Source organism: Kogia breviceps, chromosome 1, assembly GCF_026419965.1.
Source record: "Kogia breviceps isolate mKogBre1 chromosome 1, mKogBre1 haplotype 1, whole genome shotgun sequence".
Taxonomy (NCBI): Eukaryota; Metazoa; Chordata; class Mammalia; order Artiodactyla; family Physeteridae; genus Kogia; species Kogia breviceps.
Genome location: NC_081310.1, coordinates 160,765,616 through 160,909,794, shown reverse-complemented (window position 1 = coordinate 160,909,794; position 144,179 = coordinate 160,765,616). Strand labels below are relative to the sequence as shown.

General features: G+C 41.5%; 1 protein-coding gene across 4 annotated transcripts; it reads left to right on the top strand.

Annotated features, from left to right (window-relative positions):
* Positions 1-39,862: 39,862 nt before the first annotated feature.
* On the top strand, positions 39,863-124,507 carry ELAVL4 (ELAV like RNA binding protein 4). 4 transcript variants are annotated; one of them, XM_059064245.2, is made up of 7 exons: positions 39,863-40,144; positions 74,724-74,964; positions 99,249-99,352; positions 114,875-115,028; positions 117,181-117,406; positions 119,059-119,097; positions 122,131-122,969. In XM_059064245.2, exons 1-7 carry the CDS (start codon positions 40,136-40,138, stop codon positions 122,456-122,458), a joined length of 1,101 nt encoding a protein of 366 aa, XP_058920228.1. In that variant the 5' UTR covers positions 39,863-40,135; the 3' UTR covers positions 122,459-122,969. The 4 variants fall into 4 exon arrangements, with proteins under 4 accessions (XP_058920228.1, XP_066864208.1, XP_066864218.1 ...); XM_067008107.1 differs by having other exon boundaries at positions 39,885-40,144; positions 122,089-124,507; XM_067008117.1 differs by lacking the exon at positions 39,863-40,144 and adding an exon at positions 40,561-40,916.
* Positions 124,508-144,179: the final 19,672 nt, after the last annotated feature.

Sequence of the window (144,179 nt, the reverse complement as noted above, 5' to 3'; positions counted from 1 at the left end):
AAATTATTGAAACACAAAAATGATTTGAAACACTTGTAAAGATTTGGATGTCTGGTGTTAATGATTAGATTTCCTTGAATTTAAACAAACTTTAAACAAACTGTTGAATTCTTCTGCCCCCTGTTTGCATTTAGTAAGCACGGGAAGTCTCTTGAGCATAGCAAGAATCTGGATTCTGGAATCAGACAGAAATAAATGCAAGTCCTGAAGTGAATGAATAAGTAAATAGGCAAATGGACTAGTGCCCAAACCTAATGTTAGCCCATACAAGTTTCAATTTTCTTTCCCCGTCAAATTCCTGCCCATCATTTGTAGGAGGCACTGTGGCCAAAATGCCAAAAGCAAGAGAAGTAAACTATGGCCTGGATAATTCACAGATGCCTTTTGTACCCCTGTATGAATGTGAACCACCTTGTATTTCCTCCCCAACAGAGGCATGGGCATGCTTGGTCCACAGCCTTACTAGGACTTCCCAATGTTTTATTGGACAGATGCCAAGATCCATCAGAGTGGCAGCCACTCACTGTCACCATCGCCGGTGAAGGACAAGAGGCCTGGAAAAGAAAGGGCTATGGGCAAGTCATCTTTCCCTCTGGATCATCAAGGGGCATATGTAGATCCTCCTTGTCTCAGTCATTACACTTCAGCCTACTTTGAAGGTCCTTCAAATCTGTGGTCTTTGCAACTGCTGGGAATGACATAAATAATAATCCTGATACAGAGATTGATTGAGTACTTGCTAATGTCAGACATTGTGCTCAATCCTCTGTCTGAATCCTTCTACAACATTAGAAGGTATAGATACTATTGTTGTCTTCATTCACTTTTCAGATGAGGAAACTGAAGTTTCAAGGATGAAATGACTTTCCCAAAGTACCCCAGCTAGAAAATGGAGGAGTTGGGAGGTCAAGTGAAGTCATTTGATCCCAGAACCTGAGCTGATTTATCACTCTCTAAGGTGGTCTGTTGTCTCTGCCAGACTGTGAACTCTTTAGGAGATGAAACAACTCTTATTCACCTTTCATTTCCATTCATCCCCAATGCCCAGCTCAGTCAGTGGTTATTAAGATGAAAAATTTTAAATCCCCTCTGTGTGGATGATGCCCTAATATGTATCTTGAGCTGCAGGAAAGAAGGTGCCTATACCTGAATGCTTCTATGATACTAGAGGGTATAGGTACTACTTGTCTGCGTTAAACTCAGCCCTTTGCTCAGACACACATTCTCCCTCAAGACTCATAGCACTTGGGAGTGGAGGACATTATTCCATCTTTATAGAGTAAGGAACATTCTCCCAGTCCTTCTTAGTAGGCAGTGGAGTTGGGATATAAACTCAGGGTCCTTAATTTTATATTTTATTATTTCACCTCCTCTGTATCTTTAAACCTTTAAGAAACAGAAATTTTGTGTATGGGGGCAAGGATATTTGACAAAGTCTCTTATAGTCTTTAAAAAAATAAATATATAAGCTTACTCTAATTGTGAGGCAGAAGCTATTTTAATCTCTAATATAGGCACAAATGCTCTATTAATTTTTTAAAAGTAAAATAGCAAAAACCCATGTCCCTCTTTTTGTGAAAATCTTTATTACTGGGTGTTGTGGTCTGCAGGATGCTAAGTAAGGATTCTAGCTAAAATGCTTTGCAAAACTATTTCAATGCAAAATCAATAATATGCATGAAAAATTTATGAAAAGATGAATTAAAGATAAAACAACTCATTACCTTTTAGTGAATACATACACATGTATGAAACATTAATATGCAATGTTAACTTTTGGTCATCTACTGGGGTTTGAGATCTAGTGGCTTTATAAATGAGGAAAATACCAAGAGATTTGTCTGAATATAATGGTGACCAGAACCAAACTAGATAGGCCACAGGTACCAAAGGCCTTTGGTGCTTAGGAATATAGAGATCTAACTATGACCATGCTCTCGACTTCCAGGTAAGACTCCTGTGTCCCCAGCTGCCTTCCAGACATCTTCATTGGACCATGTGAACAAGACTGTGAGCTAGTATTTGGCCAGTCATGGCTGCAAGTGATGCTGTACATGGTAGAGCCAGGGGGAGTAGGATAGAGAGGGAGAGTGTGGCTTTGAAAATTATTTAGGGGTACAATGCCTGGCCCATAACATTTGCTTGATAAGTGTTTGCCAAATGAATGAAAGTACAATCTACAGGATTCAAGAAGTCCTGGGGATGAAGGACAAGGAGATGAGATATAAATTGTGCAGGTCATTCAACCTCTCTGAGCCTCAGTTTCTCATCTGTAAGATGGGAAGGGTGAGAATACTTCCTGTATTAGTTAATTAGTCAGGGTTCTCCAGAGAAACAGAACCAATACCATGTTTGTTTGTATCTATAAAGAATTGGTTCATGTAATTATAGAGGCTGACAAGTCTCCAGATATGCAGTCAGCAAGCTGGAGACCCAGGAGAGCCAATGGTGTGGTTCTAGTATGAGTCCAAAGGCCTGAGAACCAGGGGAGCTGACAGTGTAGTTCCAGTCTGAATGCCTGCAGGCTCAAGACCCAGAAAGATGTTTCAGCTGGAGTCCTAAGACAGGAAAGAACTGTTGTCCCAGCTCATTGCAGTCAGGCTGAAGTTCCCTTTTGTTCACAGAAGGGTTGGTCTTTTTGTTCTATTCTGGCTTCAATGGATTGGATGAGGCCCAGCCACATTGAGGAGAGCAATCTCCTTTACTAAGTATACTGATTCAAATGTTAATCTCATCTAAAACACCCTCAACTATACCCAAAATAATGTTTGACCAAATATCTGGGCACCTTGTAGCCCTGTCAAGTTGACATATAAATTGACCATCACATTTCCCATGCTTGTGGTGGAAATGCTGTGTGAGGTTAAAAAAAACTGTATGAATATAAGGGAGTGTCACTGTTTGAATCAGAGGGAAAAGGTATTCCTTGATGATAATAGCTTATATATATCTAGTGCTTCACAAGTACCAGTTACTGTTCTGTTTAACTTATTTTCTCTCATTTAATTCTCACAATGACCTTATCTCCCCTTCTACCCCTTGGAGGGGTCCACGTCTATAATTGTTACTGCACACAGACTGCCTGCACTATGACATAGTGAAGAGGAGCACAGGCTATGGAGCCAATCTGCTGTGGCTTGAATCCCAACTCTTTTACTGGCTGCAAGGGGCCAGTTATTAACTTCTCTATGCCTCAATTTTCTCCTCTGTGAAATGGCACAATAATTGTAAAGTGCTTAGAATAGAGCTGGCATTTAGTATACAAAATATGTACTAACTATGTATATATGTATAGATGGTATGTATATTGTAGTAGTGGTCGTGGTGACAGTGATTACACAAACTCACATGGCTTCAGGGGTCATTCAGGTAACATCAGTGTGTGAAGCAGCCAAGAATAAGTCAGAATTAGTAGTAGGGTATATGGAGAACTAGAGAGTGTCCTCTTAACTTAAAGATATTGAAATCTTGGAATTTACAAAACACTGCTTGGCCAACATCAATTTTTGACCCCTGGTCTGCTATGTGCCAAGCTGCATAATGAGTGTTTTATAAGTAGTTCCCTTAACAGTCCTGTTAGCGGGGTGGTCTATTTTACAGATGATGTCAAAATCAAAGCTCACTTGCCACGTAGTAAGTACCAGAGGGAACTGGGACTGAACAAAGGGAACAGAGGCCCGACTCCAAAGCCAGTAGTACTCTTTTGACCCTGCTGTATGGTGTAGAGGATGCTGGGTGAGTGGGACTGGGGCAGTAGGTCCATCCTACAGTCTATCTGTCAGCATTGACTCCCTTATGGGTGTGCTCTCTTGCTGATCTGCTTTTCTCAGGGGTAGAGGTAGGGCAAGTAAAATGAGAAAGGTGCCCTTGTTCCTTGCAGTCTCCCTGGAATGTCTTCAGGGACCTCCCTGTACAAATCACACATCCTGCTGACATCACTGTCTCTGCTCCATTCTCATGCCTGTCACAGGAGCCTCTGTTGATGTCCATGCAGGTTATGACTATGTTTGTATTTGTGTTGCACACTCCTTCATGAGTTTGGAAGGGTTGGGCCCTTATTCATCTTTCCATCTCCTGCCACACTTGCACACTGGCATCCATTGAGTAACATCTGCTGGGTCTGAGTCTGGTCTTACCCATCTCATCAGGTGGTGAACTCAGGCCATCAATTTACTGTCTGAGATGTTCGGTTTGCCATCTTCAAAATGGGGATAATAACTGTCACAAGTTAGATTCCCCAGGAAGCATACTCTGAGATGTAGACTAGCATGCAAAAGGTTTATTAGGGAGTGCTCTCGCGATCATCACCAGGGAAAGGATGGGAGGGGAGGAGAGGGAACGAAGCAGGATCAGGCAGAGGGAGAAGTGGGGCTGCAGTACAGTCTCACTGAAGGCCTCAGTCAACCCCATGAGGATGTCCGAAGCTGAGATAGCCATTCAAAAGTGTCTTGAGTCAGGGTAAGGGTGTCAGGTCTTCATACCCAATGTTGACCAGTCACTGGATGTGGGGTGCCCCAAAAAGGGGGCATGACCTTGGGGGAGACAGCTCTCTTTAGTCAGCTGAGGGCTCTCTAGGAGACTGAGCCCTTCAGTCCTGAGGGAAGATCTGGGTGGCTTATCACAGCCTCTATGGCAGTAGCAACTTCCAGGGTTATTGGAAAGCTGATACACACAAAAGCATACTCAAAAGTGATAAACAAATGTAAAGTTTTAGTTGTGAATATTAACTGTAATTATATATATATATATATATATATATATATATATATATATATATGTCAGTAAATATTTCTTCAACTGAGTTGAGTCTATTTCCTCAGAGTAGGTTCTCAGTAAGAATTGTGAAGTCGTTTTATACCCTTGTTTTTATTCCTCTCACTTCCCCAAAGACATCTTGCCCCTCTCTCTTTTGTTATTAATCTTGTCTTAAAAGTGCTTATGCCATCATATTTTAAAACCTCTAGGGTTGGTTTGATTTGATTTCCTTTCCACTGAAATGACTATTCTGAACTCTGACCTTAATCCAGGATGGTTAGAGCAGCTGGAAGCACTTTCTTGACTATCTATCTATCTTCACACTTTATATCCCATATAGGCTCAGAGAAATTCTGAGTCCTGGTGCAGTTTTTAAATATTGCTAACATTAACTATTCCTATCAGCGAGGTTAATTAAACGTCATTGAGTGCTGGCCCTAGCATTCCAAACTTTGTACTGACCCTGGAGTCAGTTCTGTCAGCTTATAGGCCTCAGACATGAGAACACCGTGGCAAAAGGCATCAATGTGAAAGATGAATGTTCCAGAAATCAAGAATATTGAGCAGCTCTGAGTCAATTCTAGGGACCAGCTGCTTATAGAAAGAACTGTGTACAGGAGTTCAAAGGTATAATATATTGTTGATTTCACACACACACACGCACATGCACACACACACACACACACACAGATGTACTCAGGCAGTTATTCTATGAATTTCATCATTGTGCGATTTCTCTCAAACATGCATGTATGTATATATATTTCTAACTCACAAATCTCATTGTGTCACTTCCCTGCCAAAATACCTTCTGTAGCTCCCTAACATCTCCACCATAAAATTTAAAGTCTTAGCAAAGCTCTTTTAGTTCTCTGCATATATCAGGATCTTTTATGCTGCTGTGTCTTTGTCTATTTCCTTTCCTCAGAAAGCCTTCTCACTGCCTATGCATCCTTCAGGTCTCAGTTCAAATGTCACCTCCGCCGGGCAGCCTTCCCTGGCTTCCCCACAATGCCACAACACTTGCCACTGTATTTCCTTTCCTTCCAGACTGTGAGAACCAGATGGGAGGGAAATTAATTCATGGACCTGACAGAGAGGTGAGAGGGTCAGGGTGCAGAGAGAATGAGAGAAGTTATATGCAAAGCCTTTTTAGTTAAAACTTATATTCTGTAGAGTCAGTACTCAATTATGTATCTCTCTAAAGGTGTGAGTTAATGTGTCTGATATTTGATTTTGTTCTTGGTTTTAAGAAGAACCAAGAACCATCTTTTGATCCAAAGATTAGAAGAGCTTCTGAGGAGAGGCTTTCTGACACAAGTAAAACTTTCCCCTGACTGCCCTCTTGTGGAGGTGCTGAAAGAGCCCAGAGATGATAGGCAAAAACATAAACCTTCTTCCCCAGGTTGAGAGAGCAGTGTTCTGGATTGTTCATTGTTCTGTTTACTCAAGCTGCCATATGTAGATAATTACAGATTTTTTAAAAATTAGAGTATAGCAAGACATGCCTCAAAGTGAATTCAGTTTGTCTCTGGTGGATCAGATGGTTCCTCAAGAATGTTAGAATACCCAGCACGAAGGTTAATGAACAGCACATGGAGAAAGAGAGGTTAAGAGAAGTCTCTGGTGGATGAAGTGTAGATGCACACCAGTTTTCACTAGCATATTCACAAGCTGAAGGAAGTACTATTAAGCAAGAACACTAAGTTCTGTTTCCCCTAGAGCAGTGGCTCTAGCCATTCCCAAGAATCATCTGCTGAGCTATGTTAAAACACTGATTTCTGAACCTCTAATCCAGATTCTGATTCAGTGAATCTGGGCCTGAACCCAGGAATATGAATTTTAATAAGTACCTTACATCTTTCAGTGGAGATGGGTTTTACAGAGCCATTTACATCCTTTTCCACAACTAAGACAACTTTCTGTATAAGTCATGATTTCAGATATTCTGACCCATTATTCCATATAGTGTGCTTTTTAGACTTTGTGCCCAGACTTTTGGCTTGAAAGACATGGTGGTATTCATTTCCATACATGGGGTTGCTAGTTAGAATTAGTATTTGATCTATGACTATGGGACAGATTTCCTATCTCCTTTCCTCTCTTCCTCCCTTTCTTTGTACCTACTTGCCTGTCTACCTGACTACCGATTGGCCTTTGTACCTGCCTACTCGTATTTATGAGTCAACCTATTCTCTGTGCCTTGAACCAACATGAACCACAGAAAGAGTCAGCCTTTTGGAACAAGGGTTATGCTAGGATTTGGGCATGTTTGATAAGAAGAGGTAAAAGGAACTGGCCAGGAAATAACCTCCCCTGGAGACTAATACCAACTACCATTTCTTGAGCACCTACCTGGTGCCAAGCACTCTACAAGTCTTCTTAGGTACATCGTTACTAACCCTGCAAAGTATTTCACAGGTGAGGAAACCAGAAACTTAAAAGAGATTATATAACCATTTAAGTCATTCGGAGTCATGAAGGTTGAACTGCAACTTGAATCCAGGTGTGTCCTACTCCAAATCTCCCTGCTCGCTTTTTCTGGATGAACTTATCTCTGGCTACCTGCAGGTGGGCACCAAAGCTCGTCAGCCTTTTGTAGGTCCATCAGTCAGTTTATTTCTCATTAAACATAGAATTTTAGGTGAAAACTCCATTTTCAAGGAAGTAAATTATCAAATCAAGAATTTCTTCAGGGCACTGCTACTAACATCTTCCCAGTTTCTGGGAAATCTAAAAATCAGTTGTATTTAAGCAAAAAGAAGAATGCTTACTGTGATTTTTTAAAGAGGTTTCTGAAGGTTGTTTTAGGACCAAACTGGGCAGCCGTGTTTCTTAATTTTGTATTTTGTAGAGAACCTGAGGCATTTTGACACTCCTAAAAGGTCAATAACAACTTGTTTGATATTTCAAGTTAATTGTGAGTCTCTGCATGTTTGCATAGCTGAACCTTTATTGCTAAAGGTCCCTTATAAATCTTGCATTGCTCTCAATGTTTGGGGCTGCCTTGAATGCCTTTTACGCCAATGAAAATGCATTTGTTGCAGTGGAAAGGCATTTGATTTAACACAGTGTAGTTCATTTTCCTTTAGCCTTCAGAACATTAAAAAAATAAAGTTTATATTTTTCTGATTATGAAAGAAACATGTTCAGGTGTTTAAAATCTGGAAAATATAAAACAGTATAAAAGATGAATCACCCATAATCCTCTTATCCAAAAGTAATGGTAGTGGGCTTCCCTGGTGGCGCAGTGGCTGAGAATCCGCCTGCCCATGCAGGGGACACGGGTTCGTGCCCCGGTCCGGGAAGATCCCACATGCCGTGGAGCGGCTGGGCCCGTGAGCCATGGCCGCTGAGCCTGCGCGTCCGGAGCCTGTGCTCCGCAATGGGAGAGGCCACAACAGCGAGAGGCCCGCGTACCACAGGAAAAAAAAAAAAAAAAAAAAAAAAAAGTAATGGTAGTAATATAAAAATGCTCTTTAAGTAAGATATGCTTATTGTGTGTCAGCCACTGTTGTGAGATAGGTGAGATAATCCTAAATTTGTAGACTTGCTAACTAAGGCTTAGAAAAGTTAAATAACTGTCCCCCTAAGTGGTAAATAGTGAAGCCTGGATATAACATTCTTTTTTTTCCTAGTTCCAAAGCCAGTACTCTTTATGTGCCTCTCTCACATAAACACTGTTAACATTCTAGTATGTTTCTTCCAAGTCTTTTTTGGGCACATTTTTTTGTGGCTGAGATCATACTGTGAACACAATTTTCGACCCTCCCGATTTCACTTAACATAACGGCATAAGCATTTTTCCTATATGATCTGGCTCTGCCTTCCTCTCTGACTTCTTCTCATACCTCCTTCCACCTTGGGTGTCATGCTCCAGCCACACTGGCCTGTCTGTTCCTGGAAAAAGTCCAGACTGTTCTTGCCTCAGGGCCTTTGCACTGGCCACTCCCTCTGGATCAGCTGCTCACATATCAGCTCTCAAATGGTTAGTTTTTTCTCATCCTTTAGGTCCCAGCTTAAATGTGTAGGCTTTTCCTGAATGTCTGTCTCAAGTAGGTGCTGTTCTCTTTCTTAGCCCCTTGTGGGTTTTCTTCACAGCACCTGTTACAACTTACTATTAGTTTATTTTATTTGCCTTTTTATTTTATCCTCATGTCACCTTCATCTTTGTAGGTCTAGCCTAGCATGGGCCTATACATGTTCTATACTGAACCTGTTTGTATATAAAACAATTTATTATCCTGATGGTTTCATAGAAGTTCAAATACTGTGTCAAAATGTAGGAACATTTTTAAGGCTCTTGCTTCATATTACTGCAAAAATTTTATCCCCACATTCCAAAACATATATAACTACAAGTTCAGTGTGAGGGTACACTTGCTAGTGTGATCAGTTTCAAAAGTTTTAGCTAAGTATATATCTGTAAAACAATCACCTCAATAAAGGGGCTTTAAAATAAAGTGAAATAGACAAAAAAAAGAAAGCATTAGCTATTTTGATAGCTGACTCAAATGATGCCTGTACATTGTAGGTGCCCAGGACATTTTTGTTGAATAAATAAAAGAATCTCACTTGATAAGGGGATAATATAAAGTTGACACATGGCCAGAGTTCCAAGAACACCTGAATCCTCTTCTGGGCCCATTTTCCTATAAGGTCAAACAGAGACATGTAAGTGCAGAGGATGACGGCAAGCAGAGGTGCACAGCTGGGCTCCGTCTTCAGCCCTTGTAACCTGGTCTAGACCTTGCAAAGGATTACTTTTGCTGAGCCTAGAAGCAGCCAGAGCCTAAAAATAAGGTTGCACCCTACCCCTTTTCCCTACATCTGCATCAGAATGGTGAGCAAAGCCCTGTTCAGAGCAGAAGAATTTATTTGCCCTATCAATTTGCCCTATCATTGCTGCTATAGACCTGTCCAAATGTCATTTCAACATCATCTCCTTAACAGATGAGGTTACGTTTTTATTCACATGTATCAAATGAACAAAGACTTTAAAAACTGATAATATTTAATGTATGGCATAGTAAAAAAATTTACCCTCTGAGACTGTGAGCCAATAAAAAGCTCTTGAACCTGACTGGATTTATTCCTGCAAGCCTCTTTTTCAAGCGAGCAGTGAAGGGGGAGCTAGATACGGAGACCTCCCCTTATCAGTGTTGTTTTCATGTGCATGTTTTTTAAACTAGTCATGAGGTTAGATATTTTCCAAATGTTTGTTAGCCAGTTTTATTTTTTTTCTTTTTCTTTTATTTAATTAGTTATTTAATTATTTATTTATTTAGGCTGCACTCAGTCTTAGTTGTGGCACACAAGACCTTCGTTGCGGCATGTGGGATCTTTAATTGCAGCACGCAGTCTTCTTAGTTGTGGCATGTATGCGGGATCTAGTTCCCTGACCAGGGATTGAACCCAGGCCCCCTGCATTGGGAGCTCAGAGTCTCACCCACTGGACCATCAGGGAAGTCCCATTGTTAGCCAGTTTTAAGTCCTCTTATGGGTAACTGTCCATGTGTTTTTTCTGAGTCTATATTGATGTCTTTTGTAATATATTTATGTGAGTGCTTTAAATAGTAAAAGCAGTAATCCTTTTTTATATCTGTGGCAAATGTTTTTCCAGCTTATCTTTCTTATAATTTTTACTGTTTTAGTCTTACGAAAGTTTTAAATTTACATGTAGTCCGTTGTATCAGTATTTTTTCTTGTTGGTTGCTTTTAAGCTTAGAAAAGTCCCAGATAAATGGTTACTCATATTTTTTTCTTATTTTACGGTTTGATAAGCATGTCTAGTTTAGAAGGTGCTTTTTAGTTGTATAAGGGAACATTGAAATTGTTTGTGTTGTAAATACCTGGTTCTGTAGTACCTTTCCCAAAACTGGTATAAACTGTTTTTCCAATTTGGCTTTGAAAAAAATAGATTCCAAACACAGGTATAACTAGATAAGCTTTTAAAGGTATTTCTTTGTTTAGTTCCTGGGAGTCATTCAGCTTTTTTATGCTCTCCCTGCTATCTCCTGGAATAGTATATGCAGGGGAACCCTTTAGCATACTAATGTAATAAGGATGCTTTTCATGGCTCAAGGGATCTTGGGAATCCTTCGGAAATTGTTCAGTGACTCTCTGCAATGGAATTAATGTTTTCAAGCCTGCATTCTGTGTAAGAGATACATTTTCAGAGCTGGACTTGCTGTGAGCTCTCCCAGCCCCTCCCTCCTGCTGTCCTGGGAGTGGTGCACCCCCCAGATAATTGGATTGCGGTCAGTGTTCCTTTGTTGCTTCCTTTACAGAGAGGGGAGATTGTGTATTATCCCAGAGGGCTGGGGGCTGCTGTAGCATGAGTGCATTGTCTCAGGGGCTCTGCAGATCCAAGGCCAGTCCTTCATTCTGGGTCCCTCAAATCACTCCTTGGCCTTGACTGTTCTTCAGCTAAAGGGAGAGATTCCCAAATGCTACTGATTGTTCTTATCTATTTTTCCAAAGGGAGAATGCTAGTACCAAGGAAGAGGGTGGGTGTAGAGGGGCAATCAGTTATCTTGTCAGCTTAAAACTAACGAAAATGAGCTCACAATTTAAGGATATTTATTTATTTATTTATTATTTGTAACATCTTTATTGGAGAATAATTGCTTTACAATGGTGTGTTAGTTTCTGCTTTATAACAAAGTGAATCAGTTATACATATACATATGTTCCCATATCTCTTCCCTCTTGCGTCTCCCTCCCTCCCACCATCAATATCCCACCCCTCTAGGTGGTCACAAAGCACCAGATGATCTCCCTGTGCTATGCGGCTGCTTCCCACTAGCTATCTATTTTACATTTGGTATTGTATATATGTCCATGCCACTCTCTCACTTTGTCACAACTTACCCTTCCCCCTTCCCATATCCTCAAGTCCATTCTCTAGTAGGCCTTTGTCTTTATTCCAGTCTTGCCCATAGATTCTTCATGACCATTTTTTTTTTTTGGTTCCATATATATGTGTTAGCATACGGTATTTCTTTTTCTCTTTCTGACTTACTTCACTCTGTGTGACAGACTCTAGGTCCATCCACCTCACTACAAATAACTCAATTTCATTTCTTTTTATGGCTGAGTAATATTCCATTGTATATATGTGCCACATCTTCTTTATCCATTCATCTGTTGATGGACACTTAGGTTGCTTCCATGTCCTGGCTATTGTAAATACAGCTGCAATGCACATTTTGGTATATGACTCTTTTTCAATTATGGTTTTCTCAGGGTATATGCCCAGTAGTGGGATTGCTGGGTTGTATGGTAGTTCTATTTGTAGTTTTTTAAGGAACCTCCATACTGTTCTCCATAGTGGCTGTATCAATTTACATTCCCACCAACAATGCAAGAATGTTCCCTTTTCTCCATACCCTCTCCAGCATTTATTGTTTCTAGATCTTTTGATGATGGCCATTCTGACCGGTGGGAGATGATATCTCATTGTAGTTTTGATTTGCATTTCTCTAATGATTAAGATGTTGAGCATTCTTTCATGTGTTTGTTGGCAATCTGTATATCTTCTTTGGGGAAATGTCTGTTTAGGTCTTCTGCCCATTTTTGGATTGGGTTGTTTGTTTTTTTGATATTGAGCTGCATGAGCTGCTTGTAAATTTTGGAGATTAATCCTTTGTCAGTTGCTTCATTTGCAAATATTTTCTCCCATTCTGAGGGTTGTCTTTTGGTCTTGTTTATGGTTTCCTTTGCTGAGCAAAAGCGTTTTAACTTTCATTAGGTGCCATTTGTTTATTTTTTATTTCTATTGCTCTAGGAGGTGAGTCAAAAAGGATCTTGCTGTGATTGATGTCATAGAGTGTTCTGCCTATGTTTTCCTCTAAGAGTTTGATAGTGTCTGGCCTTACATTTAGGTCTTTAATCCATTTTGAGTTTATTTTTGTGTATGGTGTTAGGGAATGTTCTAATTTCATACTTTTACATGTAGTTTTCCAGTTTTCCCAGCATCACTTATTGAAGAGGCTGCCTTTTCTCCACTGTATATTCTTTCCTCCTTTGTCAAAGATAAGGTGACCATATGTGCCTGGTTTTATCTCTGGGCTTTCTATCCTGTTCCATTGATCTATATTTCTGTTTTTGTGCCAGTACCATACTGTCCTGATTACTGTAGCTTTGTAGTATAGTCTGAAGTCAGGGAGCCTGATTCCTCCAGCTCCATTTTTCATTCTCAAGATTGCTTTGGCTATTCGGGTTCTTTTGTGTTTCCACACAAATTGTGAAATTTTTTGTTCTAGTTCTGTGAAAAATGCCAGTAGTAATTTGATAGGGATTGCATTAAATCTGTAGATTTCTTTGGGTAGTGGAGTCATTTTCACAATGTTGATTCTTCCAATCCAAGAACATGGTATATCTCTCCATCTGTTTGAATCATCTTTAATTTCTTTCATCAGTGTCTTATAATTTTCTGCATACAGGTCTTTTGTCTCCTTAGGTAGCTTTATTCCTATATATTTTATTCTTTTTGTTTCGATGGTAAATGGGAGTGTTTTCTTAATTTCACTCTCAGATTTTTCATCATTAGTGTATAGGAATGCCAGAGATTTCTGTGCATTAATTTTGTATCCTGCTACTTTACCAAATTCATTGATTAGTTCTAGTAGTTTTCTGGTAGCATCTTTAGGACTCTCTATGTATAGTATCATGTCATCTGCAAACAGTGACAGCTTTACTTCTCTTTTCCAATTTGGATTCCTTTTATTTCTTTTTCTTCTCTGATTGCTGTGGCTAGAAACTCCAAAACTATGTTGAATAAGAGTGGTGAGAGTGGGCAACCTTGTCTTGTTCCTGATCTTAGTGGAAATGGTTCCAGTTTTTCACCATTGAGGATGATGTTGGCTGTGGGTTTGTCATATATGGCCTTTATTATGTTGAGGAAAGTTCCCTGTATGCCTACTTTCTGCAGGGTTTTTATCATAAATGGGTGTTGAATTTTGTTGAAAGCTTTCTCTGAATCTATTGAGATGATCATATGGTTTTTCTCCTTCAGTTTGTTAATGTGGTATATCACATTGATTGATTTGCGTATATTGAAGAATCCTTGCATTCCTGGAACAAACTCCACTTGATCATGGTGTATGATCCTTTTAATGTGCTGTTGGATTCTGTTTGCTAGTATTTTGTTGAGGATTTTTGCATGTATCTTCATCAGTGATATTGGCCTGTAGTTTTCTTTCTTTGTGACGTCTTTGTCTGGTTTTGGTATCAGGGTGATGGTGGCCTCGTAGAATGAGTTTTGGAGTGTTCCTCCCTCTGCTATGTTTTGGAAGGGTTTGAGAAGGACAGGTGTTAGCTCTTCTCTAAATGTTTGATAGAATTCACCTGTGAAGCCATCTGGTCCTGGGCTTTTGTTTGTTGGAAGATTTTTAATCACAGTTTCAATTTCAGTGCTTGTGATTGGTCTGTTCATATTTTCTATTTCTTCCTGATTCCATCTTGGCAGCTTGTGCATTGCTAAGAATTTGTCCATTTCTTCCAGGTTTTCCATTTTATTGTCATAGAGTTGCTTGTAGTAATCTCTCATAATCCTTTGTATTTCTGCAGTGTCAGTTGTTACTTCTCCTTTTTCATTTCTATTTCTATTGATTTGTGTCTTCTCCCTTTTTTCTTGATGAGTCTAGGTTTATCAATTTTCTTTATTTTCTCAAAGAACCAGCTTTTAGTTTTATTGATCTTTCCTATCATTTCCTTCATTTCTTTTTCATTTATTTCTGTTCTGATCTTTATGATTTCTTTCCTTCTGCTAATTGTGGGGTTTTTTGTTCTTCCTTCTCTAATTGCTTTAGGTGCAAGGTTAGGTTGTTTATTCGAGATGTTTCCTGTTTCTTAAGGTAGGATTGTATTGCTATAAACGTCCCTCTTAGAACTGCTTTTGCTGCATCCCATAGGTTTTGGGTCATCATGTTTCCATTGTCATTTGTTTCTAGGTATTTTTTGATTTCCTCTGATTTCTTCAGTGATCACTTGGCTATTAAGTAGTGTATTGTTTAGCCCCCATGTGTTTGTATATTTTACAGATATTTTCCTGTAATTGATATCTAGTCTCATAGCATTGTGGTCAGAAAAGATACTTGATACGATTTCAATTTTCTTAAATTTACCAAGGCTTGATTTGTGACCCTAGATATGATCTATCCTGGAGAATGTTCCATGAGCACTTGAGAAGAATGTGTATTCTGTTGTTTTTGGATGGAATATCCTATAAATATCAATTAAGTCCAACTTGTTTAATGTATCATTTAAAGCTTGTGTTTCCTTATTTATTTTCATTTTGGATGATCTGTCCATTGGTAAAAGTAGGGTGTTAAAGTCCCCTACTATGATTGTGTTACTGTCGATTTCCCCTTTTACAGCTGTTAGCATTTGCCTTATGTATTGAGGTGCTCCTATGTTGGGTGCATAAATATTTACAATTGTTATATCTTCTTCTTGGATCAATCCCTTGATCATTATGTAGTGTCCTTCCTTGTCTCTTGTATTAGTCTTTATTTTAAAGTCGATTTTGTCTGATATGAGAATTGCTACTCCAGCTTTCTTTTGATTTCCCTTTGCATAGAATATCTTTTTCCGTCCTCTCGCTTTCAGGCTGTATGTGTCTCTAGGTCTGAAGTGGGTCTCTTGTAGACAGCATATATTCAGGTCTTGTTTTTATATCCATTCAGCGAGTCTGTTTCTTTTGGTGGGAGCATTTACTCCATTTACATTTAAGGTAATTATCCATATGTATTTTCCTATTTCCATTTTCTTAATTGTTTTGGGTTTGTTATTGTAGGTCTTTTCCTTCTTTTGGTTTTCCTGCCTAGAGAAGTTCCTTTAGCATTTGTTGTAAAGTTGGTTTGGTGGTGCTGAACTCTCTCAGCTTTTGCTTGTCTGTAAAGGTTTTAATTTCCCCATCAAATCTGAATGAGATCCTTGCTGGGTAGAGTAATCTTGGTTGTAGGTTTTTCTCCTTCATCATTTTAAATATGTCCTGCCATTCCCTTCTGGCTTTCAGAGTTTCTGCTGAAAGATCAGCTGTTAACCTTATGGGGATTCCCTTGTGTGTTATTTGTTGTTTTTCCCTTGCTGCTTTTAATATGTTTTCTTTGTATTTAATTTTTGATAGTTTGATTAATATGTGTCTTGGTGTGTTTCTCCTTGGATTTATCCTGTATGCGATTCTCTTCACTTCCTGGACTTTATTAACTATTTCCTTTTCCATATTAGGAAAGTTTTCAACTATAATCTCTTAAAATATTTTCTCAATCCCTTTCTTTTTCTCTTCCTCTTCTGGGACCCCTATAATTCGAATCTTGGTGCATTTAATGTTGTCCCAGAGGTCTCTGAGACTGTCCTCGGTTCTTTTCATTCTTTTTTCTTTATTCTGCTCTGCAGTAGTTATTTCCACTATTTTATCTTCCAGGTCACTTATCCATTCTTCTGCCTCAGTTATTCTGCTATTGATCCCTTCTAGAGAATTTTTAATTTCATTTATTGTGTTGTTCATCATTGTTTGTTTGCACTTTAGTTCTTCTGGGTCCTTGTTAAATGTTTCTTGTATTTTGTCTATTCTATTTCCAAGATTTTGGATCATCTTTACTATCATTATTCTGAATTCTTTTTCCAGTAGACTGCCTTTCCTGTTAATTTATTAGTTCTGGTGGGTTTTTACCTTGATCCTTCCTCTGCTGTGTGTTTTTCTGTCTTCTCATTTTGCTTAATTTACTGTGTTTGGTGTCTCCTTTTCACAGGCTGCAGGTTCGTAGTTCCCATTGTTTTTGGTGTCTGTCCCCAGTGGCTAATGTTGGTTCAGTGGGTTGTGTAGGCTTCCTGGTGGAGGGGACTAGTGCCTGTGTTCTGGGGGTAAGGCTGGATCTTGTCTTTCTGGTGGGCTGGTCCACGTCTGCTGGTGTGTTTTGGGGTGTCTTTTGCCTTATTATGATTTTAGACAGCCTCTCTGCTAATGGATGGGGCTGTGTTCCTGTCTTGCTAGTTGTTTGGCATAGGGCGTTCAGAACTGTAGCTTGCTGGTCGTTGAGTGAAGCTGGTCTTGGCATTGAGATGGAGATCTCTGGGAGATTTTCGCCGTTTGATATTACGTGGAGCTGGGAGGTCTCTTGTTGACCAGTGTCCTGAAGTTGTCTCTCCCACCTCAGAGGCACAGCACTGACTCCTGGCTGGAGCACCAAGAGCCTTTCATCCACATGGCTCAGAATAAAAGGGAGAAAAAGTGGAAAGAAAGAGGATAATATAAAATAAAGTAAGATAAAATAAAGTTATTAAAATAAAAAATACTTATTAAGAAAAAAATTTTTAAACTTAAAAAAGAAAAAACGGACAGACAGACCCCTAGTACAAATGGTGAAAGCAAAGCTATACAGACAAAATCACACACAGAAGTGTACACATACACACTCATAAAAAGAGAAAAGGGGAAAAAATAATGTATCTTGCTGTCAAAGTCCACCTCCTCAATTTGGAATGATTCGTTGTCTATTCAGGTATTCCACAGATGCAGGGTACATCAAGTTGATTGTGGAGATTTAATCCTCTGCTCCTGAGGCTGCTGGGGGATATTTCCCTTTCTTTTCTTTGTTCGCACAGGTCCCAGGGTTCAGCTTTGGATTTGGCCCCGCCTCTGCGTGTAGGTTGCCTGAGGGCGTCTGTTCTTCGCTCAGACAGGATGGGGTTAAAGGAGCAGCTGATTCGGGGTCTCTGGCTCACTCAGGGCGGGGGGAGGGAGGGGTACAGATGCAGGGTGAGCCTGCGGCAGCAGAGACCAGCATGACGTTGCACCAGCCTAAGGCGCAGTGCGTTCTCCCGGGAAGTTGTCCCTGGATCACGGGACCCTGTTAGTGCAGGCTGCACAGGCTCCCGGGAGGGGAGGTGTGGATAGTGACCTGTGCTTGCACACAGGCTTCTTGGTGGCAGCAGCAGCAGCCTTAGCGTCTCATGCCTGTCTCTGGGGTCCGCGGTGATAGCTGCGGCTCACGCCCATCTCTGGAGCTCCTTTAAGCAGTGCTCTTAATCCCCTCTCCTCGCGCACCAGGAAACAAACAGGGAAGAAAAAGTCTCTTGCCTCTTCGGCAGCTCCAGACTTCTCCTGGACTCCGTCCAGGCTAACTGTGGCGCACTAGCCCCATTCAGGCTGTGTTCATGCAGCCAATCTCCGTCCTCTCCCTGGCATCCGACCGAAGCTGGAGCCTCAGCTCCCGGCCCCGCCCGTCCTAGCGGGTGAGCAGACAAGCGTCTCGGGCTGGTGAGTGCTGGTTGGCACCAATCCTCTGTGCGGGAATCTCTCCGCTTTGCCCTCCGCACCCTGTTGCTGTGCTCTCCTCCGCGGCCCCGTAGCTCCCGTCTCCGCCACCCACAGTCTCCGCCTGTGAAGGGGCTTCTAGTGTGTGGAAACCTTTACTCCTTCACAGCTCCCTCCCACTGGTGCAGGTCCCATCCCTATTCTTTGTCTCTGTTTTTTTTCTTTTTTCTTTTGCCCTACCCAGGTACGTAGGGAGTTTCTTGCCTTTTGGGAGGTCTGAGGTCTTCTGCCAGAGTTCAGTAGGTGTTCTATAGGAGCAGTTCCACCTGTAGATGTATTTCTTATGTATCTGTGGGGAGGAAGGTGATCTCCGCATTTTACTCTTCCGCCATCTTGAAGCTTCAAGGATATTTATTTTATCATCCATTATTTTCCTTATGTAGACCTCCCTTTGGGGCAGGAGATTCTTTTCCTGATCACTATACTGATTTGAATCTCCAAAACAGCCACCCAGAAATGGAGCTCTGAAACATGGTTTATTTTATTTTATTTTTTTATTTTTTATTTTTTATTTTTTTTGCGGTATGCGGGCCTCTCACTGTTGTGGCCTCTCCCGTTGCGGAGCACAGGCTCCGGACGCGCAGGCCTAGCGGCCATGGCTCACGGGCTTAGTTGCTCCGCGGCATGTGGGATCTTCCCGGACCAGGGCACGAACCCGTGTCTCCTGCATCGGCAGGCGGATTCTCAACCACTGCGCCACCAGGGAAGCCCCATGGTTTATTTTAAATGAATGTGTTTTCTTATTTAAACCAGCTTGGTATAATGAGGAAACAGAGGCACAGAGAGGGCTAGGGACTTAGCCAAGATGTAACTAACTAGACACAGATAGTTACGGAGTAAAGATGCTTGGTGTTCATGCCTTCCACTCCAATACTTTCTATTGCTTCTTTTCTCACAATCTCCAAAGAAGTATATTTTACAACTTTGTCTATGAACAACAAACAGAATACATCTCCTAGATTCTATTTTTAAAAATTATTTGCTAAAATAACTCATTGAGGACAAATATATTTTTATTTTTGTGAATTTCACCTTAGTGATGTGACGTAAATTGTAACCACCTGAAGTAGACGCTGAATTTTCAACATGAAGTTGCTATGAACTGAACTGTGTCCCTCCAAAATTCATATGTTGAAGCTCTAACACCCAATGTGACTCTATTTATTTATTTATTTGTTTGTTTTCTTTCACATCTTTACTGGAGTATAATTGCTTTACAATGTTGTGTTATTTTCTGCTGTATAACAAAGTGAATCAGCTATATGTGTACATATATCCCCATATCCCCTCCCTCTTGCATCTCCCTCCCACCCTCCCTAGACCACCACTCTAGGTGGTCACAAAGGACTGAGCTGATCTCCCTGTGCTATGTAGCTGCTTCCCACCAGCTATCTATTTGACATTTGGTAGTGTATATATGTCCATGCCCGCTCTCACTTCATCCCAGCTTACCCTTCCCTGTCCCCGTGTCCTCAAGTCCTGTGACTCTATTTAGAGGTGGGGGTTTTAGGAGGTAATTGCGGTTAAATGAGGTCATAAGGATAGGGTCCTAATCCAATCGGATTGCTGGCCTTATAAAAAGAGGAAGAGAGAGATTTTTCTCTCTCTCTGCCATGTGAGTACACAGCCAACGTGAAGGTGATCACATCTGCAAGCCAGGAAAGTCACCCTCACCAGAACCCATGGCACCCTGATCTCAGGCTTCCAAACTCTGAACTCTGAGAAAATAAATTACTGTTGTTTAAGTCACACAGTCTATGGTATTTTGTTATGATAGTCCAAGCTGACTAATATACTACATTACTGTCTTACTAAATCCTGGTTCCTACAGCCAGTAGACATTACAAGATCATTGAAGATGATCTGTGATTGATTGATTGAATTTTATTTATTTTTTTGACCACACCACGTGGCATGCAGGATATTAGTTCCCTGACCAGGGATGGAACCCACACCCTCTGCAATGGAAGCACAGAGTCTCAACCACTGGACCTCCAAGGAAGTCCCATGATCCATGTTTTAGAAAAATTGTTCTGATGGTTCCTTTGATGCTCTGGGTACCTTTTGTGGGTTTGAGTTGTGAGTGCTTCAGAGCACTTGCTTTATTTGTAAAATATATCTTTTTGTTGACTGGAAATATCCTCACAAATGGGACTGGTGGGTAGAAGGTGGCCTATCCTCCACTAAACTAGGAGTAAAGAATGCATTAGCATCGTGATGTCCCTGCAGCCAGAGGTCTTTGCTACGCTGGGAACTCACTTCTGTGCTCCTGAAATCACTTAATTAAAGGCAAAACACATAATACCTGAACAGCATTACTGTGCTAGTTTTGTCTTCCTGCCATGCTGAGTTATTCATTAACATTTGTATAAAATATCTGAATTATAGAATCCTTTCAGGAGGTCATCGCTTCTCTCTGTAGACCAACTCTAACGCAAGCATCTCTAATGAAATTCTGAGCCTCAATCTTCCCCACCACAGATCTGGTGCCCTCACACAAATGGTTCCAGCTAATATCAAAATTGGAAACAAATATTTAACAATGCAACCTTGAACAAAGTATGAGATCAAAAAATGTATGACCTTATACCTCATAAAGTTCTTGATATGAGAGAAAGCCAGCTCCTGGTCTGCAGGTCTTAGCAGAGTGGTAATGCTACTTTCATAATGTTAATCACCAAATATCCTCCACCTCTGAGGACGGACAGGCTCCTTGGATCACTCAGGGTACTAGAAACCAGGAAACAAGAAAGAGCACCCACCCACATAGCCAGTGAGCACCTCTCACATCCTCCTACAGACCCTGTTCTCCAAATGCTAGACAGTAGAATAATCAGTTAAACCTTGGCGAGCAGCAGTGACACTTCAGATCCATTCAAATGACTGTATTTGGTTCCTATGCAGGGTTGGCAGTTACTCTGTGAAGCAGGCAGGGTGCAGCCATAGCCCTATTTAACAGCTGATGATGCTGACCCAGAGCGGGCTTGAGGACTCCATAGCAAAGCCACCCTGAAAACCAACTAGCTCCTCAAGGATTATCCGTCACTCTTCTGGGCACTGGGATAAAGAGGAGAATTAGACACGGTCCCTGGCCTTGCAGAGCTCTCAACGTAGCGGGAAAGAAAGACCTATAAACCCATCATTACAGCATGAAAAGTGCTGTAATGGAGGAAAGGAAACGGGAGGCCATAGGAGCAGAGAGGAGGGTACCTAATGCAGATTCTTAAAAACTGGCCAAATTAAGTTAAAGAGATAAGGCATTTTTACCTTGGAAGGTTTTCCTTTTAGATTCCAAGATAACCTTCATAGTTTCTAATTGTGATTTAGAAAACACAAACTTTTGATATATGGTTTTTTAACTTGGATTTAATTTCCTCATTGTCTCAAGTGTTGGCTTCTTAAAAACATCTTTCTCACCCTTTCTGTAGTTAGAATGAACTGGAGGGGTGGGTGTGTGTTTTCAGTGGACGCTACCCTGGCTGGGAAGGATGAAGCCAGGTGCAGGAGAACGCAGCTGCTGGCTAAGGCCACCTGCAGAAGAAAAGCCAAGTGGGGAATCCCAGTATCCAAGGGACTCGGTTGTTTGTTTTAAGAGTTATGTACAAACCTGTCATTTGGGGTCCCAGCATGGAAAGCATGGCAACAGGGATTCTGAGATTGGTGTTTGGGCATTAGAGAGGCAGGTGGAGATTGTGAGAAGGTCTGTCCACAGGAGGCAGTTGGAAGATTATGGTGCTGAGATCAGTGGAAAATGGCGGAGGCCAAACAGGCTCAGTCAGAGGTTCTGTACATCAACCTGCCTGAGTCTCCTTTTCCTCCTGTTTAAAATGGTGATAGTTCTGTCTGTCTCATTAGGATGTTATAAGGCAGGGGTCCCCAGCCCCCAGGCCATGGACCGGTACCGGTCCGCGGCCTGTTAGGAACCAGGCCGCACAGCAGGAGGTGAGCGGTGGACGAGCCAGCTAAGCTTCATCTGCCACCTCCCATCGCTCCCATCACCCCCTGAACCAACCCCCCCAGCCCTGGTTCATGGAAAAATTGTCTTCCACGAAACCGGTCCCTGGTGCCAAAAAGATTGGGGACCACTGTTATAAGGGATAAATGAAACTCACATGCATAAGGACACTGGTCCTTGAAAAAAATGTAGCCTTCCCCACCCCTCCTTCCTTCCCATACCCCCTTCCCCTGCCTTCCTGCACTACTCCTTTTCACTTTTCAGGAGATAGTAGTACATGGAGCTATACTAAAATGTTATATACAAAATGTGCCACTCAGGCTTCTAAAGGAGGTGGTGATACAATAACTTCTGAGACACTTAGTGTGGTTCTGCCATTTGAAAAATGGAAGGGACAGTCAGAATAGGTGAATTATTGTAGCAAACAACCCTCAAATCTCACAGACTTAACAAGGTTACTTCTTACTCATACCAGAGTTCAATATGGGTTTGCAGGAGGCTGTGCTGCTGTCATTCAGGGACCCAGCCCCTCCCATTTAGTGGCTCTGCTTTCCTTTAGGGCCTCAGAGTTCTCCCTTGTACCTTCTGCATCTACTGAATAGGCAGGAAAGAATGAGAAGATAAAACATCATACAGAAGTTGTTTAGGGACCAGGTGTAGAAGTGATCATTTCTACCCACATTCCAGAACTCAAGTTACTCAGCCCCACTGTAGCCTAGCTGGGTGGCAAGGCAGAAAAGGAGACAGGATTTGGTGGACATATAATAGTCCCTGCCCCATGGCCAGAACATTGGGCAAATTATTGGAAAAAAAGTGAATAAGATCCTCTCGTTTAAGCTATATAAACAGAGCCCAGTGACCCTTTGTTTGGAATGTCCTGTTGGGGTGTGGTGGGGAGCATTCAAGCTAGAAGAATGAGAGGACATTTCTCTTTCTGACATTCTCTGATTCAGTAAAGCAGCAGAGAATTGGAGCTGAATTACCCAGCTGAATTTCTGGTGCCTTAAACTGAGTTCTTGGAGTAGAAATAGAACGTTGAATTTCATTTCATAGATTGTTCTTCCAGCTTGACGTATTGGAGATTTTTAGCACGCACGCTCACACCTGGCTGCCCGCCACCTTCTGCCATTGCAGATACGCTTACAGGAAGCCGTAAGTGGATCTGCTTTTGATGCTGGCAGCATCTTACTAAAATGCTTTTGCTGGCATCATGGAACAGGAGCAGAATTCAGCTGGGACCAATAATGAGGCTATTTAGAAGGTTCTTTCCTCTACCACCTGACAAGGCAGATGTGGTGGGGATTTTTCCACTCCCATTCTGTCGATGGTGGCCGAAATTAGTTCAAGGCCATCAAAAATGTTTAGACCTTGAGACCTGAAACCCCCGACCCATAAAAAGGACAAATCCTCTTTTTCCTATCCAGCAAGAGAAAAAGAAACTCACCCCAGAGACTGCCAACACAGAGGTTTGTCACCTATTTGTTCTCTTAACAGCCTAGAAAAAGCACAGCCATGTGTTAGTTTGGAAGGAAAAAAAGTATTGGCCTTCGTTAAAAATATCTCTAGATAACATTACTATGGTTGATGCTTTTCCCCCCAAAGTCATGTTAAATTGAAATAACATTTTTTTCTAAGCACTTTCACTTCTATAATCTCATTTAAAACTCCCAGTCATTATTGTGTGAGGTAGGGATTTCATGATTTATCCCCATTTAATAGATAAGACTACTTAAGGTCCAGAGAGATTAAGTGACTTGCTTAAGGTCTGTGAGATATGAATTCAAGATTAGTACCCAATTATCTACACTTCCAAACTCTTTCACTAGACCACATGAGGTTATATCAGCTGATGCTTTTTCTTGGGGAGGACGGTGTGCTCCAGCCCTTTATAACTCACTCCGTCTGTATGTTGACTCATTCATCCATCTGTCCATCCACAAACTCTGTACCAGGCATTGTGCCTGAGATACAAAAATGAATGAGGGTCTTTGCCTTCAACAAGTTCACAGCTTAGTAGGGGAGATGGACACGTAGATAAATGTGATGGATACAATTATATGTGAAGACCCCAGGGTATGATGGGTATGTATGTGGGAGAAGGAGCAGGATTGGACACACAGTGAAAGCATGGTTAGTTCTTCCTGGGAAGGTCAGGGATGGTGTCACAAGGGGAGTGACATTTGAGCTGAATCTTAATGACTGTCAGACACATTAGGGGTATTGCAGCATCCCAACACAGGGCTCCAGCTTGTGCAAAAGCATAAAAGCTTGAGAGGATAGGGCCCGTGTAAGGATATTCTGGCATATTGGGGGATGGTTTTGGAGAGTGGTGAACCCCAGGGAGTACCTGGCAGCATTGCTGGGCTAAAAATGAAGGATGATATTCTGTAATGCTTGTGTTCACCCTTGTCCCTGGGCCCATAGTGACATCTGTATTCTCTGAACTTAGGGAATGTTTTGGATCTGACCCACATGATCTAGTCCTTGATCATGTACTCTCTTGTCTTATTCTGTTCTTATTCTCATCAGTAAACCTGGACTCCTTAGTCTGATTGTAAATGTTCAAAGATCCTGAACCATGTCACATTCTTGCTGCATCCCGTATCCCAGCACCAAGAACAGTACATTTTGGGTGCCAAGGAACTGCTTAGTGATTTTTTAATATTCAGAAATCAAGCAGTGAACTCTAGGGAATGTTTGCAGGGTGTAACATCATGAGAGGGGAGGCATGTGGCCTTCAGTTCAATCAGGTAACCCCACACCGTGACAGTCACGGGGACATAGATGAAGAGTGGTTCTTGCCCTAAAAGAGCTCATAGTCTTGAGTGGAAGGTAGACATGGAAGGCAGTAATTGCAATTCCATGGGGAATGGAATAGTCTGAGGAACAAGTTCTGTGAGATGTCAAATAGGGAACTGTTAATTCTGTCTGGGGGAAATTGGGAATCTTTACTGTCTGCTCCCAGTCCGATGTAAACTCTCAAGGTAGGAGATTTGTGCGCCTTGTTTAGTGTTGAATCCCCAGTGTCTGGCACGTAGCAGGTGGTCAATAAATATATGCTGCATGAATTTATGGAAATTAACACTTGAACTTGATTTTGTGGGGTATGTGTTCACCATGCAGCAGAAGCAGGGGAAGTTATGACCCAGGCAGAGAGAAAAGACACATACACAAGAATACGTTTTTATTTACCTAAATGTTGTTTCCTTGAATGTAGTTCCAGAGAGTGTTCTTGTATAGCTTTCTGGATAATGGCCTGTCTTTTTTTCAGTTTTTGACCAAATGCTCCTCACATATTGCTGTGCTAAGTATCTTAGCAAGGTTGATCATACCAGCACATATTCACCAGGAACTTTGTCAACATCATAAATAGGTATCAGGTTAAGTTGGTTATAGTAATGTGACCATGTAACCTGATTTACCTTGGACAGTACTGGTTTATGCCTGTTGTCTACATATAATTATTAATAGAACCTCCTTGCACTCTCAAAAGTGTCTGGGTTTGACGAAGAGAAGGTGGGGTCCCTTCTCCCAAGCATCAGTCAAGGAAAGTGGTTGATGTAGAAAACCCCACTACCAGATTTCAGGAGCACTAATTCAACACTTATTCAACAGATAGTCACTGAATGTGATTCTATTCTGGATACTCCAGGAATCTCCAAGGATGACCAAGACCTGGTTTCTCCTTGGCCCTTCTTTCAAAGTGATGATTGTATATATCCTGTCTTTCTCATGGTTGGTTGTGTGAGTATCAAAATAAATACTCTGAAAATGTTTGTTGAATGATTATAATGAGTTAATGTATGTGTACTTAACCTCTCTCTGCCTTAGCTGTCCTCATCTGTCAATGCAGGGATAACAATAATAGTACCTACCTTATAAGATTATTGTGATATTAAGTGAGTTAATGCATGTAAAGAGCTAAGACTGGTACCTGACACATTATTTATTGAGCATTTATGCTCAATAGACAGTAGTTATTATGTGAAAGCACTTTGCAAATGAAATGGAGCTACCTATAGCTTTCTACAGCTTAAAAATGAGAAAAACAGCTATTTGGAAGCTTTGCTTAAGGAAGGTTATATTTTTTAATTTATTCAACCATTTGATTATGAATCAGATATGACCCCACCCTTAAGGAGCTCAAGCCTAGTAAGAGAAACAGATATGCAAAAGAAGACTATGAACTTACCTGTATTTGTGTCATGAAACAATGTCCTATAAATTTGTGGAGTCTGTTAGAGGTCTGCTGGGTACCCCTTCATAGACCACTCATTGAAAATCTCAGTAGAGAAGGGGATGGGCACAGTAGAAGAGGAGATGGACATTGATATTAATCAAGGAAGCAATGTGGTTAGATTGAAATTTTAGAAAGGTCACCATGGTTGGTAAATGGGTTCAGTCAAAATTGGAGGTAAGAATATGTGGATAATAATCCAGGAAAGAGATGCAGAGACTTGAACCAAGACAGTAGCAGTGGGTATAAGAAAAGTTAAGGAGATATAATCTACACAACTAAGCAGTTGGCAGGACTCTTGAGAAACTTACAGACAGCTTTTCTCAACTAAAAGAGGTATAGCTTAAATGATAAGATCAAGACACCAGGTTTCTGTGACAACATGAGAGAGTGGCATGGACATATATACACTACCAAACGTAAAATAGATAGCTAGTAGGAAGCAGCCGCATAGCACAGGGAGATCAGCTGGTGCTTTGTGACCACCTAGAGGGGTGGGATAGGGAGGGTGGGAGGGAGGGAGACACAAGAGGGAAGAGATATGGGAACATATGTATATGTATAACTGATTCACTTTGTTATAAAGCAGAAACTAACACACCATTGTAAAGCAATTATACTCCAATAAAGATGTTTAAAAAAAAGACACCAGGTTTATTTTCCAAGCCCTCACTGGGTTCTTGTGAAACCTGTGTTGTCCCACTATTAATTGATAAGTTTATGTCTCTGTAAGTGAAGAATAATTGGGAAGTGCATTAATTGTGAAGCTTTAACGTAGGTAGATAGTATGAGAGGAGTAAGCACTATTAACCTGTGTGGTTGGGAAGCCTCAGAAGCTGAGACATTCCATTTGGAATCTTGGATAGCAATTACCAAAGGCTTTAAATTAGATATAATAGACGAGGAGGCTTGGGCCTAAGGGTGGTAGCATTGGTGCTGGAACCCAAGTCTTCTGACTCTCAATTCACTTACCCACTGCAGTATCATTCAAACTAGACTAGATTGGTTTCCTCACTGGTTGCTGAGTTCCTCAGAGTGCCCCTAGAAGTATGTGAGGGTAGGGTAAATGTTTAGTGGGGCCCACTCTTCCCCCCACCAGGAGACCAGCACTATTTTATTTGTTTATACGTTAGAGGTTTGTCTAAGATTTTACTTCGAAAAATCACTTGCTGGAAAAAAAGTTTGAAAGTACATCCTCTGGAGTTACAAACTGGCTATAAATAGTATGATATTCCTATAGTGCAGAACTGTTTCTCTCCTTTTAAACTAATTATATATCTATCTATATGCAATTATATAATGATTTAACTTTACACATACGTACATACACATATTAAGTATTAACTAATGTTACTGTCTATATAGCTAGTAACATTAGTTAGATAATATTTAAAATACAGTATTAATTCTCTTAAGCACTTGCATTGCCTAGAGTTCTTCCAGAGTCGTGGTTTCGTGGAGCGTGGGAATGTGGGCAGGTGATGAATTCACGCTCCAAGCTGCAACATCAGCAACACCCTCCTCTTTTTCATACCTTCCACATCATCCAGGCCTTATTGGAGTTCTCTGTGACTGAAGACCTCTCCAGCTATAGAAGCGCGAATTCAGCGTGCAGACCCTCACATTATATTCACTAAAGAAGGTTGCAGCCAGAGCATTCCCCCCTCTAGCAATAAAACAATGTCTCTGTTGAAAGCTCATGGCTTCAGCTCGTGGGTTTGTTCTAAAGAGTGACTTCCACTTTAGAGTTTCTGATTTTAGTCACTTGAACATTTCTTAGAGGGAAAAAGACTGTCCTTTAGCAGAAATTTCTTACATCAGAAAAAATGATTCTGTGGAAGGGTGGATTCCAAAAGATTTTTCTTTTTGGAGTCATCTTTGGGATTCATCTATTTATCATTTATTTCTACGAGAGGCCATATCTTAACCTGCCATGTGAATGTATTCATTTTACTTGAACAAATATTTACTGAGTGCCAACTATGAGACACCCACTGCGCTCACCTGGAGGGAAACAAAGACAGACAATCCTTGCCCTGGAGTACCTTGAAAACACTCTGGGAGACAGACCTGTAAACAACTGTGGTAATACTCTGGCATGAATTCTGTGGAGGCAGGAAGAACAAGCTGCTATAAAAGCTCAGATAATGAAGCAGCTAATTTTTCCTAGTGAGGTTGAAGCCTTGAAGGATGGGTATATTTTCCAGGGAGAGAAGTCATTCCAAATGGAATGAAACTACAGGAACAAAGGCATGGGGTAGAAGGGCCATGTAGGAGAATAGAGTGGCATGTTTAGAGCAGTGTATATAAAAGGGAATATTCTAGAGAAGTCAGGAAGCTTAAACAAAGGTCGGATTATAAGGAGGCTTGAACACCATACTGCATAGTTGTATTTGATTTAAGCAGTGAGGATCATGAAGGTTTTTCAGGTAAAAAGTAACAGAACATAGATTGAATCATATGAAATTGACAGTATTTGACTACTTTTGACCTGTAAAAACAATTTCATGTGTTCAACCTAATATAAAACATAGTTAATATTTTTGAGTACTTAACCGTATGCCATATACCCTGTAATACATGTCTTACATGCATTATCTCATTTAATCTTCACAACCCTAGGCATTATTGTTGTCCGCATTTTAAGTATGATGACACTTGAGAGCATCTTTGGACTTAATCAAGGTCCTAGTCAAAACCGTTGATTTTATGGTTTTAACCTACCATTTCCAGTTCTGTATTTTATTAAAACAACTCTAGTGACCAGGGTGGACATTGGAGGAACATTATACATATATATATAATGTTCCTTCATATACATTGGAGGAACATTATATATATAATCTGGCTCTTCATTCGTGGCAGATTTTAAAATCTCCTTCAAAAGCTTGATTTCCCTTTAGCCAGCATTCTTACACTGGAATGTCAGTTGAAAATCTGAGTTAGACTTACCAAAAATTTTGTTTGCTAATTGAAAACTATTTATATATAGACCCTGACATATTAGAGCTGGAATCCAGTTTCATTTCTTCTTTACTCAAGAAGATTCTGGCCCAAAGAGAAGTGATTTGCCCAAAGTCATAGAATTGTTAGCAGTAGAGATAGAACTGACTTTGAGATCTCCTGGCTCCTCTCTGCTCCCTTGTGATTTAAAATGGATCTTACTTTCAAGAACACACATTGAACACCTTCTGTGTATAAGAGCCATTGTTCTATGAATGTTCTTCAGTAATACCCTTATACATGGACATGTGTAAAATTTCATGTTAGGATGGCACAGTTTGGCTATATACTGATACCAAGTAAAAGATATAGGGGAAAAATCTGTCCTTTACCTATCTGTGTCTTGTAATTGGCACACATAGTTTGTGTGGTCTTACTTGATAATAAATTTTAACAGTGAAGAATTCCATTGAAATTATTGTTCCACGCCCTTGTGGGGTTTGTTTCCCTGTACCCCAAGGTACCCATATGCTGATAGACAATAAAGAACAAATTTCAAGCAGTAGCTTATATATTATCTGAGTTGTGAAATCTTTAAGATGACAAGAGTTTCAAAATTGTTGAACAAGGTGGAAGTTTTAATAATATGCATAACATATATGACCCACACAGTTTACATTCCTAGGGTTTTTGAAGGCTAGCAAAACCTTCTGCAAGCATTCTCATTTTATTGACAGTGTAAAAAAAATCAGATGTGATGATTATTTGATTATCCCATGATCATTTTATGGATAATAAAGTAGACAAGGTAAGTATTGAATAACAAAATCAGTAAGTACCAGTTTGGGGTAAAATTGGAATTCATTTTTATATTTTTCTTGAAACTATCCACAGAACCATAAGTTACATGTAACATAGTTTGTAAAATCCTGATGTGGGTTTTAAAACTGTGATTTTAGTCATTCACTCTTCTCAGTAAGGGAGCAAACTGAATAGTGAGGTCAATAACAATAACCCTTTTAAAAGAACTTAAGTATAATTTCTGTAATTACCTAGGATTAATGGTGCCTTGATAAAATAAAAGTTATGTATTTGTGAATAATTTCAGAGTAGGACCAGGGCTTTTCCAGGCACTGAAATTTCACAGGAGCCCAGCATCTTTACAGTTACCACATAATATCATAGCATGAAATAGGTATTTGTAGCCTACAAGCCTTTGAGGGTTATAATGTTACAATTTCTGTTCAAAAATCTTACATTAAAAAAAAAAATACTCATCCTGGTTAAAGATGTGATCCTTTTCAAGGTGGTATTTTGAACTTGAAGCTGCTGTTGCTAAGGCGTTGCTAAGGGAAATGAGCTACTCAGCACTAATGTGTAACTTTACTCCTCTGCCTAAAAGTAGTTAAATCATTCCCCCAGCTTCAGAGTCATAGAGGGAAAGGACTAAAAAGGGTCAAGTGGAGAGTTGCCTTTTTCTGACAGTTATATAGCATGCCTCTCTTGTTTTTCACATTTTTTTTCCTTCACCTTTTGTAGAGAAAGGAAGCGACCTTCCTAGGCATAAGAGGGTTGAAAAGGTAAACTAGGCTACTGAGCAGGGCACGGCTTATAATGAATGTAGACTGTGCCTGACTAAGGCAGAAGGAAGTGCCTGACCACAGAGAGAAATGCTTCTGCTGATGACCAACCTCAGAAAAGGGCTTTTTACAATAACCCAGCAAACAGTAAGGGTGACTTGAAAAAGAAAATTATGTATTAATGAATGAAGTACCAAATCATTGTGCCCTAAGCATTTGTTTCAAAAGTTCTAAAATATTTGGAATCAATTATTTATGTTCTTTCATTGTGTGCCCATTATGTTCAAGGTACTGATATTCTACATGCTGGGGATATAAGGCAAATAACATACAATTTCTACCCTGCAAGCTCACAGTACAGTGTGAGAGTAACAAAGAACTATAATTCATTGAGTACAATCTGTAATAGAATTGTTTGAAAATTGTTGAAGTTCAGAATTATGCTCACAGTTGAATTTTTGATAAAATTTGGAAAATATTTGGAAAGTTTAATGTCTTGGGGTTTTAGTAGATTATTCCATCTGAAGATCAGGCACTCTTACCTGTACTTTCAGAGAAGGAAGAGGGAATAGCACACACACAAAATAATAGCAGACAAAAGTGTGACCCTTGTAATTTTCACAGGACCAGGATTCTATCATCACCTGGTGGCAAAATACTAAAATTACAGGTGTAAGTTAGGTGGATGTTTTTTTCTTTTTTTAAAATTATTGTTATTGTTTTAAATGTCAGCAGATGGCAACAGCATTACTCTGAATGTTAGTTTCTGATTACAGACTAACAGAGAATAAGATTTAAGTTTTTTAGATCTACACTTTTCTATATAAGGTAGAATTTATAGCAAAAAGAGTGTGGACTGAGGTTAAACATATATACGTTTGAAACCTAAATTTGCCTCTTACTAGCTGTGTGATCTTGAGCAAAGCACTTAAATTCTCTAATCTTTAGTTTTCTTATTGGGAATCTCAGAGTTGTGAGATTAAATGAGATTCATAGGCAAAGCATCTAACGCAGTGTTTGACACATAGTGGATGCTCAATAAATGCTAATTCTTGTTCTTTTCATAAAAGTACTTACTGTATAAGAGGTCCTCTTTCCCACAGTCATCATATCATAATATTCCTCTATTTACAACTTTTAAAAATGGAATAGGTTGGGATAGATTCAGAGGAGACCTCAGAGGGGGTCTAGCTAGAAGGAGCTGGCTGCCAGTATCCCCTTCCTGCCCTCCTCCCAGACCTTTGTTCCTGTATGAAATACCCTCCACTGTCCAAAACAAATCCTATCATTCTTTAAGCCTAGCTTCAGTTCCAGCTTCTCTCATGAAGCCTTCCGCATCACTCAGGTGGTATCCTCAGCATTGACTGCCTGTCAGTATTTCATTTTGATACTATTCTCTTTACGTTCTTCCTTATACTATTAGGATTTATGCATAAAAATGAAGCTCCTTTCCTAGCCAGATTGTAAGCTCCTTGGTGAGCACTGTGACTTTTATTTCTTTTTATTCTTCATGTTAAGATTTTAGCACTGAACTTTGCACACAGGACTAAGTAAATGTTTATCTGCAGCAGACATTTTTCATTAGAACAGGAACAGACCTTTTAGCCTTTCTTAGTTATTATTGTCTTCTTATGCTCTAATCGTTTAGAGAGGCTTTGAATTGTATTTTCCTCAACAAGATTGACTCATAATTGACTTATGACTTGTAGCCAGGTACTAATTCATACAGTTTTTCCCTATTTTCCACGTTAATAATAATTGCTACCATTTAGAGTGCTGCCTCCACCAGGCCTGTATCTACTTAATTCTGGCAACAAACCTTAAGAGAAGTATTACTGTGCTCATTTTACAGATGGGGAAGCTGAAGATTAAGGAGCCTAGCATATCATTTCCCCCTGAGAAGGTGTTCAGCAACCCCTAGTTGAATCAAAACAAATAGGCCTTGGGATAGTATTTGAGGTGATGAGGGCAACTATTGATCTTCATTCATTCCCCATGACTGGAGTCGTGTCTGGAGCCATGCTCTGTGTTATAAAGGGTGGAGGACAAAGAAGTTAAATGAATCAGTGTTTGCTGAGCAGATACTCTATGTAAGGAGTTTGCCAGTTTTGGAAGAAGAAGTAGGGGATAGGGCTGGGGACTTAATCCTGCCTTCTAAGATTTTGTGCTTTGTAGCTTTAATTCTTTGTTTCTCTCTCACTTTGTTTTGAGAAAAGTCAAACATACCTTCCATCTTCCCTCTGCTTTCTCTCCTAGTCTGTGCCCATCTTTCTCATTTATTCAACACATATTTACTAAGCATATTCTTCTGTGGTATGAGGAGGAGAGATCTTACTTTTAAATGAGTCAAACACCTTTCTAGAAGAATTCTTAGTTATAACAATTGTCACTTGAGTGAGATTGTGCATGTCAAGTGCCTAGTACAGTGTTTGATGTACAGTAGACTCCTAGTAAAAGAGCATCTTTTATTCACACTATAAATGCTACTATTTTTCTTTCTTCTTCTCCTCCCTCTCCTCTCCTCCCCTTTACCTTTACCTTTCCTTCTTCCTTCTACTCCTCCTCTTCCTCCTTCTTCCACAAATTACCTTCCTTGCCTTTTACAGTACATCTGTTTATTTGTAGTTACAGAATTATAAATGAGTCCAGAGTTTTAAAAGGCCCTACATTGAATTATTTTCAATACTGTATTAATCTTGTTAAACACTGCATCCTTTAGCGGTATGAGTAGCTACTCCATATTTCATTTATTCAGTGGCCTTTGATTTATGAAGATTTATATCTATACTAAGGAGCTTTTTTGTTTGTTTCTTTTTTTAATTTTATTTATTTTATTTTTAGTAAAGCTCATCTGAACTGAAATGAAAAGGCCTCAAATCCCTTAATATAGAGATCTTCAGAAATCTCTGTGTGTTTGCACATTGACCCTGCTGAGTTTTCTTAAGCTATGATGAAGAATATATCAGTGAAAAGTCCAGACAGGGACTCCCCTTAAATTAGATTTCTTTGATAAATGTGTACTTACCGTTTTTTAGAATTTTGTAAGTAAGGCAGTTTTCCTGTCCTTTAAATTTTCTTTCCCAGAAAGACACCCTAGTGCTTTAAGCGTGCGAGCAAAGGCACATTTGAAAAATCATGCATTGATTCTGGAAAGAAGCCTCTGCTTTCAGCTGCTGTTCTAGCATAGGCTTAGGAGTATGGAAAGAAAACAGTCAGATCAAGTGTAGATCTACCCTTAAGTTAGTTTACCTGCCTAGGTGAACTCTTGGTCATATAAGTTGACTATACATCTGTTTGTCATATTTCTCTACACACTAGCACTCTTCTAGCCCTTTCCCACAATCCATAGTAGACAAAACTACTTAGGAAAGAGAAAGGTGTGACACAGTCAGGTCATATCCCTCTAATAGCACGTCAACAGTGAATTCCTGATCCTACCGACAGACGCCATGTCAGTCTGGCACATCGTTCTTTCCTCTGTGGTATGTTTGCATCTTCTTACAAAATTTGATTTAATGTTTCTGCAGGAAAAAAAGAAAGACAAAACCAACACCACAATTCATCAAAGGAAAATTAGGCTTTAAATTTTATCAGAAGCTCTTAAATATAGTATACCGTTGTCTGGGCACACTGACTATATTTTCCCTAAAAGAAGAAATGCCAGCATCTCAGGTTTATTTTTCAAGGGAAGAGAGAGAGGATAAAAAGAAATTGAACCACAGGAAAATGTCAGGTCATAGTCACTGATGACGCTATTTAAATGGTGTGCAATAATCACATTAGGGCAGAGCACATGGAATTCCCGATTTCTGCATGACAGTGAAGAAGGGCCAGCAATTATCTGTGTGTGTGTGTGTGTGTGTGTGTGTGTGTGGATATGTGTGTGTCTGCTCACACTACCTTCCCACCCCATTTTGATAATTCAATTGAGGGGCAAGAAGAGGTAATCCAGACACCCGGAACAGGAGGAAAAGGTCTGCAGCTGTGCTCGGAGGGACTGGTGTGAAGAGAGAGGCTCAGTCTGACTTGGAGTTTTGTGCTATTGCATGTGAATGCTCTGGAACTGCTCTAATCGACTGAAAATGAGCCGACTACGGTCATATGGAACAGGTCTGTTTAGCCACATCGCTGGGTAGCATGGCAGATGGTAGACCGTCAATGGGTGGTATTGATTGGCTGGATTTGCCTTAGGGTAACAAGACTATGGGTCCTTAAAAACCCGCTTCATCTTATTTCCTTTGTGCAGCTACGTACAGTTGTGGTTTCTCTTCTCACTCCCCCAGTCCCCAATATCTCCTTTTTTCCCTTTACAAATCAAAAGCCTTCCTTGGTAACCATAATAGAGAGGTTACCTTGAGATAAACACTCTTTAAATTATCACCAAGGCAAGAAAACTCGAGAATATTTTATTTACTAGGCTGATTACATTTTAATGTTTGAAGAAAGTGACATTTTAAAATTAGTGTTTAAGACATATGGTGAGTGTACAAATTAACTTATTTCATACAACCAGAATTTGATGAGAGCAGCTCCTCCTTCTCACTCCCCAGTTAAAAATTGTCACTTGAAACTTAATATATTTGAGGAGGTTAAATGGTATTAAGTGATGCAGACTTGACTTAAAGATGAAGGAGACAGTCACTGTTGTATATGGCTAAATGTTGCCGGATGGGCTGGAAAAATACTAGTATCGACATCTGTGTTTGCAAGAGGATGTGGAAGTTTCAGGGTTTTAATTTTGTCCAGCCAAGAAAACAAAATCCCAGGTATCTGTGTATGTTGGTTTCTCTTTTAGATATGAGGGAACATAGAATGGTGCATGCATACTCTGTGAGTAGTAAAAGCCTCCTTAAAAACAGGTCATATAATGATATAAGTGATGAGGTTTATTTTTGTCCAGGTGGTTCTTTATCCTTTTAACATCATCCCTTCATCACTTGGGGCTTTCAACTTGAGACATTCTATTTATTCCTGGCAGAGGAGCAGATTAATTGGAATAGAATTGTACAAAGGAGATGCCAAGTTAACTATACAGACAAAATCGTACACAACAGAAATGTTCCACTCTGAGGTAGATCTTAGGGAAAAAGAACAGCACTGGGGAAGTATATTATCATTAGTTTGCTGTTATGGTTGTTTATAATTGTGTTTTAAAAAGAGGTGCTCAAGGCTTTTTTGTTTGTTTTTTTCAATGTCTTTACTTTTAAGCTTTTGGTTATTTCATATCATGAAAGATCATATCAAATATTACTATGAAGAAAAGTTACACCCTTAAACTCATGCCTCCATCTTGTGTGTGCTTCATTCATATGCCTACTTTTGAATTGGGTGTTTATCACACTCGTCAATATTTCTCTCCTTTTGCTAAAAGAAAATATCTCCATGAAGTTTTTGGTTTTCCCCCTTGCTCTGCATTGATTGGATTTTCCTTTTTCATCCTTTGCTGAATGAAACAAAGCTTGTTTGTGTTTCATTCTTCACAGTTCTTATTAGAATTGGTGATGGTGTTTTGTTTTGTTTCCTCACTGTAAGTCAGGAGAGGAATTTTTATTTATTTATTTTGACAAGATACAGAGAGAGATACAAGACAGATGCCTGTTAGGATTCTAGAGTTTCTCATGTCACACCCTACACCCAAAAGCTGTTCCAAGGGGGAAAAAAAAAAGTCTTTTAAGATGGTTCATTTGAATCTGTGCACTCTACCCACCTGGTGGTTATACAGTGAACTGTTACTTTAAAGAGTAGTTGAAACACCAGCCATGTTTGGGGCAGGCTGTTCTTGCAAAGAGAGCAGTACATATAACAGGCGTCTACTGTGTGTGAGATAAGGGGAAATTCAGCTCACTGACTAGAGGTTTTAATGTGCGAACTCTAGGGAAATAATATATTGACTGTTCCGTGGCACGCAAGAAAATTGAAGAACCCTTTGCAGACGGAGTGATTTGCAAAGGATTCTATCTGTTTCTCTTAAAACAAAATCTGTGGCAAGATGTTTGAAATCAGCAGGACGCTTAATGCTGCTTTGTTAAATAATGAGGTAATATTTTGTCACTTTTTTCTGGGCAGCATCTGTTTCCCTCCCCCTTCATTTTTTTCCTGTGTTTATGAAGGATTCTCTTTCTTTCTTTCTTTCTTTCTTTCTTTCTTTCTTTCTTTCTTTCTTTCTTTCTTTCTTTCTTTATCTTCTCATTGAAGTCAAGGAAATAGAATTCACGCTTCCATTTGTTTTCTTTCCTTTCGGTGCTTTTGGAGAATTTGGTTGTCTTTTTTTATTTGCAGTTTCAGCCGGCTGCTGTTTCCTAGCCCATTGTGCCACGTAAGGCTTCTCCACTGCACGGAGTAGGTAGTTATTAACGCTGAATTGGCTTCTGGTACAGTCCATCTGGACTCTGTGTGGGAAAGCTGGCTGCCGGCGACTGATGCTGAGATATCTGCAACCTTTGGGATGTGTGCATGGTGGCGAGGGGCTGACTGATATGAGATTACTTCTTTTAAGGGAAATTGTTATTAATGAGTCAAGAAACTGCTCATTTATGGTAAGAAGGATACAGCGGCACTGGCAGCCCCACAGCTCTGGGATATCATTTTTAGGTTGCCTTAGCTGCTTGAGTGAGACAAGTTTCTTTCTGTGGTGGTGGAGGATTGTGGCAGAAAAAAAATATCATGCATGACTGGGAGACTCGCCTGCCTGATTCTTGAGATAATATGTTAAGAATCTGTTGCTTTACAAATGTCACACCACTGATGTAGCGGTCAGCCCCTCACTCTGAAAGATGAATGGTACTACTGGAAACGCAATAATAAGGTTGACTTTTCCCAACAATAGGATTCTGCCTTTGTCTTTAGAGAAAAGGCCTCTGAGGACATTTGTGCATTTGTTTGAGGATTCCGTTGAAAGGCTTTAGAGTGGAGGTTTTTGGAAAAGTGATCAATATACAAACTGCATGGATTTTTAGCCTAGCAAAACCAGCTAATTGTTTATACTGTAATATACAGTTACTATTTTGGAAAACTGGCCAGAATATCTTTTGCTGTACCTAATGTTAATTTATGGCTCACTAAGTGTGCTGAGATTAGTATGGATGGAAGAAAGGGGTTTTAAGAAATTCCGACTTTTATAACCTCCAGAGAAATACACAGTAAATATTTTTGTTCCCAGTGAGCTGTTTTTATTTGTGTGTTAGTCAGCATTGTGTTCATGTTTACTTTTCACAGTATTTTGATATTGGTGAGATCGTACTCAGAGTTTCTGTTGTTGATTTGGGGCACCTGTGCCTGCCCTGTGTACGTACGTTGAGCTCTTTAGAGCACTTAACCTGTGAATTTGTCCTCATACACAGTTCAAGGGATACTGTAGTACTATTGTGACTTGTAGGACTCTTTATACATTTGTTCAAGAAATTATTTTACAAGTTTACTTAATTCAGTATTGTTCCACTTGATGAGATCATAGTTTTAACATTTCTACTTTTCTATTTCACATACTTTCATTTCTAATAGCTGAATTTATTTATATTCAAGTCTAATAGCTCATGTTGTATACCCAACAGATACTGTTTTATGGTGTATCTGTATTTTTAAAGTGTGTATATATATGTATATTTGTATGTGTGTTCATGAAATAGTAGCTTGGAGAAAATAGCTTTAATTTCCTAATGTAAAGGTTGTTTTCTTTTATGATAATTTTTCACAGACCCATTTATTCTTGGACTTTGGAGCCTAGAGCATAGCATGATTTTCGGCCTATATTTCCCCTTGGTCCAATCCCATCCCTCTGTCAACTCCAGCCAAAGATGAAAAATTATGTTAAATTATGTCTTTAGTAATATTTGTTACCTCTGTGTATTTATTGAGGAACAAATTGACTAAATTATGAATTAAATAAATCTTGATAAATTAGCCTTTGGGGTAAAAGTAAAACATAAACTCCTCAGATAAGCCACTTTAAAACCCAAACTAGAACAAAAAACTATGCTACTGAAGGCTTGGTAGCATAGAGGTTATGAAATGTATAAAATGGGCAGACAAACTGTATACATCACCACACACTTGCTAAATGTCTCTTTGCAAGTCTTTTAAGAGGCCAAAGAAAAAAGACATCCTTTGAAGGAGAGAAGCGAAATCACGTGTTCAGTTAAGCAAGATGAGCACCCCGTACCGGTTATGAAATGAGGCTGTTGTCAAAAGTGTGTTTTACCTTTCTCTGAAGCAGTAGAGAAAGCAAAGAGAGAATGTATTTTAGTGGATTTTTAAAAATTCAGATCATGCTCCTATCCAAGTTGAGAAATAAATTCATTTAAATAAATCATTCATCATTCTCTGTTTTGAAAAGCTCAGGCAGAAGGCAGAAAGGTAGAGGCTGACAGCTGCCCCCCTTCTCCCCCGCAGCTTTTTTTCTTTTTTGTTTATTAGGAAGTAGTTTTCTGAAGCAAACTTGTATGAACCTAGTTAACAGAGCAAGCCTGATCTCAAACTTGCTTTCTTTTGAAACGCTGGCCATATTAGCTGCAGGAGCATTACTCACTAAAAATCAGCAATATTGGGGAATAATAAAGTTAAAATGTAGATATATTAGCACATTAAAGTGCTTTTGTTATATCTTTAAGCCCAGAGGCAGGTCATTAAATATGCATTTTGCTAGAAAGCAACTGTCGAAAAAGATAAGGTGGTTGAAAACATTCTATAAGAGAAAAGCGCTCAGTCAGAGGGCTGGGGTGATACAGCCCTCAGGACAGGGGAAAGGGAGAACACTCCCACTGTTAAGGTTTGCAAGCCGCCAGTGACCTGCAGTTGTTACAGTACTTTTGAGCTGGGAGGAAGGAAAAGGTAAATATACAAGTATGGCTGTGTTGCTTCAGCCTGGCCTTAATTACCAGACACAAGAAGCAGTTCAGAAATCTGGTCTCTGTTGTTGTAGAGGTCACCAAATCATTAACATCGTCAATCTGGCAGTAGCTAATTTAAATAGCACCTGATGTTGCAACGCCTCCCTTCGTTTCCCCAGCCAATCAGATCCTGGCTTCAGCTGACAGATGGTCCCATAAATGGATGTAAAAAGGGGAAGCTTCGAGCCAATTTCAGCAAGGCTCTGTTCAGTTGTTCTTATCTACATCCTAGAATCAGGGGTTTCAGCTCACTGCTCCTTTTCTTTCTTTTTTTTTTTCTTTCTCTCCCCCCACCCCCCCAAAATAATTGATTTACTTTACAGTCATCCACACTGTGTTTTGTGGATCTTTAAAAATATATAACAATAGTAGTCATTTTAAAAATATATTCTGAAATCTTTGCAAATTTTAACAGAAGAGTCGAAGCTCTGCGAGACCCAATATTTGCCAATAAGAATGGTTATGGTAGGTATGACTAGATTTATAATCTGTTGTTTGTGCCGCTGGAGGGGAGAAAAGCATATCCACCTTGACCAGTCTTATGCTTGCACAAGACTTCAGTTCTCTGCTGCTGTTTGGTTCCTACATTTACTATCTCTTTTGTGTAGAGAGTGCGGGTAGGTCCTTTTATTGAAAAGCAGTTGGGAAATAGATTGTCATTTTTAACAGGTCATTGTCAATTTTCCCTTCAACATAAAGGTGGGGGTGGGGAAGGGGAGGTGGGCTGAAATAATTGCTGGTTTGTTTTAATAGGTTATATTACCTGAGACCATAATGGCAAAAGAAGGATTTTCTTTTTGTAAGGGAGAGGGGGTTTGTCTATGTGCCTCCTCGGTTTTGTGGGGCTCGAGGTGGCTGCCGCGGGCTTAGGAATCTCTCCATTTCCGTACTGGAAATTTAAACCTTGAGAGGCAGCTCCTGAATACTGAACGTTGACATGGGCAGTTGTGTTTCGGGGGGCTGCGCATTCAAAACGGCAAAGAGAGTGATTTATTTGGGCTTCAGTAAATGCTGCATCTTGTATTTCAAAGAGTTTCCTGTCATGACCTCATAAAAAAGAGGAGGCGGCTTGTATGTGTAGCGGTGCCTGGCGTGTTGAGTTGTTGCTTCCTTCTCTGGGCAGCAGCTCTGTAAGAAGGAATGTCAGCTTTTACATAACGTTCCTTTCCGCTTTTGACACACTGTGTGAGGGTCCATCTTCTTCTGATCACAGATGGAGTGGAATGGCTTGAAGATGGTAAGTGAAAAGAGGAAGACAGCTTGGAGATTCCAGCCGTGTGTGTGTGTGTGTGTGTGTGTGTGTGTGTGTGTGTGTGTGTGTGTGTTCGTGCGCGCGCATAAGGATGGTGGACTGTGCATCGTAAATCACTGTGCAGATCGTTTGTGTGTGTATGTGTGTGTTTATTAGTGTCTCTCTTTTCTGAAAACCAGAATCCATCTCCAAGTATAATGGCACTGCACGCACACAAGGCACACACACTGCCTCTTTTATCGAACACACATTTTAGCCAAGCAAGGTTGGTATCTTTTTTGACAATCACAGTGTCACCATCGCTGTTGGCTGGCGTGTCCACCGCCTCTGTGAGCTTTCAACAGAATTGCACGACTGTTAAAGTTAAAGGCACATTTCTTTTTTCAGTCTCCTACTCGGAGTGATGGGGAAGGCTGGGAATGAGGGGTGGAGGAGGTGAGGTTCAGTACCAGCAGATGCAATTGTGGAACAGGACTTTTGGATGTAGAAGGGGAAGTAGAAAACCTTTCTGCCAAAGTAGTAAATCTATTTTTAGCATCATCTTTTTCTGAAATAAAAAGCAGGGAAACTCCTTGAGTGCCGCTCCTGTTGCCTGATGTTGACCCTGAAGATACGGCACAAAATGGCACGATCAGATGCCACGAGTGCCCACTTTGACTTTGAATTTCACTAGCAATAGCTTTCAAAGGGTTTCAAAGCTTGGTTTGGGGGGAGGCTGTAAATTCATATCCATCTCACTTATTTTTTGCTAGAAAAGCCTGGGGAGGACTTTTCGCTCTGCATAGATGTTATAACAAAGCTGTGGTCTTTTCCCCATTCTTAGCGGATTGCCTTTGTCTGGCTGCTTGTTTTGATGGGTGTAAAACAAATAAGATTAGACCGAGCAGCCCAACTGAAAGCGATAGCTGGGAGGAAAACCCAATGAAAGGTTGCCGGGGAAACGAACAGAGGAAAAGCCGGGTAGGGAGCAGGTGGCTATCATGAGAACACACTGCAAACAGTGTAAAAAAGGCGGGGGGTTGGGGGGGACAGGACCTTGATTATCTTTGCTGTTCTTTGTGGCCGGCCCAACTTTAATTATTCTTTATAAATAGGTGTTAATTACATTTCTAACTCTGGTTTACAGTGATTTTTAGAAATCTATTTTTAAGCATCTGTTCTGTCTCCCCTGTTGTGTTTTTTTTTTTTTTTTTTTTTTTTTTTTTTGGTTTAAAACACAGAGAGAGAAGGAGAGGGGGAAGGGAGGTAGGGAATCTTGCTTTTTTTTTCTCTCTCTCCCTCTCTCTCTTTCCCCCTTTTCCCTGCTGTGAAATTGTGCTGCGAAAAATCGCAAGGAATCCTGTGAGGCCATTTGAAAAAAATGTAAATTATATTGAATGAAGTTGACGGAAGCATAATAGTGAACTCCCACAGCTGATACGTTCTGCAAATTATTTCTTAGAAATTTCCAGCAAATATCCATAGGAGAAATGTAGGTAGAATACATTTACCCTAAGCAATGGTCTTGTGCTAGGTGGTATTGGTGTTTTTCGTAAATCAGATATTGATACTACAGTTCCGGGGAGTTCATTGTATCTCTCATTTTATACCCCGAGTAGAAATTACTTTTTAAAATAATAAATGAAAAGCTCTATTCTAGTCTTCTGCTTCGCCTCCCTCTCCATGCCTCCAGCCACAAGATCCATCAGGCTGCACCCTTGCAACCACTGCCTTCCATTCAGCATTTGGTCCTGGTCTTGGCATAAACTGAGTGAAAAGCTGATTTTTTTTTCCAGCGTCTCTGAACGTCTGGGACCCATGCGTGCACTGGGTGACAGGCATCTCTTGCTTTTTCTCTCTCAAAGTGTGCTTTACTAGTAGTCTCTTTTTCTTATGATGGTGGGTACCAGAAGGACTGAAAGGTATATTACTTAGGTGAATAGAAGGTAGCATAGAAACAACTGAAACGATGATCTATTACGGTTTCTTCTGGAGAGACAAATTAAGTACGTGATAATTTTAAGCCCAGAATGAGAGATTAAAAGACACTGAAATATGCTAAAAGGTTAGGAAATATAATTGGCTTTATTGAAAGTACTCTTAATTTTTACTCTCTCCACTGCAAATCTCTGCACCCCTCCCATTCTTTCTTCCTTGCAGATGCTTCTTTTTGTTTTGTCTTCTTTTTGGCGGATTTTTAAAATTTATTTTGACTGTTGAGGTATAAAAAAAAAATAAACTTATATTTTTTGTCATACACTTGAACCTCTTACTCTCATATCTTGAGTGTGTAAACATTTGTAGTTATTAAAAATAGAATAGTTTTCAGATTATCTCAAATTTATGTTTTTCTGATAATTTTTCTGCATATTTTAGTTAAGGAGAAAATAATTTCTGTAGGAACGGTCACCTTGGCTTGGGTTGTAAAAAAGGCACGTGATTCTACTGCTGACCTTTCTTGCTTCTTTGTCTTAAAAATATTAATACCTACTACCTGCACGTGGAGGTGTGTCTTTACGGAAGCACAAGGCTGAGTGTGCATTTATTAAGAAATGAAAATCTGATTGGAAATACTTCTGCAAAATACACCTGACTACGTCACAGTTTTAATGATCAGAATATTCTTGTATCTCATTGAAATATAATAGTTAAATCATTTAATATTTAAAATTTTGAATGAACATAGGTGGGGAAATAGCTGAAAAATTTTCTTTGAAAATCATTGATTTATAGGACAATTTTAATATCCCGCTTTTAAAAACTAACAAGCAACTTAACCGTTCATTTGTGATCTCAGTTCCATTCATTCCTAACTGCCATTCATTCAAGTCATCCTCCTGGCCAGGTATAGATGAGCTTGCTTCTGTTTGATAGTTTTCCAAAGCCTTAAAACTTTTTTCTCTTCCTATAGCCCTTCCTTGGTCCTTTGAATATTCAAGGATTTTGTTATAAGAGGAAGTCCAGATTGTTGTGAGGTAATAACAATAGAATTTTTTTTAAAGAAAGAGAAAGAAAATGAGCTACACACTTTAGTATTAAACCTTGTGTTGAAATAGGGTTTGAGACATGTTAGACTTCACATATTTTAAACTTAGCATTTCTATTGCGGATAATCTATTTGAAATTTTAAATCTGGAAATCATTGCATGAATGGTGCTTTGTGTGTGTGTGTGTGTTTAATATCTCTAAAAGAATTTGTAAGTGAATCAAGGTGTTTTACTCAAATAAGAGTTACCACTGACAATGAAAAGGGTTTCCTCAGGGCGAGTTCTTTTCTTTGGTTTGATTTCTTCCCTTTGCTCTTATTTCCTTATTGTGGGTGGATTCTCTTCCTATATGTAGACCAAAAACTACTCCTTCCATGAGGTGATATGTTGATATGCTGCTTCAGTTAGCCCTTGGCTTCTTAATGCCTTATTTTAATTAAAAAAAGGCTGAAACAAATTATCAGTGTGTACTGCAAGTGAGGAATGGTGGTCTTGATAGAGGTCATTGTACATAGACAGAAGTCCTTTGGCCTTGACAAATTTCTTCATCAGTTTCAATGATCTGTGGCCACCAGGCCTTAATTTATATGCCTGGACACTTAATATGTACATTTGTTGGTGAGCTGGCCAGCGGATGCTAGACACATGAGTATGCACTGGCAAATGCTGCAATGCAGTATTTTTTCCCAATGTCATTGGGAATTTGGGGAGTATGAGGGGACATAAACAGTCTCAAGCTTTTATCTTACTATTTTCCAGTCGATGGGCTGTGTTGTACAGAGCTGGCCAATTCCCCTTTTGAAAGTGAAGTCAACCTTTTATTGCCCACTATCCATCTCCTATCCATTTGATAGATATGTGTATGTGAGAGAGAGGGACTCTCTGTGTGTGTGTGTGTGTGTGTGTGTGTGTGTGTGTATCAGTGTAAGCATTTGTGTTTCTGGAATCCTGAACCTGTCTTAGGTTTTCCTCTTTTGGTATTACCAAATGTGTATACATACTTGCAAGTATATGCGCATCTAAAAATGGAAAGAAAACCAAACTGGGCTGTTTTCCCATAAGAAGTGGCTTCTCCTCCTCACAAATTCCAAGTTCTTTTATTAGAAAAATACAAAAATTCATGAAAAAGATATATCTAGACCCCACAGACCATTAGACCAAACATCTTTCTTTAGTTGCCACTTGAGAAACCATAAATGTGTAAATCCATAACAATATTTGTGAACTAGAAGCTACCCTTTCAATCAAGGGGTTGGGTTCAAATTAAAATATATGTATATGTGAAAGGAGAATTGTGTTTTCTTTGGGAGCATTTGTACCTAATCTTTAACCATTGGTAGAAACAAGGAGGAGGTAGCATGGCTGTGTTAGCTTCTCGTACTTCATTTTGTGAGAGTGTGTGTGTGTGTGTGTGTGTGTGTGTGTGTGTGTGTGTTTTAGGAACATCCTTGTATTTTTTAAATCTCAGTGTGTTTTAAGGGTAGAGGGCTTTTATAGGTCAGCAGCTTTTTAAGCATACAAAGAAAAGTGATCTGTGGGTGGGTGGTGGGAGTTGTCACAAGCAGTAATTGTCATAAGTTAGCCATCTAGAAGTGGAAAGAAGAAAGAAAGCTGGAGGACAAGAGTGGAAAGGGATACCAACATGTGGACCTGCACCTTGCCGGTATAAGAGATCAAGAGTGATAAATCTGAACTGGTGCAGTGTAGGTTGCCCAATAATTTCTCAGAACCTTGACTTTGCAGATTCATTACTTCTTTGCTTGCTTGTTCACACCTTTAATTATATCCAGTTTGGGATGCTAGCTGGGGGCACCAAAGATGAGCCATTTTGTTGTTTAGTTCATTAAGCATTCAGGCAGTGTGCTCACAATAGCTTTGGAGCATCAGCCATAGAAATCAAGCACTTTGGAAATGAAATTGTTACAAAAGAACAAAAATGAGAAAGCAATCAGCCAGCTAGCTTGTTTTGGATGTTCACATCCACTCTGCTTAGTGGTAATATTTATGCTGTTCCTTGTACATTCATTAAGAAATAACTTATGCAGTGTCAGTGCTCCTAATAGGCTGCTGGCTCTTTCTCTCTCTCTTTCTCTCTCTCTTTCTCTCTCTCTCTCTCTCTCTCTCTCTCTCTCTCTCTCTCTCTCTCTCTCTCTCTTTCTCTCTACCCTCCCGGTATCTTTATCTCTGTCTCTCCCCGTGCCCTCTCCCCACTCCTGAGATTTTTACCTTTTGCCAGACCATTTTAGTACTGACCATTTTTGCTTTGGGGAAGGACATTATTCACATCCTCATTGTATCAAACACCAGAAATATTTTCCCCCCAATGTGGATCCCCCTGTACAAGGATCAAGAAATGCTGAATGCCATAAAGGAATTCTTAAATAAATTTTGGTTGGAAAAGCAGTGAAATGTTGAAGAAATAAGGTCAGTGTAATTGTTGTACTTGAATTTTTGTTTTTTGTTGTTTTTGGAAAGCCTTATTTTTAACCACAAAAGTAAAACACAAAAATAGCATATGTGATTTTTTTTTTAATGGACAAAAATTACAAGTCATAGGTCTCTCCTGAAAATAACTTTCCTTGGACTCTGGGTTTGAAAATAACATTTAAAATCAAAGTTCATTTATTAATTATTCATTTTGAAGCTATAAAAATGTAGTAATCCATAAGTATTTTTTCTATAAGAGGTTTAGTTCTTTTTTCAGGATATGAGGAAGCAGAGAAACAATTCCAGTCAAGATGGCGAATTCTGAAAAACACACCACAGCGTGGAGGTTTCCTCTTTTTGCACTTTGTGGCATGGAATCTACTCCTGCTCATTCTGAGTCAGTTAAACCTTCTATTGTCTTCTTTCTTGGAACAACTAGCCCTTGACGTAATTTTGCCAACTGTGTTCATAGTGGAGGCTGGCTATCATTTGTTGTTGGATGAAGAAATATTTGTTGAAGACTTACTATGTGCATTTCTTTGAAACATGGAACTCAAAGTCACCATTTCTTCTGACACTAATCAAAAGATATATTAGAGGCTAAATCTCTGTGATTTAGGGATAAAATTGGGTGAGGGATTTTAAGGTTGGACGTCATTCAATGAGGTTTATGTCAAATTATGGGAAAAGATCTGTTGAAGCATTCAAGTACATAAGTGTTTTTCCTTTTGTATTTATAAGAGTCTATGCATGACTCTAAATGATAGAAGTAAAAGCTATTCTGGGCATTTTTGTCTATAAGGTTCCATGTATCCAGATGTTCACTCTTACGAAAAGGTAAAGTTTGGACAGTTGGAAAGAACTTGTCTATCCACCATCAGCTGCCCTTGGAGCTTGGCTAGATAACCTGTTAATTTTACATAAATAAGAATGCCTTGCTTCTGACAGAGATGACTCTTAGAATAACTTTTCCCATGTTACTCTCCAGGGACAATCTGAGAAGATAGTGACCTCCTTGGCATACCCCTGTGCAAACTTTTTTTAGTTGTATAGAAGTATAGTTGATATAACCCCTGTGCAAACTTGACATTTGCTAGTGGAGAGTTACTTTGTCATACACACCTAGATACTGTGTGCAGTGTGTGTACGTGTGTGGTATAGATAGACAGCCATGACCCCCAGTGTGCCCTGGGAAGTATCAGTAATGACTTCTCAAGTAACCTGTGTTTTCCTAAGCTGTCAGTCTAAACCCTTTAGAATTTTGCTTTCTAATTTGTACATGAAAAATAACTGAGTTGAACTTTGTTTTCTAGTGCCCCCTTTGAAGATACAACAGTAGTAAATACAGCTTTAATGATAAACTATACCTCTAAGTGCTATTTAAAAGTCTGTAGTGGAAAGCCTGAGAACTTGCAATCTTTACTAATGAAACTTTCATTAGGAAAGTGCTCACTTAAAATGGAGTAAACGACTAAGTCCCTGTAATTTGTGATTTTGACCAGATTTGACTCATCCTTTCTTATGTTACTTTTTGTAATACAGCCAACCACACATCTAAAATTCTGGATATTGTACATGTCTTCAATATTAATTATCTCTGTTGATGCACTGAGTACAGACAGTACAATTCCCACAAGTCCAGATTCTTACTGTAACACTAAAACAAAAGTGATATTTATGAATAATATTGGGAAAGTTGTCCTCATAGTAACCGTTCCCCAAAGGAAGCATTACATAAATATTCATTTATTATTCAGGATATTAAAAGGGAACCCTTAGCTTTTACTTTTTAATTTGGGCTAAAATATGTAAATTTGTTTTATTTTGGAGTTGCTCTGTTTTAGGTGGCTTTGGGGGAGGATAACTTTCTAGTTTGGTTATATTTTAATCGTCTCTGTGGTAGAAAATATTCCAGACCTGAAACCAACCTGGTTATTGTGATTAGAAACCAGAGGGCCAGTGTACAGATGGGGCTAAAAACATATTACATCAACTGTTGCACGTGTAGAAAAATTAGATTTGTTTCTAACTAGGTACCACTATTCCCATGTTCTTGTTAGCAGAGGCCAGGGAACCACAAGTCTGCCTTGGGCTCGGAGGACCTTCACAGGGCGCCTGTACAGGCAAGCCTCTGGAAAGATTGCTCTTTGTCTTAAGAAACCAGGACGTGCAAAGGACATGAGTCAGGTGAACTTGGGTTAGAATCCTGACTTTTCCGAATAGTAATAGGGTGATCTCGGATGAGGTACTTGAGCTTTCTGAGCCTCAGTTACCTCATCTTTAAGATGGGAATGATAATGCCTGACTCACAGGGGTTCTGTGAAGATCAGATGAGAAACAGTATTTGAAGGCACCAGTCACACACAGGAATTGAAAATTAAAGGTGCCTAGAGGACGTTCACTCTCTTTCAGTCTGTAGTCATTCTATCCGTGCCAGATGTCCTGGGGAGAAGTGACATTGCATGCTACCCTCACGGTCTCCATCCTCTCCCCAGAACTCATGGGGATGGGGTTGGGTTTGACACACAGTGGTTTTTAAACATAGACAAGCCCTCAGTTTTTCCCTGGAATTGTGTGACTTTATTAGATTTTCTATATTCTCCTAGGTTTTTGCAAGGTACATCCATGATCTCCTTTGGAGTTCGAATTAACTTGGGATTTAGTCATTAAAAAAAAGAACATAAAATTAATTTTAATTGATGCTGTTCTCCGATTTCTTGATAGAATCTGTTAGGAACTTCATAACTCACCCAGAAAGAAAATAAAAGGAAGTTAAGGTTAATTGATATGTTCTCATCTTTGTTGTCTAAGATAGATAGATAGATAGGGTGAGTGAGTGAGTTATTTGACTTTGGCACTGAAACCAACTTACTTTGGACCTATTTTTCCCCTTCACCACATCAGCTTTTTTTCCTCTATCCCTCTTTTCCCCAGTAGGCTGAATTCTGAAGTTCTGTTTCTCAAGGAGTGGGGAAGAGGTCGAGGTAGAAACCGGCTTAATGAGGTTTTTCTAACTTGCCATCAGTTTTTCTTCTCCTGCTTGGTGAGGCAAGATGATGGATGGCTTTGGCAGTGTAAACAGCTCTAGAAGTGATCGGATTCATTGAGAGGTGTGGGAGATGGGAGCGGAATGCTGGCCCTCAATTTATTAGCCTCCCATTTGAAGGAAGAAAAGAGAAAGGAGGAAAATCACCCCAAAGGCCTTGACATAGTTGTTGATCACACACACGTGGGAAGGGGTATGGGTGGTGTCAAGACTGGTGTTAGGCCAAGCCTAATTTAGTTTATACCTTTTCCCAAGGCTCTGAAGGGAGAAATAAATAGGCACATAATAAATTCACAGACTGTTTTAAATTGGGACCTGTTGCTGTCACCAGTGAGGATGAAGAAATAACATAAGTAGTCCCTTCCGAGGATTCAAGAATTAAACTGAAAATACAACCTTAGACTACTGTTTTAGTTTCATGGATTTTGAATTCCACTTCATATGATCATAGGAAGGATGTGAAGGGAGCAATTTTCTTTCCTTCAATTTAATACTTAAAACTAGGGGAAGGGATTATAAATTGATCTGATCCCCCAGGTGCCATTTTGCAGGTCCTATGTTTTTATGAAAAAGACCCTTTACTGTGAAACAGACAGATAGTTGAACTTTTTCTCTTTTCACATGTATCTATTTCAAGGCTTCAGCAAGGTTCATCAAAGGATTTTGTAAGCAGCCTTGTATGTGGTATGCAAGCTCTCTGGAAGAATTCAGTTGATTTTTAGACTGTGTTTATTTGGGCAGAAATATATGAGTGGAAGAAAGGGGCCTAAATTTGAGAAGGTAGAAGACGTTTTCACATATTTTGTCCTAGGAAAATCTCATACCTATTAATGAAAGACCAAAAAGAGATTTTTGGGTGAGTGATTTTAGCAGGTGAATGGACAGGGAAGGGGCAGGTGGATATTCTTAGGATCTCCTTGCCAGATAAGGGTTTGCATTATTTAAAAATGACCTATATTTAAGCCCATATTTGAATCTCAATTCCTTCTTGCTTTACACCTCTGGCTTAAGGTTATCTGCACGAAGATAAAAAAAGACTTCTAGCTTAGAAGAGCTTTAATAAGAACTCTTGAACAGGTGAACTTTGGAGACACGGACTTGCAGTTGGTATAATCTTAACAGTACTGTTCCTGAACTATCAGTTGTTCAAGAATAGAGGAGCAAGTTTGCATTTCTAGAACGTCAGCTGTTCCCAGCACAGTTTTGCTGTAATGGATCTGTGACTATGGAGATCATTTCTCATATTCACTTAACATTGCATAATTTTGACCCTATGATGGCAGTTTAATCTCTTTAATATAGTTGGGGCAGGGACTGTTAACCCCTTTTTATAGAAAATAAAGCTCGGCCGCCTGCCTTAGGTTACATAGTTAGCAATATCAGCAGTCCTAGATGCAGAGTGTTTGGGAACACATCCAGCTTGGCCAAAGTTTACTTCTCGGGGAGCCAGGGGGAGCAATTCCTTTTTCATGTCAAGTTTTTCAGTGTGAAATCAGCAAACACAATTGTGTGTCTATTGCACATAAACCACACTAGAGTCTGGTTTATATGCAGTAGACACACAAATGTCACAGTATTTTAACCATACTCTAATATAGTGGGTAAGGACATGACAGAATGTGAAAATTGTCTCAGCAGAGGAGGTACAATGTGCAGAAGAGGGAGACATTCACTGTTGTTGGAGGAAATGCCATTGGAGTGGAGCCAGGAAAGATGGATAGGCAGAAGAATTAGGACAAAGGGGATTCCGTGTGGAGGGAAGAGTATGAGTAAAAGCACAGAGGTGGGAAATTACTTAAGGAATAAGTAGTCTGGTATGAGTGCAGCATAGGATGTGTAAAGGTGAAGCTAGAGAGACGGGTAAAACCTATGGTTTAAGGTGGTTCGGGTGTTTTGACTTGGTTTTGACTTTAATTGGTAGCTATGCAATGTCTTAGATCAGAAAACTAGAGTTTCCTGATGGTTTAGCAGGGTCAAGACCTGTCTTTATTGAATCATGATTTCTCAGAGGTTGAAGTCACCAGAAAGATGCTTCTAAATTAGATATTGGTTATTTAGAGGGAATCGGCGTTAAAGCACTCTTCTGGTCATGGTGTGATGTTATGATGATACTGCTCATTGGTACAGTCACGCTGAGGATTGCTTTTAAGGTTACAATGCCAAAGAGCAGCAGGAGGGAATATATCGACTTTATTTCAGATCGTAAAGAAATGTGCCATTAGAGGAGTTTGCTGCATTCTCTCATCAACAGGTACCAGTGCTCATTTTGTGGGATGTGTGGCCAGAGAGAGGATGGTGGTGGTTTTGGAATAAACTGATTTCCTCCAGAATAGAAAAGTACCCGCTTCAGACTTCCAAGTGCATGTGCCGAGGCATGCTTGTCTTCTCTGGTAGTCTGGGAGCCCTGGAGGGTGGAGAACACGTCAAATGCTCTCTTATTTCAATGTTGGGCACGTGATAGGTACAATAAATGTTTATTGAATTATCATAATCTTTTTAAAGAGTCTGAATTGCAGAGTTAGAAAAGTTGTGAATCTTGGATCTGTCATCAATTTGTGGGAGTCTATTTAGTCCAAGTCACCTGACCTTTTTGTGTTTCAGTTTCTTAATATGTAAAATAGAATTAATACAACTTCATAGCTTGATGGGAGGATTAGTTAAGCTATATCCTTAATACACTTGAACAGACAGTATAACAATATTAGTTAAATTACTAAGTTCTGGTTTGCCTAAAATTGTTTTACTGAGTCTTGACCAGAATTTTTAAAAATTAAAACAACAAATTAAATAGAAATGAAAATGTTAGTGGCTGGTACTTAGTAAGGGTATTATTTCATGAAACTTTTGTTTCAGTTACCTATGTTCTGAGTTGTGATATGAAGTTGCTGTGTTCACTATATCACTTACTGTTTTTTTACTTTGTTGGATCATGGTTAGTAAAGTTTGAAAAACACTGTTCTAGATGATAATGATCTCTGAATTCTCCAAAGGGAAAAAAAACAGTCAACTTTTTTCAGAGCTATGCAGTGCAAATTCTCCAGTATTTTCCAAATTATTAAAGAAAGGATGACTTCTGATTATTTTAGATTTAATGTGGAACATTGTATCCTAAATCTTTGAAAGTTAATGTCTGCATGATATATGTTGGGGCTCTCTATTAATTACAGTATTTATTAACTAGAAAATCTCATTCCTTGGTCGAGCTATTTTAGCTGAACCTGCAAAGTAGTGATAATAATGACAGTAATGAGTAGTGGAGGTGACCTAGATGTGAGACTAGAAATAACGAAATAAGCTTTCATTTGTTGAGCTCTTACTATGAGTCAGGCACTGTCAGACAGCATCCCTTTTAATCCTTAGAACAACCTTAAAAGGTAAATGTTAATTTTCCTGTTTTATGGATGAGCTAACTGAGGTTTTGGAAAGTAAATTAAAGTTATATAGCCAATAATTGATTGGACAAGGATTCGATTTGAACCTAGGTCTACTTCCAGAGCAAAATTTTAAAGTTCCATGAAGATGTATTCAGATGCCTGCTATGTATTAGCACTGTACTCCTCTACAAAGATAGGTGGGTCAATTGGTCTTTACCCTTGAGGGTTTACTACCTGCCCTTGAGATTTTTCTGTGCATAAAAGTAAGTAAAATGTGATTTAATCATAGGAGGACAGGCACAAAGACTCTCATACTAAGTATTTTATTTTTAGAAGTACCGGGAAAAGTGCCTGGAACATAGTAGGTATTCAGTAAATATTTATTAAACTGAATTGAAATTGGATTAATTCTTACCTGGTGACTGGGGAGAGAATGGGGCAATACTGGGGAAGCTTTGTGCTAAAGACTGTCTTTACCTGCAAAGTGGCAGATCTATCTGTCCGAGAGCCATTCAGTGCCTTTTGGAATTCCTAGAATGGCAGCAAGGAAAGCCAACTGGAGTTCAAGAACTCAAATTATAAACTTCAAGTTTCATTCAGGCAGAGAGAACTTTTTCCATTTTAGTATAAAAAGAGAATCCTGTGACAGAGACATTTGGAGAATGATAAATGAAGGGTAGGCTTCCTTAGAATTAAAAATAACAATAATAATTGTTGTTAATTTTACTATACCACTTACTAACCTTATAACCTCAAGCAAGTCACATTACCTCTTTGAGCCTCAGTTTCCACATCTGCAAAATATTTATCCCTCTCAGCGTTGTTGTGAGGATTAAATAGGTCTATTCGATAAATATTTACTAAGCACTTACCATTTGGTGGTCTCTGAGGACTTAGTAAAGGAGACATAGCCCACTGCCCTCAAAGAACTGAGTATCTGGTGAAAGTGCTGTGAGAGAGGGATTCAGAGTCCTACCACGTGAATAGGCCACCACTGAAAGAACGCAACACCCTGCAGTCTGCTTTTGCGTGCATGTTGTGGTCATGCATGCCTCATTTGCATCATTAGAACTTCAAGTTTATTGAGGGTGCTGTGACAGTCATCTTCTTATCCCCTCCTCCCCCTGGGACCCAGCCTTGCCCAGTGGTACAATGTTACCTTATATAGCTGTCATTCAATGAATCCAGCCCAATTCAGCAAATATTTACCAAGTTGTTCGGGTACTGTGCTGGGGAAGGGACAGAGTAACATTTGCTGAACAGAGTTGAGTTTAAAATGACTTTAGTGCACAAAGGGGGAACAGTATCATGAGGTGGTGATAAACTACACTAGTGCTAAAAATGCCTGTGATCTATTCAGGAAGAAAATAGGGCCCCAAAGAAAATTCGGCAGGGAGCCTAAAAAAATAATGTATTCTTTCTGTTTCTCAGTGCTGTTTTGTTCGCATTTCACGGGGAACCAGTGTGTTGCTACCGGCACAGAGTTGAGATGCGATCACAGAGATGGCTACTTTAGATTAATGGCTCAGGACCAAGCCTTGCCACCTTCACCAGGCCCAGAAGACCCTCCATGGCCTGGCCCCTGCCCTCCTTTCCAGCCTCCCATCCTGCAGCTCTCTGCCTTCCATTCATTCTCCACTGTGGAACTGCACCATGCTCTTCTGTACTTATGCCCAAAGGATGCTGGGTCTCAGACGCCCTTCTGCTTTTCTTTACCCGACTTCATGAGACCAATCGGAGGTGGCTTCTCACCCAGGAAAGATTGTCTGAGTGATGCAGGGTTAGAGCTCCTCTGTTAGCACTGTGGCATCCTTCCATCATTGGTCTTCCACATGGTATAATCAACTGTTGATTTGTCTGTTTTACCACCACCTCAACAGTCAGGACTGGGGTTTTCTCTCTGCCTGACTCAGTAGGTGCTCAGTAATTAATTGTTAACTGAGTGATATAGTTGGATGTCTGTTAGATTGTCCATAAATGGGTTCTTACCAGGTGCGCTGTTAATCTCTAGCCTATGAGAGATGTGTTGGACCCAAAGCCCCCTTATCAAGAAGACTGAAAAAAAAAAAAAAATTAAAAAAAAAAAAAGAAGACTGGTTTTGACACTCCTGTTGCTTACCAACCATAGTTCTGTGACTTTTAAGTTGAAGGTCTTGAGTATGTCTGTTTATGTGAAACTTTTCCTGAGCACCATGACTCACCTGTGATTCCTCAGTAATTCTTCTTTCCTCTAGACTCCTTTATGTCACTTGCTCTCTGTACCACACAGTTAACAATGATATATCACAATAATAGCAGCCCTTTATTGTGTATGTGTCAGACTTTGCAAAAGAACTTTACTTAGGTTATCTCATTAAACCTCACAACAACTCTAGGAAGCAGGTATTTTTATTCCCATTTTGAAGAAAGAGCACCATGTAGCTTACATAACTTACACAAGGTCACATGGCTAGGAAATGTCAGACTTGGAATTCCAAGCCTACTCTGTTTGATTCCAAAGCCCGTGTTCTTTCTGTCTCCCTGTATCTATTACTCACCTCTTAAAAGATGGAGAATAAAAAGAGGCATTTAGCCTAGTGGTTATTAATATTAACAAGAAGCATTTAGCCTAGTGGGACTTTTGATCAAGATTGCCAGGGTTCAGATCCTGGCTTTACCAGCTGTGACCTTGGGCAAATCACTTACCCTCCCTGTGCCTCCATTTCTTCATCTTTAAACTAGGGTTCTTGTGAGGATTTGATGGACCAATGTATATTAAGGACTAAAAACAGTGTTTGGCATATAAAGTGCTAATGATCATCATCATTATTATTATCATACAATATTAATTTTTGGCCCATTCTTCAAATATTTGTTTAGTGCCTGCTATAGGCCAGATACTGTTTTAGGTGCTGGAGATACAGTGGTGACTAAGACATGCCATCATGGAGCTTTCATTTTAGAGAGGGAAGACAGACAACAGAGTAAATAAATAAGTGGATATTACTAGATAGTATATATTTTGTGATATCTTAGTTCACATAATGAAATGCTATTTTAGTATATATGCTGCTGAAGTGAGCACTGGAATGCTATTTTAAAAATACAGATAATGGGGCTTCCCTGGTGGCGCAGTGGTTGAGAGTCCGCCTGCCGATGCAGGGGACGCGGGTTCGTGCCCCAGTCCGGGAAGATACCACATGCCGCGGAGCGGCTGGGCCCGTGAGCCATGGCCGCTGAGCCTGCGCGTCCAGAGCCTGTGCTCCGCAACGGGAGAGGCCACAACAGTGAGAGGCCCGCGTACCGCAAAAAAAAAAATACAGATAATGGAGACTGGCACTAATGAGTACGTGTTTGTGGACACACAGGGAGGCCACAACAGTTTAGCCGATGTCATGCCTCTGCTTGGTGAGGTGGAACAGTCCATGCCCTGCTCTGAAAGGCTGGGCTTTACATGTCCAGCTGCTGATTCTTGGGATGACAGGCTCGCCTTACCTGCACTCAGTGTGGGGTGGTCATCCCTGGGGTGGCAGGAAGTTAAATGATTAGGTTGAGGTGTCTGGGCCTCAGGAAAACCCAACATAGAGAGCTCATAAATAGGCCAGGGGTCTCCTGTCTATAGGGGAGAGACTCCACTCTCTTTCCCTACAGTTGAGGCTGTGAAATGGAATAAATGTCCTGAGATGATCAGAAGGAAGTTTTGGCCAATCATTCAGCTAAGGACAGGGTCAGCTGGGATGTTTCGTCAAATAATTTTGTAAGATCTCCTGATAGCTCTTTGCAGGAGCCTGGACCTAAAAAGTGCAGTAGTCATTGACACTCTCATAGGATTCTTCATGTTCGTAAGAGTATTATAGTGGTCAAGAGCATGAGCTTGGGAGTCAGCGAAATCAAGGGTTTTTTCCTTCCCTACTTACTTGTAGTGGGGTCTTGTAAAGTCACTAACTTGTCTGAGCCTCAGTTTAATTGTCTATAAAATGGGGTTAATAATACCTACTTAAGTGGTTTGTTCAGAGGATTAATTGTTAGCATATGTAAAAAGCCTGGTTCAGGGCCTGGCTATGTAGTAGGCTTTTAATAAAGAAGAATTTTTTTTATTAAGTTCAGTCCCCTCAGGGTGTGCATTTTATATAGCAGTTGTTTATTGCGCGGCTCACGGGGAGATTTAGACTAAAATATGTGAGCTCCTTCCCATTGTCTAGCCTTCAAAACCAAGAGCAGTTAACCTCAAAACCGAGGATATATCATCTCAGAAAGGATTGTGGACACCAGAGGAAAATAAGATTTGATTTGCTCCAAATCAGTCTGGTAGAGACTGAAACAGCCAGTCTCTGTCACAAGGCTGTGTTGGCTCCATCCTCCTGGAGTCAGAGGCCTGAGGCTCTGTGAAGAAAGGCACTTGATAAAAGGGCTTTGGGATCTGAAATCCTGAGTTCAGTTCTTGAGTCTGCTACTTTCTAGTTTTAAGTTTGAGTACTTATAAATGTGTGTTGTCGTAGGTCAGACATGTTCAGGCAAAGGATCCTATTCTAACGGGAATTATAAATAAATCTACTTGATGCTCCAGTGTGAGCAACTGACTAATATTAGTTCTACCATATAGATAGAACCGTCTATATATTTTTATTTGCTCTCTCCATCGTGTATACTATTGCATTAAATTAGATTAAAATCTTAAGTTTAAAAAAGAGAGAGATACAGCTTATTCTTATCCCAAAGCACCTTTGTTTTCGTTAGCAATGTGTAGATTTAAAATTACTTAAAGCAAACTCTCCGTTAAACACTTTTAACAGTAGAAAAATCCTTGTCTGCTCATTTGACAGCGCACCTTTTGTGCAGAGCACTGGATGAAGCCCTAAATATTTTCCTCCTCTTGTGGTTAGGGGCGTGTTAGTATCGTGATTCTCAGAGAATTTATTTGACCCCCTTGGCCATTAGTTCACATTTGTTTTGATTTTGATGCCTGCACTCATCTAAAATAAACAGAGCAGGAAGAGTGAAGAAAAGGCTTAAGAAAAAGGTTTTAAAATATAGAACTACACGTTCCTCTTAACGGTTTTCTCAGCACACTGCAGTCTGGTGAGTTGGGGAAAAGGAAGTCTCTTCTGACGTCCTTGTGCTGTCTCCCTCTAAACTCTCCTAACACCCTACCCCTGCCTCTGATTACTGATTCATTCAGTGGGCTTTGGTTGAATTCTTTCTGTGTACTGCATGCTGGGAGCAGGAAGTCAACCAAAATTCAGGCCCTGCTCTCAAGAAGCTCCTAGTCCGTGGAGAGACAGGCAGGTAGACTGTTACTGAATGCAGGGTGGTGAGTACCACCACAGAGGACAAAGAGGAGGTTCCCGAGATTGTGTGAGTCAGGGAGGCTGGCTTCAACTGAATTTTGCAAAATGGCAGGGTTATTTAGATGGTGGTGAGAGAAGCATTTTAGTTGGGGGGAGAGAGAGCACACATGCAAAGACATGGAGGGGACATAACACGGAAGGGACATACAGCAGGAAGCATTCAGAGTAGGGCACTTGCCTTATTGCATTTTGGAACTTTGTTTACAGATCTATCTGCTAATCGCTCAAGACCTGAATTCCTAGAGGGCAGGTATCAAATGCCCTGGAACTCAATTATCTAATAATAATAAAATATTTAATCTTTGCCACATTCCTATGAACTCTACCAATATTGAGAAAATTGAGACATAGGACTGTTAAGTAACATGCCCAAGGTCACACAGCACAACAGGAATTTGAACCTAGGCATTCAGGCTCTGGTGCCTGTGTTCTTAACCATTATGCTATGCAATAGGTAAGTATTTGAATTTATTTGAATTGGATGGATGTAGAAGTAATTACATGATAATGTAGTCTCTCGCTTGTTTAAAAAAGATAACATGGCCGGCATGCCAGGCTCTGATAGTTGTTGCAGCAAAATATTAAGAAGCCCCCTTGGCTTTGACTTTGGCTTGTGTGACATGTAGAAACTCTCACAGGTGGAAATGTTCTCTGGACTCTTAATCGCCAGACTTTAGCCAGATTCAAACCCAAAGTGAAAATGAAATATGAGTTTAGGCCTGAAACAGAGGAAATCAGAGGTCAAAGGAATCTGGAGGTGAAGAAACAGAGGCTGTAAAGATGGCCTTACACAGAAAATGGAAGATCCCTGGCCTTAAAAATATAAGTCTTTTGAGACAGTTTGAAAGAAGGTGAGGGAAACAATAATGATAAGTACATATAGCTTTAGAAGATGAAAGTGCTCCTACTTTTAAATTGATTTTGAAGAGGAGAGAAATAGAGAGGTTTATGATAAGAGCTGAATGGTGGGGAACAGAGCAAGGAAAGCAGATTTCCCTATGGAGAGCAGAGAGCCATCCATTCACTCATTTATTCTACCAACAAAACCTGGAGCTGGTCCCTGGGGTTACAAATGAATCAAACACAGTCCCTGTCCTCAAGGAGCCCACAGTCCAGTGATAGAGAGAGATAGGAAGATGGAGAGTCCCGATGCTATGTGCTAAATGTCTGTGTCAGAAGTGTGTACAAGGGAGAGAGGTGGGAGCTGTGATGGGGTGCTGAAGAAGGGTGTGTTAGGCCTGTTGAGGAGAGCGGAGGGCCTTCCGGACCAGCAAGAGTGTTTTGCAGAGTGTGGCATGAGAGAGAACACAGTGTGCGCTGGTTTGTCATTGCTGGCCGTAGAGTGAGCTTTCTAAGGGCTTGTGGAGGTGCTGGTGGGTAAGGGAGGAAGATGGGAGTCAGTAACAGGAGGACCCCAGTTCCGACCCCAGCTCTGAACATTGTGATCAGGGGCTAGTCATTCTACCCTCCGTTTTCTCCTTAACTCTTAGTTTGCTCACCTATAAAATACAAGTGATGGGTGGAAGGAGGACATATCCCATCCATCTCTGAGGATCTTCATGAAGATTAAAAGGGGTGTTGGGTGTGAATGTGCTTACAAACTCCCTTGCGTCTAGCATGTGACTTAATGAATTCTTTCCAGTGGCTTTGTAAGGGTTCGTCTCATTTCTGCAGGGAGATGACACTTGCTGTGTTATCTCTGCACTTGCCACCACCCCTTTCCAACGGTGGCCTGGAAAATCCTCCTGAAGGGCATTTGGTCCATGTAGCTGCCCCTTGGGGTCCACAGGAGGGAGGAGCCATCCAAGTGGACCATAATACCCCCACTCTCTCACCCTGAGCAGGTCCGTGTGGAAAGCCAGGAATGCCCTCCGTATTCAGTATACAGAGCAGTGTGTTGATTTCCTGAAGTATCCTGTGAAAACAAGAGGGTTTTCATTTTGAGAAATCAGAAACCCTAATGACTGCTTATTGCATTTGAAGTATCTAACTTTAACCTATTCACAGAAGAGAGTTTTTTAAAAGAGCAAAGTGTACCAGAAATTGTGTGTGTAAGTGTTAAAAATGGTGCTTTCATTATTCTTTTTTTTAAAGTTCACTTAATCTCTCCTCCTTTGCTCTATATTTTCCTGACTGGCATTATTGTGAGAACTTGTTAGTTAATGTTTGTGAAGCATTTTGAAAATGGAAATAGCCATTGACATAGTGATGAGTAGTAACGTTTTTAAGTGTTCTTTTCTATTTCAGGAATTAAATTCCAGGGATAAATCTTACCAGCTCTCAGATTAGTCAACTTTGCCACCTGCAACACATTTTAATGGGCACATATTTTCAGTATGTTATGTTTTGGACCAGGAGAATGAACATGTATTAAGTGCTTACTGTGTGCTGAGCTCTGAGCCAAATGCCTTAAATTTGTTATTTTCAATCTTCACAGTAACCCTGCAAGGCAGACAGAAAATTGTTCGCATTTTTCAGATGAGTAAATTTGAATTGCACCTCAGAGAGTCTTAAGTGGCTAAGCCAAGGTCAAGGCTGGAGCTGGTTTTCAAACCCAGATCAGATAGACTCCAAACCTCATGCTCTTTCCATTGTACCATGTAGAATTTTGAATTTAGATCTTTCCAGTAACAACAATTTATTTGGCAGTATTTACTGACTAATAGCAGACACATAGCCTAGAATGTTTTTAATCGGATTAGATCATTTACTTTCTCTGAGACTACTGGGTTGCATTTTATGCTGATAGGAATTCTTTCCTCAGACGTGGAGGTTTAGGGAAGGGCACAGAATTTGGTTTCAGACTTGAGTTCAAGTTGCGGTTCTGGCTGAGTGACAGTGGACACTGGCTGAAGCCTCATTTCTCCGCATGTGTAAAGTGACTTCACTTCTTTAAGGCTCAGTTTCCTCAGCTGTAAATGAGAGGAGTGACAATTACCTACTTTGCAAAGTTGTGGGAGAATTAAGTGAAGTAATGTACGTGGAGATACCTATTACCATTTATTGTGTGCTAACTGTTGGCCGTATTGGAAGGACTTCATGGTAATTGCTTGCCTAGACATTTTCCTGTGTAAACCAAACAGGATCTCCGTTTATTGAGCCTTTGTCATATTCCAGGCAGGGACTTTGCTAGGCACTTTGTACGTGCTTCTCCATTACCATATTTATGACATTATATAATAATTACTTATTTACTTATTTATTAACTTCCTTGCAGGCAGGAACCTCTTTTATATCCTTTATATCCCTGGCATTTAACATCGAAGGAACTCATTAATGTTAAGGACGTTAGCTTGGCTTTTGTTTCTTTATACTGCTTTTCTTCTTTTAAAAGATAACTTAAGTTGTGGGGGGGGGTGCTATTCAAATGAAGCACTATATTATTAGTAGTAAATTGTGACTTATAACTTGCTTTAAAATATGGGGCTTCCCTGGTGGCACAGTGTTTGAGAGTCCGCCTGCCGATGCAGGGGACACGGGCTCGTGCCCCGGTCCGGGAAGATCCCACATGCCGCGGAGCGGCTGGGCCCGTGAGCCATGGCCGCTGAGCCTGCACGTCCGGAGCCTGTGCTCCACAACAGCAGAGGCCACAGCAGTGAGAGGCCCGCGTACCGGAAAAAAAAAAAAAAATCCTGTAACTAAAGAAGTTTAGGTTGCACTGATTTGACAACAGCTGATTCTGAATATCTGTTAGTCTTTCACTCTTTTAAAAGGTAAATTTCTGGGATAAAAAGAATATATCAAGAGTTGGAAGAGTTTGAAAGCAAATTTACTTTGTGTCTGTGATTTCAAAGGAGATGGTTACCCTACTCAACTCTTTTCAGTAACCTTAGTGTATCATAATTTGGATGTGTCATATCTAAATTATTAGGGACATATTAAATTAGTCCTAAAAGGGTCTTATCTGAGAATTATATATTATGCAGTTTGAATTTTATTATAAAGGTAATAATTTTGAATTTTACCATGTGTTTTTAAAAGGCTTATTATTTCTCAATTTTTAAAATGCTAGTTTGACTCTTGCCCAATTACTATGAATTAGTGAGATTTCAAAAGCATGTTTTGATAAGGACAAAAGATTGTTTGTGAAGACAGAAATATTAACTTATTTATCCTCTCTTCTAATCCAAAATTTTCTGTTGTTATGAAGCAAATCATAATGCATACAGTAGAAGATTTTTAAAAATAGAACAATGAGGAGATTGAGATGAAGGAAAACTAAGAGAATTTTTAAAATAAGATAAACTCAGGGGTGAGGTTTGTGCTTAAAAACAAAAATCAAGTTTGCAGTGAGGTCCTATGCTCTTTCTTTACACATAGAGGGCTGCAGATTTGGCACTCATTTTCCTAGCAGTATTACAAAGAGGGGACCCAAAGAATTACAGGATGCAGCATCCATAAAATAAAAGTAAACCCATCACACAGATAATAGAAAATATTAGTAGTTCATTGCCATAATAAATATTTGCCTCAAAGCAGATAGAAATATTCTGGTACTTGGTATTTGTGATTTTTTTTTTTTTTTTTTTGCCTCTCCACTTTGCTTCTTGTTCATGAGATTTTTATAAATATGTATTAGGAGGATCTCCGTATGCAGGAAAGAGAGAAAGAGAAGCTCAAAAAGCATGGCGTGGAATTCTGCTTGACAGTGTCATACATTCACAAGATGTCCTTGAAGATGGAGCACAGAACAGAGATCAGGGAAATTTTGGCAGCTGCAGTTGGGAAAATAAATGGCTGTTGTGTGATTGGGCAGATCCTGAAAGCAGGCTCCTGCTCAAACCATGTAATTAAGAAAAGTGGGAGCTTTTGTCCAAGTGCAGAATGTTCATAATATCAGAGTTTGTCAGCAGGAGCTTTTAGAACAGATCAGTACTTCTCACTCCCTGATCCAGGGAACAGTTTTCTTATAAATCATCCACTCTCCTTGCTGTCCTCATGAAGGTTGCTGCCAGGCGATAAGGCAGACTTAGATTGTAACCTCACTAATGTGCAGTGATGTAGGTGAAGGGGAGACCAAATCAGAGACTGTTTCAAGAAATGCGATTTTTATTCATTTGAGCTCCTATGTAGAAACAAGCAGAGTGTGGCCAAGGAGAGATCCTGCAGGACAGCTCTGGGAAGGAGATGGAATCATTTTTTGTTTGTTTGTTTTTGTTTTGTTTTGTTTTTTGAATTTTATTTTTTTATACAGCAGGTTCTTATTAGTTATCCATTTTATACACATCAGTGTATACATGTCAATCCCAATCGCCCAATTCATCACACCACCACCACCACCCCTCCACTTTCCCCCACTTGGTGTCCATACGTTTGTTCTCTACATCTGTGTCTCTATTTCTGCTCTGCAAACCGGTTCATCTGTACCATTTTTCTAGGTTCCACATCTATGCGTTAATATATGATATTTGTTTTTCTCTTTCTGACTTACTTTACTCTGTATGACAGTCTCTAGAGAGATGGAATCATTTTTAATACTGTGGCTCCGAACTGGTTTGAAGGATTTGACGTTTTCTTTATTTTTTAAAAATAGCTTCCTTTCAGATTATAAAAGTGCTATATTTTCATCGTAAAAAAAAAAAAAACAGGGCTTCCCTGGTGGCGCAGTGGTTGAGAGTCCGCCTGCCGATGCAGGGGACACAGGTTCGTGCCCCGGTCCGGGAAGATCCCACATGCCGCCGAGCGGCTGGGCCCGTGAGCCATGGCCGCTGAGCCTGCGCGTCCGGAGCCTGTGCTCCACAACCGGAGAGGCCACAATGGTGAGAGGCCCGTGTACCGCAAAAAAAAAAAAAAAAAAAAAAAAAAAAAAAAAATCTTGGAAGACAGAGATGGAGACAAATATAACAATCACCTATAATCCTACTATTTATTATTAACATTTTAATTTTTCCCTCCTACTCTGTGCATGTTTATATAATTGACAGTCAATTTTTTATTTCACCTTTTTTCTACATTGATTACAAACATTTTCTCATGTTATATAAACCATTATAAACATAATTATAACAGTTGTAGAATACCGTGTCATAAAATAGATGATAACTTACTTAGTCACCCCCTCTGTTGGGCCCTCAGGTTGTTTCTATTTTTTTCACACTTCTGGGTACACTTTTCTTAATATACCTTGTTGCGCATACTTTTGGTCTAGAGAATTCTGGATTCTTTTCTGAGCTTCAGAATGGATCATCGGTCCAAGAATATGAACATGAAGTTCAGAAAGGTTGTGCCAATTTGTATTTCCACCAATAATGATGAGAGAGAGACTATTTCACTTCCCTTTAAAGCTTGACACTTGCAAACTTTGAATTTCTATCTATGTTCTCTGTAAACATTTTGTCCACAAATAATTCACATCCACACTTCTCCCAGCCCAGGTCTGCTTTCTTACCAATGCTGGTTTCCTAGAGTCCAATTTTACTTGCACCCACTTGCTTTCCCAGAGAGTGTCCCTTTTTCTAATGTTTCTTTCTTATACAAAAACAAAAAACAAAAACAGAAAACAAAGTCAGTGAAGGAGGAAATTATAAATAAAATTTCAAGTGTGATACAGGAATTTTCAAATTTAAAACCACCCTATCAGATTGATGTTCAAGATCTTTTCACTAGTGAACATACAGATATAATGTGAGGCTGTGTGAATCGTCCATGGGTCTAATTTATACATCGGCCGCTTATACATGCATTGAGGTGCTGAGATAATTTTTGTTTGTCTCAGTAACTTGGGCTTCAGAATGTCCCCAGATAATCTCTCTCCTTCGAATTAGAAGGGCTATTGGCATTATACAATTCCTCTTAACAAAGAGAAGGTTGCTCTGTGCAGATTTTTCTAGATACTAACTCCCTCTACTCCCCTCTGCTCTCCTCCTCGTCTCTACTCCAGCTGTGTTAAGAAAACAAGGTTAATTTTCAAAATAAAAAATATTTTAAGTAGATATCTGAAGAATTCAATCTGAGTGTGCACAAAACTTAAATTCAGAGAAGGGGCCCAATGCTTTAAATCATGATATAGATACAGAAAAACATGTGGCTTTTTACAGCTGAATCTTGGTGAGTTTGCTGAGCCACTAGCCAGGCATTTTATAAATATACAGTACTTATGTTTACATGAATTGTGCCACTGGCTACTGTTTATGCATTTAATCAGAAGATAAGTCCAATTTAGTCTGTGGACAGTTTTACAAGTGACTCATTAACGTTCTTTGTATGGAAGATGAAGATAACATATATTCCATCACAACTGGTTCCCATCCCAACAGGAACCCATAGCTTCATATTAGGCATTTGGGTTATTTTGTCTACATTAAACATTCAGAGTTTGGGGGCTTAGGGAGTAGAATGGGAAAGGAATTGTTTTCCAGTTGATTTTTTTATTAGAGCTGATATTTTTGCAGGAAGCCTGAGCGCTTGCCCACGAAGTTGCATTTATATTAAAATGAAAACATTTGTCTTTTTCAAATATGCCTTTAATGAAGAAATCCTATTGAAAGTTTGGGATTGTATTTACTTATTGGCCATTTCGGAAAAGAAGACTGAATGGGGGCGTGTGGGTGGGTGTCGTTTGAAGGTTTCCCTGTCTTTATAATGAACTGGATGATCAAGCCATCCCTCAGCTCTGGAGAGTTTTCTGTAAAAGTCTGTTAAAAACCAAATACTCAGGGGTTGTACCAGGACTGCCCCAGATGGGCACACCAGGAAATCATTTTAGGCCCAAACTGAAGCCCTAAAGAAACACTGTAAGATATAAAGGAGGCCAGTATTTATTTAGGAGAAGAAATGTATGTGATGTGTCTGGGGAAGAAGATTAAAAACTTGGATTTCTGTGAATTTGAGAATAATGCCTAAAAGACATTAAATTTTGATTATGCTTTTCATTTAAATGCTGGCCCTGCTATTTTAAGTATTAATGCCTCTTATTCTCTCCAGCGGCGGATGATTTTTTTTAAAAAAGCCCTGACTGTCAGCACTGAGAATACTTTTGCCATGCCTGGTGTTCATCTCCATTGAAGAAGATGCTGTTTCAAAGGAGTAATGCCTCAAGCTTACCTCATTGTTACAGATAGTCACTTGTTTAGGACATAAGCATTTAGACCAGAAGCAGGATTGTCAGTTCAGTATCAGAATGGCGTATGACTAGTCTATGTGTAATTTCATTTACGTGCTTTTGGTGAGGGGGTGGGGCATTGTTAGACAAAATCTGAAGGGAATTTCTTAAAAGAAAAGGGTGTAGGACTTCCCTGGTGGCGCAGTGGTTGAGAGTCCTCCTGCCGATGCAGGGGACACAGGTTCGTGCCCCGGCCCGGGAGGATCCCACATGCCGCGGAGCGGCTGGGCCCGTGAGCCATGGCCGCTGAACCTGCGCGTCCGGAGCCTGTGCTCCGCAACGGGAGAGGCCACAACAGTGAGAGGCCCGCATACCGCAAAAAAACCGGAAAAAAAAAGAAAGGGGTGTATATGATTGATTTTAATTATTTCTTTACCTCCCCTCCTTTCCTATCCTCTCATCTTGAACCCTCTAAGGGCAGGGATCAAATTATTTTTGTTTCCCCAATTCCTCAAACAATGCCTTGGTCTATAATAGCATTCAATAAACTTGTCTTGAATTGAAAACACTTGTTTTAAAGATATGCTGAGAATTTATTACCACATAACTTCCTAGAGTAAATAGGTCTTTCAGGTTATTTGTGCATCTGCCCAAAGGCATTATTAAACTGTCAGCATGTTTTCCTCAGTTGGAATTAAATTTTTTTTCCAGAGTTTTCTAGTTCCCGTCTAGCTGAATCTATAGAAACTTGGTACAAATGGTTTTGGGGGACTTGAGTGCAGTGTTCAGCCAGATTCCCCTGGTCCAGGGGTCTTTGTGAGTCATCACCTATAATTTGGTTGGGGGTGGGTGTATATTCCCAAGTTCCCTTTTCCTAGAGTGATCAGATCATAGATCTCAGCCCCTCCTCGTGGGCCCCATTAATAACTATCTCCTTCCCAGTTGAATCATAACCAGGAAAATGTTACGTTAAAAAAAAAAATCTGAAGGGACTTGAGCAAATTAAAACCTCTTGAAAGGAGGCGACAGCATGGAGTTTATGAGCTGATGGACAAAACTTTGAAGAAATATCAAATGGGGGGGGGCGTGTAAGGACATTTTTAGTATCTTTCAAGGAGCAAGAAGAGAAGTGAGGAATTATTCCTAAAAATAATATCTGTCTTCAGGAACACAGAGCCTGCTGTGTAATTTTCTAACTTTGGGGATTTGTTTTTCAGGCTTTTGAAAAGTGGGTGAGATGCAGTAGTCTGGGCTGCTCTACCAGAGTCTAACATAGTGCATGTCAGAGTTTTATAAGGGTCAAGTGGGAAATGCCTACAAAGAGAATTAGGACTTTTATTTTTGTTCTCATGAATAATTTAAGTCTATTTCTTTAATGGTTCGATTCAGTGACTGCCCTTGGTAAACATTATTTTTCATGCTCTTGGGAGCACTTGTTCTATTACATAAGGCTTAGCCTTTATACATAAATTTTCAAAAGTCTTTCCAGCATGGTAAAAGGAAACACCTTTAAATACTCATTAAAATATTTAATAAAATACATATGTGGATCGCAGATGTACACACCTGAAGCAAGTTTGCAATTAGTACATTCCTTTAGCATCTTTCTAGTTTCTGGGAATGCTGACATTTAGAGGGTGCTGAAAGTAGAAGGGAGAGTATTTGAAAAAGAAACATCATATTCCTGTGACCTTCTTAGGTTCTTTTCTCTTGATCCTTTTGACTGATGATGGGGTATCGAGGTCACCGCCCCACCCTCCAAGAAAATCAGAAGTTGAGGACAGCTGAGAGTGGTGTGATGGGAGTACAGGGGCCCTGCACTGGGCTCTCAGATGATGAAAGTCAGTAGTGAGTTCTACATCGACACAGGTTCCTCTAATATAAAGTTGCAACCTTTTTTTTTTTTTTGTGATACGCGGGCCTCTCACCGTCGCGGCCTCTCCCGTTGCGGAGCACAGGCTCCGGACGCGCAGGCTCCGGACGCGCAGGCTCAGCGGCCATGGCCCACGGGCCCAGCCGCTCCGCGGCACGCGGGATCCTCCCAGACCGGGGCACGAACCCGTGTCCCTTGCATCGGCAGGCGGACTCTCAACCACTACGCCACCAGGGAAGCCCTAAAGTTGTAACCTTTTATTTGCCTCGTGAAGTAAATACTGAAAGTGTAAACTAGATTAAGGTACGTAAATGCAAGACCATACAATGTATTGTCAGAGTGCCCTTTCTGTGGAAAATACTGGAGCAAAGCCATGGTGGTGTGGCTGACAGGATTGGTGTGAGGGCTGTGGTAGGACCCCTGCTGTGCCTCCCTGGGGTCTGGAGTAGTGATCTACTCAGCTGTAAGGATCAGGACCAGCCCTATAACTCTTACCTGACTCCCCCCAAGTCTGAGCACATGAAAGCCTTGTGAAGAGTGGGGGATGGAGGGAGCTGTAAGAGATTCATGAGCCGATGGAAAAAATATTAAAGGAGGCCTTAAGTACTTTCTAGAATTTTAGAATGGGTCTCGCCTAATGTACTTAAAGGACTTTCTGGCCACAGGATGTGCTTGCTCTCTCCTCTGACGTGTGGACCCTTCAGCAATAAATATTTGTTTTAATGAATGAATGAATTCTGAGGGCAAGAAATTACGTGAAAACAGTGATTGGGGAAGGAAGGCAAGTTTTTGCCCTTTGATTATATTGCTACTCTTAGAATCAATTGGGAGATTTCAGTCTGAGACAAAGGATTGGCTTTAGTGTACCTAAACTGTTATGTGCATATATATTTTGCTGAGGAGAAAGAGCAAAGGCATTCACCAACTTCTCTACAGGGTGCATGTCAGCCAAAGCTTCAGCCCTCCTGCTTGAATGAATGCCTCTTAGAATCTGCATTTCATTCATTCAGTAGTTCTTTATGCAGAACCTACCAATTCTCGGGCTCTGTCCTACATGCAGGAGATACTATTATAAACAAAACAGATGTGGTCTCTGTACCATGGAGCTCAGAGGTCAGGTCGCCATTCTTTGTGAACTGTTTAAAGTACTCAGAAGAGTAAGGAGGTAGACATGTCTCCACACCTGTATTCAAGTGCATTTCTGTGATATGGCCACCTTCACACCCTCCCCGAAAAAAAAGTAGAAGTAAACTCTCATCTAAGGGGCCATGTCTGCATTGTCAAAAGAATACTCAAGTGAAGTAGCCTGTAGGCCTAGGCTTAAGTCCTAGCTCTGTCTCTAACTAGCACTGTTGCATGTGCAAGTCACTTCCCCTTTCTGGTCCTCAGTTTCCTCATTAAAGTTACAGGGTTGGGTTTGGTGGTCCCTAATGTTCTCTGATATCTGTCATGCATCCACACTGTGAACTCAGTGAGGGCCAGCTCCTTGTCTTTGTTGTCTGTTTATCCCCAGGACCTAGCACAGTTCCTGGCACTCCAGGGCTCCATCTCCGTTCATCTAACGTTCCCAGATCTAGCCATTGTGGAAATGAACCCTTTTTTAATGCATATAACCGGGCATGTCCAGGAAGTAGTGTAACAGATACCTTGGGTGGACAATAACAAAAGATGTGACTGAACAGTTAATTTAAGACCATTGGGAAGGACCCAGAATTGTGGTGACAGAGATGCCATGAAGGGCAGAGAGGGTTGGCTCTTATTTTCAAGAGTATCCTGAGAAAGAAAGAAGCCTGGCCCAGCCTCTGCTTCTTACCCCCACTGCCTCCGCAGAGATAAACGACCCTGAGTGATGATCTAGCAGCTGCATGCCTGAGGCCTTCCCTCTCCCTTTTGTTGTATATTTTGCAGAGGAAAAAAAAGAGGGGGAGTGGGAGGGGTGAGGTTAATGCCTTGAGTGTGAGTAATTAGTCATTCAAACCATCAACATTGACAATGACAGGATTTGAGTGCCTACATTATTGTGCACTGCTCTAATAGTTTACCCCTGAAATTTTCTGCCTGTATAATGTTTCTTAAAATATATCACGGGAACATAAAAGATTTAATGCAGTGCTTTGTACAACCATTAGAGTCTGAAGTCAACTGAACCTCCTCAATGCTCTATCCTGGATGCTGACTGTAATTCTGTTCTTAATTGCCATTCAGAGGAGGGAAGGAAGGCAAGTCAGGGGTTTGGAACCTGGTCAGCTACGAAGTTGGCTGTGAAACCCACACAGAATCCTTCATTAAAGTCCATATGCACACTTGAGTAACTGATATATTTATTTGCAATGACAGTTGTGCTGTTAGAATATCAAAGGCCTTAGAGTAGGGAAGCAAGCTTTCTGATTTTGCTGAGCCAGCCTCTGAATTTATTGAAGGATATGCTTCCCACTAATACACATGTTTACCTCTGGTCTGTTTCCCAAGTAGAGATTATAAGTGTCCTCTCTTTAAGATCTATCATGTAAACTTAAAGTGCCACAGTTTCATATTCTTGCATTCAGTATATTTACACTTGGTAACTTTCTTATTTTCCAAGTAATGTTTTAAAATGCTCTTGGTTCACTTGTGTATCAGATTTGATTCTGACATTTTACATTTCTGATTCTTTTTTTAAGCCTGTCTTTCATCCTGGGATGCATCATTAAGACCAGCAAGGGGTCTTATTACATGATGTATATTAACACATTTGCAAATGTTTCTCAGCTTTGAAGCTGTACGTTTTTATTGAGAAAACTCTGTGTGTGTGCATATTTGTATTTTCCTCAGTTTCTTCTGAGTCCACAAAAGGATAACTATGTAGTGTGTGTGCAGAGCAAAGAGAGCTCCATCTCCATGAGACGAGAAATGACTTGACCTAATTTATAGGTTTGTTTGTTTAAAGTACCTCAGTACCGAACATTGTATCTCATGGTTCCCTTTCAGGGGTTTGGGCCCAGTTTGGGTTGTCCGATGTACAGATGGGGCTCAGCTCCAGGAGTCAACATAAATTAGGAAATCCACATAGGATGTAAGGAGATCCAGAAAGCTGATTGGGGAACTGAAATTTCTTTGCTGCAGACTTGATACTTCCTAGGCCTTTCTGGAGCAGGGAGACCCATGAGATGTTCACAGGGACAAATGCTGGCTTTCACCACGTGTGTCTGTGAGTCGAGCATCCAGTGAACAAACACCAAACACGGCTGTCAGGTAACCTTCAGTAGTCTCGGTCCCACAGAATCTCAGCCTGCTTAGGTATGACTTACATTCTTCTTACGCCATCATTAACACCCACAAAGCTGCCTCGCTGCAGAATATTTTCTAGGTGTTTGTGCAAGAGCCGAGCCATAAGAAGGGTAACCTAAGAAAGTGGAGCAGCGAAGGTGTTCCTTAGATTGTGGGACTGGATTTTTGCCACTAAATCAAAATGTAGTAGTTGGGCAGCTCTGTGGTTCTGCCACCCGAGCCTCCTGAATTGGATAAATTCTGTTTTTTAAGTTCCTTATTGAGTTGGCAGTGCTCCTTGTGTTTGTTGCCTGGACACCTGACTCAGTGAAGCAGTGAGACGACACAGCAAACGGAGGCACTGCACAGACCCAGGAGGCCGACGGCTTGGCAGAGCAGAAACCTGCCTCACAGCCAGGAATTTCAGTGATGCTCCGTAACAACATCTCCATTAGCATGACCCCTCCCCTGGGCACATCGCCCTCATTCTTTCCTGGGCCCTTGCCTCAAGGGCAGAGCAGCTGAATAGGATTTACTGGGTGTACTTTCTATCGGTGCTGAGGAGAGCTTGATTTAGGATTCCTCTCAGGAACCCTTTGCTTTCTCCTTGCTGTTTGGACCAGCCTAACGCAATCCCACAGTTGACCTGAAGCCAAGAAAGTTGTAATGATTTAAGTGGAGCCCCTTATGTTACCTACAGGATGGCAAAGAATCTTAGAAGCTTCCCACCTTCCTCAATCTGCCTTATTTCCATGACTCCTCTTGAGACTTCATTTATTTTTCTTTTGGTTTCATATCCCATTTGTGATTATCAGAAGAAGGAAGGATTACAGTAACACTCACCTATATAGGGCATGATGAGGAATAATACTTATGATGCTTCTAGCCACTTTATGTTCTAGGCAACTTAGATATATAAATAACCTTGCACAGTAGGCTTTATTCCAGTTTACAAAGAGGAAACTGAGGCTTAAGAGTATTGAAGTAACCTGCCTGAGATCACAGAGCTAATAAGTAATAGAACTAGAATTTTAAGTCAGCTGTTCCCTTGGCTAAAAACTCATTCCCTTTTTACTACCACTATGGTTCAGATGAGTAAATAAGCAAAAAACAGAACAAAACAAAAGCAAAAAATGGTCTCTGAAGGTTGATGAGGATAAGTAGCAACTAGAACTTTCATACGCTGCTGGTGGGAGTGTCAGTTGGTACATCTACTTGGAAAAACTATTGACAGTATGTACTAAAGCAGAATATACCCTATGACCCAAAAAATAGACTTCCAGGAATACTCCCAACAGAAATGTGTGTGTGTGTGTGTGTACACCAAAAGACATGTATGTATATAATGCTCATAGCAGCATTATCTACAATAGTTAAAAACTAGAAACCACCCAAATGTTCATCAAAGTAGAAGAGATAAATAAAACATGATATTTTCATACAATGGAATTCTCTACAGCAAGTGGAGAAGAACAGCCTACCACTACATCTCACAGCATGGATGACACCCAGACATAATATGTGAAAAGACATAAAAGAGTATGTATGGTGTGATTCCATGTATGTAAAATTCAAAAACAGATAAAACAAATCTATGGATTAGAAGTCAAGAATAGTGGTTACCTTTGGGGGTGGTATGAGTAACAGGGGTGGGGACACAAGAAAGGCTTCTGGAATGCTGGTCATGTTCTGTATTATGATCTGAAAGGTGGTTACTTAGGTGTGAGTTGTGTTTACTTTGTAAACATTCCTTGAGTTGTACCCTTAAGATTTGTACATCTTGCTACATGTATATTATATAAACATGCTTATCTCCCCCAAATTCTCTGAGCAGCCAAATGGTAGTAATGGAAGCTACTAGTAATCAGGTATCTGCTAAGCTTTGGTTTCCTTGTCTATAGAATGTAGAGGATATTAGAATATGGCTCACTGCTTTCTTGTGGGGAGTCAGTGAGAGAAGTCACATCAGGTGATTGGCAGAATGACTTCGATAAATATCAATGATTGTGGTTATGTTCCCACCACTATTCAGGCACTTTACATACATCCTGTCACCAGTTCCTTCTTACCATCTTGCAAGGCAGGTGGCATTGTTCTCCTCTTTCAAATGAGGAAAACTAAGGCTCCCAGAATTTAAATCCCTTACCCAAGGTCACACAACTAGGGAATGGCAGAGCATGATTCCATCTTCAAGGAGTTGATGGTCAATTTCACGGAAGACAGAAGCCACACCATGAAGGGTGAATAAGGGATGGCGCTAGGATAGAATGGAAAAGTGGGACTGATGAGCTGCATTTGGGGCCAGGAAAACTGGGTGCAGGCCCAGACTCTGCCCCACTTTCCTGTGATGACAGAGAAGTCGCTGGATGTCTCTGGAGTTCATCTCAAACATGAGAGTTTTGAACTGAATTTTATTCCCTGAAGTGCCTTCTGGCTCTGTAGTTTTGTGATTCTCCATGTTTGTCATTCTATACAAGGCATCTTTAGGACCTGGCTCCGTGAGCTTAAACCCATTTTTCATGTGAAACCTTATTCTATCAATATCTTCTTGGGACCTTCCTGAATGTCCCTATCCTTTAAGCAGGTTTCATTGCTCCTCTGTTACAGACCCATTGTCCTACTGTAGCCATTTGCCTTCTGTGTTCTCTCTGGACTGTAAGCCCCTTGTGGGTAGAGACTGAGACTTATCTCTTTTATTTCCGTGCATGCTGCCTCAAACAGTTCACATATTCGTGGAAATATTTGTCTTATTAACTGTTTAGATACAGTGAAAGTCCTTTTTAAGTAATGTGTGAGAGGACAGCCTGGGTCTGTGCTAGACTTAAAGTGGAGACGTAGAGAGAACTTTTCCTTCATGTTTTTAATTTTATTTGAGGTCCAGGAGAAATAGTAACAGAGGCACTGGGGAGAAAAATTATTAGATAACTTTGTAGCTCCCCAGCATGCCTTTATGAAATGTGAAGTTTGATCAGTATTAAGTATCAGTGAAAATCTAAACCCTTCCCATATGGAACAACCCCACTTAATTTGATGTCATTTTACTTTATGAGACAGTTAATAAACAGGTACTGTATTTGAACTTGTGAGCATAGCCCCTCTATATTTAGCTTGTTCAGCTTTAATGGAACTATAATTTTAATCATGATTATTACTTTACATTTTAATTATAATTTGGTGTGGCTTAAGTATACATTTCTGAGAGTGATTGTGTAATGAAAACAGGAATTAGCTTTTCATTAACAAAATAATGGGAGAGTTCCCACTGCATTCTAGTCTGTGCTCAAAATCTACAGGCTGGCCTAAAAATAGCAAGGGGAGTTTAACATTTTGGTTAAAAACATGTTTCTAAATTGGCTTTGTGCACCACCCCATCTCTTTTGCTCCATCCTGCTTTATCTTGTTCTCTTTCTTTACACAAAATAAAATAAAATCTTGAAAGAGACTTTGTGTCTTTGAGATATCAAAAGGCTTACTATTTTTATTTTTATTTAGATAATTAGCACCATGGAGCCTCAGGTGTCAAATGGCCCGACATCCAATACAAGCAATGGACCCTCCAGCAACAATAGAAACTGTCCTTCTCCCATGCAGACAGGGGCAGCCACAGATGACAGCAAAACCAACCTCATAGTCAACTATTTACCCCAGAATATGACCCAAGAGGAATTCAGGAGTCTCTTTGGGAGCATTGGTGAAATAGAATCCTGCAAACTCGTGAGAGACAAAATTACAGGTATGCTCTTCTTCGATATTCTAGGCTTGGGATTCACAGCTGCGTTGTTCCATTAGATGTGCAGATCTTAGCAGAAATGCATATGTGTGGTGATGCCTTTTGAGTGTCTGCAGCGTGTATCCTGCTTTCAAGGTCAGCGTGGGTACACAGTCATAAACTCATATGCGTATGTATACTACGTGAAACCATATTGCAAATTGGTAGGACTGGGAAGCAGATAAACATTTTGGAGCTTCCTCAGCTTTAGTTTATGTGAAATAATCCTTTGGCTATGTCCTCTTTTATTCTTAATCAGCCACCCCTACCCTTTGTTCTTTAGTTCTCAGTTCTGCCCTCTGCCCTCCCTATACTAGTTTTTATCTATTTATCCCTTTCCTCTCAAACATTCGGTTTGCGTGTGTCCAGTGTTCTTCCGTGTATCTGAGACTCTCTTTTAAAGGGGGCCATTGTGGTCACAACTGCCCATTGTCCCTGGGAGAAATAGGCCCCAAGGATGGCAGATCATTCTGGAATAAAACTACCCTGTAGTAGGAGGGGGATGCTTGATGAAGGTATTTTATCTTATTTATTTGTTTGTTGTGAAGATACTCTCTGAGAAGTCAGAGACTTTTTACTTGAAAGTGAAACAGTACCCTATACTTCAATCCTTGAAGGTTTTAGGTTCTGATTTTTTTCTAACTGACAGCCATTTATTGAGGACTTAATGTTTGCCAGATACTGACGCTATTAGCCTTTGGGGATGGGGATGAGGGTCGTTTTCTTGTAATCCTTCTGGAAGTGGGAATGTTTTCTTAGAAAAGTGCTGGACTACATAGTGACCGCAGTGAAGCTACTGCTCTCTGATGCGCCCGTCCTAAAATCATTCACACTCAGCTTTGAGTATTTGTCATTTTTGGGTGTTGACTTTTGTTTCCCTCTCTCTGGACAGTTTAATTGAAGAGCAGCTGGCCTATATAAGAAAAAGGAAACTCTAAAATATAGAGATACATTATCTTGATTTTTAAATCAGAGAATCCAGTGTGTTTATGTGCATGTAGCTATATATATTCTCCAATTCTTCTAATTCACTTGTTAATTTGTCCCCCATTTATATTAAGTATTTTGCAAAAATCATAAAAGTAAAATAACTGTCAAAAATGTAAGTCACATAACCCTCTAAACATAATTTCCTCTTCTGTAAAATTGGAAAAGAATACTTATCTCAAAGGGCTTATTGTGAGGATTAAATGAGAGACTGGATATATACTGCCTAGCACAATACCTACTGCATAGCAGTCTCTCAGTAATGGGGGAGGGTGTTATTATTACAGGTACAGTTAGTATGTTTCAAGGAGAATGGCTAGAACAGAGAAATTTTATCAAGGTCTCCAAATGGGCCAGAGCTTTGGTGTTCTTATCCCAGAGCCCTGGATCATCCATCCTTTGACAGAACTGCCTATGCTTTCAGAAAGCCAATGTTTAGATTCCTGAAGAATCTTTATATAATAGGATGATAATTCAAACCAAATTAAAACCAGTTAACCATATGATTCTTCCTCCCACTCCTGTATAGAAAATATATTTTTGGTGTAGCCTTACCTTCTAAATAGGGACTCTGCCAGCTATATTAGTGAATATTATTAATCACCTTTTCAAAAGAGTTCCTTTAGAACTATAGTAAGATTTTTGAGAAGTACTGATTCGTGGTGTTGTTCCTTGTTTTCTAAAGACACATGTTTAAACAAGCAGATTCCTTTACTGAAAGAATGCTAATTTGGTAGTTCACTGAGTGTATTTGAATAAGAGTGACAGCTTCGAAGACAGCCTTTAATTTGGTATACAAAACCAAAATTGTCAACTTTGGTTTGTTTAGCACCCTCTCCAGCACAAGCAGAGACATACAGTAGCATCTGAGCTTAAAGAAGAAGCTTACGGGTTGAAAGCAGAAATACAATGCAGGCATAAATTTGTAATTATGCATTTTTTTAAATTCACAGGAGAAAAAAAATTTTATTTGCAGAGAACTTATGGGAATGAGGCAGGGAAATATAGAGAGACCAGAGATATTTGCCCTCATTTGGTAGCGGTGTTTAATAAAAGTAGAACTTGTGGTTGTAAAGAGTGCTTATTAAATTCTTCATTTACACTACCTAATTAATTCTAGCATTTTAAATTAACAGTGAAACTGGTCCCTGCTGTACCATTCCATAGATGCATCATATTTCCTCCATCCACCCGTTGTTCAGGTTTAATTGGCTATGCTAAAAGTCAGAGAAAGAGGGAGAGATGGGGCTGTAGGGAGGTGGGGAAGGAGTGGGGATCGCTCTGATGGAAGGCGCTCTGAGGCCTACATTTGGGGTTAAGTGATAACGCAGGCTGGGAGAGGTGAGGTTTCACACCAGCCAAGTTAAAAGGCTGCTGCTAGTGGTTCAGAAGTCAGGGTAAATGACATCATAGGTATTTTTGTTGCCCTAATTTTTAACATCCCCAGTCCCCCTTTTCCTCCAACACCTCCTACAGATCTCAATGCATCTTGATCCTGTGAAGTTTACAAGGAGTTCTAAATATCCAGTGGGAGGATTTGGGGGGTGGGAAGTGGCAAAGAGATAAGAATTCAAGATTAAGATTTTCTAGCCTAAACCACTCCCTAAGAGAATGTAATAGATTCCCTTAGAAGGTTCTGGCTTCTAAAATTGAGAGAGAAAGAGAGGGGGTGAGGTGGGGGTGGGGAAAGAGAAAGAAGGAAGGAAAGAAGAAAGGGAGGGAGGGAGGGAGGAAGGAAGGAAGGAAGGAAGGAAAGAAGGAAGGGAGGGAAAGAGAAACTGTCAATGGTGTTGCCAGTAGGCTGGCTTCACTCCTGGCTATGGGTTGTCAACAAATTCTCCGTTTGAATTTGGGCATGGACTTAAGTGTTGTGTACTGAAGACATACTTGTTATTATTTATCAAGTACTTACTCTATGCCAGGTACTTGCTAGGCACTGAAAAAACCTTATTTCACTTAACATTAAAAACAGCCTCCATTTTCTTAGATGAAAACACGGAAGCTTAGTGAGGTTAAGTAACTTCCCCAGACGGCACAGCTATTAGCAGGTGGTAGAACGGGGATTCACCCCCAATTTCCAAAAGCGTGATCTTATGTGGAAGCGTGTGCAGGGTGCCCCTGCCTGTGGTACCTGAAGATCCCTGCTAACCCTCACCCCATAACCCAATGAAACACTGGGTTCCTCTGAGTAGCAGTTGCTGGCCGCATTCTGCACCTAATGCACCAAATGCACCACGGCTTACAACAATACTCCTGTGTATAACGGGAGGCAAAGATAACAGTATTTATCATCCTCTGGGGATATAACTCCATCTTCAGGGAACACCCAAATTTACTGAAAGTGCCAGGTTTAAGATTCCCTCACAGGGCTTCCCTGGTGGCGCAGTGGTTGAGAATCCGCCTGCCGATGCAGGGGACACGGGTTCGTGCCCCGGTCTGGGAAGATCCCACATGCCGCGGAGCGGCTGGGCCCATGAGCCATGGCCGCTGAGCCTGAGCGTCCGGAGCCTGTGCTCCACAACGGGAGAGGCCACAACAGTGAGGCCCACATACCACAAAAAAAAAAAAAAAAAAAAAAGATTCCCTCACAGTGCTTTTGGACATCTCTGTTAATATCTTCTCAGAGATACTAGATTTTCTTTTTCAAATTGGGAAAGGCTGCTTATCAGGATAATCTAGGTACCAGGGAGAGAAAACATGTGTCCCAAGTCGCTTTTGTGTGCAGCTATGAACACAGGGAGGCTCTGGAAGCTATGTCCTTTATTTTTCTCTTTCATCCACCTGCAGCTTCTGCTGCTAGAGAGGAAGGAAAGTGGCATGTGGCCCACAAGGATTTATGCAACTGAGGAACTCAGGCAAAGAACATCAAACCCCTGGTAAAAATTCTATTATTCCCATGGACTGCAGATAATTGAATTAGTTTCTTTAAAAAAAAATTTTTTTTATTTTGTTGCCTTTTTGCTTTTCAAGCTTTGAGATTGCATTTCTGAATACAGGTTCCTAGATGATCAGTATTTTAGGGGAGGAAACATATGGCTGAACCAGAATAGAGTTAGGTGGCTCAGGGTATGTCTTAAAGCCAGAACAGCTGGAATGCTAAATTGCAATTTTATAATTGTCCCTCTTGTTATCACTTCTCTCCAAAAGGAATAGAGAAAGCATGAGGGAAACTAACAAAGAAAAATCGGCAGAAATAAATCAGTGTACAACAACAAATAGTTTTGATCTGCCGGTCTAGATTGTGTGATTATTTGCATTATAGAGATAAAAAAAAGAATTATACTTTTACTTCATGTCACTCTCCATGTGCCCATACAATGCAGTTTTTAAGAGCAGTTTTCTATCTATTACAGGCAAGTGAGAGCTCTGAAGCGGGGGTTTTGAGGACAGGGTGATCCAAACTGCACACTATCGATTATAAAACTGAATATATGGAGTGACCGCTATATGGAATAGATTATGTGGGCTGTGGATGGCTAAGAAAGGGTGAAGTCTGTGTTAGCTGGAGCTATTGGCCAGAGTGGGGCGGCAGTGGTTGAAAGATGGGGTTAGGATTTAGGGAGAGGGAAGAAAAGCAAAGGAATGGAGCTAAAATTCCAGTCTAAGAACAAAAGCCTTTTTTATTCCTCTGTGCATTGGACAAAGGAAGTAGAGCTGGGACGTGCCTCTTTGGAAGCAGTAGTCTTATATTGAAGCAGCATTGCCAAGTGAAGCTAAGCATACAAAAACATCAAGATTATTAGAGTTGTACCCCAACGGACAAAGACAACATTTCCTAAACCCCACCTCTAATCCATCTCTTCATTTCTTCCTTTATAACACATCTTTGGCTTAATTAATATTATCATTTAGTGGAAAGAGCAGAGTAAGGCAAAAAAGATGCTTCGCTACTGGAGACATCAGGGTGAATTCTTTGCCACAGGCTTTGTATGTGGAATCACATCTCTAATTAAAGGAACCATCTCAGTTTTGATTCAGTGACATTGGGTAACTTCTCTTCTTTCTCGGATTTGTGAAAGTGCTAATATTCCTGTATGTCCCTCTCAGGAGGTAAGATGTGGAGTGTGGACTACAGCAGTGGGGGGGCTGGGCAGGGGGCTGTGGCTGTTAGAGCATCAAGGCCAAGAGGCATTACATGGAATACAGTCTCTTGGGTTAAAGAGGGAGAGGAGAGTGAGGGTTGTGGGCTACCTCATGTTACCTCATATACTTACAAGGAACGACTAATAGGGACACTATGAGAACTTAATTGTTTTGCTTCTAAGATAACTTTATAAACAATAAAAGGCACTGAAAAAAATCCTAAAATATGAAAGTGCTTTGAATTCACTCCTGAAATGTGAATTCAGCCCTAGGGTAAGTTTTATTAGTATAATTTCTGACAGCACCCAGCAAAGATGAATAAAAATAATAGCAGCAGCTTTTGTATGTTTTTGTGTGCCTTCTGTGTGTTCTGGGCACTATATTAAAAGCTTTAAATATAGTTGCTCATTTAAATAGTAAATTGGGACTTCTTGGAGATTCATAATCATAGCCAGTGTTTATTGAGTACTTACTATGTGCTAAGCATTGTGCTGAGATCAATAAATGGAGTTTCGTGTAATCCACAAGACAGTCATTTTATAGTCAAAGAAACTTGGACTTAGGAGCAATTGAGTCATTTGCCCAAGGTGACTTAGCTCCCAAGTAGGGGAGCTGGGACTTGAACTCTTGGATGTCTGACTAATTGTGAGTTATCCCATTATAGTTTATCTCTGGCAGTTTCCCTGAAAATACTAAACTGACGTCTCCCCTTTACAAACCAATTCAGCTTATATTGCCTAGGGAATGAAAACTTTTAGTACAGGGAAAATATAATTAGAATTCAAAATCTTTTGTTTTGGAAAATAGCATGCTATGCATTGAATTAAATAAATGCCAGTGTTTTTCTTTTTTTTTCCTTTTTTTAAACATCTTTATTGGAGTATAATTGCTTTATAATGGTGTGTTAGTTTCTGCTGTATAACAAAGTGAATCAGCAATATGTATACATATATCCCCATATCTCCTCCCTCTTGCGTCTCCCTCCCACCCTCCCTATCCCACCTCTCTAGGTGGTCACAAAGCACCCAGCTGATCTCCCTGTGCTATGAAGCTGCTTCCCACTAGCTATCTATTTTACATTTGTGAGTGTATATATGTCCATGCCATTCTCTCACTAATGCCAATGTTTTTAAATTAAGCAGGTTGCTGCTTACCTGTACAAGGAAGCATAGACTTGGAGTGGTTTTTACCTTCAGATTTTCTCTTCACAGAATACCCCTCACTGTGTTCTCCTTTTCTTTATCTTGCAAGCACCGTATTGAAATGGATGCTGCCTTAAGTTTAAGCATACTTAAAACCCGGCCTCAATTATGCATATCCAAGAAAATCCCAAGATATCGATTAGCTAAATGAACTTTTCTACATGCATATCAGAGGGATATTCGTTAACGATGGGTAGAGTAGAGGAAATAGTAGCATTTATCAGCATATTTTGCTGCTGATTTTGAAAATGTACTTGGTACAGTACAATGTGCCTCTTGAATTCAGAGGAAAATCAGGCAGATTTGCATCTGTTATTTTATTTATCACCTCCCTGCAGTCATTTTATACATATTCCACAAAGAAGAATAAAAGAATTTTGAGTTGTTGACTTGGGGAGGGGGTTGATTATTATTGGAGGTGAATGGAAAATTTTTAGGTATGGAGAAGATTTGGGAAACCAATGCAGTTACAGAACAGGTGAATAGGGGTCTGCATTATTAAGGGGAACTTAGAGAACGTCAGAATGTTAAGTGCAGACAGTAAGCCATATAATCGTTGTGCCTCTTACCCATCAAGGGCAATCAGAGACCTCCCATCCTTTCTAATTAGGACAGGTTGGCAATTGAGTGGAGCTGTGAGGTTTAGAGTTTGTGCAGGCACAATCTTTTTCTTTCGACACATTTCTTTCCCCAGGATGGCAATAGGCAGGATTACAGACCAGGTATGGTTTCCTTTTGCCCCCTGGCTATCTTTCCCTTCATCGCCCCTTCCAAATCAGAGGGTTCTGCCCTGCTTCTTAACTCAGATAACTCGTAGGAAAATATTCTCACATCCCAAGAGAGATGTCTCAGAGGATTTTTACCTAGGATGTGAATCAGGACTGGGTATTTTAAGGATTTTCTATTTCTGTACTGTAGATGACTGTTTGGTTCATAAGACCAATTCCTTGTTCACTAAACACCCTTCCTTCCCCCAACACATAAACACACCCGCCACATACACACTCACTCACTCCCCCCTTCTCTGTAAAATGACCTGGTTGATTGAGACTAGGAACTAAGCAGGAAGGTAATGTCAAACTGAAATTTCCACACATTATCTAAAAATGTAATTCGTCAGCTTCAGGGTAGGAGGAAAGTGCTTGCTGAAATGTGTTAATGGGAAATTCATTTTTTTCTTGTCTTCTGTGAGCTGTGGTAGTGGTGATTTCTTTTTTCACTCTGCCTCCACCCTGCCCCCATTCCACATTTCCCTTACTGCTCTTAACTGATGAACTCTGTTATCTGCCTTTCATTCCTTGTCAGAACTAAAGATCTTTTTTAAGTTGACTTTTTGTTTTTTCTACAGCCCCAAATTGAGCTTTGATGGGAGAAGATATTTCTAGTTTGGAAAGAAGATAAAATTCAGATGGAGGCCATATATTTATATAAGGCTTTTACATTTGTAAAACATGTTCAATCGGCCAGTTACATTTATTTAGTGTCTGCTCCCTCAGACCAAATAAATGTTATTTCCTTTCCTTCTCTTCTCTTAAATTCTGTGTCAGATTCTGTGAGGAAGCTAAAGAGGGTAAGACACAGTTTGTGCCCACATGTTGCTGCTAGCAGGACCAATGAGTGGGGGAGGCCAGGACAAATCACAGGACCCTACAGAAGCCTGCAGGTCTGGAAGGGGCTGGGAGCCTGCTTATGATGCATAAAGGTGGTGCCACCTTGCTGTTTTGTTGGGGGGGGGGGGTTGTTTTGTTTTTCACCAAAGCCCAAACTCACCTTTCCTGACCCTAGCTGTTAATTTCATTGGAAAGATAGCACAAAAGGATTCATAACAGAACAATGAAGTTGGAGGTTTGCCTGCTGTGTGTCAGCTACAGTGCTGGGCATGCCGTATATGTTATCTCATTGAAGCTTTGTACCAGTTATGCACGGTCAGTGGTATTGTCCCCATTTTACAGATAAGAAAGCCAAGGCTTAGAGTCAGTTAGCTGGAGAGTGCAAAGCCCATGGTATTTCTATTACCTTACCTGCCTCTGCTGAATGAAGATGAAGAAAATATCAGCTATGGGTGTTCAAAGGATAAAAAGATCACTGTGGGCTGGGGTTCTCAGAGCTAGTGTCAAATAGGAGCAAGCCTTGAACTTGGTAGAGGGTACATCGTAGTCTGTGTACATAGACCAGTACACAGCTGAGCCAAGTTTCAGAGATATCTTCAAGGGATAATGAATAGAATAGTCAGGACTGCTCTGTGGGGTAAAGTTAGTACCCCCTTTGTGTTTGTGAAATAAGTTCAGAGAGTTTAAGTGATTTATCCAAGGCCACAGCTAATAAGTTCTGGAGCTATGATTTGAACCCAAGTCTGTCAGACTCCAAAGTGTGTTCCTTCTACTTTGCTAATAAATAACCTGACCTAACACAGGAGGTGGACAACTTGCAGACTTCCCACGGTGTCTGTGATTTGAGAACCATTGTTTTTCTTGCTGAGGTCAGGGCCATGTTCTCTGAGTGACTCTCTTTCCACCTACTTCAATTTCTTGCTGATTTATAAGTTTGGTTTTCTCCTTGGCCCTTGTTTTGTAGTTGGATGTCTGGTGGAACGAGGACCATTTACACTAAGTGGATGCAGCTAATTAGGGTAATTACCCTAACTCCTATGGCTGCTGATAGAATTTCTCAACACAAACATCTTAAATCAGATTAAATCGTTTTATTGGTAGTATGAGCATAAAATATATACTTAATAATCCCTGATATTTGACTTTCATGTTCATTTTCAAAGATTTTTATATTCAGTACCTCCTCTGACCCTATTAAAGTAGCCAATATAGGCAATGTCTATACTTACTTTACAGATGAGGCCAGTGCACCCCAAAGAAGAAACATTTGGCTTCTTATTTTCCTTTCTTTTTCTTCCTCTCTTTTTTATTTTCTTGGCGTGTTTCCTATCCTGCCTCCTTATTTATTTATATGCCATTTGATCCAAAAAGGATTTGAATTGGCTTATGAGATGGAAAAGAGCTAAAATTAAAATAGCCATAGATTTTCTTAAAAAAACAAGGTAGAAGGGAAATGGGTGTAGAATGGTAAAAGGAGACCAGAGAGAAAATTTGTAAATTATACGTCACTAGGTGACTTGTCTGAGAAGTAACAGACCACCTGGCCCCCTAGTCTGTGTTTTCTTTATGTCAAAGAAATATGGATGGTGACAACCTCGATCCCCTTCTCAAATGGTAACCAGGAGCTCAGCCCTTCTCCCCTTCCCACCACACGCACTAGAGCCTCCGATCGTGGAGCCCATCGCCAGCTCTACTACAGGATAGGATATGAAGCCTGAAATCACAGGCATAGAGTTTTCCTTTTTGCAAATTAAATCCATGTTGGATTGATCGACTTGGTCTTTACGGCCAGAGCAGGCAGCCACACAGAGAAGCTGCCTGAGTGGAGTCCCTGTTTTCATTAACATAGGATGTAGACAGTGTGCCAAAGGAGGCGTCCTGAAGCGAGATTCTTTGCCTGCTGCCCTGGACTGAGGTATTGGTGGCTTCTGAGTCTCCGCAGTCTTCCCCCTCCCCCTCACTCCCAGGGTTGGGCACACAGGAACGTCAGTCCTCTGCTTCCATCTCCCTGGTGAGGGTGCCTACACTGAATCCTGGCAGCTTCCCCATTGTCCAGGACCCTGAGCTGGACGATAAAGAGGAAAAAATGAATGTCTCTCTCACTTCCTGGTCCTGAGCCTGGAAACTGCAACTAGTTCTCAGCTGCCTTTTCTCTTCCAGCCCCTCACCAGTCAGTGGAGCCTTCCCAATGAGACAGGCCACCCTTTAAGTACAAAAGAAATGAGCACTACCCGAGAGCTCTACACTCCCCAACACACACACACTTAATAGATGTAGGCATGGCCTTGCATAAGTCACTGTATTCCCTTGGACCTCCATTTGCTCAATATACAGTAAAAAGATGAATCCTTACCCTACCTTCTTTGGATAGTACTTGTGAGTTCAAACCAGGTGACAGATAAAGACACTTGTAAACTAAAACAACCTGTAAATGTGAGGGGCCCCTTCTATCCCATAACTCCTTCCCTCTTCTCTCTAAGTGTTCTACCACTGAGCCAACAAACAGACAAAAGGAGAGGAGTGGAGAAGAGTGGGAAAGTGGAGTTCTGTCCTGGTTCAGTCCTCAGTATGTAATTCCAAGGACCAAGTAGGAGAAGGCAGGAGGATGGAATGGGAACTCAGATGTATTAAGTACTGCTAGAAGCCAGTCACTTTATGTTTGTTATCTCGTTTAATCCTGACCTTGCTTGCCCCCAAGAGGTAATGGTGACCCCATTCTTCAGATGAGGAAACCAAGGCTCATGGAGTTTAAAATGACTGACCTGAAGTCACACAGTTGGCAGGTGGCCAAGCTGTCTGTGTACCTGTGTCTCTCTGACCACATGCTGCTGCCAATTGGGATAGGAGTCCTTCACAGAGAGGGTTCCCTGCATTCTGCTGTTTCATCCCAAGTTGTGAACGTGGCTGTGCAGGATGTATCCCAGTAAGCCTCAGAAACAGCTACAGTAATAATGCACTTTACTAACGCAGTTTTAGTGGTTCTGGAAGAATGTAAATTAAAGCCTTTAGTTCAATATTTGAAAATGTCAGGATGGTTTCTGAGATTGTTTTAAAAATCAGGCCACTTTTATGAGTGGCAACATGAAGAAATGGAAAGATCCACCACGTTCTTGTTCTAGCTCTAGCGCTGGGGCTTGCAGTGGATCAAGCCATTCGATGCCTCAGGCTGTTGTGCATAAAATGGGGATAACGCTGGCTCTTTCCACCTTACTGTGTGTTGTGACATCAGATGAGCTGCTAATGTGTCATTAAGTCGTTAAAGTGCTATACCAATTCAGGATATTACTGTGGTCACCTGGAAGATAGGATATTGTAAGCAGGGGATTTCTGAGGGTAAAGTAAATACTAAAACCCCTGTGATAAGCTAGCTTTGCTTTCTAGTCTGCCTTCCAAATGTTTTGTTCAGTTATCTGCGTACATCTCAACAAAAGCTGATTACCTCTCTCAGACATCAGTGTGTAACTGTTATTAATGCTCAAGCTGATCAAATTACAATGCCACAGATCCTACTTGCACTTTAATATTAGATTTTGGATTCCGGTCTATAATGAATGATTTTTCTCCATGCATTGGAAAAACTGGTTAGCAGAGTTCATAAGAAAGTTTAATTAGCAGGCTGTTTGTGAAAATAGCGGCTGTGAGTCATAGTTCAGAATGAACTAACATTTCTCAGGGTTGAATTTGTTCTTCTGTTCCTTGAGCAGCCACACAGGATCCTTGTGTTTGGGAAGCTGGTGTCTGCATGCTGCCCACTTGAACTGCATCGTGTAATAAACTAATGACAAAAACAGCAGATTTGAAAAGCCAGAGAGGAAGAGGAGGTGTAGGGTTTTTATATATTTGTGTATGTGTATCTGTGTCTTCCAGGGGAATATCGTGGACCTACTATAATCCAGGATTGTGTGAGGCAGGAGGGCTTAGTGATTAAGAGCTAGCTGCCTCTGTATGCATCCCAACCTCACCACTTACTAGCTGTGTAACAGGAAAATGTTTACTCTCTTTGTGCCTCGGTTTTCTCATTTGTAAGATAGGGATATTGATAGGATTATTGTGAGCATCAGTATATGTAAAACACTCAGAACAGCACCTGACGTATATAATTCTCACAGCAGTTCTGCAAGGTGTAGGTATTATTTGCTTTAGTTAACAGGTGAGGAAGCAGACTCAGAAAGGTTAAGTAATTTGTCCCAGGTCACACAGCTTCTAAGTGGCAGGGAAAAGTTGAACCCATGTTTGTTTGACTTCAAAATCTCTATTTTTACCTACAGTACTGCACTGCCTCCCAGGGTTGTATGCCTAGTTAGTTAAATATAGATCGTGTTCATGTGTATGCCTGTATGTACGTACCTATAAGTGTGTGTTCCTGCTTGGGGTCCACATAGCCACCTACAATTTTGTTTTGTTTTTCCTCTGGATCTTTGGTTCTCCTAGTGAAACACCTTGAGCTCACTGCATGCTGACTACTGAAACATAGCGAGCTAGAACCAGACTTGTACAATGTGTACTAACATGGGAATGTATACACAGATGTCTGAACCCTTCCCCACTGTGCATTTCTGTCCTGTGTCTAGATTATCCCAGAAGCAAGTCTGTGTGATGTCTTCTGAGAAACAGAATCATGGACTATCACAGTGAAAAGAGACCTTAGAGGTATTCTCTGGCTTGGTCTCCTTGTTTTCTGCTGGTGCCTCTGGTATCTTAGGAACTGTAGCTCAGAGTCGGGGTCCACACCCCCCCACCTTAGGGTAATTATATCTTGAGACAGTATTCAGTCCTCTTTGAAAGAGTAATGTTCCTTTGGGAATCCCATCTAAAAGTCTTTCCCAAAGGTACTTAATAGGTAATATGTTTTTTTAAAATAGGTTATGTGACCGCATGAGTTTGGGAAACTGAAGTAAACCAAGTTATAAAGGAGTTTCTTTTTATCACTACTTCTCTGAGTCTGTGCTAATGTGTGTTATAAATTTTTAAAAGAATGGTATATAATATGTAACATTACCCAAAGAAGCTTTTCTTCTCCAGCAGTTTGTGGACTGTACATTCTTAGCCAGGAGGGAGAAATGGAGCTCCATTAGGGATAAGTTTTCCGGGTAGAAGGGAAGAAGACAGTTAGAGCCAGTTACTACCTGATGACCTCCTTTCTTTTGTTAAGAAAGAGGTGGGGTCATCTACTGCATGTGGATGGGCAAGTGGAGGCCTTGGTGTCCCAGGAAAGTGTTACCGACTCCCAAAAGGGACAGAAGATGATGCCATATGGGTCCATCTCTCTAGCACCAGCAAAGTTCCATCACATACTGGGCATTTTTGTTGACAATTATTGAGTACTGGGTATGTTCTTGGAATTATTTAATTTATGGGTTCGTTTGGTCTCTTGACTGTCAGGGTGATGTTTCATTTTCCATCACCTGAAAGAGCTGAGCCATTAGAAGGTGTTTACATTTGGTGATTCTCACACAGATCTCAGGCACTCCTTCATTTTCACCTCTCCCAGGTATTTGACCCAGTGTAGTGAAGCTGGTCACACCTGCTTGGTGCAGCCATTCCCCCAGAAGCCCGTAGCTTTAAAAAATAATAATAATAACAAAAGAATATGGCTTCCCTCCTCCATTCTTACTCCACAGACCCATTTCTGTGTGAGTTCTTTTGTTCTTGGGTTTTGATTTCCTTATTTTGTCTTATTTCTTAACTGTAAGCTGAATGGTGAAGAAAAGGGAAAATACACCTTTGCTTCTTATTTCTTTTCTTTTTCATGCATCTGGGGAATTTCCTTCCTTTTCAACATTTGTTGGAGCCAAACTGAGCTTTCAGACCACAGTCATGAGCTTCCTGATGGTACTTCACTATCATTGTACTCCTTGATGGTAGGGTCGGGGAGTTCCACACAGCCGTTAGTGGTTTAAGTCCAAGGCCAGAGAACCCATGCCCTTAGTTCAGAAAAGACACTGGCAAAGGTTTTCAGACAAAATTCTTCTGCATCTCATATTTGACATCCTGACTTAGCTTTGCACAGACCAGTTATTTATCTCATCTCCTTCGCTGAGAGCCATGAATTTTCTTTTACTTCAAATAAAGGCAATTTTAATAGATTTATATTCAGTTACTATTTTTGAAACATCTCCCTTGTGCCAAGCTCTCTCACATAACTTATCTTAATTAATTTAAATCCCAATATGATATCAGGAGCCTCCACCTGCCCTTTATAAGAATAGTGTCAGATGGGAGTTTTGGAAGTAATTTTCTTTGTGCCTAAATACAGCAATTCCTTTCACCCACAGACATTTCACCCCTAGACAATCTCATTTTGCCCAAAGGCTGATTACAGTGTATATAATTAGTATTAACCTGATAACTTTTTCTGCCTCTTCTTCCTTTGTTGCTAAACCCTTCTCTGAGATCAGCTGCCGTTCTGGAATCACCTGTTGGTTCACATCTGTTCTAGGGGGAAGGTCTTGTCTGTCAGACATGGAAAACTCTGTTGCATGTGAGAGTAAGTCAACCAAGAGTTAAGAATTCTAGTTCATTTCTCTGGCTAGCTGGGAGTTTGCCAGATTCCTCCTCTTTTTGTTTTGACCCTTGTTAAAAAATATTTAAATATGTGACTATTCTTTCCTGTGTGTAAGAGTATTCTGAACATAATTTAATTTAATGTTGCTTCTATTAAGTATCTCTTATTGCCCCAGGACATCAGTCTGAACATTTCTTTTTGTGTGATAAATGCTGAAGGTAAGCTAGTTGTCACTGAGGCTTCTATTTTCCCTGGTACATTACCTAGATTATTTTTTCCTTTTGGTTATTTTTAACTAAGTCTACGTACTTGATACTAGCTTTTTATCCTATGAATCTTCTTTCCTGAATAGGCAGAAGAAAAATAAGTTTCAGATTAGTTCAGTTTTTTCATTTATTGAGGCTTATTATTGAAGTGTATGTTTGAAGATCTGTCACTTGGAGCAACTTACTTTATAGAACCAACCAAAAGAGTAAGTTTTTTTAAAAACAATCCTTTGAGAACTGGTTGGTTGGCTTTCTTTATGAAATAGCGTAGCTTTGTAACTGGTCCTTCCTGCTTTCGGGACTCCTAGAAATCATCCTATATACTCTGAATTTCCATGTACCTCACCCCAGTAACAGAGGTATTGTTTTACATCTACTTGAACAGTTTGGTTGATATCGTCTCTGAAATCAAGAAACTCTGTGGAAAGCCTGTATGAGCTTTAGAGTCAGAGGGACTTGTGTCTTGGGATCTGAGGCCTCTGGACATGTCTTCTCAATGGTAAATGGCAGTGACCATGCCTAACTTGTAAGATTGTTTTAGGGAGCAGATGAGATGATACAAAAAATTAAGCAGTCAGGTAGAATTTAAATGTTCTCACTGCAAAAAAAAATAAATAAATATGTGTTAATTAACTAGATGGGAGGAATCGTTTCACAAAGTGTTTATATATATATATATATATATATATATATATATATATCTCATCATGATGTACACTTTATTTTATTTTTTTAATTTTTATTTTATATTGGAGTGTAGTTGATTCACAGTTACGAGTATACAGCAAAGTGACTCAATTATTCCCATACAAGTATCCATTCTTTTTCAAATTCTTTTCCCATTTAGGTTATTATAGAATATTGAGCTGAGTTCCCTGTGCTGTACAGTAGGTCCTTGTTGGTTATCTGTTTTAAATATGGTAGTGTGTATGATCTTACAAGCTTATTTATCAATTATACCTCAGTAAAGCTGGAAAAAAGAAATAAAGCACGTATACATAGTAAGCACTCAAAAAATGATAACTATTTTGTTACTATTCATTTGCTTATTGAATTCATACATTCATTCATTCAACATAGATTTACTGAAAGGCTACTATGTGCCAGACATTAGTTGTACCAAGATTAATAAGACCCTGTCCCTGCCCTAAGGAACTTAGGGTTCACTGAGAAATACATTTAGTTCGACAAGTTTATATTGAATGCCCACTATGGACCAAGTGCTTTGCTTGTTATCATCTTGATGCCGCATGATGAGCTCTCAACTGGGAAATTTCATCTGCTTAGGAAGCCAGAATGTAGCCTCTGGAAATAACCAAGTACTGATTCAATGTAATTTTAAATACTTTGGGAATTCAGAATAAGAAGGCTGGGTCCTGTTTTTTTTAATAGTGTTTGTTGTTGGCAGACAGCAGAGGCACTCAAAATTTCAGATGTCTAAATGATTCCTGAATCTGTGCCAGAGGTATGGGGAGATCTCATGTATACATCTGAGCACTCAACTTAGAATCAATATTTACAGTTCAGGTTGACATCAGCAGCACTGGCCTCCTGGAAGTGATAGCTATGAACTGAATAGCAGTCTTCTCTCCTCAAGGGATAGATGCTTAAGCTGTCCACTCCTCCTGGAATGCCCTTCTCTGTCTATGGCCTGGCTATCTCCTATCAATCTTTTCAAATTAGTCTCAGCTCAGTTACATCCTCCAGAAAACCCTCTCCTTCTCACTGTCACAACACTTAGCCACACTCTACTATAGTTGTTGACTCACAGTTCCTATTTTCTTACTAGACCGTGAACTGCTTGCTTCTTCCTTGGTCCTCAGTTGCCAAATCTGTAGAAGAGACTCAAAGATGATTGATAGTTAAGTCTTTTCCAAGACTGTCATTCTATGACCTACCAGATCCAGTTTGACAGACACAACCAATGTGGAAGATGGGAATGGGATACTTTGGGGTATATATTGAAATTAAATGGAAAGAATGAAGACTTGGAGATAGTACTAGAAAACCCAGGCTCTCTCAAAGTCTCAGGCACACTGTGCTGTGTCAGGGCAGGTGTTTAACACACAAATCAGCAAATATTCAAGAAACCAGGGCACAGCAGAAATTGCACAGGCTCTGAAGTCAGATGGGTCTGGCTACTATTCTCTAGCCAAATAACCCTGGGTATGTTATTTCTCCTTTTGAAGCCTCAGTTTACCCTTCTGTAAAACAGGGGTGGAAATGCCTGCTTCAGAGGTTGTAAAGATTTAAATAATAATATATGTAAAGTGCTTAGCCCACAGTAGGTGCTTAATAAATATTCTCTATTATTTTTATTTTCTCAGTTAGAAATCAGGATAAACTGTGAGCATGGGGTCTCAAATAAATATAATTTAGAACCTTTGTATCTTAGCATTAGAAGGTATCTTATGAATTGATCTTGTTAACTGCTGCAACATCTCCTGATAAAATGTAGATCTGGCCTCTGTTTGCATAGTTCTAGTCAGGGGGCCCTTACCATCTCACAAGGCAGCTTGTATCCTTATAAAATCATTAGTAGAAAGTTCTTCCTCTTATCAAAGCAAAAATCTACTCCCTCACTTTCTTCTGTTGCCTGATTCTCATTCTCTCCCTTGGGACACCACATATCAAGCCTACCCCTGACTTCCCATGCAGCCTTTCAAGTACTGGAAGGGGCTTTGAGCACCCCTAGAATCTTCTCTCCTTCAAGGTTAAAGCCCACAGGTCTTTCAGATGTGTCTCATGGGATCTGGTTCCATACCTCTTACCACCATCCTCTGGGAACATAGCAGAGAACAAAAAATACTTGGTTTCCGCCATCAGTGAATTGATATTCTGATGGGGGGGGGGGCGGTGAGGGAGTGAGACAAGTTACCTGAAGGCAGGAACAATTTCTTGGTCACTGGAGGCACACTCATAGTATCTAGAATGTAGTAGGTGTCAGTTATTTGTGGAATTAGTATGCCTATTGCATGCTATGTATTCCAATGTGAAAGAAAAGCATCAGAAACATTCTCTACCTTTGAGGAGGTTGGGCCTCATTCAGAAGATAGCATCCTCAGACACAACGGTGTAAGGCAGTATCTACTGGGGCATATGGGAGACGAAAGAAAAGAAACCAGCATCTATTGAGCCTCTGTTATAATACCAGACACTTTACACACATGATCACTTTCAATACTCCTAATAACACCATGAAAAAAGTAATATTAAGTCCATTTTGCAGATGAGATTACTCTAGCAAAAAGGGGCAAAGTAAGAATGCAAAATCTGCGGATGAAAAGAAATAGCATATATTAAGAAATCCTGAGAGCTTTCCTGTCAGAGCTTCCCTTCTCTGTGACTATGAGTTAGATGTGTAGTTTTCTCAGAAATCAGGGTGTGGAGTGGTTCAGTTAACTTAGCCACGGTCACAGAGCAATAAGCTGAAGCCTCATTTCTTACAAGTCCCCAGGGATGCCAGTGATGCTGGTACGGGGATCACACTTAGAGTAGCAAGACTTTAAACCATACTTAATTAGAGGGAATTGTGTGAACTACCAAAAGAAAATAAATCCTCTGATTAGTTGGCTCTACTAACGCTGAGTTTGCAGGCGAAAATCCAAGACTCAGACTGTCCAGCAAACGTAAACACCCACAGAGGTGGGCTGGGAAGGAACAGAGCCATGGATGCTCTAGAATTTCAAAGCATCCCAGTCACTGTGAAGAAGGGGAAGAGTTCCCAACACAAGGGGTGTGCATCCCCTGCCAGACACTGCTGTGCCCTTGCAGAGAGACCAAACCCTGTGGAGAAAAGGCATGAACTGGGAAGTCACACAGACCTGAGTTCATGCAAATCCTAGCCTGGAGGCCTACTTCCTGGTTGACTCGGGGGGGGGGGGGGGGGGGGGGGGGGGGGGGGGGGGGCAGGTTATTTAACATTTCTTAGCCTCATTTTCCTTATCTTTACAATGGGCCTAATGGTACCCATTTCTGCACAGGATTAAATTAGGTAATATTAGTAAGCCCCTTAGCAGAGTGCCTGGCACAAAGTAGGCACTGAATAAATTGTAGCTTCTGTTCAGCCACATGTTAATATAGTTAATCCTCACGGTGATCCTTTGATTGTGACGATAAGGGATTATCCCTGTTTTTCCAGATAAGGGGACAGGCTGGTGAAGCTTAAATGAATTAACCAAGGATATACAGCAAGTACAGTTTGGGGCCACACATACATGTGTACATGCAGTAACAGCCTCAGAGCTCTCTGACCCTCTTTAGGATGTATTGAAGTAGATTTCAAGGCAGTGGACAACAGGGAATGTCATCTCAGGACTGGCAGGGAGGGAGTCCTAGGATTTGAAGTTGGCTGAGGTTAACCCAGCATGTGGATTACTGCCCTGCAGGTGATCTTGAGGTGACTGGGGATTTTATCATGTGCTTTGAGAACAGAATTTCAGCCTGAGCTAGGGGTTCTAACATCCACAAAAATTCCTTACTCAACTCAGAAGGTTTCATCAACAGCAGGTACCCATCTGGCTGCCCCCTTGGGGGCTTTGCAGATGAGGGGAGTAGCTGTTCGGTTTCTGGAGAATGATGGTTTTTGAAGAAAGAAAGAGCAGTGTGTGCAGGTTGGCAGTGCAGAAATGCTGAGGCTCCTTCTGGTCAGCCCTGTGAGGGGACAGCTTCTCTGCTGCTGCCATCAGCCATAAGGATGTCATATTTAGGGTCCTGCTGTCATAACCCCCAGGACCCCAAAGGCAAGGAAAAACAACTTCTATCCAGAATGACTGGGAAATGCGGGGTTATAATCAGCTATGATGGTGACATTTCCCAGCATCTGAATACAATAGAAGTGCTTAACACAAACTATTGAAGGTAATTTACTTTTTTCTCAGGTGGTTCCGAACAACTTCAGAGATATTTCAGGGCCTCAGTATAGTTGTCAACAACACTTTAGTTCCAGCGGAGTAACTGTGGTTATGGCAAAGGGGACTAGATTTGGAGTCAAAAGATCTATACCGAGGGGTGAGCAAACTATGGCCCAAAGGCCAAATTGAGCCCATTGCCTCTTTTTTCCTAAATAAAGTTTTATTGGCACTCAGCCATGCTCATTAGTTTACATATTGTACATGGCTGCCTTCACGCTACAATGGCAGTGTCATCATGACAGACTGGAGGACCCCACCAATCCTAAACTATTTACTATCTCACCCTAAACATAAAACAGTTTGTCAACCCCTGATCGAGACTCAGTTTCAGCTATTCAGGGATAGTAGAGCAAATCGCTGTTCTCTCAGAGCTTCAGTTTCCACATCTATAAATGATGACTCTCTCTCCCACGGGGTTGTTGGGAGACTCAAATGCGACATAATGGGTGGAAAGGCACTTTGGAAACTCAGGATTTCTTTGGAAACGTGAGCCAGGATGGTTTTTATTTTTCACCCGATCTGTGCTGGAGGGGAACTCACCAGGACATTTTTTGTTTGTGTTTTCCAGTCCCTGATGTCAGCTTGTTGTCCTGTTCTCCCTTTTTCACAAATATAAAATGAATTCCCCAGGTGCCCCTCTCATCCTCTTCTCCCTCCAAACATAAACACATCCTAGTCATGTGCTTCCAGCAGTGGAGAATTAGTACAAGTGTATGTATCCGTCTGTTCCCTTATCAAATATTTGTTGAGTACCTACCATTTTTAAGTACGCAGACTTTATAAACTAGTTCTTGTAGGGAGAAGTGTTTGCTGTCTAAGGGGAGAAGTTAGGTATAGAAATTATTATAACAGAAGAGAAATATTGCCACATTGTAGTACGAGGACACGTCGTGTCTTTGTGTGTGTATATGCACATGTGTGCAGTTTAAAAAATAGAAATATTCAGGTGCAGATTTAAGAAAAGCTTGTTGAAAACAAGAATCTGTTTAATCCAAAATACACTGAAGCGCCTTAAAAATGTAGCCATTATGTATAACAGTTTTCCCTTGGAAACTACATTCTAATTTTAAGTTTCTATCCCAAACTGCCAAGAATGCCTCTCTTGCCCATTCATGGTCACTGGGCCTCTTACCCAAGCCTGCTGGTCAGGACTGCTAAGGACTGGTCACAAGTAAGGGTTGTAGATCACCTGGGCATCAAGGAGCAGGCACTCACTATAGTTTCTAAATATTGGAGGTAGTCTTCATTTTATAATATTTTATCTTGTCTTTAATGATTCTGTTTTTCTCTTTATTGAGGATTCAGTAAACATAACTTCAATGATTTAATTTGTATGCTTGGCTTGCTATCAAAATAAGCTCGTAAACTGGGAGCAAAATAAAGTTTGTTTTAATTTTCTGTTCTGAAATTACTGTTGCCATACCTGTATGGTCAAATCTTGCTGCTGCTGATAAAGGGAGACGATGAAGCTATTTGAGAAGAAGAAAGAAAAAAAAAACCTTATCTATTTCTGGGATGCGTATAGACACACTTGGTTCTAGGCTCCAGACTGGGTCCCCTGGGCCTTCCCAGCATGGTGGCTCTCTTGGTCCTTGTAGAAATAGTGTTGGTATTCCTTGTGAATATGTTTCATTTGTATTTTTCTATGTGCTGTGTACAATTTAAATACAGAAATGCAAATCCAAAACCCATCACCAGTATATGGCCACCAAAATTAAAACATAAAATTCTTCCTCATTTTACTCTCCCTCACTACTAAAACAGTTTCTGAAAGAAATGAGGCTTGGGTTTTTATATTTTCGACCTAGGGATTTAATCCTCTCAAGAGTGTTTTAAAAGAATATGCTTAGCTCCACTGAGTATTTTTTATGAGACTTAGCTGTGTTCCTTCTATGATGGCAAAGAAGCACGTAAAGAAGCCTGTTCATGAACTAGGCTAACCACAGGTAGTTTTATTGTGCTGCCAGTTTATCTCATATCTTTCAATTCACAGGGAAGCCTTTCTACCTCTCTCCTCCTCCTGTTCAATGCAGTGTCCTGTTTTAGAGTTTGCAGTTCATTATGTTATATCAAGGAAAACCTCTGATCTTTTATCCCTTTCCTTTCTGAAACGGTGTTCATCTAGTTTTTAGCTTTCCCCAAAGCACCCTCATTCTTGACGTTAAACGTAGTCTCTCTCTAAACCTAGAGCAGGTGAGCATAACACAGTGGTGCTAATTGCAGTCAGGTACTAAGGTCATGGTGGGTTTGGGACCTACACAGGCAGGTGGGTAGATATGGCGTATCTTGCTGGGCAGGAGTCTTTCCTTCACTTGACCTTCAGAACCTTCCTAGAATCTGAGTGTGTTTTCCTTCCTCCTGAAGCAAAGTTCTAAAATAAAGATAAAATATAGAATATAAAAATCATAGCCACTATATATATTTAAGATTTCCATAAATATATGAATAATTGGAAAGAAAGATAGTATATCAGGGAACATGCACCACTGGTAGGCATGATAAATTCTTCCACATATATTCCATCAGTACAGTGAGTCATTGTTAAGTGGTTAAGTGCAGTTAAGTGGTGAGTGTTTTGTCTGTATTTTTCATATTTCATTTTAATTTTATACAAATTAAATTTAGTTGGATAGATTGACTCTGTCTGACCTGTTTCCTAGAACTCATACATAAGATTTGTCATTGAGATTATTACTTTAAAAGTGCCCTCTAAAGCCCCTCAATTTGGTGCATGACTGTTTAAAAGAAATAACTGTAAGACTATTTTACAGCAATTTTTAAGGCTTCTCTTATAGACAAGGTAAATAGGACTGATAAATTTGCATGATGAAAATAGATTTAATTAGGTGAACTTAGCTAGGCTTGATGAGGTGAAGCTGAATTTAGGATGAATGATATTTTTAAACCAATGAATTAGTCTCATGTATTTTTGGATTTGCAAAAAATTTTCTGAGAACATGTAGCAGGGTCTTGTATTCACACACACCTCTTTCTCTAACTGTTACTCTCCTGTGTGTGTGTGTGCGTGTGTGCGTGCGTGTGCACACGGGCACTCGCCACTCATACACACACACCTCTCACACACCACACATAACACAGTGAAACAGAAAGAGAAGGGCCCCGGTAGCTACAGCGTGCTCAACATTTTCTCCCCCTTCTTCAGTTACTAATTCTGGCTGGTGAAGGGCATATCTGGCGAAGTTTGCCCCTGTCTTTCCTGTTCTAACCCTGTCATTCCAAAACAGAAGGAATATCCTAATGTATTGTCATTTGGGGTTTTCCATCTTGGGGACAAAAATGCAATTGAATTTCCTCATGATTCTCTTTACTTCCACCCTATAAAGGATAATAAAGTCACCCATTTTCTGATCCGGAACCCAACTTGTTTTCCCAGGTTCCCTCCTACGACCAACACAAACACAGACATTTACCAGCAAAACAGAAGCTGTTGGAAAGATTTTTTGGCTGCTGAAGTGGGCTCCTGTCACCAGGACATGGCAGACTCTTTGCTGTATTGTCTCCCAGCCCTGGTCTGAGTGTACTCCAAAGAGAGCTTTATGTAATCAGTCTTTCCTGACATGTGACGTCCTGTCATTTTCCTCCCCTTCGGCTCTGCTGCCGCCCACAAATCAATAACATCGCCTGGGAAGTTCAAGCTGGTTTTGCAGCCACCCTAAGCTCTGTATTTCTTAAAGAGTATGTCAGAAAATGTAAAGTTTCCTAATGATATTTTTGGCTGATGACACATGGCAGAGCTGATGGACTATTTATAATCAGTGGCACGATCGCAAGCACATTATTTTTATTTCACTTGGGGGGGAGCCCTGTCACTTGCTACCTCTCTTTTCAGACAAGTTGATGCCATCTTCACCTAAAGTAGTTAAATCCTCTTTGCAGAGTGTATTTGTACTCTCTCCTTTGTGTTAGGAGCTCCCCAGTTATTTCCAGTAGAAGCCCCCCCCCTTTTTATTGTTCTTAGGCTGGGATGAGGGCAATGAATGATTTGTTGCAACTGCTTTAAATTCTGGCCATGCCTTCACTATAAATGTCTCCAGTCTTTGCTGCTCAGATCTTGCTACAGTCCTCTGAGTGTAGGCATGGCTGGCATGACTGAGGCAGCAGACACAGCTACTGCATCCAGCACTTGTCCCAATTTTACAGGACTGAGCATAGCAGAGCTGTCTTTTGTTGAGCAGCTACTATGTTCTAGGTAGGCATACCATGCACAATATCTCGTTAACCCTCTCAAACCTGTCCGTGGCAAGTGCTGTTATCTGCAGAGAAGAAACATCGGGGGGAAAACAGGAGATTAAGTGAATTCTCTTCAGAGTCACACAGCTGATAGGAAAAGCCCCAGGACTCCAGTTCAGATCTCTTCTAACAAACCACACCTGCTCTTTTTCCACTACCCTGCCCTGCCTCTTCCCACTTAAGTGGACACTTGTGTGTATATGGTGTGGACGTGCAGGGGCACTTACCCATTCCCAGCTGGGGCAGCTCCTGTGAGTGTAAAGGCTGACCAGAGTGAGAGATGGAAGAACTAGAAACTTCTCAACCTGGGAGTACACCCTGGTATAGAAGGAACCATGTACTAGAGGGTTCTGACGTACTGCAATGGGAAGAATTATCTCTATAAAGATAATGAGCTCTCTCTCTCTCTTTTTTAAAAAATGTTTCCACAGGACAGAGTTTAGGGTATGGATTCGTTAACTATATTGATCCAAAGGATGCAGAGAAAGCCATCAACACTTTAAATGGACTCAGACTCCAGACCAAAACCATAAAGGTAAGAGGTTACATGTTAGCTCCTTATTGGGGAGGCACTGGTTAAATTTCATTCCTTTGATCTAATAAATTCAGGCTATGAGGGAGCTGGCAGTGGTGTTCTTTATTATTCAAAGGACACTTACCATCCACTGTACTAAGTGAGGGACACAGATCATTACAGAAGAAAGAGGTGAGGGTTGAGTAGAGGGAGGGGACCACAAGTTGTGGGACCTCCAATCCAGAGAGCAGGTAAGATGCCAGGGATGACTACCTCCATCAAGAATGCCTGTGAGCTCAAGCCTGCAAAGATGGTCAGAGCAGAGCCAAGGGAAGAAGCTGTTCCAGGCAGAGGGAACAACACATGCAAAGCTGTGAAAATGTATATAAACATTGTGAGTGGGGAACAACATATAGAACACACTATGGCCCAAGGTTGAGCAGGGAGGTGATGAAAAGATGAGGATAGGTGGTGGGCAGGGGCCTCACGTGCAAGGCCAAGCATCTTGGTTTTACCTAAAGGTGAAGAGGACCCTCCCAAACAAGACTTGGAAAGGAAAAATCAGTTTAAAAGAAATGCACTGGTGTAATAGGGACAGGTACTGTAACATCTGGGGAGGAATGAAAAAGTAAACATTCCAGCAATCCAAAAATAATCAGACTGGTAGATAATATCTCAGGAGTGGTTGTTTCAAGTCAAAAAAGAAAAACAGTCCCCCAGAGCCTGCTCCTCCAAATGGACATTTCTGTGGCTGGATAGTCACTCTCTCCGTTCAGACTTCACCTTGTGAGGATCCTTGAGGAGGTGGTGCTGTTTGCTTTCGGCCCCTGCCCCCTGACAGCCAGTGGTGGTCTCCTGGATGGAGCCTGCCTCTTCCTCAGCCTCTCTCTCCCTTCTTCCCCCACCTCCAGGCAGCATCCTGTCTGGGGGCAGCTGCCAGCCGATTAATGAGTCCCATCCTTCATAGCCTATTAAACCACGGGGAGGTGTCTCCTAGGCACTCTTATCCTCACAACAGCAGGTCTGACGCAAAGTAGGACAAAAGAGAAACCTCTCCCAGAATGGAAATCTATAGATGGCACCAGCTCTCAGCATTTGAAAACACAAAACCAGAACTTTTTGGTTCAACAGAGCTACTTTTCCAACATCCAGTCTGACAGGAGGCTACTGGTGTAAGAAAATCTTAGCTGGGAGGTAATCAAAACAAAAACAAAACAAAACAGAAACCTTCTCTTTTTGGAATATATTATGTGGTTATCTTTCTCTTTCTCTCTCTGTTTTATTTCTTTCTTCTTTCTTTCTTTCTTTCTTTCTTTCTTTCTTTCTTTCTTTCTTTCTTTCTTTCTTTCTTTCTTTCTTTCTTTCTTTCTCTCTTTCTCTCTTTCTCTCTTTCTCTTTCTCTCTTTCTCTCTCTCTCTCTCTCTTTCTCTCTTTCTCTTTCTTTTTCTTTCTTCCTCCACTCCCTCCCTCCTCCTTTCTTTCCTTCCTTCCTTCCTTGCTTCCTTCTTTCCTTTCTTTTAAGCCACTCTACTTTTGCAGTTTAGTTTAGCTTATTTTCTAAAGATGATTGCTTTCCTGATCTCATACAGTCTGGGCTTCACAAAGACCCCAGAATGGGCTTGACACAGGTTGCCTCAGTCTCAGCTTAGAATCAGTCCCTGTGAGTTCTCTGAAGGAGAAGTGATCAAGAGTTGTTTAATTATGGGGTAGTCATCTGAGAGACAGGAGCATTAATTTCTTTCAAAGGAAAAACATACCTATTTTCAATGCTTTGAGATGGGATGCTCTTGTCACCTGATTCTTTGATGAGGCCACACCAGGTTGAGAGGTGTATTTGTGGGTTTGACTGATTTTTCTGTGTTATCCAGTTCAGCATTAGAATGTCAGACATTTGCTCTTCCCTTAATGCTCTTCCCTAATCTTAAACTGAGAAAGATGCTTTTCTTTCCTCTACAGTTTTCTTAAAACCCAAACCTCCCCCAGAGCTTAGCATCAAATTCTTAGCCATCCATTCTGCTTTTTTAAAATAAAGTATTCCATGAAGCCATTGGAGATTCCCAAAAGGCTGAGTGGATCCGGCTTTTCTGATCTCAGAATGCAACCCCCCTGGCCCATGATGCCATCAGAAGAAGTGCTTTGTCTCAGTGGATCTTAGAAACAAGGAACCTTGATTATTTTCTTTCTGTGAAGAACCAGTCAGCCTCCTTCCCATCTCTCTATCCCTTTCCCCACTCCCTCACCCACCCTGTCCTCACCCTGCATCAAAATGCTGCCAACACATTTGCACCCAGCAGCAACGTGGGCTTCCGAGGCACTGTAGGATTCAAAATGCATGATGCCACAGCTGAATCAATAATTTCCATTCTCTACGATGAATGAAAATTTAATGTGCAAACCTGGGGATTTCAGCCCTTTCATTAAAGCATTTATTTGCCATACTAAAAATTAAGTTTGAGTGATAGGTTCCTTTATTAACTTTTCTTCCCTTTCCTAAAGGGACACAGTGTTTCAGGTAAAAATCATATTAAAGGAAAGGAAAAAAGCAAACCCTTTTTGTGTGCTGTTAATAGTCTCATCATTTATTAATTTTTTAAAATTACTCTTCTGCCTTTCAGGCCACTATTTACTTCTTCTGCTTCAGTTTGCTTTGATAAGTGACATGAGATTTATCTCTTTGCTCTTATTCCCATGAAAGAATAAGATAACTTGCCTATCTGGAAACAACAAGTATCTTCTTTGGAAGCATGCATCACAGAGATCTCCTCAGAATCGTAGTACATGTTTGCAAACTTTGGTCAAGTCTGTCCCTCCTTTTGCTTCCTGCAAAACACACGACTTCAAATGTAATGTACAACATAGATGCAGGCAAACCAAGAGTTAATTCCTAAGCTTTGAAGGTTAATGATGAACAGCTAGATTCAGGGATAGTTTTAGGAAGCCCTGAGGGAGTAGTGGAGACTATGGTGAGCTGGAGAGCACTAAAAATGGCAGCTGTTCTTCGGCTACTACGGATTATTTAAACCCAGATCATTGTCAGATCTTCCACTTGTTCAGTAGAAACCAAAAGCTAGATATTTTATGCCAAATCTCCCCATTTTTAGAGGTTAAAAACCAACTCAAAAATTTTTAGAGCATTATGTAGACAAGCCAGACAAAACTTAAGAGGTGACTTACAGAGAAGCAGTTTGCAGCCTCTGAACTCAAATTTAAATACACAAACACTATTTTGCATTTTGAAAGGGAATGATTCATTACTAGGCTGCTAGTAGAAGTTGCCCACAAATGATGGTTCCCTGTTAACAAATGTTCGTTTCCGCTTTATTAAGAGGGATGTAATGTGACTGTGTGTGAATACTGAGGGCACGTGGAGGGCAAGACCAGGCCCCTGTCCTCAATGTAGAATACAATCTTAGCATCAAAGCAGAGAAAGAGAATGCTTCTTTAAATAAGCCCCTCTAAGTAGTGTGGATGACTGCAGATAACTTGCCTATCTGGGGAAAAAAACCAAGTATCTTCATTGGAAGCATGCATTACAGAGATCTCCTTGGAACCATCTAGTACATGTTTGCAAACACATGACTGCAGAGGAATTGTTCTTTGGATTATAACTTCTTTAGTGGGAGAAAGTGGCCAAGTTCCCACGCCTCTTGGAGATTAGGCTCCGAGATGAAGTGACTTGTCCGAAGGCACACAAGTGACCAGCAGTTGAGCTGAGTTAGTATCCAAAGGTGCCGTGAAAGATTCTTCCAGAAGAGGAGCTACTTAATATGTGAGCATGAGCTTGAAAGGAAATAATAATAATAATGATAGTAATGATACCTTATATTGAGTATTTACTCTGTGTCCAACAGTATTCTAACCCCTACGCATGCTTAATAACATTTAACCCTTGAAGCTTCCCTAGGGCTAGATGCTTTACACGCATCAGCTCTGATTCTTAAAATAGTGATTCTCTCCTTCATACAACTGAGGAAACTGAGGCCCAAAGAGGTTAAGAGACTTATCCAGGATCACACAGTTAGTAAGTGAGCTTTGGAGTAAGAAAAAAATGTTTTAAAAATAACTCTGGCAATAGGTCGTCAGTGTTGGAATGTCTCACTGCCTGGCTTGCTCAGCAGCACATGCATTCTGTGAGTGTGTGGGTGTGTATTTGGTTCTGTGCACACATGGGTTATACTCCCTGGTGAGGGAAGATATATAAAAAGCAAACAGATGAATTGCATGGCTCCTCCAGGTTCTTCAGTAAGCAGACTTGTGGTTCGGGGCTGGCTTCTGCCATCAATCAGGAGACAGACCTGACTTCAGATCGTATCTTCTCAGACCCCTGCTTTCCAGGCCCTGAGCTAGGTCCTAGGACTTCGGTGACCTTGGGATGGCCATGCCCTGGAGATTCTTCCATCCATGTGGGTCAGAGAGGCATGGGGGATGGACCATGGGCTCACACTGACTAGCCTGCCAAAGACCCAAGCTTGGGTCTCTTCTCAGCAGTTCAACCATAGACCCAGTGGAGATTATTTGCCCTGTTTAGGGCCTTGGAAGTGCTGTTTAGCTTCCAACCCCCTACCCCACCCCCCATTTGTCTCCAACAGAGATCACTTTAGACGCTGAGAAGCACTGAGCAAAATGGCTGTGGATTCTGGAAGATGATTCCCAGTACTCCTGGACCCCACAGTGGATGCCCGTCCCAGTCCTGAACCTCTGTGGGGCATTTACAAGAGCAGCATCTGAATTCCAGCCTCTTTCTAAGAAGCACTCTGTTGAATGCAGTTGCAGTAGTCCAGCTCTGTGTTGCATTCATTGGGAACAAAGAAAAGTAGATGGTTCTGTAGTAGCTTCAAAAGAGGGATATGTTTAGCAAAAGTTTGGATTGACATACAAGTTACGCTGAGAGCCTTCAGTAAAAAGTGATCCAAAATGGAATTTGAGGATGTAGAATCCTAAACCTTTCAGTGTAGCGGGACACCTGTTTGGGTTTTAACCTGAGCTTGAGAAGCAGAATCAGAGAAGCATTTCACTGCTCTGCCTCTGGAAACTCGTCTCTCATGGGAGCCACAAACATGTGAAGGAGCGCCTCTAAGGCAGTGAGATGGGGACTGCCACAGGGCTGCAGGCATTCCCGCTTGATTGGGGTAGAGGAGCCGGAGTAGGGAGCTGTGCACGGTTTGAGCAGGAGAGGGGTCTGGTCAAAGTAAAGCCCCAAGGAGGTTCATCTGGCACTGGTGCGTCACTTAGGTTGTTTGACGAACGAAACCGGAGGCTTGCAGGCTGCTGTGCTAAGTTTTTGTCAGCCTTAGGCTTTAGTTTGCCTCAGCTCTATTAGGAGCTTTTTGACTCATTTTAAAAGCAAAACGGGCTTATTTATAAATACTTCGGAAAATTCTTGATCATGTAATGAAGGCAGTGTCAGCCATTCCCAGCTCCATGCTATTAACGTTTTTATATTTTTCCTTCCTTTTCTCATTGCGTTACGTTTACAAATGATGTTGTGGCTTTTCGTTTCCTAATCATTGCATTAAGCTATTACTCCAATTATAAAAATATTAATTTAAAGAAAGCATTCCCAGAGCACAGGTCTTGTGCAAACTGGAGGTGTGAGTGATTTCAGGATTAGGTCGGGATGAGGGGACAAAAAAGCTGCTCCTGCCACTCTGACTGAACCCAGGAGGGTTGGCACTCAGTCAGGAGAGGAGGTGAGAGAGTAAAAGAGAAGCTTTATCGCGAGGCAACAGCCTGGTTCCAGAGGGAGCAGAGCTAGAGGAGGGGAAGGTGTGTGAACGAAGGCTTTTCAGAAGGGGAAAAAACACTCTCTTCTCCGGGAAGGAGAGCAGCTCCTTTATTTCAGCCTCTTGCTCTGATGTTGCTTAGCCATTTCTCCATTTTCCCGTTATTCTTCTAATAGCACCAACGGTGCCTCCAGGGGATCTTTCCACACTTGAGTTTTGCAGTTTCCAGTTTGCCCCTCCTGCTTCTTTCTCTTGCCAGGGGTCATCAGGGAGCCTTACCCCCCTCCCCACCCCGCCCGCCCGCAATCCACCTGCCTTGCTGAAGGCCTCCATTCCGCTGAGGCATCTTTTCTTTGCTCTTGGCATAAGCAATTATTTCTCCTATCACTGCTCTTAATGCTTCCCGGAGAGTTAGCAGATCATTTTCTGCTGGCAGATATCACCCCACCCAGAAATGATAGACTACCTCCCTCGATCTCGTTAATAATAAAAAGGCATTTTCTCTCCTCCCCCATTACGGCTGTAGTCAGAGCCGGTGTGGGATTGCTTCCCTGCCAAGGTCAGCAGGGGCGACTGGATCACTGAAACTCTGAGGAGTGAAGAGAGGGGATGACAACACCAGTGGAAACGGGAGACCCGCCTACCCCAGTTGTACCAGGCACTTTCTCTCCTGTGACACATTCTGTTTGGCTGCTTTGCTTCCTAGCGCCCTGTTAACTTCCGTTGAGTGATTAATTTCAGATACAGGTGTAGGAGTTTGAGAGATGGAAATACAGTTCCCTTACTCTCTGCCCAGTGAGGCTTTTATGTTCCCAGTTTCTTAAAGGTCATCCACAGTGTCCTGTGTCTGGGTTACAAAAGAAAATTGGGCAGGCGCAGGTTACAAGGACACTTAAGTTTTCAGAAGTGTGTGGAATGAGGCTTGGGGACTTTAGCTGTCTACAAGTGTAAAAGATCCCACAGTGTGATGTGAGCTGCTTAAAAAAAAATTCGGCACACCCCAGGTGTCTTAGGAGAATTGTGGACTCCAGATCCCAGGAAACGGTGGTCCTTTCTTGTCCACTCTGGTCAACCCATCCCTGGTGTCTTGTCTCCATTTCTCAGCTCCACGTTTTGGAAAGACCTGATGCTCTAAGGGTTGTCCAGAGGCAAATGAGGAAGATGGCCAAATGGTGCTGCACTCACATATTCACTCCACAATGGTTGCTTTTCCATTCTCTAGAGAAAAAAAAAAAAAGTAACTCTGAAGCTCAATCCTATATGTCAAGAATCTGGAAAGAGAATCTATGTGTCTATCATTTGCCTTGGGTGGTAGTGAGTCCCTGATTGTCAGACACATGCAAATGGAGTCATTAGGGGTGACTTAGAGGGGTTCCTATACCAGACTGGAGTCTGACTAAATGATTCTAAAGGTTCCTTCTAGCTCTGAGATGCTATAACTTTGTGTTGTTCCTGGGCCTCGAGCTGTTCTGTCTAGTAGCCACTAGCCATATATGGCTATTTACATCTGAGTTTAAAATAACTAAAATTAAATGAAAAGTTCAGTTCCTCAGTCACACTAGGCATGTTTAAAGTACTCAATAGCCACCTGTAGCTGGTGGCTACCATGTTGGACAGTACAGATCTAGAACGTTTTCTTGATCCCAGAAAGTTATGTTGGACAATGCTGGCCTAGAACATCAGCGGCCTTGGGGAATAAAGGATCACTTCTCCATGGTTACCATGAAGCCCCAGAGCAGATCAGCTGGTCTGTCAAAGGTCATAGAGCCACATCCCTCTCCCCTTCCCCCTTGCTGTCCATTCAAAAGAGCTCTGAGTTCAGATGGAGAGTCCGGTCCAGCTCTGTTAGAAACTACTAGGATGACCTTGGACAACTTAGTTGATTTCTCTGGACTTATTTCCTCATCTACAGAATGGTTCCTTCCAATATTAAGTCTAACTAATAAAATATTATAGAGTTATCTCTCCAGCTTGGTAACTTTCCAGGGAAAGTAGCAGTTTGTGCAAAGTACACGGCATCTATTTCACTGTCCAGGATAGCCTGGCATAGTGGAAAGATCCCAGGACTTAGTCATATCCAGCTTTGTCTTAGTTCAGCTGTGTGACCTTGGACAAGTACTTGACCTCACTGAGCCAGAGTTTGTCGTCTGGAACATGGAACTAATAATATCTCACTTATAGGTAGTTCTGGCTTATAGTGGATTGCTTGAGTAATGCTCCCTAGCATGAAGATGATAGTGAATAGGGTTACCCCTAAGGTAAAAATTACATGGGGAGAGGGAAAGACTTTTTCCCATCTACATGTTTCAGAGATACATAAAGAATGAATCTAAGTCTTACTTTGTATAGTGGAAAGTATCATGGAGCTTCCAAGTGGCCACAGCAGTCTTACCAATATAGCAAGATTCAGGAGTTGAAGTTTAGTGAAGAGACTCGGTGTCTTAAACCCTGAGTCTGAGACCAGCTCTTCTACTAACTAGGCCATAAAACCTTTAGCACATCTCTCCCTTCTGGGGGTCACTAGACAGACAGCAAGGTCCTCATACCAGTAATCCCCCTTGATAATTAGATGGACTTTTTAAAAGAAGTTTTAAGGCACACGAATTCTATCACCACACCATTTTTTAAAAGAATTATTTATCCAGCCTACTCTGTGCCAGAAGTACTCTCATGATATTCTTGGATATGCTTCAAATCTGTGGTTCCCTCTAGCTCCTTCTCCACATCAAAGTCAGTGCCTGGGAAAGGAGCTAAAATGCATTACATACAGTACATTACGCATTTTGTTTCAATTCAGAGAATGTTATTGCGCTCCTGCCCTACGTAAGGCTTTGAGACTAGATGCCACAGAGGGTCTGCAGAGACCGCAAGAATGCTCAGACTATTTGGGCAGATGAGGTGTTAGCACAGATGGCTGTGATGGGAGGCAGGGTGTGATAGCTGCTGCCACTGAAATGTGTATCATCTGTAGAGTCCAAGGAGAGAGCAGTCATTTGTGCCTGGGCTTCATGGAGGAGGTGGCATTCAGGCTGGGCCTGGAAGGATGGGCAGGAGTTCATTTTGCCATGAGGATGAACAGATAGTAAGAACCAGAGACATTTTGTTTGAATTGAGGCATAGGGTACTTAGAGGTGTTAGCAGGAGATGAGAGGCTGGGCCAGTTCCCAGAGGGCCTTGGATCTCAGGTAAGGGATTTGAGCTCCCATCACAAGGTGCTGGAGGAACACTGAAGGTTTTGAGCAGCAAGAAGTAGCACAATCAGAACTCATTAGAAACATTACCATCAGGTTGCCCGTGATAAAAGAATATCATAACAATCATAGATCATATATCAGGTGGTGGGTGGGGGAAGTATGAGGAGTGGGGCCACATAAGCAGACACCTGTCCTGCCTGTGGGCAGGGCTGCAGCCACAGGCACAGGGGTAAGCTGATCCTCACAATCAAAACTCTTGTTTCTACAAGCCAGCTGGCTTCTTTCTTCTTTCCCAGCTCCTGGTGATGGGATCAGAAGTCCCAGGGAGGGTGTGCTCCTAGAAGACCCTAGAAGCACCAGAGTCTGTTCTCTGCTGCCATCCTCCTGGTCTCTTTGGAGTGTCTGTCCCCAGGGATCTGTTTGCTCTAGGGAGTTTCTGCTCACTCAGAGAGACAGGGGAAAATCTGCAGCCTGATCTTCTGAAAGAAGTGTGTCTCCTCTGCTAGACTAATAGTCCTACATGTCAGGGACTGTTTTATTCATCTTTGTACCCACAGTGTCTGGCATAAGGCCTGAGTACACAACAATTGTATCCAAGCCACTATTTATTGAGCACTTACTGTGTGCTGGGCATAGTGCCTAAGAATCGTATATGCATTAGCTTGTTTAACGCTCTAATAGCTCTATTAGAAAGCTTCTAAACTAGGTTATTCAAGTGATAAAGCTCAGAAAGTGTAAGTGACTTACCTCAAGGCTTACCATTTATAGCTAGTAAGTGATTAGGATTTAAATCTACATCTCTCTAACCCCAAAACTCTTGCTCCTAACCCCTGTCTCCATTCCAGAATAGATGCTCCATTTCAGTTAAAGTAACATAAATGAGAAACTCCTTGGAGTGACCTGTCTCATAATATAGTTGCCTGATGCTCTATCACCTATCAGTGAGACCCACAAGATAAGGGGTGTTGAGGACAGGAAGGATGCTCCTAGTGTGTGGAGGCAGAATAGAAATAGGAGAAGGTTGGAAGCTACAGGGGAGACAGGTTTGAACTCAGCAGAAGGAAGAACTTTCCAATAATCAGTGATGGCCAGTGATGGTGTAGGATGCCTCGTAAGGTAGTGAGATTCCTGTCTTTGGAAGTGTGTAAGGTGGTTGGCCAGCTGTCTTACATCCTGCCCTGAACTTTTGAGGTCACTTCCAACATCAAGTTTCTGTGAAACAGATTTCAAGGATAATGCTTTCTGCTGAGATCACCAGCGTCGCCTGTCACCCTTATTTTCACTTACCATGAATTATGGTTGTGGAGATTAGCAGTTTTGTGAATAGAATGCCTAGCTCATGAAAACATCCGGTTAATGGTAGAGATCCTTGTAATTCAAAAGGGCCCAACAAATGACACCCCTGTTCAGTACATCCAAGTTTTAAACCAATTGAGAGATAAGACAAAAAGAGAACAACTTATGGAATCCTAAGTTCTTTATTAATGATTAAGGCCCAAATGGATTCCGTGGACACAACGGGCTTCCTAACGTGGAACCCCACACTTTGACAGATTGACATACTGTGTCACAGGTGCTCCGGACCCCATAGGCCTCCCCACAGGAGAGCATAGGCGGCTCCCACAGAACTTAGAGCCTGGAGTAGAAAGTGGGCTTCCGGCTGGCATCTGGCTCCCGGAAGGGAGGAGGCAGGCAGAGTCTGAGGCACACGTGCTCGTTTCCCTTGTTGAAGCCTATTCAGAGCCACTGCTCCACTTCCCCAGAGAAGAGGGGCTGCAGGGGTACAAAGAGGCCTGGACTGTTACTCCAGGGTGCCTATCCTCCACATGGGAGGAAACGCCAGGCATGGGAAACGAGTCTCCCCCCCGTCAGGAACAGCCCTCTCTATTACACTCTCTACTTGTTTGATTACTTCCCTCACCAGACCGTGGAACCCTTAAAGCAAAACCTCTCCCAGCACGGGGCCTGGCACACAGTAAGTGTTCAAGAAGGGGAGGAATGAATGAACTCTCATCTTCTAATACCAGTGTTTTCCTAAAGAAGCCCCTTTCCTCTCATCTTACCCTCCTCATAGTACCCAGGACCGTGTCTTTATCACGCTTTCCAACTACTCTCTTCTGTACCATGGCGGGTCCAACAAGGACCAGGGTGTTGCCCGAGGACTCAGGAAAGCTTTTCCCCAGGCCGTGCTGTTCCTCCCACCCTGCCAAGCCCTGGCTGTGAGCAGGTGAAGGAACCCGTGAGTGCTATGTCACAAGGGGCAGCCCCAGCCCTGGTTCGGCTGCCCCATCTGTGATGAATGGCAATGCCTGCCTTACCGCAGACGGCAGCCTTGTAAAGTCATTTTGGAAAGTGGCAAGTGCTTTGTGGCTGTAAGGCAGTGGAATCTGTAGGAACGTGCTAAAGGCAATTCATGGCTGCGAAGTGGTAAAGGGTGATCCAGACCCCCACCAGTCTGATGGAGGAGGACCGTGCTTTATAGGCGCTTACTGGTAGTGTTCCAGATGTTTGCTTGTGTGGTAAAATTGGAAGGTGTGTCCCAATGGGGGCTAGTCCCAGACTGACCCACAAAAGCCCATCTGAGTCATCACATAATAATATTTACCAAGTTGATACTAAATGCTAGGTATGTGCTAGACACATTAAGTCTGTCGTCTTAATTCTTTACAATAACCCATCAGAGGAGAATTGTTCCCCTTTTTACCAGTAAAGAAACAGACTTATCGAGATCAAATTACTTGCCCAAGGTCACACAGCTAGTGAGTACTGGAGCCAGCCCATGTCTCATAAGCTCTGTGCTGTACTGTCAGTCTTGCAGAGAGTAGGGGTTACTGTGAGCCTGCAGGGATGGGAAGGGCTAAGGAGTTCGGAGTGACTGCAAATCTTCCATCAAGATCATTTGTACAGTCACCTGCCTTTGGGCCACCCTTACCCAGAGGGAGAGGGGTCATCTCCCCACTCCAGCTCCTGAGCTCCAGAGCAAGATTGGTGCGGGCTTCGTAGAAATACCAGTCTTGTTTTCAGAGGTGCTGGATGAAAGGAGTGAGCAGGATCCTGATGGTCTGAGGCACAGGGTTCTTTAGGGCACTTCTTCCAGCGTTGGAAGCCTCGGGCTCTAGTGGGGTTAATAAGCCAGCAATGGCAGACTCTCTGGAGGGGCTAAAAGTCAATGATTTTTTTTAGAAATGTATCAGCCTAACAAAGGGCCCAACACTTGCAGTCACTCAGTTAGGGTTTAATACATGTATGAAGAAACTTGAAAAGTTTCGACACTGGGGCAAGCATTTGGCTGTTGAATGTGGGAGGATCCTTTTCCTGTTGTTTTTCACCCACTCCCACTTCTGCAGTTTTCCTAGACAGGGAACTAAGAGAACAATAGACCTAAGTTTCCAAATAGAGGAGAAAAACTAAGCGGGATTTAGGCTTGGTGAATGATTGAGGTTCTGTTCACCCTAGGGATGTGTCACTGCTCAGTGACTGGGGTCTGTCACAGTAATCCTCCCTCTCTGAGATTCTGTCTCTGTTAGAATCCTCTTTTGGGGAAACGGTTTTGGTTCTGTCATTGACTTTCCAGTGCCAGCTCCTTTTCCCTAGCAGATCTGTCCCCAGCCTGCTCTCCCCTGTACTCCAGCTCTAGCTGCCCCAAAATAAGGGGATCAAGGTCATTACTACCCATTGTGCATTTATTGGGTGCCAGGCAGGCACTGCGCTAAGCCCTTGACCTTCATCATCTCTTTGGTCCTCACAACAGAGGAGGGCTATCATCAGGCCATGGCTCCCTGACCCCACCACACACAGTGATACGACCTGCCTCACCACCAGTCTCACCTCAGCTCTGTCTCCTTCCTGGCCCTTTTAACCCTTAATTAAAAGGGAGACTAGCCTCCCCTTCTCTATGTTCCAGCCCCACATACACAGCCCTGGAATGGCACACATCTTGTGGCATTATGATAATTGGTCCATATATGCACCATTCTTCCATTCAACTTATTTATTGAGTACCTGCTGTGTGTTGTCTGTTGCCCCTGTTGGACTTGGAAGTCCTTTAGGGCAAGAGACCATGCCTGTTCTTGCTTGTTGTGTATCCTCAGCATACAGCACTATGCCTGGCTCATAGTAGATCCTCAGGAAATGCTTGCTAAGAGAGGCCTCTAAATCTAGTTCTCTAATAAGATTTAGTCCTTCCAACCCCAGATACTGGAGAATGGGAAACATGTATCTTAGCTCTTAGCTTAGTAGGAAAACACAGCTATGACTTAGTAGGAAAACACAGAATGCTTAGCTCTCAGCAATCCCCTTAAGTGGAGGAATCCAAGCTGCAATTAACCCAAAGAGCCATTAATGCCCAAGTCATTCATTATGATCCGTGCGTGTTCATTCACTCTTTCAGTGGATGTTAAGCACCCTGCGAGTATCAGGCTCTGTGTTGGGAGCTAGAACCACAGAGATGAATAAGACACACATACACAGCCCATGACCTCGAGGAGATCAGCAGACTAGATAGAGAGATGGAAAATCAAGGTCAGATGGCTTAAGTACCATGGGTGCAGTTCATCGAGAGAACTTCGAGGGGGATTTTTAGGAGGAGGTAAGATTAGGAAAAGCTGTCTAGAGAAGGTGGCATTTGATCTGGGCCTTAAAAAGAGTAGGATTAGGACCTGAGGAAGTAGGTGGAAAAATGTTCCCTATGAACAAAAACATAGAGGTGGGAAGGTATGTTTTGGGGGAGCATGAAGATCGTTCAGATAATTAATTTGTCAGTAATTGGCAGGGGTGAGACAAGGGTGACCCTCATTACCATAGACATATCACTGTGATGTTTTTATTTCCCTCTTCCTACCGCTCCCTCCTCATGCCTAAAAAATAGTTCTGCTAAGTTATAACCTGAAAGGACAGGGGTAGGAGAACCTCGTGTAGAGTGATGCCCTGTCCTGGCAGTCACATGGGATTCTTGGTCCTTCAGTCCCCACCCCTAGATACACACACAGGGACCCTCCATGAAATGGCCTCTGTGCATGTCATCCATGTGCTGGGAAGGAGCCTACAGAGGCCACCCATGAGTTTCTAGAAGAGGTAAATGCTCAGACTGGCTGCCTTGCTCCATTGGCAGGAGGAGGCCAGCAAGGCAGATTAGTCACTCACATCATTTTATCTGTTGAGTCAACATCTATTTTTAGGTGTGGAACCCAGAAAGGGACCTGGCGTCTCTGCATGGAAAGGGAGAGAGTGCCATGGGTGAGGGGGTCTGCTCATCCTTCACGCCTCTTTGCGTGATCCGCTGCTAGACCCATTCTCAGATGCAAGGTCTCCTTCCCTGCTGGAGGTTTAGTTCCTAATGCCAAAAGTCCAGTTTAACATGTATAATTCCTTTTGCAAACACGCTTTTGTGTATGCAGAGCACACATACACACACACACATACTCACTCACTCACCCCTAGAGTCTTAGCAGGTCCTGTGAATTGGTTATACAAATTAAATAAAACTAAAAAATGCTAATAAGGCATATAGGTCCCTTCCTGTCCAACATTGTCAGATGTGCTCTGAAATGACTGTTTTCATCATCTATTCTGAGCCATAACCGCCCCAGAAATAGCTTTAGCAGGAAAGTGCTTTTGTTAGACTAGCTGTAAATTATATTTCAAATGTCTGATGTTGTTTTCTTAAAAAATAAATAAATAAGTAAATGAAAGTCTAAAATTAATGACTGCTGGGGTTTGCTTTGCTTATGTGTACTGCTACAGATTTGGCTTCTTGCAGATGGAATTTCAGATCTGTTTACACTTCTGTGTTAGCTTTTTGGGGAAAAAAAAAAGCAGTTGAGAGATCCGGGAGGACAAATTTACAAAGTCGAACTTATTATAACCATTGGTGAGGCTCACTTCTCTCTCCACTGCCCTCTCCCTCCCTCCTTTCCATCGTGCCCTCATTTTTTTTTTATTGTGGTTTCATCTGCTCTGTCTCAAAGTTAGAAGGCAACTGGTTCTTGCAGATGTTATGACAAGGTCACATATCCAGTTTCACAAGCAGATGTTCAGTCAGCCCCATTTCACCAGCACTTTGTCATTCAGCGAGCAGACCTTGTGGGAACAGACTGGAACAACGCAAAGGATGGGACATAAAAAAATCTTGCAGAGAACCTGATCGCTTTTATGTGTTCAAGAAGGGGATGGGGGTGGGGTGGGGTTGGCAAGGAAAGAAATCTGCAGAGCAGAATTTCATGGGTTTTTTTTTTTTTTTTTTTTTTGGTTTTTTCAAAGATTATTATGTGTTGGATACAGTAAATCATCTATACACCCACATCCAGGAGGTACATCTTCGGAACTCCATGCGTGGGTAGTTCTGCATTTAACAGCTGCCATACAGTAGCTATTTTGTTCTGCACTTAGAGACCCTTATCTGTGCATTTGTTTTAAGTTATCACCAACTCTCCTTTTGTTCCTCTATTGCTGTTCTCCTGGTTCTCATTACTATTACAAAAGTAGCTAAAAATCTGAACTACAGAGTGATTTGAACTGACACTGTGAGTAAGAATGATAGACGCGGGGCTGTCATCTCAGTTGTCGACTCAGTCTCTACTCAGAGGGTGTTGCCTGTAATGGATTTAGCACCTCTTGTCTTTTCCTAGGTCTCATATGCCCGTCCAAGCTCTGCCTCAATCAGGGATGCTAACCTTTACGTTAGCGGCCTTCCCAAAACCATGACCCAGAAGGAACTGGAACAGCTTTTCTCACAATATGGCCGTATCATCACCTCACGAATCCTGGTGGATCAAGTCACAGGTTAAGTATTTTTTTATTTTTATTTTTTTTGTGGTATGCGGGCCTCTCACTGTTGTGGCCTCTCCCGTTGCGGAGCACAGGCTCCGGACGCGCAGGCCTAGCGGCCATGGCTCACGGGCTTAGTTGCTCCGCGGCATGTGGGATCTTCCCGGACCAGGGCACGAACCCGTGTCTCCTGCATCGGCAGGCGGATTCTCAACCACTCCGCCACCAGGGAAGCCCGGTTAAGTATTTTTTTGCCGTTATTTTGTGTCTCAGTGTCATCAGCCAGTGCCTTGTGACCCATAGGAGCAGGGAGGTAGTGGTTACTTGGGGAAAAGGACATGGGTCATGAGTAAACAGATTTTTGACCTAAGAGGAAGACTTTTATCAATCAACTGCCGAAATTTAAAATGGGCCATCTTGGGAAGTAGGAGAATCTCCATCGTGGGAATTGTTCCAGCAGCAGCTAAACTACTTGGCAGAGTTGTAAAGAGGATTCAGCCGTCAGGCTGGGAGTGGGGCTGAATGACCTTCAAAGTCTCTTTCAACCCTCAACCAAATAACATTACTTTTGTATGTGAAAAGAGCCTACAAGTATAGCTCTGGCTCCAATGATAGCATTGTAAAGTTAGAGGCAGCCTCAAACTGCCTCATTTCACACATGAGGAAACAGAGGTCCAAAGTGGGGCATGTGACTTCTGTCCAGTTAGTTAGCAGCAGTGCAGGGATAACCCAGGATCTGGTGCTGTGATACTTTGGCCATCATAAAGAAAAGCAACCGCCGCCACCACCTGTCAGTAAGAAAGGCACCCAGGTTGCATTTTTTTTTTAATTGGAGTATAATTGATTTACAATGTTGTGTTAGTTTCAGGTGTACAGCAAAGTGAATCTGTTATACAAATACATATATCTACCCTTTTTTAGATTCTCTTCCCATATAGGCCATTACAGAGTACTGAGTAGAGTTCCCTGTGCTATACAGTAGGTCCTTATTAGTTATCTGTATTACATATAGTAGTGTGTATGTGTCAATCCCAATCTTCGAATTTATCCCTCCCCCCACTTAGCCCCAGGCTGCATTTTTGATGACAGAAGGTTTTCACCTACTCTAATTTAAAACACCCCCTGGGAGCCATTTGGCATGTGTTTATCATTTGACTATTGCAACAAACCCTCACTGAAGGCAGCTCCGCCCCAGACGCTGCGCAGAGGGACACCAGCGACCAGGGATGAAGGTGGCACAGTCCTGCCCATACAAGACTCCAGTGTGATGAGTACCTGCTAGGGCTGTCCGTTGCCCAACGAGAGCTCAGGAGAAGGCGTGCTGTGCCTGGTGGGCACTGTTGGAAAGGAAGTTTCCATCAAGGAGGTGATGTTTGAACAGAGTTTGGGAGGATGACTTGCAGTTATCTGGCAAGAAGGAGGGACAGAGCATGCTAGGTGGATAGGATGTATCCTGTAGAATAGGTGGATAGGACATCCCCTAAGGCGTGGAGTTGAGGAAGAACATAACCTCTTCAAGGAATATCTGGCAGTTCAGCATGGCTGACATGAGGTTCAACAGGGGGTTGGGGCCAGATCATCAAGGGCATTAAATGCCACGCCAAGAAGTCTGGAATTCATCTGTACGCAGCATGGAGCTATGGAAGGGTTTTCTGTGGGGTTTGTTCATTTGTTTTTCTGTGTTTGGAGTGGGGAGCAATGAGGAATAGGTACCATGCACAAGGTAAAAAATTGAAAAGGTACAGAAAAAGTATAAAAGATGTTTTTAAACGGTATAATATGGTCAGAGGTTGCTTTTCAAATAGATTATTTAGTTGCCAGGTGTGGTGGACACACTGGAGGACTGGAAACTGGACAGTGGGTGATCAGTTACAGCAACTAAAAGGAGACCTGAGGACTGAGCAGGGTGGTGGTGGGGGCTGGAAGGAACAGATGAGAAAGATGCCTGTGTTCTGTGGGTAGGAGTCACAGTCGAGGGCCATGATGGCAGAAATACAGGCAGGTGCCTTTTGATGGGTGAGGAAGATTCAGGAAGCCTGGCTCAGCCCTGGCCCCGCAGGTGGGCTGACTCCCCAAGGAAATCCATGGGACCCAGCGCATCTCTTCCTGGAGATGTTTACCAGTTTGGTTTGTTCACTCTTTATCAAGACTCCTTCTCTTTCCCCAGGAGTATCCAGAGGGGTGGGATTTATCCGGTTTGATAAGAGGATTGAGGCAGAAGAAGCAATCAAAGGGCTGAATGGCCAGAAGCCCAGTGGTGCTACGGAACCAATTACTGTGAAGTTTGCCAACAACCCCAGCCAGAAGTCCAGCCAGGCCCTGCTCTCCCAGCTCTACCAGTCCCCCAACCGGCGCTACCCCGGCCCACTTCACCACCAGGCTCAGAGGTTCAGGTAGGTGTGCCCACAGGGGAAAGAGCCCTGCTACACGAGTGCTGGACAAGAGCCAGGGAAGCCCACGGCCCTGAAGCGTGGGGCGGGGTGAGAACCTCTGCCTCTAGGAATCACTGTGGGAAATTGCCCCCAAATCTCAGTTTCCACCGCTGTAAAATGTGATGATCGGACCAGATGCTTTTCTAAGCCCCTTTTCAAACTACCGCTGTGACCGTGATTAATCTTCAGATTCTTTGATTGAAACAAAATTTCTGCATTTAACCAAATAAAAAGGTTCAGTTTCAACAAGAGTTAATCACAGATAAGTGACCACATTCAGCAGTTTAGACTTAAAGCGAAGGCCGTGGCTTTTAATAAAGTCAAAGAAAAGAGTAGCCCAGGAGGCACATCCTTGCCAGAGGGAATGGTTTGGTCTCTGCCCTCCTCCTTCTTCCGCCGGTAACTCTGTTGGGTTGGTGGGGGTGGAGGGGATCCTCTCTTCTGTGTTACCTTTACTCTGACATTGTCAGCAGACTCCGGGAAGGCAAGGAGGAAGACTTTGTCCAAGCCTTATAGTGTTTCCTCTGGATACCCAACCCCCAGGAAGCTCCAGGTGCAACGGGACATTCCCCTTCTCCTGGGACATTTCTGAAAGGCAGATTTCCTTCCATGAAGGCAGTCCAACCTCGACGATGTAGGCAGTCTGACCTCTGTTATGCAAGAGATAAGAATATTCTTGACCTACCCATAATAATTCTAAATAATTATTTTATCCCACCCATGTCCCAACTTCCCTGTAATGAAAGGGTCTTTCTCTTTTTCAAACATCACATGGGACGATAGTAGGCCCTCCATCTAGCCACAATGAGGAGAAAAGATCAGCCTCTGGAGTGTACTCCCATGCCCCCTGAACATGAAATGGTTAATGATTTCATGAAGAGTCCAACTCATCTAATTTTTATTTTGTGTGAGAGTACATGCAGTATGTATGTAAAAAACCTTTCCAGCAGGCTTCTAATGGTGGAAACTATGGTTACTACTGCCCCATGATGTGAACAGCTTATCCCCAAGTAAGATACTGAAGGTGAAGGAGATTATAACAAAATGGCAGTTTGCTGGGAGGTGCTTTCAGGTTGTAAATAGTTAGCTAATTTTTTAAAAATCCGAACCCTCAAACCTCCTACCCCATCAAAAAAAATTGTGTGGTAAGAAGATTTAGTTAAAGTAGCCAGGCTAAGAGAAGAGATCCATTCTGATATGCATGAAGTGTGTGCTTATATTGTTAATCTGGAGCAGAGACCTTTATTCATAAATTTCATTACAGTGAAAGGTGAACAACTTAAGATACCACCCCTTTTTAAAAATTTTCACAGCACAACGTAAAATAAAATCCTTACAAATGTTCTGAGAGGTGGGGGAAGTGGGATTAATTGAGACCTTGAAAGAAAGGAAGGTTCATTAGACACTTGCTTTAAACTCTAGCATTGACCTGAACATGAATTACTTTAGTTGGAGGCAGGAAAAGGGGAAACTACCAGCGGATAGACTCCTAAGCACTGGGGAAAGTTTTTGAGCTTTTCTTCTTTGAAAATGGAGCATTCTTATTAATAGTTCCATTGAGCGATCTTGCCATCTGTGAGGCATTAACCCAGAGACCCTCCTTCTCTTTGCAGGCTGGACAATTTGCTTAATATGGCCTATGGCGTAAAGAGGTAATTAAAACTCCACAGATTGCCAGATGTCCGTGTTGGCACAGACTGGGGCTAGAATTTTTTTTTAATTCACTAACTTTACTTTTTTTTTTAATTCTTCCTTTTTCTTCCACCAGCATGTCAAATTCTCTTTTACTTTCAGACCTCAGTTGGTTTTGTTTCTTTTAGGGCACACAAAGTGTGTTTGTGTGTTTCACTTTTTCTTTTATTTGCAGGTGGGCTTCTCCTATGGTTCAGGTGCCACAGCTACCAAGCCTTTGATAATCTGGTCCTCTGAGCGGCTCCCCTAAGAGGGAAGGCTGTGACTCTTTGCCAGATGATTTTGAAAACTTGCAAAGCAACTGTTTTACATTAGCAATGCCAAGATTCAGTTAAGAGGGCAGATTCCAGCAAATCAAAATTAGAACATTTTGCTAATCATCTTAAGATTGTCTATGGAAAAATTAGATTTCGGACTACCGGCCCTGGCCAAAGCATGAATAAGTGCGCGGATGACCTTATGACTCCCGCCCCCAGCTCAAAGTGCATTTCAGGGCCCAGCCTGAGAATGAAGTGTATCTGTGTGCACCTCAACCAGGGGTTTCTTTTGTTACAGGTTTTAGCAGTTATTAGCAATCCTCCCTTGGTTATATATGTATGTATGTTTTAAACTTGCTGTTTCTTTTATTTAAAACCTTTTTGTGGTGTTAAGGTTTGGGGGACTTTCTGAATGTAGTCACAAGGGTGTTCCAGACCTAGTCTGAAAACTGAATCTCGGGAGGTTGGGTGCTTTATGTCACTGTGTCCATGAGATTCCCACGTGTACTTCTGATAAGTCCCACTGAGCTGCTAGGGAGATAGCATCTTCATCAGCGTGCTCTGTAGAGCTGCGCACTTTAATTCCCCTGCCTGCAGTCAAGGGAAAGAGATGTGGTCTTGAATAGTCCCAAGTCACACTCCCTGTATGAGGCAGGCCTTTCACCACTTGCTGTGCATGGTAGGTACCCTGCTCTGGAAACTGGCACGCAGTGGAGAAAAGTAACTTGACTGCAGCCTTCACTGTCAGGGTGCCAGCCTCTTGAATCTCAATCCCAGCCCCCATGAGGGTAACTGTGAATTATCTCCACCTGTCTAGCATACTGCTTGCCTGTTCCCACGCATTTTACACTTGTCCCCAGCTCTGTCCCATACCTTTGCTCCTCTTGAACTTTTGTGAGGTTGCACCAAATATTGTGAAGAGAGTGATGCTTATACATAGATGAGGTCAGGGACGACAACTGCAATGCAGCATGCACACTGCCGTCTCCTCCAGTTCCCCACCCACAGTAAACTTCACAAGTTGCTAAGAGCATTCTCTTTTCCTGTTAAACCCAGATTTGGATCCAGAGTCCTTCCTACCAAAGTGCTCCAGGTAACATTACCATCTAGAGTTGAGGCTCTACTTGAAACCTCTTTGCTGGCCCTGACTTTGGCCTTACAATATTTAGCCGTTCTCTACCTATAAACTGAAAGAGGTTAGTTGACTCAGTTGGAGGAGAGAAGGTTGAGAAAACATTGTTCAGAAATAATGCAAATAACAATTAGACATGGGTTTGCCCTTCTAAGAATCTGTACCATGATGTTTTTGGTTTTGTCCTGTTATTTGTTTTTAAGTAAGAGGGAAGACTGACTGACGTAGTGAACAATATCAAAAATAATATCTGTTGAGTCGTTATGTTTAGCATATCTTCAGCGGCCATTTGATTATCTAAATTTTAGTTAGATACACAAATATTCTTTCATAGGACTTTTGAATCTCTAATAATATATGTGTATTTTTAAAACATTCCTAAATGACACTTTATCCATTCACTTCCCTGGTTTTTGCTTCCCTCTCCTCCTATCCCTGACTTCAAAAAAAAAAAAAAAAAAACCTAACCAAATGAAAAGCAAGATACTAGTCAGTGTATAGAGTCAAAGTACCTGTATGAGTTTGGTATAAAGTAAAATGTTAATAAATATTTTTTCTGCTGTAGGCACTGGTAACCTAATTGTTTCATCTGATGCATCCATCATGAATCACATACATATTTTATCAGACGGTGAATAGAATCTAAAGGATTGTTTTTCTTTTCAAGATTATGTGAAAACTAAGAAGATTTTGAAGCCTAATACAAAAGTAGTTGTAATAGGACAAATAACAGTTTTCTGCTTTTCTGATGTATAGTGATTCAAGATATATAAGTGCACAAACCACTTGAAATCTCACTCCTGTGATGCTTAGAAATGAATTCCAGATAATATAGAATCGAGGAGTGATACATCTTTATTATTATTGCTCAGGGTTTTTTTCGGAACTCTTTTAAATAAATGCTAACTGAAACATAAGCCACCCATTGGATGAATAACAATGGGTGTATCTCCATGCCCCATAATATCTAGAGATCTCATGTATCTCCATGCCTGATAATACTGAGAGATCTTTGACAACCGTTAAGTCAAGGGACTGCAAAGATGGTAGACTTGAGCACTTCTAGGGCCATCTCCTAAACTGCCTTAAAAAATAAATGAAATGTCCCGAGCATCCACATCCACTAGTGTTATTCACCTATTCAACCAATAAGCAGTTATTGAGTGTTTTCTATGTGTCATGTCTGTGAGATTCCCATAGGGGCTCCACTGAATAAATAAGTAGAGCAAAAGGATGAATGAAGTGGGGCCCCTTCTCTGAAGGGCTCACCATCTATCGTGGGGAGGGAGGGTGAGGGTCAGAGTGGGATACCCTATGAACGTATACTTGATAGTATGACAGAGACTTGCTCTGGGAGTTCTTTGTGGTTTTTAGTAGTTGACCTAGGCCTTTCTTTTGGCATATGCGTGCCTTAGCCAGTCTAACTGTTCCCATTAGAAGAAATGCCACAGACATTAGTTTTTGTATTTTGGTTTTCAAACCCTGAAGACTCTCCTGCAAACACTCACTCAGGCCTCTGCCCCGTGTCTGTGTCTGTGCATCTGTGTGTTATCCACGGTCAGACTGATGTCTGGACCAGTCCCCGCTTCTGCTTGTCCCCCCAGGTTCTCCCCAATCACCATTGACGGGATGACGAGCCTTGTGGGAATGAACATCCCTGGTCACACAGGAACAGGCTGGTGCATCTTTGTCTACAACCTGTCCCCTGATTCCGACGAGAGTGTCCTCTGGCAGCTCTTCGGCCCCTTTGGTGCAGTGAACAACGTCAAAGTCATCCGTGACTTCAACACCAACAAGTGCAAGGGATTTGGCTTTGTCACCATGACCAACTATGATGAGGCAGCCATGGCCATTGCCAGCCTCAACGGGTACCGCCTGGGGGACCGAGTGTTGCAAGTTTCCTTTAAAACCAACAAAGCCCACAAGTCCTGAATTTCCCATCCTTACTTATTAAAATATATATATAAATATATACGAACAAAACACACGCGCGCACACACACACATACACACGCACACACACAAAAGAGAGAGAAACAAACTTTTCAAGGCTTATATTCAACCATGGACTTTATAAGCCAGTGTTGCCTAAGTATTAAAACATTGGATTATCCTGAGGTGTACCAGGAAAGGATTTTATAATGCTTAGAAAAAAAGAAAAAAAACACAAAAAAATACCTTTGATGCATTGAATGTTCTTTCATAGCTGTCGTTGTTGACTATAATATACATAGATAGCGACGTGCAGGGATTTTTACCCAGCCAGCTAACTTTACTACCTTCCTTGAAGGTGGATCTTTTTAAGATGACCATTCGCTCATTTGAAGAAGAAAAACAAAAAACAAAAAAAAATAATAAAAATAAAACAATTTTTACAAAGCAATGGGATTCAAAGAAAGAAAAAAAAGAGTTTTCTTTTTTGTCAAAATGTTGATCCAATCAGATTGGTTAAAAAAAAAAAAAACCCACACAAATTAAAGAGGAATAATAAAAATTGCAAAAATTAAAGAAACTTTTGCAAATTTTTTTATTTTTCCTTTTTTCTTTTATATCATGTGAACTAAAACAGTCTTCTGTTAGGGGATGGGGGCGAGGGGGATACCTGATGACATTAACAATTTAATAACATTAACGTTGCCAAAGAGGTGGTCTCTTTGCTGAAAATGGGTTTCAAGAAAAATCTATTTTTATAAAATATAAAGAATTTTTACAAGAGAATCTGGATTTGAGAAAAAAATATTTTGACTGGCTAATTTAGGGGAAATTGACAACTTTGTCGCGTTCATACTGCACTGGTAACTTTTTAGAGATCAAGATGTGTGTTTTAAACTGGATTCGTAGACTGTTTTTTGAAGGATGGGCTATAAACAGATGATCTTCATATCTTTTCATAGCATGTAATAATAATTAAAAAATTATTAATTACTAGGGGAAAGGAGTGTTCATTCTACCCAGGGTACCACAGTTCCCCACAGTCAAAACCCAAAAGCAAGGAGATGAGTTGAAAGACAGTTTTTCTTTAAGTCATCAGTATGGGATGTCAGCAGAACAAAAATTAAAAAGATTAATTTTTCCTTTTGATCTAAAACTTCCTTAGTTTGAGCAGTAGGTGCTACGAAATTATTTACATATCTTAGTATCATAGTTAAATGTAATAATGTGTTTAAGAGAGGAAAACAAAAACTACATTTGCTTTAAATTCATTAAGGAATTTTCAAATTCACTTTGTAGCCCATGCTGATAGAATTGGGCTGTGTTGGTACATTTGAAACACTGTTTATGTTGCTTGAAACACTTATTTATTTAATCGCAGATGTGATGATGCCTATGGCCGAGATCAAATATAGCTAGATTGGCTAGACTACTTATTTGTTTACTTAAACTATGGGAAGAAGCATATTATTGTGTCATTCTGTTGTGTGTGTATGTGTATATACAATATAAATATATATATATAAAGTTATTTTTTCTTTGGGTTAATTTATTATAAGTTGTAACACTTGGCTAGTTTTGTTTGTATATGTCTTAAAATGTTTTCTTATGATATTTAAGTGACAGTTAAAGAGGTATCAAGGTAACTTGTGTAGAACTATTGTTTGATATATTGTCATGTTTGTTGTGAATATTTTTTCTTACTGCACAGTAGAAAAATAAAAACAACTGGGTCTTTATTTTAATGTAATTCAGATTGGGGAAAACAAAACAGAGCTAAGGGAACAAAATGACTGAGGGAGCATTCTCCCACGTCCAGTGCACTGATCATTTTAGTATATTTGTGCTTTGTACGGTTATATATTTAAAACAAAAACAAAACAAAAAAATACAAGGGTTCATGCTCTTCCCTGGGTAATAGAAACAGTTACTCGCTATGCATAATCTAGTTGATAGTTAAATTTGCTATTGCTTTTCTTGTCTTGTTATATACAATCTTTTCAATACCAGTTTAGTCTTAATGGTAATAAAACGTTATGGTTATTTATAACTTGTGCTTATTTTGTGCGTTTTTTTCTCATGCTGAACCCACTAAATGCATGTAGACAGAACTGTTGTTTTCACACTAAAGAGGCAAACTTTGTAGTAGTAGCCGTAGTGGTAGAGAGGTAACGAAAACCACGGCTGCATCATAGACTCCTCCTTTAAATTTTTTTTCTGTTTTTTTTCCTCTTTTTGGTTTTGAGAAAAAAAACACCAGATTTCAGTTCAGAGAACACTCGTTCAACATTCAGGGAAACCTTTTTACATCACCTGCTATGAATGAACTCAGTTTGCTGGCAAAGTTTGATGCATTTGCTAAGCATTAGTGGGAAAGGCATGCCAAAATCTCTTCTCTATAAAGTGTTCACTCTTGGGGGGAAAAAAAAGGAAAAAAAATCTTAGGACCAGGCAGTTGTATACTTTAGTTATAATGAATGACTTCATGTTAATCTTGCTAGTTTAGATGATTTCTGAGGGAAAGTATTGTAAATGTTTTTTTTTCATAATCTTGTTGTGTTTGAATTATTTGTACTTTGTCCAGACAATAAATGAAAGTGTGTAGAATGGATTTGAGCTTCCCAGATTTTTAAATGTGTTCACTCACACTTTTTTTTTCTGTAGCATCTTCAGATTTCCCCAATATTTTTACCATTAAACAAACAAACAAAAAAGGTAGAGTACATTTCTGTTTTGCAACTTAGCCCAGTCTCTCAAAGTCAACTCAGTATTCAAAAGTCATTGCCCTAGTTCCACACTACGAAAGGTATGGTCTCCAACCAGCAGTTTAAGTGTCATCTGGGAGCTTGTTAAAATGCACAGTCTCTGGCTGAATGCAAATCTATATTTAACCAGCTCCCCAGGTGAATCACTGGTACTTTAAAGTGTGAGGAGCCTGTCCTGGTTGATAATGAGCCGACACATTTGGCATTGTGTTTGGCATTATGATCCACTAGTGTCTGTTATTCATTTATAAGCATACTTGTGACTTGTGCAGAAGAAAGGGAGTCACTATTTGCAGAGCTTCTATTATGCATCAGACAGGCTGTGTGGTGCCCTCTACGTTCTCTCTCTTGGTCCTGCAGCCATCTGGAAGAAGGAGATAGCACTATCCTCATTTCACAGATGACAAGACTGAGGCTCAGTGAGATGAACTTGAAACAGCTAGCCAATTTCCAGCTGGGATTTGAATCCAAGTCTGATACCACTGCACGGCACCTCAGCATTGAGATGACAAAGCTTGCGCAATAGTAAGGCAACAGACTATTTTGTACTGGAAGTGAAAAGAAAGGTCACCTCTTTATTTAAACTCATTTTTGCTTAGAAGTGTCAAGTATCTGACTTTCTTACCTTTGAATAGAAACCTTAAACAAGGACTTTTTCATACTGCGTATAAGAACGTGATTTAAGCTCAGCCTAGGGGGAAAAGACTGCCTAAGGTATCATGAAGTCATATTAAAATATGCCCTGAACTTTACAGATGAGCTTTACAGTGATTTCCCGATATGATCATTCATTGATGATCTACTGTCTTGTCTTTTTCATCTTCTCACTAATTGAAAATTCATAATACCCCATAAAACATCACAACACCATCCACAAACTGACACTTGAAGAAGAAATGCCCCCACTGATCCAGATGAAGGAATAGTCAGAGTCTCTTCCATTTCTCATTAGCTCCTTTTTTATTATTATATTAAATTACCTCAATGCTTGGGATAATTAAATGCAGGGCAAAGAATAGGATTTAATTAACCAAGCTAAATATTAAAACTCTAAGTCAGCCTGAACTTCGCATACTTAAAGATTCTCCTTTTAGTTTTGTCTTAAAGGCAAGCTGCTATGTTCCTTTTCTGAAGAGAAATGGGCATTCAAACTAATTACTACCCCCAGGAATAACAGAGTTTCGCAAATGTGTACGTAGGGTCTAAAAATGTTGCTGCCAAGCCTATGATAGTTATTACCAATCATCACTGCCCCTGCTCCTTAAAGGGGTCATTTTAGTGCACTTTAAACAAATGGATACTTATTTTGGAATATTGGAAGTTGATGGAATCTTACCAGTTCATGTAGTTCATTCCCCAGCCTCCAACAGATCTATCCTGAAAGTTTCACAATTAGCTGTAGGTGTTTCAATAGATCTTTAAAACATCCAAAGAAGGACATTCTACATACACTCTCTTGGCAACACTTCCCATCATCAGCACAACTTGTCTGCCTAACATCTAATAAAAAAATCTGTCTTGCTGCAAGTGTAAGCCTGTTACCTCAAATCTCCAGGCAAACATTGTATAGTTTCTATAGGTGTTTGTAGGAAAGGTCTAACAAACCACAAGAATGCAGAGATTATTAAATTTCTTTCAGGTCCTAGATACATTATGTTTTGCTTGGATGAAGAATTGCATGCCAGAGAAGGCTGAAGGCATTGACTTACTGTTATTTCTGTCACAGTGATAGGAAGAGAAGAGGGCCAAAAACATGTGCTAGTGTCTAAAACCACCCCACATCATCACCGTCAGCAACAAAACTACTTACATCCACTACCAAAGATCAAGCACTGACCAAATGATGGTTGCAGCCAGCAGTTTTTATCAACTTGAGTCCTGTTTAAATTTCTTTCATCAAGATTAATCATTATTTATTGAATAAAACATTTAAACTCCAAAGAATAACATTTAAAAGTACACTTGACACTCACAAAGTCTCTTGGGGCCCCTACTCAGTCAGTATTTGGGTCTGGCTACTTTATCCTTGTCAAAATTCGGCATTTAATTGCCCTTTACCATAGATGATTCAGGAAACTCCCAGTTCCTGAAATTGTTTTGTCCTGACTTTCCGTAGGCACTATGCATTTGTTCCCTAACAGACATACACATGCAAACACACAGAGGCAAACATTTGTACAGTTGAATGGGAAATGGGGTTTTCTACATTCACCTGCAATGTCAAAAATCAGATCTAACAAGACAGCATTAAAAGCAAGAGTGTGATTTCTAAATGGAAGAGCCATTAAAATCTTAATTTGAGGCCATCCTTCCTAGATCCATTCCACAGCCTTAAATTAACAAGAGTTCACAGAACACAGCTGTATAATATCCTTACACCCTTCACTGCCTTTGTTCTACCTGAAAAAGAGAATAATAAAAGGAAATTACATTTTATTTCCATGAGCTAAAATCAAGTTTTAATATTGTCCAAAAATGGCTCGTACTGTTCCTTTATCTTATTAACTTTTTGGCATATTAGGTAATAAGATAATTTCTCATGGTACGGTATTTATGTTAGAATCATATTTCTCTCTGTGCAGATCACTTACAGAAGTGTCTGTTAACAGGAGAGAATGATGCATAATCGGCACTTAAGATTAAAATAGACCTGAGAACATAAAAGTGTTCCTTCAATTAAAGGAATAGCATTTCTCCAGGCTCATCCTTTTTTGTTTCTGCAGCAGAATGAAAACTGGCTTAAAATCACCCAACCCCGGGTTAATTACCAAAAAGCTTCCCTATGCAAGTCCAGTTTGATCTACTAGTAGTTCAAATACAAAGTGGACTCACATGCCACTCCAAGATGCCATGTAATTATTTTAAAGAGTTTCCAGCAAAGTCCTCGAGGTTTAAGAAATGGTTTCTAGAAAGAGCACTAGCATTTATTATCTTTCCAATACGCCAGACACTATACATTTAGCATTTTGTCTTTCTGCCAACCCAGTGAAGGGTAACATCACCAGTTAACACTGAGCACAAAGAGATTCAGAGAGATTTGATATCTTGTGCAAGTGAGTAGATGGTGAAGACAGAATTCAAACCCAGGCCTATCTGGCCCCAAAGCCTGCTTGCTCAACAGTGCCAAAAAACAAGATTATTTGTTGACAGATCTATTTAAACCACCAAAAGTCATTGAGGTAGAAAAGAATCAAGGATAGGATCAGAAGGTAAGAATGTTTACAAGCCACCTTAGCTGCCCTTGGAGCTGGCCCTATGAGTCTCCCTACAAATTAAAGCATTGTGTGAACCAGTATTACTGTGGTGGGAGCTCCTTCACTACCTATATTGCCCCCAAATCCTCAAAACAATCCTGGGAGGCACATAACATAATCCCCATTTTACATCTGACAAAACAGACTCAGAGACGTTAAGTATCTTGACCAAGGTTGTGCAGAACTGGAATTTACACCCATGCCATCTGGCTCCAATCCAGTGTCTTTCCACTAAAGCACACTGACAGCCTTTTAATGTGACCACCACCATCAGTTGAACACCACCTACCTGTGAGTTACGGCAGGGTGGTGGGGGGCAGGGAGAAACCCACCTAAGCCTTGTCTACACTAGAATCCTTACCCTGAACATCTGCCACATGCCAGGCACTGAGCTAGGGGCACACGATGAGTAAACATATTCAGCCTTTTTTTTTTCTTCCACCTATTTCGTACATGACACTGTGCAGTGGGCTATGACAGAAAACAAACAAACAAGAAACAGGAATGGAAGTTTGGGATTCTGTTACAAAGACAAGACATATGAAACCATTATTTAGCCATGCCAGATAGTTTCTGTGCTGGAAGGAGAATTACAGGAAATTTTATAAAATCTGTGGGGAGTGAAAGGAGTATTCTGGGTCCCAGAAAGGGAAGAGAATATGGCCTGGAGGTAAGAGGAGAGTTCTGGTGAAAGAAAGTTCTGGGTTTGAATTCCCTGGCAAATTGTTTAATGTCTCTGAGATTCCTGATCAGAGAAGGAAGGATTAGAGATAAAATACATCAAGTCTCTGGCACTCAGTGAAGAATAGTAGGAATTAAACTGTAGCCAGAAGATTCCCAGAGGAAAAGACCTTGGACAGGGCCGACTGGCCAGGTTGGTGGATGCCCCTGGATGTAAAGAACAGAGAAACCCTCAAGTAAAGGAGGGACCAAATAGTAGGGATGCATGTAGGAATAAGCTCTTGGAAATCTCACTTGGTCTCATGGCACTTCAGCTGCTTTCGAAATACAATAACTCCAGCCGCACGCCAGCAGAGGCTCTGATCGCTCCTCAGCAAACAGAGAACAAATTGGTCCGTCCTCTGGAGCCCGGCCGCTACAGTGACTCAGCCATTTCACTTCCTTACTCCCTGTGGCTCTTCAATGATTTCTCTTTACCAGAGGTCCACTTCTCCCTGAATAAACAGTTCAAATTCCAGAGAGAGGGACCGGATTGGCCCTGGTTGGTTGGTGTTTACAAGTTGCTGGTACCATTAATTCACCTTCTCACAGCCCAAGCTCATCCAAATAGCTGAAGCCAGGGCTGGGGTCATGTGCTATACAACATGGCCCGCTGATAAAGAATGGCTTGGCAGGGCAGGCAGCTTGGGCAGCCTGTGCAGTACAGTGGGGAGTGGTTGGGCAAGGTGGAGCTAAGACAGGCCTTCCTGGGGTTGGTGAAGGGATGAAGGCAGGTGCTGAGGAGCTTAGGTAGGCAGTGGTGGGCAGATGGCAGCAGAATAAGAGAAAAAGAGTTGAATTCTCAGGCTGAGGCAGGGGACTTCTTTAGAAAAGCAGGATGCCAGAAGGCTTTGGAGCAGAGAATGAGGCACTTCCATTCATAAGCAAATATCTGGGAAAAGACTGTTATCCCCAAGCCCTACTCCTCTTGGCTGTAGGCACAAGAGTCATAAGCTCTGTCTCACTCAAGGTGATCCAATCAGACTATCCCTAAAGGGCAGTCTCCCCAGCCTGTCACACAATTGGTCTTGGCCTTGCCTGCTTTGTTAGCTATGGAAAGTCCTTGGAAGTCAGTTCAACCTCCTTATTTGAATCCTTCGGGGGAAAAGGGGCTTTGGGTTGCCCCTCAGCCCACCCACCATGTGAATATCTAATTATCCCAACTCACAAATATTAAGATTCCTCTCCGTAGAATGTCCTGCCCTCCACCACCAGGCCCCATTTCACTCAAAGCACACACAAACACACGTGTACCACCCACGTGGCTAATCCAGCTTGTTCAGCTCGTGATTCACTGCCTTCCGAGAACCTTCCCTGACCCTCAGGCTGGGTTAGGGATTCCTGGACAATCCCACCTCTCTCTGCTTTCCTGTATCACAGCACACTTCACGCATCACATCTGTACAGAGGAATCAGACACAGTGCTTGCCTTGGAAGAGCTCAAATGTAAGCTGAGGGCTTCCCTGATGGTGCAGTGGTTAAGAATCCACTTGCCAATTCAGGGTACACAGGTTCGAGCCCTGGTCCAGGAGGATCCCACATGCCACGGAGCAACTAAGCCCACGAACCACAACTACTGAGCCTGTGCTCCAGAGCCTACGAGACACAACTCCTGAAGCCAGGGCGCCTGGAGCCTGTGCTCTGCAACAAGAGGGTCCATCTCAATAAGAAGCCTGCACACAACGATGAAGAGTGGCCCCTGCTCGCCACAGCTGGAGAGAGCCCGCGCGCAGCAACAAAGACCCAACGCAGCCCCCCCCCAAAAAAAAACATGTAAGTTGAGCATCACAGGGCGAGATCAAAGCCAGAGTGTGTTTGGGGAGCACAGAGAAAAGAGCAGTCAATTCTAACTTTGGCAGGGTAGGATGAAATTGAGGTGTAAAAAGAAAGGCATCCTAGAGATGCTTAGGAATCAGCTATATCTTGAAGGATGAATCATACTTGGACAGGCATGCATTGGGGCAAGGTCAGGTGCATCACACTGAGAACCATGGAAATAACCCAGAACCAGGGGTCAGAATCTTCAGCTCTTCCTCTGACTTACTGTGTGACACTGGGCAAGTCACTGCACCTCTCTGGGCCTCAATTTCCCAAAGATTTAAGGAAAGTATTGGACTGGGTGCTCTCTGACAGCCTTGCTCCTGCTTACTCCTAGACTCATCTTCCCCTATATTTTTAATTGATTCAGCAAATATTCATTGACCACCTACTATATAGCACTGAGAATACAATGAGGGGACAAAAGAGATGTTTGTATACAGTAGGGGGTAAGTGCTGTTAAGGTTAAGTGTAGGCTACTCTGACAGTGAGTAACAAGGATACCTGCCCCGCTGAGGACAGGAATGCCCTGATACTGTGGCATTTCAGCTGAGATCTGAAGGATAAGGTGAGTATGTCCCATCCTAGGCAGAGGGTAATAATATGGGCAAAGGCCCAGAAGTGGAGAGGAACGAGGCTCAGCTGAAAGGAGCCCCCAGTGACTCAGCATTGGAGGTGGGGATGGGGCTGGGATGGGAGTGGTAGAAGGCACCTGATCACCAAGGGCCTCATGAGCTGTGGAAAGACATTGATATTTACCTTAAGAGTAGTGGGAAGGGGGACTTTGCTGGTGGTCCAGCGGGTAAGACTCCATGTTCCCAATGGAGGGGGCCCAGGTTCGATCCCTGGTCACGGAACTTGGGACCCCGCTTGCATGCCACAGCTAAGAGTTCTCATACCTCAGCGAAGATCCCACATGACACAACTAAGACCGGGCACAGCCAAAATAAATAAATAATATTTTTTTTTTAAAAAGAGTAGTAGGAAGGACCTAAATTCCAGCTGATGGATCATCTTCTCAAAGCCTCAGTTTACTCATCTATAAAACAGGGATGATAAAGTACCCACCTTACGTGGTACTGAGAGGATCAAATGCATTCATATGTGCTAGGTGCTTAAAACACAACCTGGCAGATAGCAGTAACTAATAAATGTTTGCTTTTATTATTATCATTATTATTCATCCAGTTAATTCTTACACATTCCTCAAAATTCAGCATGGATACTGTCTCGTCTGGAGCTCCTCCTCCCGCACCGACCGCCCACACCAGGTTATGTACCACTCCTCTGGCTTCCCAAAGTTTCTGTTCTTCCCTCTCTCACCCTGCACAGTAAGTTGCTTTTGACTTCTCTGCCTTTGCCCCTAAACCGTGAGTTCATCGAGGGCAAGGATTGCGCTCTATTAGTCAGACACAAGGCTGAGCACAAAAAGAATGAAGGTGCTCAGCTGTGGTAGGCTGAATAATGGCCCCTCCAAAGACGTTCACATCCCAGTCCCTGGACCTCAAGGGTATGTTACCGTACATGGTCAAAAGTACTTGGCAAATGTGATTCTGTTGAGATGGAGAGATTATTCTGGATTATTATATCTGGTTTATCTCGATGAGCTTAATGTGATCACAGAGTCCTTATAAGAGGGAGGCAGGAGGATCAGTCAGTAGTAGGAGACGTGATGATGGAAGCAAAATGTGCTGGTGATGTGAAGAAGGGCCCACAAGCCAAGGAGCACAAGTGGCCTCCAAAAGCTGAAAAAGGTAAGGAAATGGATTCTCCCATAAAGACTCCATAAAGAACACAGCCCTGTCCTCACCCTGATCTTATTTTATTTTAATATTTATTTATTTTTAAATTTATTTATTTCTGGCTGTGCCGGGTCTTAGTTGCCGCATGCAGGATCTTTCGTTGAGGCACGCAGGCTCTTTGTTGCAGCGCGTGGGCTTCTCTAGTTGTTGCTCGGGCTCCAGAGCACGTGGGCTCAGTAGTTGCAGCACAGGCTTAGTTGTCCCATGGCACATGGGATCTTAGTTCCCCGACCAGGGATCGAACCCACGTCCCCTGTGTTGGAAGGTGGATTCTTAACCACTGGACCACCGGGGAAGTCCCTCACCTTGATCTTAGACTTCAGACCTCTAGAACTATAAGAGAATAAATTTGTGTTGCTTTAAGCCACAAAGTTTGTGGTAATTTGCTATAGCAACAATGGGAAATTAACATACAAGCCAACCATGAAGCAGGGATTAGAGAAAGAATGGTTGTGGGGAGAAGCTAATGCTCAGTTCAGGCCCTCCCTGATCCCCAGCATCAGTGAGAGCAGGGCTGGGGTTTATGGTGGCCCCATCTGCCCACCCCCTTAGCACATCCTCGCCAAACTGGGCCCTCCAGGAGCAAGGTGCCACCATCATATTAACTTCATTCTTGTCTCTCATGGCTTGGTGAGTAGAGAAGGGGGAGAAGAACCAGTGGATCCAATGACATCAGTGGACTGTTTTTCCTGGCTCCAGAGGATAGAGGTTGGAGAATAGAGTAATGGAAAGAACACTGGCCCAGGAGAGGTGGACTCAGTTCCTAGCTCTGCCACCAACGTCCTGTGAGATTTTGAACAAATTATACAGTTGACCCTTGAACAACTCGGGGATTAGGGGCACCAACTCTCCTGGCAGTTGAAAATCTGAATATAACTTATAGTCAGCCCTCTGCATCCTGGATTCAACCAACCATGGATTGTATAGTACTGCGGTATTTGCTATTGAAAAAAATTTGTGTATAAGTGGACCCATGCAGTTCAAACCCATGTTGTTCAAGTGTCAACTATATACTCCAGACTGACTTTTTCTCTTGTATTCCTCATCCCAATAAATGGGAGAAATCCAGGGGTATTTCTAAACCCCAACCCCCTTCCCCTAACTATACAATCATTTACCAAACAGTGTCATTTTTACCCCTGAAAATTTCTCAGATTCTTCCCCTCCTCCCCCTCCTCATGGCTGATATCCTAGTTTAAGTCTTATCATCTCATTCAGAGATTAACTGGAGACCTTCTATGTATGTACATGGATTCTGATACTAACCTCATAGGAGAGCTCCCCTGCTCAACATCTGCACTCCTTTCATCCCCTCAGCCAGAATGATCTGCCAAAAACACTAATCTGGCCAAATCACTTCCCTGCCTACATCCCATCAGTGGAGTCCCATCACCAAGGTGATATGGTCCAGAAGCCTGAGAATGACTTCCAAGGCCCTGCATCATCTAGGCTCTGATGGCTCAACTAGCCACATCCTTCTCCTCTTCCTGCCTCACAGTTTGTGGTCCAACTATGCAAAACTATATACTGTTCCCTGAATACATGCAGCATTTGTCACAGGCCTACCCATATTTCGTCTTCCTTTCTAACAGAACTCGGATTTTTGGGGGGCAACAAAATGCTTAGCTACAAAACACCTTTCAGTTTTCCTTACAGTTAGAGGTGGCCACATCGCATAGCTCTGGCCAATGAGATGTAACAAGTCCTTGGTGAGGCTTTCAGGAAAGCTCTTTAAAAGATGACAGTGTTTTCCCTTTGCCATTTCCCTCCTTCCCCTCTTCCTTCCTCCCACTTGGAATGCTCATGTGATGTCTGGAGCTGCAAGTGTCTTGTTGCAACCATGAAGACAATAGTCAAAAACTATGAACAACAGATTAGAAGCACATGAAGTGCCCAGGTCCTCAGTGGTATCCCTAAGCTGCTACAGCAACCCTGGATTATCTCCCCAAGACTTCGTCTTACTTGAGAAAAATACACTCCTTACTGCAGAGCTTCCCAACCAGTGAACACATTCTTATTGGTGTGTTCAGTTTATTTCCTCAACCCTCTGAGCAGCCAGGGGATCGGGCTTTTACAACCCAAGCCCTGGGCTCTTACAACCCCCAATCCATTCATCTCTGGCCCCAAACAGTCTGTCCCTCTACTCTAGTGGGACAAATAAATATTTTTGTACAGATACCACTATGTGACAAAGATTAGAAAACTTTGTCTCAGTCGTTTAAGTTTGCTTATTACTCTGTCCCACTTGGCCGTTGCCTGTGTCTCTCAGTTTGACCACTTTGATGAAGGCTATATTGGACTTCAGGTTCACCCCAGATGTCCACTGCCCCTACTGTCTCCACTGCTATGAGTTCCATCCCAGCTCACCTCCAGATTGTCATTGCTGTATTGCTGCCGGCATCAGTCTGCCGTGCAGTCAGGGCTCCTCTTGGGCTACCCGTTCAGTGGCACTGACCTATCTTTGACCTCTCATGCTCCATGTGGGCTCAATCCCTGCCGCCCCACTAACTCAGCATCTTCGCTCAGCTCCAGATCCCCAGGGCTATCTCTCTTTCTCTCCTGCTCTCTCACTCTCGCTTATCATTAGGGGTGCACCTTTTACTTCTCTTATCCCACTTTGCTGGACCCCGAGTGTCTTACTGAAATATTTTGGCCAGACCAAAGTGGGCTAAGAAGAGCTTTACACTATGCCCACATCTAGTGCTCCTTATGTTCAAGCCACTTTACTAACCTGGTCCTCTGTGCCAGCCTCCCTCCACACCTATAGTGATGTTTGCTCTCGGGACCCCCGTGTCCTCATTGTGATCTGGCTTCCAATGCCTCCTTTCCCTACAACCTCAATATCCATCAGATATGCTTATATACATCTGAACCTCAAATATGAACAATCCAAGTTCTTACTTGTGGAGTCTATGCTAACCTGGGGATGCAGCTAGACACCTGAAGGGCCTAGAATATGTGCAGAATCCTGAGCCTCCTGTGACAGAATGAATATTTAAATTCTCTAGGCCTCAGTTTCCCCATTTGTAGATGCAGACACAGGACTACCTGATCTTAGCGTCACCAGTCTGATACCAGGAAGAGCCCCGGGGGCAGGCTGGAGGCCCCAGAATACATTAGAACAAGTCTAGGTGCTGGGGGAGGGGGGAAAAATGAGGGGGAGAGGAAGTTTTCAATCAGGTGCTGAGCTTTCACTGCCAAAAAATTTCCCACAAACAAACCCACCCCAGCAAAGGAAGCTACTGTCGGCTGGCACGCTGCAGAAAAGAAGGCGGGCACGAGGCCTCATTAATCCAGCGACTGTGGGATCAGCTGCAGATACCCCCAGCCCACCCACTTCTCACCATCTGCTGCTGCCGCCGCGGAGCTGAAGGCGTGCGGCTCTGGTGGGAGTCCAGCCTGAAGCCCGCAGAAGGGCCTGCACCCTAGATTACGGGGCAGCCTCGCAGCAGGGACCCATACATTCCCTTGAGGCCAGGATCGTGCCCCAACCTTGTCTCCCGACCCCCACCCCCACCTGAAATGCAGTGTCACAACCCTCCACAGGGCCCTCCCTTGGAAGCACCTGAGGGAGAAGTCCCAGCGCCCTGAATAAATATTAAGCAAAGAAGTAATCAAATTGCATTGATTGAGAACCCACTGTGTGCCAGGCACACACCTTACATCTCCCATAAATATTCCCCCAAACCATACTAAGACTCTCCAAAACTAATCTGTCATAATTCTTGATGATTTCAATATATACACAGATGATCCTTTCAATATCCTAACTTCTGAATTCCTCAACCTCTGCTTCTCCTTCCCCCTCATTACACCCTTCCTGCTCATACCTTAGGCCTTAAGACCTGAATTTCAATTTCAAGCATCCTCTTGTCAATGCCTACTTCCTATCCCACTCCCTTTAGTACCCTCATTCAAAATAACCCTTCAGCCCACTGGGACCTTCAATTCACTTTTTACTGTCCGTCCCCCTCCCACCCCCCATTCCCCCAATTCCCTTCCTATTCAGTTTAAATCCATGATCAAACATAGCCTTGCAAACATTCTATTTTTGGGTCCTCCCTCATTTCACTGTACTCTAGTTCATTCGCACTCTCTCGCTCCTAGATGATGTCTTCCTGCTTTCTCCTCTTTCTTTCAAACCTCCAATACCTTCTCCCTCATCTTCATTCTCAAGTGAAGACTCTGCTTCCTATTCCTACCTTTCTGGCCATCAATCAATTTCCTCCTCATCTCTTTGAACTCTAAATATTGGAGGCTCTTGGATCTTTTCTCTAACTACATTCACTTCTCAGAATCACTCATCCAGGGTCATGGCTTTTAATAAATTAATGTTCAGAAGATTCCCAAATATATTTCCAGCCCATATCTCTCCCCTTGACTCTGGAGACATATATACTATTGCCAAGTTGACATCTCCACCTTACTGTCTAAAGGGCATCTTAAAATTAACATAGACAAAAAAAACCATTCCTTTTCACCTTCTCATCCACTCAACCTACTCTCTTCCCCATTTTAGCAAATGGCAGCACCATCCTTCTAGTCTTTCAAGCCAAAACCCTTGGAGTGACCCTTAACTCCATTTGTTTTCCTTCCCTTCCCTAGACATTTTCCCCATCGTGCAGAGACTTGTATCTTTGTTTGCTATTGTAACCTCAAGTCCTGAAAGAGCAGCCCTTAGTAGGTGCTCAATAAATGTTTGCCTAATAAGTGAATAATTAAATTAATTGAATTTAATGACTTGGGTATAAAGTCATTAAGCCATCTGTTCATTCAATAATTAAAATAGGGCTCCCTGGTGCGCAGTGGTTGAGAATCTGCCTGCTAATGCAGGGGACATGGGTTCGAGCCCTGGTCTAGGAGGATCCCACATGCCGCAGAGCAGCTGGGCCCATGAGCCACAACTACTGAGCCTGAGCATCTGGAGCCTGTGCTCTGCAACAAGAGAGGCTGCGATAGTGAGAGGCCCGTGCACCATGGTGAAGAGTGGCCCCCACTTACCACAACTAGAGAAAGCCCTCGCACAGAAACGAAGACCCAACACAGCAAAAATAAAAATAAATTAATTAATAAACTCCTACACCCAACATCTAAAAAATAATAATAATAATATAAATAATTACAGATTGTGATAAGGGCTGGGAAGGAAAATACTATGGAAGAAATAGCAGAGGGGCTCTACCTAGGCAGAGTAAAAGTCTTTTCCCTGAGAAAAGGACTTTGAAATGAGACCTGAAGGATGAGAAGGAGTCACCGTGAAAGAGACAGGCAAAGAACATCAGTGCGATGTCCTTGAGGTAGTAAGAGCTGAACAGGTTCTAGGAAATAACAGATGGCCAGAGGGGCAGAAGAACAGGGAGGGAAGGGACAGAGGTGCCAGAAGACATTGGAGAGCTGGCCAGATCATACAGGCTTCTGCAGACCCAAGTAAGGACTGTGGATTTTATTCTAAGGTCACTGACTTCATATGTCTTGTCAACTTTCTAAATAAAGAGTATGGAGTAATATTAAGACCTGAGGATTTGGATCCCTGTTCTGCCAGGCTTACACTATGCGACCTCTACCAAGTATCTCTCCCTCAGGATAACCATTTCTGACGTGCTTACTTTGTAGCATTGTTTTCAGGTCCAAGTGAGATTAGCCAGGGATCTTCAGAGGTGTCATTGCCAGAGCTTGTAGGACATTTTAACCAGATTGTTAAAGACACAGACCAAGCAAAAGGAAAAGCTAGAAATGGATTGCATTTAAAGAGGTTAAATATAGTTTAAATGAGCAAGGACTGTTCTGCTATGGTGCAAGTTATAAGGCATTTTCTAGCAATGCCTGGGGATTTCCAGCCAGGATTCCAGCCATGTTCCTGGCATTTGAGAAGGCAGGTTGAGAAGTGATCTACTGACAGGAAAGTACCTGGAGCCTGGAGTTCTATCCTGTTAAGGCCACAAAGTTAGGGCTTGCTTTGCCTACCCCCAGCTCTGGCTTGGCCATTAACCCTCACCCCCAACCTTCTCCCTCTGCAAAGACTTGTTGGGCCCCATCGCTGTGCTCAGGGGGAGTTAAATATAAACGTAATTAAACTGCCTTGAAGTCAGGACAGCCCCAAGAAGAACTATAAAAGGATTAGGACATCTGAATCAGCCTGTCCAGACCTATGTGCACTGGCGACCTAAGAGAGCCAGGCTGGAGTTCTAGCCCAACACCAGTTGGACAGGGTGGTGGCTAAAGGTAGCTACAGCTCCTCCCCTCCATCTTCATACAGTTGCCCACAGGTGTCCAAAGGAAACTGAGGCAGTTTAGGGAAAAGGAATAGACTTGCACACACTAACATGCCAGGCCAAGCCCAGGCATGGGGTCTGGGAGCTCAGAGCAGACTTAATAACAATGATGCTTTTCACTGAGTACAAACCAGGAGACAGGAGATTTAATACATTCTCTATCATCTTCTTACACCCCTTTGAAGTACATAGGGGTGAGGAATTTTTCTCACTTTACAGGTGAGGAATCTGAAATGCAGAGGAGTCATGTGACTCTCCCAGGATCTACAGGCTACCCGTGAAGAAGCTGGGATTCTAGTCCAGTCTGACTCCAAATTGTATGTACTCTTTCTGCTAAATCTCATTACCTCTCCCAGGATATTTGCTTCCTCCTCCTCTTACAGAGCCTGAGGGAGGGGACAGCTAAGGCACTTTTGCAACAGAAGCCTTTGCCCCTCAAAGGTGGAAATTTAAGAATACTAACTTTATCATATTGTCAGAAGGATTTAATGACTTCGAACACAGGTGAGCACACAGTGAGTGCCTAAGGAATGTTGACCCTGGTCACCATCGTCATTGTTTTCATTATCATCATCATCTAACTAAGATCCCTTCCTATGCAGCTGTGCCTTTACGCTCAGAAGACCTCAGGTTATTCGTCTCTCATTGGGGTGAAATCCTTGAACCTGGTATAAGAGTTAAGGCAGTGATTCTTAAAGTGTGGTCTCCATACAAGCAGCGTCAGCATCACCTGATAAATTGTATAAATAATACAAGTTTTCAGGCCCCAACTCAGGATCTATTCGATTGGAAATTTGGGGTGGGGCCCATTAATCTGTGTTTGACAAGCTCTGCTAGTGATTTGGGTGTATGCGGAAGTTTGAGGATCACTGAGTAAAGGTATCTGCTAGCTATCGTAACAGATAACCTCACCCACCCAGTAGCTTAACACAGGGAAGTTCATTTCTCATGCACACAAAGTCCTAATGGGTGTTCCCGATGGGTAGGAAGCTTTCCTTTAAGTGGAAATATGTAGACCCAAGCTCCTTCCATCTTGTGGCCCTGGACTCCTCTGCATCTAATCAGCAGACAGGGGAAGAAAAAGAGGATCACATGTTGCAGGTTTCTGTAGAGCCACTCTAACTGCAGGAGAGGCTGGGAATGCAGTCAAGCTCTGTGCTCTGGAAGAAGAGGAATCACGCAGAGATTTTGGTGACCCCAGCAATGACCGCACTTGGTATTTGAGGCCCTCCATGACCTCACGCCTGCTTATCTCTCCAGATTCATCTCCTGTCTTGGCCCCTTTCACTCTGGAACCCCGAAGTCCTCAAAGTGTTATGATACCCCAGGAATTCTATGCCTTTGTACATACGGTTTCCCTGCCTGGGATGCTCCTTCCTCACTGGCTCTCTCTACCCACATTTCCACTCGCATCAGCAGTGAACCTGCTCAGGGTCTGGTCCTCCCTCACTCTAGGGCCTGGAAGAGGCCTCCACCCCACCCACCATGTACGCCTTAGAGTCACTCTGTCTCCTCACTGCAATGTTAACTCCTGGAGGGAGCAACAAAGTCTAATACACTTGTGTGTCCACAGAGCCCAGCAAAGGCCTGTCACGGAACTGGCCTCAGTAAATGCTTGCTGAATGAATGGAGGAGGAGGGAGTGCCTAAGAAGAAACTCTGGGCCAACAAGGGCCAGGCAATTTCAACAGCAGAATTACACCTGCAAACACTGGGTAAGAAAAGCATTTCCACTTGCAAGTGGCACTTTCTCTCCTATCACTGGAAGGAACAGCTGAAACCTGCAGCTAAACCTGCCCACTATGAGGTATGTGGGAGATGTGGCACTGGTGACAGACGCAGAACTGTCACTGGGGCCTCTCCCAGGGATCAAAGGGAATGGAAGTGGTAGATCAGAAGCAGAGAATCAGAAATGTGAGGTGTAACTAGTGAGAGGGGTCAGGAAGTCTGCCATGGTAGAACTTGGCCATATGGAAGGACCCCTGGAACTTGGTGATTTGCCCACCTCCATAGCAGACCAACACTTCTATCCCTTTCAATTTCCCATTCCCTGTCCTAGCCAGTTTCCATCTCTTCCTTCGTCTTTTCTAAGAACCCCTGATATGCTGCATAGCTGCCCTTCTCCCAGCCCCATCCCACATACATAAACTAACTTTCCTCTAAGGTAAGACACAGGCACTGTGGAAAGAGCATGGGTTTGGGGTCAGACCTAAGTTCAAATCCTGACTGGGTCACTTACTGACTTTGCAATGGTTGGTTTCCTTGTCTAATAGAACAGAGATAAAAGTATTAACCGTAAGGAGTTGCTGTGAGAGTTAAATGAGAAAATGTATGTCAGTCACACATAGTAGATAAGAAAGCTATTTTTGTTATGCTGATCTTATGACCATGTGTTAAATCTTCCCTACTAGACTAAAAGATCCTTGATGGTAAGGACATGGCTTCTTGTGAACACTGAATCCCTGGCGCCAGCATCTAGGGCAGTGTCTGGAACCTAGTAGATGGTTAGGAAATATTTGTCAATATAAACTGTTTTGTTAATATAAAAAAATATGCTGATACATGACAAGTAGCACAGATACACAAATCCAAAGCTTGACCCATCCTCTGAAACTGGCATCCAGCTGTCATCATTCTTATACACAGCAAGAATTGGACTCATTATTAAAATCTCTCAAAGTAACTTCCCTACCAGCTGTCCTTCAAGCTGCAATAAGATGACAAAGATCTGACATCTTCATCACACAATTACTAAAACATCCTTCTTGAGTTGCCATTTAAAAATGTTTGCCTAATTTAGCTGGAGTTTGGGTTTAACTACAGGAAGAATGTGGGCTTGAATTTGGGAAAGGGAGGAACAGATAACTAGGTCCTTTACACTCGCTGAAAGACTTTTGTTAGAGAACTCCCAAGTAAGACTCGCCTAGTCAAATAAAATAAGCAACACACAAAAAAAGGAACTTGAAAAGAAAGAGGTCTTGGAACAGGAGACTGAGAAGACCTCACTCCAGCAAAAAATCCTTCAGTGTCTCTCTCTAGGGCCTCAGAACACAGGTCAAGATGCTTGGTCTGGCATTCAAGCCTTCCAGGATCTGGCTACACCTCCAATCTCTGCAACCTTGTCCCACCCTCCCGACTGTCACCCCCATCACTATGTACCCAATTGATTATGTGGAGCTTAGGGCTCTTCCAGCTTCTCTCTTGACCAGGGGCCAGTTTTATGTCTTCTGTGCAGTGGGACTGGTCTAGTCCATCAGCCATCAAATATTTATTGGAGATTTGCTATGCACTCAACATGATTCTAAAGGCTGGGGATAAAGCAATTAACAAAACAGATAAAATTATCTAGCTTCAAGAAGGAAATAGATGATTAAAATGACCACATAAATAAACAAATACAGTCATTTAAATGGTGATAATTGCTTACTATATTAGTTCCTTTTTCCTTTTTTCTGGCACTGGTGAGTGAAAGTGGCAAAACAAAACTTGTGCTTGATTCAATGTATAGTTGATTTGGGGGTTTTTTTCTGGCCACACCACACAGCTTGTGGGATCCTAGTTCCCCAACCAGGGATAGAAACTGGGCTCACAGCAGTGAAAGCAACAAGTCTTAACCACTGGACTGCCAGGGAATTCCCTCAATGTATAGTGTTAAACATCTTTCTTTGATGTTCTAAAGACTCAAAGAAATGCCCTGTACCTTCTCCTAGCACTGCATTGAGGCCCATTAACTGGTATTTACAGCACATTATCTTGTCCCTCTGACTAGATCGGTAGCTGCTTGAGGGCAGGGACAGAGTTTGATTTTCATGAAGGCACCAGAGACTACCTGCTGAATGAATGAGAGAAGGATTGCGCCAACCCTGGGCTGTCTTTCCACTGACACCCTAGTCGTAAACTCTTCTCAATACTTTTCAATCCTTTAATTCTTTTCTGCCCTACAAAGTTTCTGCTACTCTTGCAGTGGGCCTGTCCTGGTTTCTAAAGGGGTCTACTGGGGATAAAATCCCTTGGAGATGAGATCCCTGCAGACATTAAATAGCATCCTGGAAATAAGCATGGCTATTTTCTAACCCAACTCAATGAAAATAATGATTGCAAATTCATCACCTAGTGAGCCTCTTCTATTGCCAGGCACCATGCTACGCCCTCGACGTAGAATGTCTTTCTAATAAGTAAAAAATTCTCCCTGGTAATCCTCACAGCGCCAATAACCGTAAGAAATGCATGGAAATTACTAGCTGCTATCAATATTACTGTGTCTAAAACTACCGTTTTCCCCTGCATTAGAACAATCTGAACATTGTTAGGCAAAGACATCTAAGCAATTTTAAAATTATTTGAGTCATGACAGAGAGACTCACAACTGAAATATTTACCTTTCAATTTCAGGTGAGGATGTTCCCAGAGATGGAAGATGTGACAAGTTCTCGCATCGTGTGAGCATCGGAGAAAAGTTCCCCTGACAAGTCACGTGCAGAGATGGGAACTGCTGATTAAGGAGAGGATTAATTTTATCTTCTAAGTATTTCTGCCAGGGAAATACTCTTAGATTTGTAGAATGGTGAGGCTGGAAGGGTCTCTTGAGGTCTCCTTCTCAGCCCCTTTGCCTTATGGATGGGGAAACAGAGGCCCAGCAATCAGAAGGGCATCCTAATTGTTCAGACTGCCTCTTTACATGCCCCACTCCAACCCGTATCCCACATGTATCCTAGAGTTCACTGCAGGAACAAATGGATAAAAATAAAGGGGGAGTTTGGATCTTGAGTTATCCATTAGTTTACTTAACAAATATTTATTTAGTATTTTCCAGGCACTTTTCTGTTCTGGGCACTGGAAATATAGCAGTAAACAAAGCAGACAAAAATCTCTGCCCTCGTGGACCTTACATTCTAGAAAGAAGAGGAGGAAACTAAAAATATATACATACAAACGTAAATTGCAAAGACTGCTAAATGGTCATAAAAACCAGAGAGAAGAATAAAGCAGGAAGGAGATAGGAGGGCCAGTGGGGAGGGGTGTAGAAACTTGAGTAGAATATCAGAAAAACCCTCACTTAGAAAGTGATAGAAAAAGGAAGGGAGCCATGTGG

Bases quoted from the DNA above. Each gene is read 5' to 3' on its own strand.
- ELAVL4 (XM_059064253.2), top strand. From the start codon at position 40,893: ATGGAGTGGAATGGCTTGAAGATG. The intron at 117,407-119,058 runs GTAGGTGTGCCC...TTCTCTTTGCAG, and splicing joins CACCAGGCTCAGAGGTTCAG to GCTGGACAATTTGCTTAATA. The intron at 119,098-122,088 runs GTAATTAAAACT...ATCCACGGTCAG, and splicing joins ATGGCCTATGGCGTAAAGAG to ACTGATGTCTGGACCAGTCC.